This window comes from Girardinichthys multiradiatus, chromosome 8 (assembly GCF_021462225.1).
Source record: "Girardinichthys multiradiatus isolate DD_20200921_A chromosome 8, DD_fGirMul_XY1, whole genome shotgun sequence".
NCBI lineage: Eukaryota > Metazoa > Chordata > Actinopteri > Cyprinodontiformes > Goodeidae > Girardinichthys > Girardinichthys multiradiatus.
In genome coordinates, this window is record NC_061801.1 from 27,583,352 (window position 1) to 27,694,616 (window position 111,265).

Here is a 111,265-nt window from a genome sequence, read left to right on the forward strand (position 1 = left end):
TTCATGTAAACAGTGCCAGATCATGGTGCTGCTGCCACCATGTTTTACTGTGGGCATTAGTGTCTTATGTGATGCTCAGTGTATTATTTTTATGCCAAATACACATTTTGACATTTTGGAATTATGACCAAAAGAAAACCATCACCTAACAAATTTCAATATCAGACAAATATATCTACAGTAAACGAAAAATTCAGTTTTCAAATGATGATTAAAAATTATTAAAGGAAAGAAGCTGTTCCAACCTACCTGGTCTTGTGTAAAAAAAATAGTTGCCCCTTGACCTAAAAACTCATTGCACCACCCTTGGTGGGAACAGCTATCATCAAGTCTTTATGATAACTGGTAATTAGTCATTTACAGCACTGTAGAGGAAGTTTAGCCCCCTCTTCTTTGCAGAATTATTTTCATATTTTAATATTGGAGGGTCTTTGAACATAAATGACCCGATTAATGGGTCGGTTCTATTTAAATGATTTCTTGATTCAACAGGCCAGGCAGTATCCAGGAATGAATGTGACTAACATTGAACCAGAAATGTGATTAATTTGTTTAATAGTCTGAAACATTTAGGTATGACAGATAAGCAAAAATCAGAAGAAATCTGTAAGGGGGCAAATACGTTTTAATTGGACTGTATTTGGGTGGCAGCCATATTGAACATCAAACTCGGGGTTGACTGGGGACATCTGGCTTTCCAAATGATAATTCTGACTTCAGGGGGTCTTTCATTGGATTTTCTAACTTCCAAGTACACATCAAATGCGTCACGTGACACAAAAGAATAAAATTGAAAGAACAAAAATTACCATTACAGAGGACAGAGAGCGGTGTCAAAGGCTTCTTATCAACTGAGCAAGGTTTCTTAATTGTTAAAGCCCTTATTTGAATCCAGCTAATCCAACAAGATCACCTGTTATACTGTTTTACAATCTGGTTTTGATGTCCAACTGAGATATCCGCAGGTCCGCGCGAAGAAAGAGATAACCAGCCAGTCTGAGGGTAACCTTTAAGGTTGAACAACAGCTCTGTGTCGAGGTACAGTATTTTCTTGAGTCAGCTTTTCATACATTGACAAAAAAACAACATTTACAGATCATTAAAATTTTTTGTGTATTTGAAAGTTTTCAGGGAGTATCTTGTCTGTTTCTGCAGCTACTGGATAAAATAACTTAAATAATGAGAGTTGTTTTATTGAGAGTACCATTGCTAATACATTAGCAACTTACAACAAAATACATGAGAACTGGTCATATGACATAGAAGCAATGTAAAACATGCGTTTTAAAGACCTGAAATATTTGTATTGTTCTTTAAGTGGTGGACAGAGTTTACTCTCTTGGGAAACATTACATTATAATGGTATTAAAATATTGTCAGTTTTATTTATTTAAATAAAAAAAGATTTATCGGTCTCAAAATCTATTTAAAGGGTATCGTTTTTAACATGATCAGTAAGTCCTAACTTTTTGACAGAAAGGAAAGAGATAAATATATTTTAAATGTTTGTTCTCAGAATCACAATATTGAAACTAGTTATCTTACTAGCAATCACACGATACGTTTTATGATTAAATAGCTAAAAAAAGTAAAACAAATATAAAATATAACTAAAATGAGAACTCCTATTGGAACTGAGAATGAATTTTGAGAGTATTATTAGCTGAAATAACTGAAAGTCTAATTTTATTTAAATATCCCTGTCTTTCTAAAATATAAACACAAGGTTTCGGTTAATAAATTGGAGTTCTAAATATTTGTCTTCAATCTGAGGAAAAGTTAAGAAGGGAGAAAAAATAGCGACCTCCAAGCAAGCCACCTTTGGTCCATCATCTCTGGCCATCTTGAGGTGCCAAGACAAGAAGTGGTTTACCTTGGTAAACCCATCTCTGACAGTGTCAGTGGGTAATATAGTATACAGTGTGAGAGGATAACATTGGATCACACTGATGGAAGTCTGAATTATGCAAAAAAATCAAAAATCCTGTTCTAAGATCCACAATAAAACTGAAGTTCTCATATAAATGGACAACTCTGCACTGCACTTTCTCTCTGCTCAGGTGAACACACTCCTTTCACCCCTTTACTGCCTTGCTTCCGCCATTCTAAGCACACACTTACACGTCTAACACACACATGCACACAGACACACATACACACCCACACACACACACTGATACGCTTGCTGCTGCACCCCACCCCCGAGCACACCGCCGCCCAAACATCCTCTGAATTCTTTGACAGTGGCTGCGCTGTTTCTTGGCAACGAGGAGATGATCAGTGTCATACTGAGTGGGGTGGGTGTGGGGATGGGGGGGCAATAGCGAAGGAGAGAGGAGAAGTCCACATTTATCTCACCATTACCCCACACATTTAATGTTCAGGTTAATCTTCAAGATAAATTCAGCTTTTTTTTCAAATCATCAAAACACGCAAAAATATATTACTCTCTTGAACGTCAGGGCATTCCTTCTGCTCCTAAGTTTCATTGTGCTGACAAGTTTTTATTATGCATACACCAGACTTAATGTACAGTATGTTAATCATTCTTTACTGGAGCAATTCTTTTAAAGTGTTCGAGTCAAACAATAATGTTGGCCACCTGGGAATAAAGAAGAAGGGGGAAAAGAAACACCCAGCCCACTGACATGGCAAGTCAATTTATCTATACTGCTGCCAGCAGCACAGAACTTCCTCTTCAAACTGTCAATTAAAAACACAAACATGACAGCTGTGAAGGAATACAGGTCTGATTTAAACATGACTTGTAATGGTCTTTTTATTGCAAGCACACTTGTTACTAGCATTTTGAGCAAAACGTGTAGACCTGTTGAAGTAGTTAGACATAAAATGATCGCACACACCCCTGTTAAAATTCTAGATTTGTGAGGTAGAAATTAGACCATGATAATTTTTTTCAAAACTTTATCCACCTTTAATGTGTCATACATACAATTTTTGTGAAAACAACAAATGAAAAAGCTACAATCATCTGGTTGCATAGCAGAGCATTCCTTTAACTTACTTTGTTGAAGGACCTTCTTTTAAGAGTTTAACACCAATATTTGCACAGTGGCACGGTTGGTAGCACTGTTGCCTTGCAGCAAGAAGGTCCTGGGTTTGACTCCCAGCCCGGGGTCTTTCTGCATGGAGTTTGCATGTTCTCCCTGTGCATGCATGGGTTCTCTCTTTCTTTCTTTCTCTCTCTCTCTCTCTCTCTCTCTCTCTCTCTATATATATATATATATATCACCTGGCTTAGACCCCCTTGAATTGGTCCTATCTAAGAAAGAAGCTGTTCTTAGTCCTTAGGTGTTTTAGGTTTCATTGTGTCCCTGTTGTTTTTGTCCTCCTAGTGTCAGTTCAATCCTTTGAGTTTAGTTTCATTGTATATTCTTGAGTTCTCTGTACATTTGGTATTGTTGCTTTTTGATTTCTGTTAGATTTTTCCCCTGTGTTTCTTTGTACCTCGGTTCAGCTCCTCTGTGTTAATTAGTCTCCCTCCTTTAGTCTTCTTCCTTACCTTCTGCCTCAGCTGCTCCACATTATCTTGGGATTTACACACCAGCATCCCATGTCATTCTCCACACCTCTCTCTGCATTTAAAATCACTGTTGGTCATTGTTTGTCGCTGTATCCTCCTGTTTCACTCGTGGTCAAGCTACGCGTTGTTTCCCGTTCCTCTCTCCATTTCTCCATTGGTCTGTTTCTCCGTTGCTCTGTTTTCATGCCTGTTTCTCTGCCTGTGTTCCTCACAATGTTTTCCTCGTGCCTTCATGAAAGGTTTCTGTGGTTTTTATTAAATCCCCACAATGTTCTTTCCACATTCATGTCTGCAAATTGGTCTCTCACCTAGACCACACAACATGACAGAAGCGGATGGTCCAAAATACATTTGAAGCTACCCACATGGACAAGCCAAAGGCCTTCAATGATAAGTGGGGCTTTCAAACTTAACTGTCCAACACGATGGTTGCATCATGCTGTGGGGCTTTGTTGGTGCCAGTTATATTGGTGCAAGGACATTCAAGCCAATGTTAAACACTTTTAAACTTCTGACTGAAACTGTGTTCCTTAAAAAATATTTTTTAGCACTAAAATAACCTCCATAAACATGCAAGTTAGCCCTGTCATCTTTCCTTTAGCACCCAAATGTGATTATTGTCTGCACTGATTGAAAAAAAACATCTACTGACCCCTTCTTTCTGTGAACATCAGGCAAAATTTCAAAACACTAATGGTGATATGATGTAATAAGACTTGTCTGTTCAAAATTCTGCATTTCTACAACTTTCCTAAATGTTCTCTACTGATCTCTAATGTTGAATCTCTATTATTATGTGTTGCGTTGGGTACGTTTTTAGAAAAGAATTACAATCACATTGAAACGATGCGTGAAGAAAAATACTTGCAAGGAAACAACTCAGTTGGAAACATCCTTAAATAGTGAAAACAGAAAATTTGACCCTCTTCAGATACATGCACGACAACAGGGAAGGAGGGGAGCAGCAGGCTATGTAGCTGCAGAGTAAGAGGGTGTGAGCTTCTACTCACAACATGATTGGCAGGTATTGACCTGGCCAGCCAAAAGACGTCTGTGTGGGAGAAGTATTGATTATTGCCACGGCAATAAAGGTCCTGGAAGCCGGTGAGAATGTCACAACTCGTGTTTGGACATGAGACACAGGCCCAACACAGCAACACAAAGACAGATTTCCAAACCTACGCATCCTTTAATGCAAACAAACGGGTTCTGGATGAACAGAATTAAGATTGGTGGCGTATTAACTGACAACAATCACATCAGTTTTACTTGAATCAAAGATGTCTAAAAAGTTCAAACCCTACAGTACCGTGGAAACTTAACGGTGGCCTTTCTGTTATGCATGATAGAGTGTGATGGGGTTAGGAGAGCGCAATATGTCAGGATCCGAGGTGAAGGGGGAGTTTGTTGGCAGTTGGAGCCACCTGCTCCAGCATGGCTTTTTCATTGAGATGTTATGTACATAGCAGTAGCTTCATGCTAGTGCACTGTGGTTGTATGTGTAAACCAAGGAGAGAGTAACATGGTGTTCATCCAGTGTGAAAGAAGCCTAAAAAAAAAATTTATTCTGAATACAATCTATAGGCACCTTAATACTGGCAGCCTGAAACGTTTTTATTATTCAGTCTATAAAAAATGCTAGAGATAACAGTTTTATACATCCATCCTTTGTCTTCTGCTTAGAACCAGTAGGGAAACCCTGGCATGCATCTGCCCTGTGAGACTCTGATACCCCTTCTCCACCAGCGTGGTTTGTAGCCTGTTCCAGTTGCCGAACGTGATTTCAAACCACACAATTTCGAACCAGTTGGTGGAAACCTTTTTTGTTTCCACCAACAAAAAAGGTTCTAAAGTGCAAACTCTGGTTCAACTCGAGCAACGCAGAATACTTGGTTCTTCTGAGAGAACTGTAACGTCACCATGGGCGGGTCGAAGCCGCAGATATTAGAAGCAACATTCCGTATAAACATTTTTTATGTTTGCAAAAACACACTATAGACGCATTCTATAACTACTCATTTCTGTTACACTCGCGGTTGTTGAACAAATGAAAGCTTCATGTTTGATTTTTCTCAAATCTTTGGAAGTTAATTTGCATTTTTCTTGTGACAATACTGACCATTTACAAGAAAATGTTTGATGGCTCTGCGATCATGCACCATTATCTTAAACTTTGCCTGTGTTGCATCACTCTGAAAGACTTTTTATAGTTTTTCAAATTCAAATATATACAGATCGAAGTTTGAAAATTAATTAAAATGATCATATTGTCAAAGTACTCACTTGTATCATAACTGTACACACAGTGTAATCCCTCTAACAAGTAACATGTCTTCCCAGAGATCTTCTCCCAATAGAATGTACCTGGAAAACCCCTAAAGGGAGACAGTCAGGTGGCATCCTCATTTAATGCCTGAACCACCTCAAATGGCTCATTTCAGTGTTATGAAACTTTGACTTTGCTTTTTCACTCAGCTTTTTCTCTACCATGGCCAACTGCAGCAGTAGCACATGGCTTTCTGCAAACAAGGCCCCAATCTGTCAGTCTATCTCCTGCTTCATCCAACCATCGCATGGAAGTAAAGGAAATGTAAGGTTTTTTTTTTTTAAAAAGATGCAGGACTATTAAAGGTTAATTATACAATATGTTTCTTAAGTTGTTTCAAAAACAGATGTAAGTGAAACCACTTGTCTCATCTACATACCAGTGGAGTTTGTGCCCTTTCCCCCTCACAGATTCTCTTCTGCAATCTGTTCAAGACAATGCCGATTTTCTTTTTGTCCTTCCCTGCCTATGCTTGCTCCTCTGACCCTCGTTCACACACCCCCTCATGCAAATGTTGTCTCCACCCTTGACCTCGCAGTGAAAAGTTAGCGCACCAGAGGTTGAACTCTCCCAGATCGGCTGCAGCCATGAACGCTGGGAAAATCACCCTGGGCGCGTACACACTTGGGCTCCGTGTCAGTGCCTGCATGGTTGTGTTTGAGCATGGCAACACTTGGAGTGTCATGAATAGGGGGGATTTGACCCTCCACCCTTGTGACCTGTCCAAACAAATGAGCACCTTTAACCCAAGTCCTCCATTGTCACCACGGACTGCCTTCGTTTATTCACAAAACACTGAAAAAACCCCTCAAAATTCATTATGGATCACTTTGCTTGTTATTGTCCAACAACACTTTTTTCTCCTCAGGTCTTTCATCCTAATTATTCACTTTTGTACTGATTGAGGACCAGCACTAAAACATTTTACTTTACCACAACCTGAGTGTTCATCATGTCTCTGAATAAAGACTATGTTAAAGTTTTAGTAAGTGCCTTACAAGAGAGCCACTAAAGGGGTTTCTTCCAAGCTATTTAGGAATTGGAAGATTAATCTACCATGTTTTTCTTTTGAACACGTTTTGCAGTTTGGCTATATTTTTATGCAATAAACAGAAACATAATAAAAGCTAATGCACAACTTAATAAATAAGACTATTGTTTATGGTTTCTATTAGTGTCATAAGAGGAAATGTGTTAAAAAAAATGTCAGGTTTACCTGTTGTTCCTAGAGTTCCTAAAAGTAGGCTTAAAATGTTCTTTTGTGATAAAGTTAATAGTTACCATGACTTATGTTATCGTTACCAATCTCTGAGGATGTGATGCTGTAGGCTTAGGCTGGAGTAGTATTTCTCCTATTTCTCTAAATATATGCATTATGTGAAACTATTGCTGCCACTAACGCTGTGTATTACCCAGCTCTAACCCAGTGCTTCTGTGTTTGCCTATCCTTGACTGTATTGTGTTATAATTTGGACTCAGTTGGAATGTGTGGAAATGGATCTGTCTGACAGCACTGACTGGATTGTACTAATTTAAATAGAATTTGGGCTTGTTTGACATGAACCTGTTAATATTGTAAAGTGCCTTGAGATGATATTTGTTGTAAATTGTTGCTATATAAATAAACTGAATTGGATCGATCTGAATTACATTACTAAACAAGTGATCTAGACTGGATTATTCTTTTACTTGTTGGTCTTTTTTAATTTTAACTTGTAATTCAAACAATACATGTTAAGACAATATTTCTGTTTTAATGCTGTGCTTTGAATCAGTTCACCACATTGGTAAATGCTGAATTTAATAAATCTGTTTTATACTGAATCCACACCTGTTTTACTTAAATAACAATATTGACTGCCCCAGTAAGCAATATTCTTCTTTGACTTTCTTCATACACCTGTGGCTTTTTACTAAAAGAGATCCTGACTCACCTTTGTAGTCAACACCATAAACTTCCCATGTTTTAATAAATAAAATCTCTTACATCGTTTAACATCTCTTTTTGGAATAAACTTAAATCTAAACATAAATAAATATAGTTTATGCAACAGCTAAGTTGGCCATGTCAAACCTCGTTTACAACTTTAACCACATAATTACATCTTTAACATGCAGGGCACACACTCAACTTTTTTTCATGAAGTTCCAGGTTGTTGCTTTTGGTAGAGCTGGACATAAGCACTGCATTCATGACAGTTAAATAAATCATCTCAGCAAAACTAGATATCAGTTTACTGTATTATTGTTTAAAACATACTCCAGTCTTTATGCGTGATCGGGTTATACATAGTTATATTATTATAGCTGTGTGGCTTACTTTAACTGGTTTTACATACATAATTAACCCAGCAAATGTACAGAAGTAGAACAAAGTGACATTAAAGAGTAAAAACCTGAACATACAAGGCCTCACGATGACGTCTAACATGACATGTCCTTCTTTGAATCAAAGCCGCCCCCTGCTGGTGATTTTGTTAAACTGCAGCCAAAAGCGAAAACCGCAAATGACCACATTGACAAAATTGGTTGCAAAAGCAGGTCAGTCTGTATTACAAATTATTAAGAATTCGAATTATAAATTGTGCTTACTTTATACAGGCGAACTTAGCGCAACTCCAGTGGGGTTTGTTGTAAAAAAAACAAACTAATTATAAATAATATTATAACTGATGAAAGGGAAACTATTTTAATTTTAAACGAATATCCAAATCAAACCAAAATTGAATTCATTCTACTTTATTTATTAATTTTTAACTAAGGAGAGTTTTTTAATAACTTTTAAAACCTGCGACGTTACAGGAAATAAAGAGCTAATGTCTACCTATGTTTATTTTGAGGTGTGGGGAGTCTGGCCAGAGCATGACGCCTTTAAAGCTTTGTTAGATTGTTAGACTCTTCCTTACAGCGGAAGTTGTGAGCCCTCTCTCAGCCGCGTTTGCATGACTTCACCCAGAAATGGGAAGAAGTAGTTGGCTGATAATTTGGGAAAGCCCTCTTTTTCTTGAACTGCTGACGCGTACAACAGTCTACGTGCTGCCCGAAAAGTGAAGCAGCATTTTTCTCTTCACCACATCCTCCACCATGTTACTTCGGGTTTTAGTCTCAGCAGCTCTGATTTTCCGGGCTGAGTGTTACTTTGCTGAAGAAAAGTTCCCGGAGGAGTCGAAGATGCAGCCTCCCACCGTGGTGATCGCGATCATAGCCCGGAACGCCGCTCATTCCGTGCCGTACTACCTCGGAGCTCTGGAGAGGCTCAACTACCCCAAAGACCGCATCTCGGTGTGGTGGGTTTCCTGCATGCTCTGCCCCCGGTTGGGTCAGGAATCAGCGTTTTAAACCCCTTCGAAAGGTCAAAAGCATTTAAATGAGTTGCGGAAAGGAGCAGCCCTGTTTCCCCTCTGAGCCCTTCTCCCAGCCAACGACTGCATTCAGTTCCTGATGTCTGGGGATGGTTTAAAATGTTTTGCTCTGGTCTGTTCCGTAGGCTTAGAATAATCCACTATAAGTAGCTACATTTGGGTGTGGTATTTGGAGAAAAATTTAAATTGCTCTGTGTAAAAACTAATTGTGATGCAAGTAAAGCGGTTGAAAAAGTTCATCACGTTTTGTCACGTTACAACCACAAACTTTAATCAATTTATTGGGTCTTTCTGTAACCCACCAGCACAAAGTACTGCATGACTGTGAAATAGAAGACGTAGGATGCATTTTTTTTTTCTTCTAATCTTCTTACAGAAAAGAAAAAGAAAAACGTCTGAAAAGTGCGGCATGCATTTGTACTAATTTTCAGTGCAACCAATTGCATTTAGAAGTCAGGTAATTAGTAAATAAAGCCCACCTGTGTGTAATGTAATCTTAGCATGAATGTGGCTGTTCTGTGAATGCCTTAAACTTTAAAACTATCAAGAGACGGATGTCTATCTAAACTGACAGGCTGGGAAGGTGAGCAGGAATCATAGAAGCAGGCAAGAGGCCCATGGTAACTTTGGAGGAGATGCAGAGCTCAGTTTACAGAACCTGTCTGCAGGATCACTTTTAGTTATGGATTCCTCAAAACACTCTGCAAGCATTTAGGGAAGAATTGCAAGAAGAAAGTCACTGTGGAAATAAAGCCTTCCTGTTTGTGCTTTGCCACAAGCCATGTGGAAGAGAAATCAAACATGGAAGAAGTGGCTCTGTCAGATAAGACCAAACTTTTTTGGTCTCTATGCAAATTGCTTGGTGTAATTGAAAACTAACCCTGCATGTAACCCTGAGTATAGGGTTTCCATGTTGAAAAAAGTGTCAGCATCATGTTGTGAGGAGCATTTTCTTCAGCAAGGACAAGAAAACGTTTCAGAGCTGATGGGAAGCTGGGTTGAGCTTAACACAGGACAAACCTGGAAGAAAACCTCCTCCGAGGCTGAAAAGACTTGAAAATTTAATGTTCCAGCAGGACAACAACTCTAAACACACAGCAAAGCAACAATTGGATGGTTTAGCTCAGGGGTCTCCACCTCCAGTCATGAAGACCTACTGTCCAACAACTTTTGGATGCATCTCTGCTCCACTTTAATCAAAAATGGCCAAACTACCACCTTACCAGGTCATCAAGTTCTGAAGGGGCCTGGTTTTGAGCCATTTTTGATTCAGGGGCGTTGAAGCAGGAATGCAACCAAAATAGCTGAATAGTAGCCCCTTAGAACTGGAGCTAGACACCCCTGGTTTAGATAAAAGCATACTTGAATGTTAGAACGGCCCAGTCAAAGTCCAGACCTAAATTCAAATAAGGATCTGTGGCAAAACTCAAAAACTGATGTTCACAGACACTCCACATTCAATATGATATATATATATTTTTTAAAAGGAGTCTCGCATTTTTGGGGTTCACAGTTAGGAGTTGTTTATCTATCACATAAAATCCCAACAGAATGAGTGAATGTTTGGACATTGGGCTTTAACTAAAAACACCAATGTTTTTCTGTATTGCTGTATTAACTCAATCATATAAATGTCACAAAAATTGTCTAATTGTTTCTATTTAATCAAAGGCATCACGGTTATTCCAGTTGCTGCTAAAATGATATGAAAAATTGATTATTACAGTTATAATACTGTAATATCTAAAAATTGTATTGCATTTGAACTTTCATTGACTAAATCTATATGATACAATATATAGCTGTAGCTTTTAAGTTTCTATTGTGCATAGTATTAAACCCTTTTGCTGCTCTGCTTTTGACAGAGCAACACAAGTCTAACAAGCTGACATTAGCATGTTATTAGCAGGGTTATCTGCTCAGGTAGCTTACCATCAGTAGTTTTAAAACAGTTTTACTTTAATAATAGTTATAGGTGGCACTCATTTAGTTTCCACTCAATGTCTAACTGGAAATATCTCCAAACATCCACAATTGTCTTTCTTGTAAGTGATGAAATACTTTAATAGCCATCTTTCTGTCAGCTGACTAGCAGTGTGCAACTACAGGTGGGGGAGGGCCAGCAAGTTGCAAGGAGAAACCTCAAATCTCTCTGGAAAGTTACCTTTAAAGAACTTTAAGCAGTTGGACGTTTGACTGTTTTGTTCTCCTGTAACCTTTTCAAATCTAGATGTACTTTGATAAAAAACTGTAAGAAGCCCAATATTTTGAAATTGAAAAAATATTTTCAACTTTAAAAATTAAGGTAAAATTGGTTATTAGTAAAATAACCAAACAGGAGCATAATCTTTCAGGTATAAAACAAAGTTTGAAATATTCTAAATTGTGGGAGTCTCATAAAAATGTTTTAATGCAGCAGATAAGCTCTACCAAATTAAATTGATTGGGTGTATTATTTATAATGTAGAGTTTTTGCTATAATTCTTTCCCCTCACTAAGGGTCACTGCTGACAAAACAGCCCATTTATTAATGGTTTCTATTTGCTCCTCTGCCCAGAGGTGGTGGAGTGTCGTAGTATTTTATAGTTTATAACAGATGTGACCTCTGATCTGATCTTCATACATTCTTAAAATCCTCTTCAGATCCTGATTTCTCTTTGCTCCTCTCAGGGCGGCCACAGATCACAACTCAGACAACACCACAGCCATGCTGAGAGAGTGGCTGACTGTCATGCAGAGATTTTACCATTATGTTGAGTGGAGACCGATGGAGCAGCCTATGTAAGTCCAGATTTATCAGTATGCTAAACTTTCTGCAAGGCTGTGATCTACTGATCACAGCTGGTTGGGTGTGAATGAGTGAAGGAACAGAAAAGAAAATTTCTGACCAGATGTCATTTAAATTTTAATCTTAAGAGTGTTTTTTTCTTCACTAGTTTTGAGGTTGATTTGTTTGTCATGCTGTAATCTTAAATAAAAAACAATTTTCCCTTTGCATGTTTCTGCACGTCTGTACATGTTGCTCTGTGCAGATGACTCTATATTAATGAAAAGCAGCATTCAATGAAGTAATTTAGTTTCCAAGAAGCCAAACTTTTTTCTGTTTTATTTTGGGTCCTGGGAAGGTTTATTAAGGCCTGCTGAAGGTCTTTCAACGTTTTTCTCTGATCAGTTTCTAGTTTTTCTGATCATTTTTAGCCCAGTCCTTGAACTAAATATTGTCTGAAGAATTTATTTTTTTTTGCTCTGATTGTATAATCTGTTAAGAAAACAAGCCAGACATACTTGAGAAGATGGATCAACTAAATGATAATGCCTTTACAATCTTTGTTACATATTTGAATGATGACATCAGGTTAAAGTGGCCAAACAAACAAAATCAACAGACCTCTGAAAGTAGCACATACCTGGCTGGACCTAAAATGAATGGAATAAAGTTGCTGTTCAAGACACAAGAAGGTCTGGGTCTCGGGGGGACAAAATGCAGAGAAGTGAGGGATAACTCAAGACATACAGTCAGTTCTTCAGACTGACTAAACTCTACTGATCTGTTCCAGACATAAAACTGGTTTGTTTCTTCTGCAATTGATTTCATGCTCTAAACATAACACAAGGCAGGAATCCACATGGTTTTCACCTTCTTTAAATGCCATGCACACACCAGCTTACAGTTCAGAGGTTTACATACACCCATCCTGAGTATGGATGTCATGGTAATTTGGGATTTTTTAAAGATGCATTTGCTGTGTTCCTTTTAAAGGTTGAAATGATCATAATTCATTATCATACAACATTTCCGTGATTTTTAACGCTGCTGTCCTACAGTTTTCTGCATTGGCATGCATGCTTGCATAATGAAAAACAAATGTGCAAACATGAGTAAACAAATGGGATGCGTGGCACATCACATCTAAATAGCGAAACATCTGTTCTTAATGGTGCATTGGTATTAAGATCAGTGGTTTCGGATTCAGTGTTCATCTGCGTCAGGACTGGGCACGTTACTTCTGCTGTGACCTCACAGTTTCATGTTATTTTTCTGATAATTAAAAAAATATATTTACTATCTGGGAGTTAATTTTGCATTCTCTGACTGCCCCCATGTGGTTAGATAATTATTAGCCTAATTCATCCAGAAATTATGTCATATCCTCAGTTTTACTCTCGGATTGAAGCATCCTGAGGTGACTAAAACATCTGCAAAGCACATGAATAACTGATTTTATAATTGGATCATTGCTGTGATATTTGTATCACAGTTCTGTGGCAGCCTATATTATTCATCCACTTTGTGAAGTGCACCAGTACCACTTTCAGACAAACAGACCCTCAGCATGATGGTACTGCTGGCGTTCCTGACCTTTGGTACAATGTTCTTAGGTTTGAAAGCTTTACCTTGACTCCTACAAACATACTAGTTCTCACTGTGACCACATCTCAATCTTCTTCTCATCTTATCATAAAGTTTTTCTCCAGAAGATGTATGGCTTGTCCATGTGGACAGTTGCAAATAAAATTTGTGCTTGAAGGCTTATATCTTAGTCAGCACCCATGGTTATGGTTACATAATTTGTTTCACAGTGCAAAGTGACACTGGTGCTCCAGCATCTTCCAGTTTATAATTACCTTAAATGTTGGGTTGTTCCTGATCATTCAGACGAATTTTCTTTCATCTGAGGGTGAACATTTGGGTTGGATGGTTTAAACTTTGACACTGTTGGGAGTTCCAACAGGACAAAGATCCCTCAAACACTCCACCATGGTCTTGGGATGGATAAAGCAGTCAGTCAGTCATTTTCTACCGCTTATTCCATAGTGGGTTGCGGGGAAGCTGTTACCCATCTCCAGCAGTCTACGGGCAGGAGGCGGGGCACACCCTGGACAGGTCACCAGTCCATCGCAGGGCAACAGACACACAATCATTCACACACTCATTCATACACCTAAGGGCAATTTAGAGAGACCAATTAACCTAACTCCATGCAGAAAGACCCCCAGCCAGGAATCAAACCCAGGACCTTCTTGCTGCAAGGCAACAGTGCAGCATGGATAAAGCAACAACATTAAACCTCTGGAATGGCCCTGACCTAAATCGTTTTGAATGTTTGTTGAATATGCTTAAAAGCCAGGTCGATGTCAGGAAACAAGCCAATCTTGAAGAAATTATAGCATTTCTGCCATAAACAAATGAGAAATATGATGCTAGGAGCTTGTTAATGGTTTATAAAGAGCATTGACTCAAAGTGCACCTCTCTAAGATACATTTCACCTCATATTTGTGGGGTTGTGTGTATATGTATTTGAACATGTGTCAATGAATTGCACCCTGTGTAGAAAAGGATCCTCAATAGACCTAATTTATGCACCTCATTTTTTTTTTTTTACTTGAAGCCATTTGTTTTACAAAACACTTTTCATATGTGTTATTCTGTTATTAAAAGCCCCAAATTATTATGTGATTCAAGCTCTTGATCTGTTAAGAAAACAAAACAAGTCTTTGTGTCTAGAGGAAAAACTGACCGTAAGCTGCATTTTCTTTGTTCAATCTTATTAAAACGGGGGTTGTTAAAGGTCAGGTTTTGTATTACGTCCTGTAAGATTTGGTTTTTATTGGAAATGCATGTAGCTATCAGGATCACTCAATCTAACTCAGTTATAGACTCGAAGGCTTAGACTTAGTCGTTTCCAGCTTGTGCATCACCACTTACCTGAGAGTCTAAAATGGAAATATGTCCTGTGATGACATCTGTCTCTTTTCCAGGTCTTATGCAGGGGAACTGGGTCCAAAGCACTGGCCCAACAGCAGATATGAGTATGTGATGAAGCTGAAGCAGGCAGCTCTTAATTTTGCCAGAAAACGCTGGGCTGACTACATACTGGTACATTAATCATCAGTTTTTCTGCTTAAGATATTGGTTTCTCTTAATTTGTCATGCTGCATTTTAGTTCCCTTGCAACTAATTCTTAACCCAATACAACTTTGTTTAATTCACCACTTTCTTCTCTGTGTCTTATCTGTCAGTATGCTGACACAGACAACATCCTCACCAACCCAGAAGCCCTCAACCTGCTGATTGCAGAGAACAAGTCAGTCATTGCCCCCATGTTAGACTCCCAGGGAGCGTACTCCAACTTTTGGTGCGGCATCACTCCGCAGGTGAGGAAAAAGCATTTCTAGTGGTAGACATGATGTAAAAAGTCATGTTTGATGCTCATTTTCACTGTAGATATTTGTGTATTTTTAGGGCTATTATCGCCGAACAGCAGAGTACTTCCCAACACGTTACCGCCACAGACACGGCTGCTTCCCCGTGCCGATGGTCCACAGCACCCTGCTGCTGGATCTGAGGAAGGAAGGCATGAGGAAACTGGCTTTCTATCCTCCTCATGAAGACTACTCATGGCCCTATGACGACATCATTGTTTTTGCCTTCTCCTGCCGTGCTGCAGGTTTGTCACATGAATACAGACAAAATGTTTATTTTGGCTGCTTACCAAAACAGTAGTAAAATGCTGTTCTGGATTCTTAGAAGTTCGGTTTGAGAATTACAGTCTTTTACGACCAAGTTTCAAAAGACACACATTTAGTTGGAGAACGTTCCCACAAGGTAAACATCCTAGGGTGGATTTTGGAATCTAGAAGAAGCTGCTGTCTATAATACATTCACTGCAGCTGTTAGGCTGCAAGGGCATGATGCAGACAAACAAATTAAGGAGCTGGATAAACGTTTTATGATAATGTGGGAATTTCCATAGCAGAAGACCAAATGGTCACACACAACCAACAAACAGGTCCGGGGAAATTTAGGGTTTAGGGTAGAAATCTTTTCTTCGAAGATTGTTGTCCTTTCTTAAATTACAGATAAGCAGGAAAGAAAAAAAGGCTTTTCTTAGCAAATAGGTTCTAATTCCTAAACACTTTCTCCACTTATGATGTAAATACTCCTTTACCAAAGATAAAAGATTTTAAGCCCATAATAAATTTCTTTATGTGGACTTTTACTTGTGTAGCGGTACAGATGTATGTGTGCAACAAGGAGCGCTATGGCTACCTAAACGTTCCGGCCAAACCTCATTTCACGCTGGAGGATGATCGTCTCAACTTTGTCCACGTCCACCTGGAGTCACTGAGTAAGAAACGAAGCATCAGACTGTAAACCGTTTGATAAATGCTTTACATCACTGAAACCTTTCTTATCAATCACACCTGCATTGTTTTTGCTGTTTTTCTGCTTTTCCTCTTTAAACTCAAATGTGGTCTCTGTTTTCAAGTTGGTGGGCCCGGCATGTATCCCTCTCGATACATTCACATGTTCCCAAAGCAGAGAGATCTGATGGGATTTGATGAGGTGAGAGCTTTGTGATTACAAGGGCTTTTTTTCTGTTCAGAGAGAAACATCTGTAAACCTTATTTATTTCTTGCTTTTATTACGAAAATAAAAATAAAAAAGATGCAATGATGACAGCATGAAGGAAAGTAAACTCTAATTGTGTAGTTACTGGGAAGAAGTCTTTATATGCACAAAGTTTAAAAGCTTTCAGTCCTTCCACAGCATGTGTGTAAGCTGCAATCTGTCTGCAGATCTATCTGATTAACCTGCGACGCCGGCCTGACCGTAGGGACAGAATGTTGTACTCCCTGAACGAGCTGGAGGTTGACGTCAAAGTTGTAGACGCTGTGGATGGAAAGTAAGCACACTCTCAAAAGCTCCAGGCAGATATCCATTGATGTAGTTCCTTAAGTGTCTCGATCATCAAGTAGAAAACAAACCTAAGAAGGAAAAGACTATAGAATGTCAGCATTTGAATGGTTTGTAGTAACACCATTCAGTAAGGGATTTAGGTGCTGCATTAACAGCTCTTCATGTGACAAAGAATAAATCTGCTGTTTTTAGTTTTAAAACCAGTTTATTTTCATGCATTTTTTTTAAATCTGTTTCTTGCCGTGTGTGCCTGCAGTGCACTGAACAGCAGCGACATTAAACTCCTGGGTGTCGACCTGCTGCCAGGATACTACGACCCGTTCTCTGGGCGCACCCTCACCAAGGGAGAGGTGGGCTGCTTCCTCAGCCACTATTACATCTGGAAGGAGGTGAGAGAACTCGCCATTCCCAACCTGGGCCCACATCTTAAAATATTAAAACACTAAATAAAGTGTTATTTTCATCAAAATGTTTTTGCAGATTTGTCTGCCTTTCTCCAAATGTTTTTAGAGGAGTGATTAAAAATATACTTATTGCCATAAAAACTTATTGCCATAAAAACTTATTGCCATAAAAACATCATAAAACCATCATTCAGATTTATCCACTAAACATCAGCAACCCAAAGGTTTTTTACTGTATTGAGATCCTGTGACTCTGAAGGCCACTGGAGTACAAAAAATGTTCTTCATCAAATCAAGGCTCACTGTCATATTTAAGCAAACCTGTTCAAGATGGTTTTAACTTTATGACATGGTGCATTTTCTTTGCTGGATGTGGCCATTAGAGGATGGGCACAGCGTGGTCATAAAGGGATGGACGTGGTCAGCAACAATACTCAGACATGTTGTGTTTAAACAATGCTTGGTTGACCCTACAGTTTGAATGTTGCAGCTGAAATTGAGACTCATCAGGCTAGGCTAGGTTTTTTCAACATGTTATTGTCCAAATTTGGAAAACCTGTCTGAATCTTAGTCTCAGTTTCTTTTTTAGACCGTTCTCTGTTAAGCTGAGAGATGGTTATGTAAAAATCCCAGTACATCAGAAGTTTCTGGTGTACCCAGACAGGCCTGTATGACACCAACACTCAGGCCAAATTCAGTCACTGAAATCCCCTATGCTCTCCAATCGGATTCTCAGATTAAATGTCGGAAAATCTTCTTCATCAAATCTAGATGTCTAAGTGTATTGAGTTACTGAAATGTGAATGGTTGATTCAATATTTGTGCTTACATCAAATAAACAGGTGTACCTAATAAATGTTTTTTCTCCTAAAAAAAGATTTATCCCTGCTTGCTATTCTGGCCATTGTAACATGTTGTTTTTACACTGAGATGAATATTTTTCAGAAACAGTTTTTGCCTTTTTCTTTAGGTTGTGGACATCCAAATGGATAAAGCCCTGATCTTTGAGGATGACGTTCGCTTCGAGCCAAACTTCAAGCGAAGATTTCTCAGGCTCATGGAGGAGGTGGAGAAAGTGAAGCTGGACTGGGACATAATGTGAGAAATTTATTCCTGCCTTGGTTTTTGTGTTGGTAAGGGGCGGAAGGAGTGAAGGTGATGTAATAAATGCAATTGTGGAAATGTACACTGCCCCAAAAAATAAAGGGAACACTTAAACAACACAATATAACTCCAAGTAAATCAAACATCTGTGAAATCAAACTGTCCACTTAGGAAGCAACACTGATTGACAATTAATTTCACAGCTGTTGTACAAATGGAATAGACAACAGGGGAAATCTTTGGCGATTAGCAAGACACACTCAATAAAGGAGTGGTTCTGCAGGTGGGAACCACAGACCACTTCTCAGTACCTATGCTTTCTGGCTGATGTTTTGGTCACTTTTGAATGTTGGTGGTGCTTTAACACTCGTGGTAGCATGAGACGGACTTTACAACCCACACAAGTGGCTCAGGTAGTGCAGCTCATCCAGGATGGCACATCAATGCGAGCTGTAGCAAGAAGGTTTGCTGTGTCTGTCAGCGTAGTGTCCAGAGCCTGGAGGCGCTACCAGGAGACAGGCCAGTACAACAGGAGACGTGGAGGAGGCCGTAGGAGGGCAACAACCCAGCAGCAGGACCACTACCTCCGCCTTTGTGCAAGGAGGAACAGGAGGAGCACTGCCAGAGCCCTGCAAAATGACCTCCAGCAGGCCACAAATGTGCATGTGTCTGCACAAACGGTTAGAAACCGACTCCACGAGGATGGTATGAGGGCCCCACAAATGGGGGTTGTGGTCACAGCCCAACACCTTGCAGGACGCTTGACGTTTGCCAGAGAACACCAGGATTGGCAAATTCACCACTGGTGCCCTGTGCTCTTCACAGATGAAAGCAGGTTCACACTGAGCACATGTGACAGACGTAACAGAGTCTGGAGACACAGTGGAGAGCGATCTGCTGCCTGCAACATCCTTCAGCATGACCGGTTTGGCAGTGGGTCAGTAATGGTGTGGGGTGGCATTTCTTTGGAGGGCTGCACGGCCCTCCATGTGCTCGCCAGAGGTAGCCTGACTGCCATTAGGTACCGAGATGAGATCCTCAGACCCCTTGTGAGACCATATGCTAGTGTGGTCGGCTCTGGGTTCCTCCTAATGCAGGACAATGCTAGACCTCATGTGGCTGGAGTGTGTCAGCAGTTCCTGCAAGATGAAGACATTGAAGCTATGGACTGGACCGCCCGTTCCCCAGACCTGAATCTGATTGAGCACATCTGGGACATCATGTCTCGCTCCATCCACCAACGTCACGTTGCACCACAGACTGTCCAGGAGTTGGCAGATGCTTTACTCCAGGTCTGGGAGGAGATCCCTGAGGAGACCATCCACCGTCTCATCAGGAGCATGTCCAGGTGTTGTAGGGAGGTCATAGAGGCACGTGGAGGCCACACACAATACTGAGCCTCATTTTGACTTGTTTTAAGGACATTACATCAAAGTTGGATCAGCCTGTAGTGTGTTTTTCCACTTTCATTTTGTGTGTGACTCCAAATCCAGGCCTCCATTGGTTAATAAATTTGATTTCCATTGATGATTTTTGTGTGATTTTGTTGTCAGCACATTCAACTTTGTACAGAACAAAGTATTCAATGAGAATATTTCATTCATTCAGATCTAGGATGTGTTATGTGAGTGTTCCCTTTATTTTTTTGAGCAGTGTATTAAAAAGTGGACAAAGGTGTTAAAATACTACATAGAAAGTTATTCGACTATGTGAAGTAGGCTGAAAGTTTTTGGAGTGTAAATTCCTTCCTGTGTCTCTGACTGCGGCTTCAATTCAACACAAAACAGCTTTTTTTATATTCAAATCACACCAAGAGCATTGGACTTAAAATAAAACTTCAGACCTGGAATCAAAGTGGTTTGAAAGTGTCTGTTAGCAGGAGGCTGGTTCAGTACCAACTTTTTTTATTGTGCTGGTTAGACACAATTTAAACGTAAGCTAAAAAAAATTAAAAAAATAAATAGCAACTGGAAACAGATCATTTAAAACTTGTTTTCCCAGAGTTATTTTCCTTTCTAGGTTATTTATTTCTTAGTACTTCCACAGATACCTCGGCAGGAAGCAAGTAAATCCTGGAAAGGAGGAGGCAGTGGAGAACATTCGGAACCTGGTGGAGGCTGACTATTCGTACTGGACTCTGTCCTATGCCATCTCTCAGCAGGGAGCCCAAAAACTGCTCAATGCCGAGCCGCTTTCTAAGATGCTCCCCATCGATGAATTCCTCCCCATCATGTATGACAAACATCCCAAGTAAGTACATTGTACTGTTTTTTAGGTGATGTTTTATTTTAATACATCAGTCCTATACTCACCGGCCACTTTATTAGATACACCTGCCCAACTGCTCGTTAACACAAATTTCTAATCAGCCAATCACATGGCAGCAACTCAATGCATTTAGCCATGTAGACATGGTCAAGACGGTATGCTGCAGTTCAAACTGAGCATCAGAATGGGGAAGAAAGGTGATTCAAGGGAGTTTGAACGTGGCAAGGCTGTTGGTGCCAGACGGGCTGGTCTGAATACTAAGAAACTGCTGATCTACCTGTATTTTCATGCACTACCATCTCTAGGGTTTACAGAGAATGGTCCGAAAAAGAGAAAATATCCTGTGAGCGGCAGTTCTATTGGCGCAAATGCCTTGTTGATGCCAGAGGTCAGAGGAGAATGGCCAGACTGGTTCAAGCTGATAGAAGGGCAACAGTAACTCAAATAACCACTCATTACAACCGAGGCATGCTGAAGAGCATCTCTGAATGCACAACACGTCGAACCTTGAGGCAGATGGGCTACAGCAGCAGAAGACCACAACGGGTTCCACTTCTGTCAGCTAAGAACAGGAAACTGAGGCTACAATTTGGACAGGCTCACCAAAATTAGACAATGGAAGATTGGAAAAACGTTGCCTTGTCTGATGAGTCTCGATTCCTGCCTCGACATGAGAAGTGTGGTGTTGATTTGTATGCAGCACCCACCACCCTTAGAACCACCTTTCTCCACAGTTACAGCTGCAAGTCTTTTGAGGTACATCTCTGCCTTCTTTGCACATCTTTGCTCATTTCTTTTTGCAAAGTAGCTAAAGCACAGCCAGTTTAGATGCGTCTGTAAACTACAGGTCCTTCTCAAAATATTAGCATATTGTGATAAAGTTAATTATTTTCCATAATGTCATGATGAAAATTTAACATTCATATATTTTAGATTCATTGCACACTAACTGAAATATTTTAGGTCTTTTATTGTCTTAATACGGATTATTTTGGCACACGGGCTCATGAAAACCCTAAATTTATATCTCACAAAATTAGCATATCATTAAAAGGGTCTCTAAACGAGCTATGAACCTAATCATCTGAATCAACAAGTTAACTCTAAACACCTGCAAAAGATTCCTGAGGCCTTTAAAACTCCCAGCCTGGTTCATCACTCAAAACCCAATCATGGGTAAGACTGCCGACCTGACTGCTGTCCAGAAGGCCACTATTGACACCCTCAAGCAAGAGGGTAAGACACAGAAAGAAATTTCTGAACGAATAGGCTGTTCCCAGAGTGCTGTATCAAGGCACCTCAGTGGGAAGTCTGTGGGAAGGAAAAAGTGTGGCAGAAAACGCTGCACAACAAGAAGAGGTGACCGGACCCTGAGGAAGATTGTGGAGAAGGGCCGATTCCAGACCTTGGGGGACCTGCGGAAGCAGTGGACTGAGTCTGGAGTAGAAACATCCAGAGCCACCGTGCACAGGCGTGTGCAGGAAATGGGCTACAGGTGCCGCATTCCCCAGGTCAAGCCACCTTTGAACCAGAAACAGCGGCAGAAGCGCCTGACCTGGGCTACAGAGAAGCAGCACTGGACTGTTGCTCAGTGGTCCAAAGTACTTTTTTCGGATGAAAGCAAATTCTGCATGTCATTCGGAAATCAAGGTGCCAGAGTCTGGAGGAAGACTGGGGAGAAGGAAATGCCAAAATGCCAGAAGTCCAGTGTCAAGTACCCACAGTCAGTGATGGTCTGGGGTGCCATGTCAGCTGCTGGTGTTGGTCCACTGTGTTTTATCAAGGGCAGGGTCAATGCAGCTAGCTATCAGGAGATTTTGGAGCACTTCATGCTTCCATCTGCTGAAAAGCTTTATGGAGATGAAGATTTCATTTTTCAGCACGACCTGGCACCTGCTCACAGTGCCAAAACCACTGGTAAATGGTTTACTGACCATGGTATCACTGTGCTCAATTGGCCTGCCAACTCTCCTGACCTGAACCCCATAGAGAATCTGTGGGATATTGTGAAGAGAACATTGAGAGACTCAAGACCCAACACTCTGGATGAGCTAAAGGCCGCTATCGAAGCATCCTGGGCCTCCATAAGACCTCAGCAGTGCCACAGGCTGATTGCCTCCATGCCACGCCGCATTGAAGCAGTCATTTCTGCAAAAGGATTCCCGACCAAGTATGGAGTGCATAACTGTACATGATTATTTGAAGGTTGACGTTTTTTGTATTAAAAACACTTTTCTTTTATTGGTCGGATGAAATATGCTAATTTTGTGAGATAGGAATTTTGGGTTTTCATGAGCTGTATGCCAAAATCATCCGTATTAAGACAATAAAAGACCTGAAATATTTCAGTTAGTGTGCAATGAATCTAAAATATATGAATGTTAAATTTTCATCATGACATTATGGAAAATAATTAACTTTATCACAATATGCTAATATTTTGAGAAGGACCTGTATCTGGTGTGTTCCTGGGACTTCCTGATGCTGTTAGTTCTCTAATGTTCACCAATAAATATGTGAAGTCTTCACATAACATCTGTATTTGGACTAAGTTTAAATTATACACCAAAAAAACTCCATAAACTAATGTACTGAAGGCAATTAGTTGCACTAGGTTTTTATTCTGGGCTAGGGTCAGCAACCTGAGGCGCTTTTTGGTGTTCCAAAATGGCTCTTAATAACTTCAGCTAAAAATCGTAAAGAACCAGCTAATGTTTTTAGATATAAATATAACCCATGTAAGTTTTAGCTTAGTTTTTCAGTTTTTTCATGGAGTAACTGCATTGAAATTCCACAACTTAATGACACTAGAAGCACCAGTATTATTTTTTAGATTAAATTGTTTTGTGTGGTTGGAAACTTTATGCTTTTTTACATAATGTTCCGCAAATATCAACATCCCACAGATGAAAAAATTATCAATCCTGTTTTTGCAAAAGGTTTGTTTTTCTTTGTTTTAAAACTTAAAAAAGAAATAAAATGGTGCTTCCTTAAAAATAAATTCCATATAATGGATATTTGTCTTTTTTCAAAAAGTTATGTAACATTTGAGGGTCTAAACCAGTTGTATTTAGCTGGACTGAGAGCAAAAATGGCTCTTTGGACTGTAAAAGTTGCAGACCTCTAATTTAGGGGTACGAGAACAAAGAGGGTTGAATTAAAATTCAAGCTTTTTTAGAATTGGAAAACAAAGTATCATTTTTCCTTAGGTTCACAATTATATTCTACCATGTTTTGGTCTATTACATAAAATCCCATCAAATGTATTGATGTTTGTTGTTGGAATGTGACAAAATGTGAGAAAAGCTAAGGGAGGATGAAAGCTGTTGCAAGGCCCTCTATGTAAACTATGCAGACATTCAGTGCCTTCAATCAAAAAAAAAACAACAAACAGTGCTGTATAATCTATCTCTACCCTAGCCTTGTTAATCTAAAAACAAGTCTCGTAATTGCTGAAAACATTCTTCAATTTAGTCATGTGAGCTTTAGATTTAGCTTCATTTGTGTGCACCCTGCAGATTAAAGAGTCGGATTAAAGACTGTGGCTACCTGTCAGTGAGCTTCAGTTTAAAACCAATGAAAGTAATGTGTAACTTTAGACTTCCTAGACATTTTTCTCTTCATGATGCACGTTTATTGGCAGCAGCCCTCTCTTGATCGGATTTTTCCATTAGCATGTTAGCTTTTGTGTTTGATAGTATTGTATAGTGCAGAGCTCCTAAATAAACCAAAAGCCTCAATCACAAAGCATTTCTCATCATCGGACAGTGACTGCAGAAATCGAAATACATTCCATCCTGCAGAATCTGCAAACCAGACGAGCACTGGGCAGCATGCAAGCACCCCATGGTGTGTGGAGAACTGGCATACAGCCAGGCCACTTTCTCTGTTCTTCATCTCCAACCTCTGAGAGGCTCATTTGAAATGCTGGACTGCTCCACTAAGATTACACAGCGTCTGCACCCCACGCTTTGGTCCTTGTGTTCGCCCTTCATGCTCGGAGTAACTAAATGGCATTTAGAATCAGAGAGCTCTAATTAAATCACAACATGTTTTTTTACTGATGGCTAATATGAGAGTAAATATTTGTAGAAAAATGACTGGAAAAACACTAAAACTGTCCAAATGTCTGTCCTTCCTTTCATATTTACAGTGAGGACTACAAGTCCCACTTCCCCAACAGAAACCTGCAAGCCTTCAGCACGCGCCCCCTTCTGGTGCAGCCATGTCACTACGCCGGCGACCCTGCGTGGGTGAGCGACACGGAGACTTCGACTCTGTGGGACGATGACACGGTAAGGACCGATTGGAGGGGCTCCCACAAAACGCTGAAGGGAGCTGCGCCACCGCCTGAGATGCTGTCTGCCTCCTACAGGGATGAACTTTAGTGCCAGGAGGCTGTGAGGTCAGAGAGAAGGACGCTGAGAGGACAACATGATGTCAGACTTCATTTCAGTCCACTCAGTTTGATGCGCCAAACATGCTCAGTGTCCTACGAGTTGGACGTTTTGAGTTTTGATTATTCTAAATGGTGTGTGGTACTCGGTGGATGATATTTCGGATAATTTATTGACACTCTGTAGCAATATGCTTTAAAGGTTATGCGGAAACTTGCACAACAAATTTTCCTCAATCAGTTCAGTGTTTTAAACATTTTTGTTTGTTTATTAGCTTTTAATAACAGTTATTACTTCTGTGGCATGCGTGAAAGAAACTTATGTCTGATGTATGCCTGTGGCGACTGGATTTATGGGAAACTGAGCTCAGATATTTCCTTTTTTTTAATAAAATATCTGTGTAGTCATTTTTCTTCTTCCACTGGGACTATTGACAGACAGAACTGCACCCATTACAAAGCTCAAATTCTCACAGCAATAACAGTTTCAAAGCGTCGACACATATGATGGTTCAGAACTCTTCTGAGTGGCTCAAGATTGTATTAATCAAATATCGTGTTTTTACTCGAGCATACTGAATGTTATTTAAGAAAGTCTCACAAAGCATTTTAAAAGTAATAGATTCAGTGATAATTATCTTAAACCTACATTTTTTCAGGTAAATTAAACTGCAGATGGTTAGTTCGAATTCATGGATTGCTGAAGTTTTTATTTCATTTCGAATATTTGCAAAGATGAAAAAAGATTCATACATAAAATACATTCAAGAATAATGTGATCTGCTAGAAAGAAAAAAAAATTTCTTGGAATTAAAGCTGTTACAATTATGTAAAATAAAAAATCTGATTAAATATAAGGTCGTCAAGTTTATCTAAATATAATTTAAGATTGTTTTACATTCACATTGAAATGGAACAAAGCAGGCGTATGCTGAGGTTAGTAGTGTTAGGTTAGTATTTTAAATGGTAAAATTCTTTGATATGGGTTCAGGAAGTAGATAAAACATTTACATTAGAATTTATGAGCCATTTAAATTACATAAATGAGGTTTGACTAAACCTTTACTTTTATTTTAATAAACACATGTAATGAGCTGTTTTCAGTTTGGATAATTTCTGCTTATGCATGTTTTAATTTATTGAGTCTTTGCTGATGTGCCTTACTGGTTAATCAAAAACTTGTCCATGTGGCTGTTTTTCTTTATCTGTGTTTTAAAGTGGGGTAAATGGAACATTTCGTCATTTTTAAATAACAAACAGGTCAAATTTTGATTAAAGAAAACTTAACAGTTAATGTTGTGAGTAACGAGATTTTATCTTTGATATTTGGTGCCAAGCTACCCATGTTGTACAGACCACGATTTACCACAAGAAGGCGACAATTTTCGACCATCAAATAGGAGTAGCAGGTATTGTTCTGCTGAATGGAGTTCAGAAAAAATACCGGGTTTGTAAAGTTTAGTTATCTTGACTTACTGTGATTACTGATGCTGTATAATCACTTGCCTTTTGTTAATTAAATGCATAATTTTTACAAAAAATATTTTGTGAAATAGGTCATTAAGTACAAAGTATTGGATTTTATAGTGATAATTGTATTGGGTAAAATATCCTTTATTCATATTTTTCCCCAGCTTCTCTTTTTCAATTGAATATCAAACTACTGGACTTAAAGTCTCCAGTTTCTGGGATTCTGCTTGTTTTACTGCTTTGTGGAAGAATATAGTTGAAGCCAATGAGGTTGGAGGAGTTGCTCCTGCACTTAATCAGACCAAATTTGTCTGTGGCTGATTCTTGCGACTGTTGGCATCATAAAGATGGGTGAGACACTTGCAGAGGCAGACATGCATGCTCAGACCTCCATATAACATATCAAGCTTGTCTTTTTATTGGCCGATTTCAGTCAGGCCTTTCAGCTTTTGCTTCTGCTAACTGCATCTTTAAATGTTGCCTTCAGCTGTAATTTTTTGGGTACTTCTGCACAGTTTCAAGGGCTTTTGTTAATAGTTGTTTATTTGTCTTTCTTTTAACCCACTAGTAGTTTTTCATTTTCTTTGGTACATCCTATATAGCTAATTTCTTTCCTCTTCTGTGTGATAAGCTGCTCAGTTTAAATTTGACTGACCTAAAGATAGGCAAAAACAGAAGAGGTCACCCACTCACTTTGACCGTAGAGTAAGACTCTTCACTCCAATGTTATTCAAATGCCTGTGCTTTGTTTTGTTTGATACAGCGGCTTTCAAAATTCTACACAATCACTATAAGATGTTTTGGATTTTGTGATATAAAAAATAAGACCATGATAAATTATTTCTGAACGTTTTCTGTAATTAACGTGACATTTATTTTGTGCAAATTTGATTGGGGGAAAAAATTATAAAAAAAATGTTAAAAGCTGTAATAAACTGATTGCATACGTGTGCACACCCATAAACTAACTCTTACTTGAAGCATCTTTTGATTCAGTTTCACCTTTTGATTCATTCTTCTTTACCCACTTGGAATCAGTTATAAAGAATCTCATAATCCTCAGCTGTCCTAGTAAGATTTTCCTGACTTTTGCTCTCTTGCATCCTTTAAGTAAAGCCCCAGTTTGTAGAGAAGTAGCAAAGGATCTCATTATACATAGGTATCAGTCAGGAAAAGGGAAAAATATAATCCCTGCATTATAAATATACAAAGGCAGTCACAGATAAGTGGAGATGATATGGAACAGTGACAATAAAACTATATATTTTTTCATGATTAATAGAAAGACAAGACAAAAAGGGGTTATGGAGGCGGCCCAGTTCCTGAAAGTAAAGGGGAATCCTCATTAATGCTGCTGTGTTCCTTATCAATTAAAACACATCAATTTGGGCCTTTAACAAACATTTAACCAGTTGTACTGATGCTCGCCATGACAGGAATGATTACTGGACTCCAGTCTTGCATATTTTTAGCATTAAACAGGTTGGAAAAGGATCAATGGGCATTGCATCTTACAGTGTCAGCTGCTGACCTGTCACCACTGCTGTCAGTTGTTTGATTACGTATAACAGGGACATAGTTTTTGACGTGTGCCTGAGACCCATTAATGTGCATTGGGCTGAACACTGGTGGAGATGCAGAAATTTCTGGTTGGTGCTGGTAGTGTCCTACATTCATCAAAAATGTCCTGTATTCCCCATATGTCTGGAGAAAGGAATATATTTTAAAGACAGAAACCTTTCGTTTGAAGTTTTGGAATCATGTAGCCCGAGTCCAGAACTACATAAATGAATATATGTGCATATATACTGTAGTAAAATAAGTATTGAATACATCAACATTTTTCTCAATTTAAATATTTCTAATTGGGCGACTAAAATAGAATTCACACCAGATGTCGAAAACAACCCAAGTAATCCACACATACAAAGAAATCAAAGCAAATTAGTCCACAGATGAAGTTATTGGGTAAGAAAATGGAATAATACAGGGAATAAGTTTTGGACACACTTACATAAATCTATTAAATAGGTAGTGAAAAGGCTTTTTTAGTAGTGAAAGTTTCACGCTGTCTCCTGTACAGAGAAACTAGCCACAATTATAGCTCAGCTGGAACTGTCTTCACACGTTGAAGGCTGTGGGGGTCCTTTGAATTCACTCTCATCTTCAGTTCTTTCCATGGATTTTCATGTGGGTACAGGTTAGGTGACTGACAGGGCCATTCTAGCAGTTTTAATGAAACTGTTTTACTGAATTCTCTATCATTAGCTTTCTTTTGTCAAAAATGTTATATTTTTTTTTACCTCACTTTCTTACTAACTTTACATCATGTTGACAGCCCTACAGACTTGATGCACTCAGTCTTGGTAAACACATAATGTGATCAGACCAGAGCCCTCTACACTCACTAACCTCTCTGGTTCTTGTGAGCCTACTTATTTCGGATCAGATTGAAAAAGCAAACCTGAAGATTAATTGCCGTGTATGCACTTTATGCCTGCGCTTGTTTGCACACCCACAGTACAGACAGCTTCTGTGTCTGCATATCGTTCTGTAACTTATATTTGTATTGAAAAGAAAAAAGAAACATTATTCATGAGGAACTTAAGTCTAAAGGTTGCTCATGCTCACTTTCTTAGACTGAGATTCAAAGCAAATCTCAGACACATATACAGAAAATAAGGTTACAGGCAGCAGTAGCTTCTACATTCAGTTCCTATCCTGCTCAAGGCTGTACAAACTAGACAGAACCTCCCCTCACAGGAGGGAACCTAAACTCAGCAACTTATTGGTTGCTGGTTAGGAGGTGTGGACTCAGGAGGCTAAAACAGGCAGGCCCAAGTAACTGCATATGTCTCTAAGGGTCAGGGAATAAGGTTTCATAATTCGGATATACTAAAGCAATGCCGGGATTTCTTCTCTTGATTACTTACATTTAGTGTTCATATGTATTCCTAAGAAGCATGGAAACGTATAGAATTTGCCTTTAATGCTTGAATTAGCCTGGATTAGTATGGAAAAAGAAAAACACATCTTCTAGTAAATTTTATTATTAGTTGAACAAACCTATGAATCAAGTAATTTAATCTGTTTTACCCAGGTTAATTAGATATTTTTACTAAATGATCCTCAATTAAGAAGACTTCATTTCTGTGACTAAGACCATAAACTCAGAAGCGAAACCTTATTTTTTAATTCAAAGGAATTATTGCTTGCTAACCATATTTTGCATATACTTTACTGTACATTTACAGTTAATGTTTGTACTTTAATGACAAAAATGGACTGAAAATCAATGTAGAAATACAGAAATATGTGCCTAAAAAGGTGTGAAGTTTAAAGCAGGGACTGTAGAAGGACCCTGTATACTGACGGCTAACATAACTTTGTATCCTTATGTAATGTGGTTTAATGTAGTCTACTTCTGCTACATTAGGTCTTTGGGCCTTAAGGGGTTTTCATAAACAGCTGCTAGACTCACATCTAACTAAAACACATACTTATAAATCAAACAGAATGAAAAGTGAGTGAATATTTTGTGTTGCGAGCATTTGTACAGGCTATATAGCCTAAAAGATGCCATATGCTGTTCAAAAGTAAACAAACTTGCATTAGTAGATTTGCATTCTGCCATTCTCCTTCCATTCTTAAATGATTTAAGTCTAGGCTTAAAACTTTCCTTTTTGATAAAGCTTATAGTTAGAGTGGCTTAGTTTATCAGGGAGGGAGCGTTCCTCCCTCCCTGTTGGTTGGAGTAAGGGGGAGTCAGGTTTAGCCTAAACCAGCTCAGTTATGGTTGAGGTGCAAACACACCCTCCATTTCTGCTACCTGTATGACCCCTTCTCTTTTCCAATGGTTATAATCAGTCTGACAGAGGGAGGTATCCCAATCCTTGTGATTTTTAGTGTAACAGTGACCATCAGTGGGACCCTTTGTGGGGTTCCTTGAGATGATATTGTTGTAAATAAGCGCCGTTTAACTAAATAATCTGAACTGAAACTATCTATGTAGTTATGCTGCTATAGGCTTAGGCTGCTGGAGGACATAACGACCACTTTCACCTTCTTCGCTACATTCTCACACTACTCTCCAATTTTTGCATTATTTGCTGTTATTTCAGCTTTTAACCTTGTTCTCTCTATTCTCTTCCTAGAAGCTACACCTGGCCTGGCTCTGTGTCTACCTGTGACACCTTTCTGGAGAGGGGAATCGTCCGAGCTGCTGCTGGCAACAACTTAATGATCACCCTCTACCGATGATCCACATGGCCCTGTCTTTTAGTGTTTAACCCTTTCTCTCTCGTTGACATGGCGATTGACTGTGCTTAACTGTAACAAACTCTATGTGCTGTCTTTCAGACTCTAACCTTGAAAACTGGCTCAGAGTTGAACTGGTCTTTCTTTCTAGATGAAACGACTAAAGGAGCTACATCCATTAACATTTACTTTTCCTTCCCATAGAAAGTACTCCTGGATCAGTGCTTCTGTGTTCTTTTTGTGTCTCTGCTCTGTTCTCTCAAACCCCCAGTCGGTCGTGGCAGATGGCCGCTCACACTGAGCCTGGTTCTGCTGGAGGTTTCTTCCTGTTAAAAGGGAGTTTTTCCTCTCCACTGTCGCTACATGCATGCTCAGTATGAGGGATTGCTGCAAAGTCAATGCCAGTGACTGTCCACTGTCTCTACATGCTCATCTGGAAGGAGTGAATGCTGCAAGTCACTGACTGAATGCAATCTGCTGGGTTTCCTTAGATAGAAAAACTTTTTATCCAATTTGAATAAAAAGCTAACTCCGACTGCACTGTTCAATTGTTAGGATTAATTGGAATGTATGTACCTGACTGTTGTGAAGTGCCTTGAGACAACATGTGTTGTGAATTGGCGCTATATAAATAAAACTGAATTGAATTGAATGATGGATTTCACAGTGCTCTATAAGATGTTCATAGCTTCGAATGTTGTTCTATAATGTAATCCTGCTTTAAACTTCTCCACAGATCTATCCCCAACATGCCTGGGGTGTTCTTCTGAGTTTCTGAAGTTGTTTGTTCTCTGATGTTCTCTAACAAACTTTTGAGGGCTCAAAGAACAGCTATATTTATACTGAGATTAAATTACACACGCATGGACTATGTTTACTAATAAAGAGACTTTGGAGGGCAAATGGTTGCAATGGATTTTATGTAGGGGTATCAAAGTGAAAAGGGGCTGAATTCAAATGCACACCACATTTCTGAAATCATATATAAACTAAATTATTTCACTAGCCTACTTTGTGTTGGTCTGTTATATAAAATGTGGAAAGGTTCATTGTTCTTGTACAGGCTTTACCTAAAACCTATATTTAAAGCATTGCAGGTCTATAATAACTAATTCAGGTTTACCTAGAAATGTTTGGCTGGGAATGTATGTCCAAACGAGCAATAACAAAACCATGAGGGTTTTAAAAAGTAGTGAAACATAAAAAATCCTCCTGGGTACCTTCTAAGACCTTTATTAATGATTGCCTCTGTTATATTTCCAGATGCCATATTTTCATGTTTATGATCTGTTCTAGGTAATTAAAACTACAATTTCCAACATGAATTTTAATAAGTCAAATTAATCGTTTCATGAATTTTAAATTATTTGCTGCTGTGCATCTGATATAATGTCCCAAAGAATGCAGTTAACACGCAGCCTTCACAGTGCCAGCCCTCTCCCTCCATGTAAGATCAGCTGTAGTCAGTTCACCACAGTGGGCAGATCTGATGTGAGAGGGGAAAGGAAGGAGGCAGGGCTGAAGCCAGGAACTTACAGCTTCTGTTCCTTTGCAGGTCGTCCTTTCTGACAGCTGAGCTCTCCAACCCACGCTCCACCGCCTCTCGCTTTGCTTTTTGGGAACTATTCGGCCATTTTTACCCATCAGGATCCTTACTTTCTGTATTCAACCCCTTTTTTATTAGCCCCATTTTAGTTCTTGCATCAAGTGTTTTTGCTTTTCTTTCCGGGGCTGGCCTTCGGACTCGATCGTAAGTCTTCCACGTGGAAATTCAGACTGCAACAAAAAGTTGTAGCGTGGTGCGTCCTGCTCTTGTTTTGTTTGGACTCTATTTGCCACGTTTCTGCAGTTTCAGGCGTTTAGCAACATGCGTCTCCCGCTCAACAGCCTCCTTTACCTGCGCCAGTGCTTCTGTTTTGTTTTGCGCTGTATCGCCTGTTTGCATAGTACCTTTTTTTTTTTTTTTATATCAAGCTTTATTGGAAACAAGAATATTACAAGACAATTGAATATTTGCAAAAAGGAAACATCAACAAAAGAAAATGAGTAGGGAATCATGTCAAAAGTAGCAAAGCTGTCAATAAATAAATAAATAAAAATAAACTGTTGCTCGAGGGTTGCAGCTTTTCAAGGGCAAATATGGTTTTATTATCTTTGCGTTGGAGCTGAATGTTATGCTATTTATGTAGGTGTTGCTATAAGATGGAGCGTAAAATTGGGGTTGTGTTGCAAAACTTTAGAAGAGTGAATGTAATACTTGCTGTAATTGACAACCAACAACATGCCAGGTTCTTCGAGGTTACTTTTTTCCATACCAAACAGAATATGATTATTTTTAAAATGAATTCTTATACCGTTTTTCATTAAAAACATATCAGTCCAGAAAGTCTTAGTGTCTTAGTGTAGCAGCCATACACAATAAATGTAACGAAGTCTCTTCAAATAGTTTGCAAACGGTGCACAAGGGATTCAATTCCCAATAATACATTTCAATAAAAAATGTTTTTACTCTGTAACAATTATGCATGCTTTTAAAATGTGTTTCTTTTATCTTGTTGTTTAGTATTTTTTAGGAAACAACCATGTAAATATCCAATTAATATTTTTAAAAACATTGGACCAGAAAAAGACACAAGTTGGTAAGGGTACCGTGTCTCTCAAGAGATTATTTCTTATGTGTTTGCATGTTACCTTGCACAAAACAAAAGTGTAAAGTGACATATGTAGGTCAAACTTTGTTGCATTAGTTTTTTTAAACTCAGTTAGGTTGTGCCTGCAAATGAGCCTCAGTAAATCTGTTTTTCCTGATGCTGTCCTAACATTTTATGTTTTTCTGTATTCTGTGCAGTTATATTTTTCTTGTAGTCCCTAAATAGCTTGCTGTGACCTTAATGGCGGCCGGCTGGCTTTATACAAGATCAGTCCAGTTCAGGGGGCCACCTGATCCTGGATTGATTTAACATCTGCTAATGTCTGCCACCTCTCAATATTAGCTGAGTGATAATTACTGTCTCTGTGTGTTAGTGTGCCACCGTTTAATCATTGGCTGTGATAATAGCCCAGTGTCTGAGCTTCAATCTCTCCAAACAGGAATTCACCTCAGATAGTACCTTCCAGGCTGTCCGTCTCAACCAGGTATTTGCTGACTTGTACTGGAATGTAACGCTAATGACCCACTTGATAAACTGATTCAACATTTTTTACCACACAAAAGTACAACATGTGAGTTAAAAACACAATATTTCTCAATCGCAAACATTAATTTAGATTTATTTATATAAAAATATGGTTCTATTTCTAACTAAAATGTTAAATTGAGGATTAATAAATACTTAAAAAACAAGTTGTAGCTGCAGGAATACTCTTCAGTACCAATATTTGATGTTTTCCTGTTGGCATGGACCAGTATGAGATTCTCATAGTATAATACTGAGTAAAAATATCACAGTATCCTAGTACTGGTAAAAAATTTATTCATTTATATAATTTTATTAATGATAATTTGAAACAGATCTGGAATAAACACTAGCTAAATTCTTTAGTTTTCAGGTGAACCTTTTTATTTTGCTGAATATTTTTGCTGTTCTCTATAAAGTAACACAAATCTAACAAGCTAATATTAGCTGATAATAATTCAGACTATGTGGGTAGCTAGTCTGCAGTCTGCTGCTTAACAGACATGCTGCCCAACAGACATGCTGCCCTTAGTTTGTCACCTCTAAGTTAGGTTTGCCAGATAGGGGACACCCCTTTAGTTTTTAATTTTATGACTTTCGGGTCGTTTTTGAGACCAGAAATATTTCCAAGCAGCCAAATGGGAGGGAAAAGTGTTGTAGTCTTCTTTCAGCCAGCCTACTGGCAGTGTGCAGCAACAGGTATGGGATGAGCTGCAAAGTAGTACTCTATGCTCCATTCACCAAGAGAAAACTCGACACACTCATCACAGTGACACTATGCGGTTTTCAAACTGTTATCGCTTTTTTACCTTCATACAGGAAACCAGGCCATTCCAGGTTTATACAACTGAAATTAGTGGTGAAGTTACTGGTCTGTCACGTTCACAGAGGTGATGGCCTTCCTTGGGAGTGCAGCCCGTCGCCTGGTATCAGTGCGGTCTACTTTGATCCCGCTGTGCCGGACAAGCTCTCGGTCCTACAGCATGACTGAAAAGAGCGTCCCCTATGAGAAGACACTCAAACAGGAGGAAAGATCCTTCTCTGGACCCACTAAGCCTTTACCAAGGTTGGCCTGAATGAATAGACAGAGTTCAATACGTTAAACTGATACTAAAGGCAGTAAAAATTTGCAGTTAAAATGTTAGTTTCTTAATTGTCTGGAATCTGTTTATTTTTAGCAGGATTCAAGAAAGTTGCATCAGCCATTATGACAAAGAAATTACACGGATGATTCTTAATTACAGAGTCAGGTTGTAGATGTAGCATTGTTCCTTTAAAACATGCTTCCTGTTGCTTCAGGTCAGCTGATGTGGTGGTGATCGGAGGAGGCAGTATTGGCTGTCAGACCGTCTACCACCTGGCCAAAATGGGGATGACCGACGTAGTTCTGCTGGAGAGAGACAGACTGACTGCTGGCACTACCTGGCATACTGCCGGTAACTGCAACAGACTCCTAGAACTAATAAAAAAGTTGAACTAAAGTTCTAGAGTTTCGTAGAGTCAGCTGAAAGCAAGAGTTTCTGTCCGAGTTTACATTGCCTCATAGTACATTCCTTTGTTCGTAAAAGTCCTTATTCAGGTTTCTCTAGCAGATTAAATGGGTGTGCGTTCAGTCAAACACCTACCACTGAATATTGCTGTATGTCAGCTAATATAGCCATGTGTTTTGTCAGGCCTGCTGTGGCAGCTACGTCCTAGTGACGTGGAGGTGGAGCTCCTGGCCCACACCAGGAACGTAATCAGCAAAGATCTGGAAGAAGAGACGGGTCTCCACACTGGCTGGATCCAGAATGGAGGACTCTTCATTGCCTCAAACAAGCAAAGACTGGATGAATACAAGCGCCTCATGTCGGTATGGACAGAGATTGCTTTATTTTCAATTTCCATAAAGTACAGATTTATATACTTAGATTCTTTTAAATATTTTAAAATGATAAAGTTTGCATGGATTTTGAGTTTCTCTTATTATTCATGGGATCAAATACAAACATTTAAACAATCCAGACAGAAATTTCAGTCCACACTGTTACCCAACAGCAGTATAGATAGCTGTTCAAGAGAAACTGATCTTTGACACAGATTGACGTTACAGTGTCATGACCCAGTTTATTGGCTGTGACAAAAACACACCGATACATAAAGTAAAGTTAAAAAATAATCAAAATAAATATTAACTAAATTAAAATAACATAAGTTATGTTTAGTTGTTTCGGTATGCCAGCAGGAACCAGGATTGACAAGCCTCCCTCCATCTCTGGATGGAAGAGAGAAATCTGTGGCAGTTTTCAGTCAACTTTTACATCCTGGGAGGACTGGCCAGGCGCTCCCAATCAGGCTGATTCATTCCCACAGCTGTTCAGGACCTGCAAGGAAACTGCACGCACAAAGTCAAGAAAACAGGCCCTGCCAAAACGAGGTTTAAAACGTTTCAACAGAAACGGGCAGTTCACCACAAATTAGGTGTGAGCAAATGTCTTTCAGAAGAACAAAGGCAGACCTCAGAAAAATGGTGCACTAATAAACCAGCATTGTGAACGAAGTTAAGGGAGTTTATCTCATATGGTAGTTCATCTTTGTTCTCAAATCATTTACTTGTACAGGTCCTTCTCAAAATATTAGCATATTGTGATAAAGTTCATTATTTTCCATAATGTCATGATGAAAATTTAACATTCATATATTTTAGATTCATTGCACACTAACTGAAATATTTCAGGTCTTTTATTGTCTTAATATGGATGATTGTGGCATACAGCTCATGAAAACCCAAAATTCCTATCTCACAAAATTAGCATATTTTATCCGACCAATAAAAGAAGTGTTTTTAATACAAAAAACGTCAAACCTTCAAATAATCATGTACAGTTATGCACTCAATACTTGGTCGGGAATCCTTTTGCAGAAATGACTGCTTCAATGTGGCGTGGCATGGAGGCAATCAGCCTGTGGCACTGCTGAGGTCTTATGGAGGCCCAGGATGCTTTGATAGAGGCCTTTAGCTCATCCAGAGTGTTGGGTCTTGAGTCTCTCAACGTTCTCTTCACAATATCCCACAGATTCTCTATGGGGTTCAGGTCAGGAGAGTTGGCAGGCCAATTGAGCACAGTGATACCATGGTCAGTAAACCATTTACCAGTGGTTTTGGCACTGTGAGCAGGTGCCTGGTCGTGCTGAAAAATGAAATCTTCATCTCCATAAAGCTTTTCAGCAGATGGAAGCATGAAGTGCTCCAAAATCTCCTGATAGCTAGCTGCATTGACCCTGCCCTTGATAAAACACAGTGGACCAACACCAGCAGCTGACACTGCAGCCCAGACCATCACTGACTGTGGGTACTTGACACTGGACTTCTGGCATTTTGGCATTTCCTTCTCCCCAGTCTTCCTCCAGACTCTGGCATCTTGATTTCCGAATGACATGCAGAATTTGCTTTCATCCGAAAAAAGTGCTTTGGACCACTGAGCAACAGTCCAGTGCTGCTTCTCTGTAGCCCAGGTCAGGCGCTTCTGCCGCTGTTTCTGGTTCAAAAGTGCCTTGACCTGGGGAATGCGGCACCTGTAGCCCATTTTCTGCACACGCCTGTGCACGGTGGCTCTGGATGTTTCTACTCCAGACTCAGTCCACTGCTTCCACAGGTCCCCCAAGGTCTGGAATCGGCCCTTCTCCACAATCTTCCTCAGGGTCCGGTCACCTCTTCTCGTTGTGCAGCGTTTTCTGCCACACTTTTTCCTTCCCGCAGACTTCCCACTGAGGTGCCTTGATACAGCACTCTGGGAACAGCCTATTTGTTCAGATATTTCTTTCTGTGTCTTACCCTCTTACTTGAGGGTGTCAATAGTGGCCTTCTGGACAGCAGTCAGGTCGGCAGTCTTACCCATGATTGGGGTTTTGAGTGATGAACCAGGCTGGGAGTTTTAAAGGCCTCAGGAATCTTTTGCAGGTGTTTAGAGTTAACTCGTTGATTCAGATGATTAGGTTCATAGCTCGTTTAGAGACCCTTTTAATGATATGCTAATTTTGTGAGATAGGAATTTTGGGTTTTCATGAGCTGTATGCCAAAATCATCCGTATTAAGACAATAAAAGACCTGAAATATTTCAGTTAGTGTGCAATGAATCTAAAATATATGAATGTTAAATTTTTATCATGACATTATGGAAAATAATGAACTTTATCACAATATGCAAATATTTTGAGAAGGACCTGTACTTTGAGATCCAAATAATTGCAAATAGCTTTTTATCTTTTGCTTTTATTCATAAATTTGTTGTCAGAAATCCAAAACAAGAACCTTTTCATGCATAATAACTAGTTTCTCTAAGTGTTATGCACACAAACGCCCAAGGGTGCTCTTACATGCAAGTCCATGATTACATTTGATTCAGTTCAGTGCTGTTTTGTATAACAGCCAATTCTCAACACTTGTCTTCTTAGGGTACTTTACAAGCAGTCCATTTCATATCGAATCATGTGGAATCCAAATTTGAATCAGTTTATTCCAGTATAAGCCAATTATATAGTCAGATTAAAATCCTAATTCTCACATAATTCTACTGTGATTCAGTTCATTGCCAGTTGGTGAAAAGTTATCCAGTTGTTTACTTTGCAACAATCCCTCATCCTGAGCATCACATGGTGACAGTGGAAAGTAACCACTCCCTTTCAACATGAAGAAACCTTCAGCAGAACCAAATTTAGTATGAGCCGTCAGCTTTGACTGGTAGGGGACTAAGACAAGACGAAAGAGAATCACAAACACATAGAAGCGCAGGACCAGGAGTACTTTTTATATGAAAGATGAAGAGTACGGAGTCAAATGTAGCCTGTTACAGCTTGGTATTTGTTTTGCTTTTATCTAGTAGGAGACTTCACCAATGTGATACTGATACTTTTTTCTTTTATTACCTCGGATGTGGTTTGAGGAAGGCTTTCTGATACACATTGTTCCTGTAAAACACTGCTGACACTGTTCAGCAGCACACAAATGACTTACTGTTTTTGGCTTATAAAGGCATTTGTTTTGGTCATAATTGTTATGATTATGAATCTGAGAATATTATTTAATGTTTAATATTAATATTTTATCATATAATATTTCGGTCTGTTAAGGGTTGTCCTGTGAATACCGGCCCAGTGAGGCGATGGTATTAGGACAAAATAGGGATGAGACGAGCTCTGACATTATTGAACAGCACAACTCTGCACATATATGGAATGAATTCACACAATTTCTTAAAATACAAGAATTTATTAACAAAAATGAGTCAACTCAAAGTCAAACATATTTCAATCAACAAACTCTTTACTATGCTAAAACAATCCAACTAAACTACCAAGCAGAATTAAAGAATAACAAAGATTAATGGACTATGTACAATATAAACAAGTTCATTAAAGTTGATTGAAATCATGACCAAAAAGAGTGATGCAACATTACCATGCAATGTTTATGTTTGAGAACCAAGGATTATCTTGAAGAATCTGGAAATGAAGTTAAGTTAGTCTTGGAACCAACTTAGGCAATAATCAGCAAACATTTAGACAACACTTCACAATGCAAGATCAGATAAAATATTATTTTAATAAAATAATGTTTTAAAGAATGATCTGCAGAATAAAACCAACCTTCTGGATGACTAATTCTCAACGGGGTCTCATTAGCTGCCTGTATTTATTAAAATGATATTTAAAAAAATATTAAGGGAATATTTTGGAAAAGAGCCAAATCTTTCTGGAGTAATGGGTCTTAATGTTGTTTACTTAGTTATCAAATTTAGTAAAATGATGTTAGGGACACATTATTTATTATAAGGGTTAAAATGCATAAGCATGGACGGCGCGTTACGGCCGATCTTCTGTGTTTAAAATCACCCTTTTAATAAAGTTTGTCTTAACTTTAAAAACACACAAAGAACACAACCTGAGCACGTGTGCTGCAGATATTCTGCTAGCACCAAGATAGCGGAGTTCAACACGAACAAAACCAAACTTCATAAAATGAAAAACCTTTAGATCATTTCAATCTAAATCACTTCTATATTATTCTGCGCAAACACTTAACCTCATGAACTGTGGTGAGGAAAGTTGTCCAAGGCGGCGAAGTTTGAAGAAACGTCCACAGTCTTTAAACGGTTAGCTACAGCTAACATCTGTAGCTGTGGGGAGTGGCGGCTGTTCTGTCAGCCGGCCAAACTGCACGTTACCGTAACCATGGTGATGCGGCTCCTGTTGTCCTTCTCTCAGGCAGGGGAAACCGCTTTACTCGGCTTGTAGAGACTGCTTCTCTACTAGGACTCCTCTGGAACACCGTTTGCTTCTGCAGGCCTCAGAGAGAAAGTCAAGCCAGGCTTGTACCTTATTTCCCTTTCATGAATGAATCTACCGGATACACAGAGTGATTCATTTGTACTTATCTTAGAGCATATGATCGATGATCGTATGACACCCTTGGATCCAGTTTGAAGAGTTTGTCTTTTTGAAAGCAAAGAGACATTAGCGCGCTTTTTCACCTCCTATCCCGATGATTACCGGTGTGGAAAAGATCTGACCATTGGAAAGGGGGGTGCTTTTATACAGCCAGTGGCATCATGGGAAGTCCGCTGCTACCCCCAATTCCTAATTGTGCCGGAAGTAAGTTAATGCAATTTATTTTGAAAGTTCCAGAAAAGTCCATACCGCATTTCCTGTTGTAACTCATGGCTGTGGTCCCCACATAATTTACAACACAAGTCACAGATTTAGTATTGCCTAGAGTATCTCCTATTTGCCGCCACAGTCATTAACACCTGAGTGACGTCCCAAATTACACATTACTCGAAATTGCACTTTTAAATTGGCCTGTTAAAGAGCATTTTGTGAGAAATTGATACAATGCAACCCACACAGTTGCATGTTTTGGCTCTGGATTGACTGGCCAGTCGTCATCTTGGACCAAAAAATCATAAATACACTCTCTTTGCATTTGCAATATCCTCTAACATGCAATGCACATGGCGTTGGGCTGCATACATCTTCATGGCCAATTCATTATTGATACATCTAAAGATTTTTGTCGAACAGGCTATAAGTCGTGTTTTTGTGCCAAAATTTTTAAATGATTTAAATATAACCTTTTATTGTAGACAAGCACACACAACAGATTCATCATGTTACTATCTAATAATAAAGATGAAGACAAAATTTAAAAAATCTGTAGAAAATTTAAGTACATTTCAAAAACATTGGATATGCACCAAATATGTAAAACTCTTAAATTGAACGGGTGTAATGTATTTTTATTTTTTTTACTGTGACTGTTTATTGTTCAACATTAAACAACTTTCTTTTGAAAAGTGGCAATGTGTCGGTAAGTTGACATAAATGTACCTTAAGGCAATGTTCCTTTGCTTTCCATAGGTGTTTATCTATTATCTGTAAACTGTCTTTGGGGTTGAAAGCACACAAATGAATGTGATTTCAAAATCATAGAAAATAAGTCAGTTGCCCTTTGTGTTCCAGCTAGGTAAAGTTTATGGAATCGAATCCTATGTGCTGTCACCTGCGGAGACTAAGGACCTTTATCCACTGATGAATATTGATGATCTATATGGAACGTTGTATGTTCCCAAAGATGGCACCATGGACCCTGCAGGCACCTGTACCACCCTGAGCAGAGCTGCTTCAGCCAGAGGAGCCACGGTAATTTGTACTGATCTTCTAACTGCTTATCTTCCTGTTTTTAATTGGTTTGCCCTGTTTTATAAAGACAATACCAGTAGCATTTCAATAAATTGGAAAAACATGAAAAGGTAATGTAGTTCAATAATTCAATTTTAAAAATAAAACCTATTTATATAAATACAGGTCCTTCTCAAAATATTAGCATATTGTGATTAAGTTCATTATTTTCCATAATGTCATGATGAAAATTTAACATTCATATATTTTAGATTCGTTGCACACTAACTGAAATATTTCAGGTCTTTTATTGTTTTAATACGGATGATTTTGGCATACAGCTCATGAAAACCCAAAATTCCTATCTCACAAAATTAGCATATCATTAAAAGGGTCTCTAAACGAGCTATGAACCTAATCATCTGAATCAACAAGTTAACTCTAAACACCTGCAAAAGATTCCTGAGGCCTTTAAAACTCCCAGCCTGGTTCATCACTCAAAACCCCAATCATGGGTAAGACTGCCGACCTGACTGCTGTCCAGAAGGCCACTATTGACACCCTTAAGCAAGAGGGTAAGACACAGAAAGAAATTTCTGAACGAATAGGCTGTTCCCAGAGTGCTGTATCAAGGCACCTCAGTGGGAAGTCTGTGGGAAGGAAAAAGTGTGGCAGAAAACGCTGCACAACGAGAAGAGGTGACCGGACCCTGAGGAAGATTGTGGAGAAGGGCCGATTCCAGACCTTGGGGGACCTGCGGAAGCAGTGGACTGAGTCTGGAGTAGAAACATCCAGAGCCACCGTGCACAGGCGTGTGCAGGAAATGGGCTACAGGTGCCGCATTCCCCAGGTCAAGCCACTTTTGAACCAGAAACAGCGGCAGAAGCGCCTGACCTGGACTACAGAGAAGCAGCACTGGACTGTTGCTCAGTGGTCCAAAGTACGTTTTTCGGATGAAAGCAAATTCTGCATGTCATTCGGAAATCAAGGTGCCAGAATCTGGAGGAAGACTGGGGAGAAGGAAATGCCAAAATGCCAGAAGTCCAGTGTCAAGTACCCACAGTCAGTGATGGTCTGGGGTGCCGTGTCAGCTGCTGGTGTTGGTCCACTGTGTTTTATCAAGGGCAGGGTCAATGCAGCTAGCTATCAGGAGATTTTGGAGCACTTCATGCTTCCATCTGCTGAAAAGCTTTATGGAGATGAAGATTTCATTTTTCAGCACGACTTGGCACCTGCTCACAGTGCCAAAACCACTGGTAAATGGTTTACTGACCATGGTATCACTGTGCTCAATTGGCCTACCAACTCTCCTGACCTGAACCCCATAGAGAATCTGTGGGATATTGTGAAGAGAACGTTGAGAGACTCAAGACCCAACACTCTGGATGAGCTAAAGGCCGTTATCGAAGCATCCTGGGCCTCCATAAGACCTCAGCAGTGCCACAGGCTGATTGCCTCCATGCCACGCCGCATTGAAGCAGTCATTTCTGCAAAAGGATTCCCGACCAAGTATTGAGTGCATAACTGTACATGATTATTTGAAGGTTGACGTTTTTTGTATTAAAAACACTTTTCTTTTATTGGTCAAATGAAATATGCTAATTTTGTGAGATAGGAATTTTGGGTTTTCATGAGCTGTATGCCACAATCATCCGTATTAAGACAATAAAAGACCTGAAATATTTCAGTTAGTGTGCAATGAATCTACAATATATGAATGTTAAATTTTCATCATGACATTATGGAAAATAATGAACTGTATCACAATATGCTAATATTTTGAGAAGGACCTGTATATAGAGATTAACACCAGTTAGTTGTTTATATCTGTTAATTTTAATGATTGTGGCTTAAATTAAAATAAAATTCTGTTTTTAAGAAAAATAGAATCTTACATGAGAACAAAAAAAGAACAGGATTTATTATACAGGAATGACAATCAACGCAATCATGGTAAAGACTGATACCTTGACAGTAGTTCAATGGACAGGCACTGGTGCCCTCCATGAGGAGGCTAAGCCATAAAAGGTCATTGCTAAAGAACCTGTCTGGTCCATTTACATGAACCAGATCCTTTTTTATACTGTTAACAAATATGCTTAGTATGGGACAGATCCATGTTTGTTTTGAAACGCAATTTATTTTAGTATAGAATGATCCTTTATTTGTCTCTCAGTAGTAAAATTGATTTGTATTAACACCAAATTCACAGGGAAATGGAGGCACACAGTGGTACACTAAAGATAAGCAATTACAATAAAATAGAATAATTGCATGACTTAATCAAAGCTACATACTTCAATAAAGAATATTAACCCTCGTACTAAGTTTTATCTTGTCTTCTGTATTGACAAACAGGGAAGTTACACTTAAACTACAAACATTTTTCTAAACAAGGGCTGAATTGTTCCATACTTATTGGTTTTGCCCTATTAAAGGAAGTTAAGAAGTCATTTTGTAACTTATCAGATTATCAAACTAGAAAGAACCCTGTTCCTTCACAAATTGATGCAGTGGTATCGAATATAGAGTATTTTTTTTTTTGTATCTGTATCAAGTTTGAGTTTTAGTGTTGTGACAACCTTAGCAGGACATAGGCATGCCATTCCTTGTGTAAAGCCACTCTTGAACCAGACAGCATCAGAAGTACCTTAACTGGGCTATGGAGAAAAAGGACTGGACTGCTGTTTAGTGCAGTACATTTTGCATTTCATTTAGGTTTAGAAATCAAGATCTCGGAGTATGGAGGAAAAGTGAAAATGCACAGAATCCTAGATGCTTCATGTCTAGTGTAAAGTTGTCAGTCAGTCAGGATTTGTGGTGCAATGCCCCCTTCTGGTGTCGGTCCATTGTGTTTTATCAAGTCCAATGCCAGTGCAGCTGTCTACTAGGATATTTTAAACCACTTTTTGCTTCCATGTTCTGACTTTTTCCAGCAGAAATTTGCATCTGCTCACACTGCCAGGAATTACTACACCTGCCGTGATATCATTGTGTTTGATTGACCAACAAACTCGCCTGTTCTAAACCAAACAAAGAATCTATGGGGTATTGCTAAAATGCACATGAGCGGAAGGCTGCTTTTTAAGCAACCTGGTCTTTCTTAAGACTCCAGCAGAAACACAAGCTAATCGACACCATGCCACATTCCACTGAAGTAGTAATTCGTGCAAAGGGAGCCCAGACCAAGTATTGACTGCATATACTCCACAGTATATGGATATACTTTTTAATAAGCTGAAATTTCCCACATTAGATGTCCTTTTTTATAGGTCCTATGTACTATTCTAAATTTCAGAAAGACCAAATTTAGAATTTTCATAAGTTGAAATCTATAATCCAAAATCTATTTAATATTTGAGTTCTCTTGTGAATTAAGTTACTGAAAGAAATTAACTTTTGCTGATGCAGTTATATATTCAGATGTTTTAGAACCGTTGTCGGCCAGATAAAAAAAAAAAACAGTCCTTTCATGTTATTACAGATGGTTCAATTCGTCAAAAGTCGTGACATTATTATAGTATACAACTCGATGCATGCATTCATGTACAGGGGTTGGACAATGAAACTGAAACACACCAAGTCCTGCACAGTGGTCAGAGGGATTTTAAGCCATTCTTCTTGCAGGATAGTGGCCAGGTCACTACGTGATACTGGTGGAGGAAAACGTTTCCTGACTCGCTCCTCCAAAACACCCCAAAGTGGCTCAATAATATTTAGATCTGGTGACTGTGCAGGCCATGGGAGATGTTCAACTTCACTTTCATGTTCATCAAACCAATCTTTCACCAGTCTTGCTGTGTGTATTGGTGCATTGTCATCCTAATACACGGCACCGCCTTCAGGATACAATGTTTGAACCATTGGATGCACATGGTCCTCAAGAATGGTTCGGTAGTCCTTGGCAGTGACACGCCCATCTAGCACAAGTATTGGGCCAAGGGAATGCCATGATATGGCAGCCCAAACCATCACTGATCCACCCCCATGCTTCACTCTGGGCATGCAACAGTCTGGGTGGTACGCTTCTTTGGGGCTTCTCCACACCGTAACTCTCCCGGATGTGGGGAAAACAGTAAAGGTGTACTCATCAGAGAACAATACATGTTTCACATTGTCCACAGCCCAAGATTTGCGCTCCTTGCACCATTGACACCGACGTTTGGCATTGGCATGAGTGACCAAAGGTTTGGCTATAGCAGCCTGGCCGTGTATATTGACCCTGTGGAGCTCCTGACGGACAGCTTCCTCTTGCGTCCACAGTTAATCCTGTTGGATGTGGTTTGTCCTTCTTGGTGGTATGCTGACATTACCCTGGATACCGTGGCTCTTGATACATCACAAAGACTTGCTGTCTTGGTCACAGATGCGCCAGCAAGACGTGCACCAACAATTTGTCATCTTTTGAACTCTGGTATGTCACCCATAATTTTTTGTGCATTTCAATATTTTGAGCAAAACTGTGCTCTTACCCTGCTAATTGAACCTTCACACTCTGCTCTTACTGGTGCAATGTGCAATCAATGAAGACTGGCTACCAGGCTGGTCCAATTTAGCCATGAAACCTCCGACACTAAAATGACTGGTGTTTCAGTTTCATTGTCCAACCTCTGTATGTTTACTGCTGAAACTCTGTAAATCATTTATTTTAAGCTTAATCTTCCTGGTTTACCTGCGTTTCTTACCTACTGTCTGATTTGTGTCTGTAAAAAGAGTGAGATATTACACAGGCCAGTAAGAAACTTTGAAATAGCGTCTTAATAAAGATTTAGCTACTTGTTATAAAGTTCAACACATCTAACCAATGATTTTTGTTTCTTATAGGCACAAGTGTAAATTGTATAAATTAATACATGTTTTGTCTTAAATAACATTATTTTCATTTAGTTTTCATAATGGTAGGTATGTTTAAATTACCATACAAACCAAGACATTGCAGGTGCTGGCGACAAAGTTTCGTAAACTACTCAAATTCAAAAAAGTTCTAATTATAATTTCTTTGTCCTATGCAGACTGCGTCACAATAGTAAGATTAATAAATGAAAAAACAAACCTGCTATTTAATATTTTATTTGTTTTGCTGTGTTCTGAAATTGAAAAACAAAAGTTTAATTTTGGATTTTTGTTGCATTTTAAAGATTTTGATCGAGGTAAAATTGTTGCATTAAATTTCTGTGTAGTATTTTCTCTAGAATAGACTATGATCTGTCTCAGAACTGTTTCAGATCTAACTGCTAGCAACCTTGAAAAGCCTCTGGTATTATTTGAACGTCTTATAATGCATAGGAAATGCCTTGTGGGTTAATTTAAGTAGACTTAATAAAATAAATAAATTTACATTGAGAAGGCGGTAGTGACCTCTTACTAAACAGCCTGACATTTTAGTTAAAGATGAAAGAATATCTGTAAATGTCTGAATGTTGTTTAAAGGTGGTTTGCAATTTATAACAAAACCTCTTACTTTGCTACACTGTCCTGTTTGAATCAGGTGATCGAGAACTGTCCTGTGACCAGTATCCAAGTGCGAACAGACGACCTTGGGGTCAAGAAGGTTAAGGCGGTAGAGACCCCTCATGGGACCGTTGAGACACCTTGCGTGGTGAACTGTGCAGGTGAGACTTAGATGATTTCCTGTACTTATGATAATAACTTCTTATGCTGCGTAGAAAGATGTCAACACATTTAGATCACGAAGGCTTCATATTCCAAATGAATAGGAAAAAGCATTGTACCATTTTAGAAATATTAACTTTTTTAATAAGATTATTATATTTTGGTAAATCTTGTTACTCGCAGGTGTGTGGGCCACCAAGCTTGGTGAAATGGCTGGAGTTAATGTTCCTCTTATTGCAATGCATCACGCCTATGTGGTGACAGAGAGGATAGAGGGCATACAGGTAAGACTTCATTAATATTTATTATTTCCTTTAGTTCACCAGACAGAGTAAATGTTACAAACACCAGTGTGACAACAAAGGTTCTTGCATTGTTGGAGTTAACCCATTGATATGTGTGACATTCAGGCCAAACACCAAGCCCCTTTTTCTCTAAAATACTGTGGAAATACTTTTTATTCTATTAAAATACTTTTTGGGTTAAAGTTCTATTCAGGAGGTGTTCCAGACCGGTTTGTACCATAGCAGTGAAATTGCTTTTTTAATGGTTTTTAATGACTTACAGGTCCTTCTCAAAATATTAGCATATTGTGATGAAGTTCATTATTTTCCATAATGTCATGATGAAAATTTAATATTCATATATTTTAGATTCATTCCACACTAACTGAAATATTTCAGGTCTTTTATTGTCTTAATACAGATGATTTTGGCATACAGCTCATGAAAACCCAAAATTCCTATCTCACTAAATTAGCATATTTCATCCGACCAATAAAATAAAAGTGTTTTTAATACAAACAACGTCAACCTTCAAATTATCATGTACAGTTATGCACTCAATGCTTGGTCGGGAATCCTTTTGCAGAAATGACTGCTTCAATGCGGCGTGGCATGGAGGCAATCATTTCTGCCTAAGGATTCCAGTGATACCATGGTCAGTAAACCATTTACCAGTGGTTTTGGCACTGTGAGCAGGTGCCAGGTCGTGCTGATAAATGAAATCTTCATCTCCATAAAGCTTTTCAGCAGATGGAAGCATGAAGTGCTCCAAAATCTCCTGATAGCTAGCTGCATTGACCCTGCCCTTGATAAAACACAGTGGACCAACACCAGCAGCTGACACGGCACCCCAGACCATCACTGACTGTGGGTACTTGACACTGGACTTCTGGCATTTTGGCATTTCCTTCTCCCCAGTCTTCCTCCAGACTCTGGCACCTTGATTTCCGAATGACATGCAGAATTTGCTTTCATCCGAAAAAAGTACTTTGGACCACTGAGCAACAGTCCAGTGCTGCTTCTCTGTAGCCCAGGTCAGGCGCTTCTGCCGCTGTTTCTGGTTCAAAAGTGGCTTGACCTGGGGAATGCGGCACCTGTAGCCCATTTCCTGCACACGCCTGTGCACGGTGGCTCTGGATGTTTCTACTCCAGACTCAGTCCACTGCTTCCGCAAGTCCTCCAAGGTCTGGAATCGGCCCTTCTCCACAATCTTCCTCAGGGTCCGGTCACCTCTTCTCGTTGTGCAGCGTTTTCTGCCACACTTTTTCCTTCCCACAGACTTCCCACTGAGGTGCCTTGATACAGCACTCTGGGAACAGCCTATTCGTTCAGAAATTTCTTTCTGTGTCTTACCCTCTTGCTTGAGGGTGTCAATAGTGGCCTTCTGGACAGCAGTCAGGTCGGCAGTCTTACCCATGATTGGGGTTTTGAGTGATGAACCAGGCTGGGAGTTTTAAAGGCCTCAGGAATCTTTTGCAGGTGTTTAGAGTTAACTCGTTGATTCAGATGATTAGGTTCATAGCTCGTTTAGAGACCCTTTTAATGATATGCTAATTTTGTGAGATAGGAATTTTGAGTTTTCATGAGCTGTATGCCAAAATCATCCGTATTAAGACAATAAAAGACCTGAAATATTTCAGTTAGTGTGCAATGAATCTAAAATATATGAATGTTAAATTTTCATCATGACATTATGGAAAATAATGAACTTTATCACAATATGCTAATATTTTGAGAAGGACCTGTATATTTAACACTTCTAGATTGCAGGGCTGCATTGGATTGACTTCAACCATACTGCAGTGATAGACATTTTGTTTAAATACAAACAGTTTTCTGTCCGCTTCGGCTTCTACTGTATTTTTTGGTGGGATCCTCAAGATGTTCAGCCTTAGGACCTCTTTTTTTTCCTGTGCCTTCTTCCTTTGGATTCTATTCTGACAAAACATGGTTTAGCCTTCCATTGCTACGTTAATGTTGGTCAGATTTACATAACACAAACTCCTAACCATTTAACTTTCATCTAACCCTTCCTACACTGTCTTGATGACATCAAGGTGTAGATGGCTGGTTATTGTTTTCAGCCCTGACAGCATCTCTGACTCAGCCAGCACCAACCTAGATTTTCTGGAACAGTACCTTAAACAGCCTGTAGTCATTCTGGCCTCAGAATTTTAAGTTCCACAAACAAATTAGCTCTGTTCTGCAAACAAGCCTTTTCCAAATAAGGCACATTGCTAAACTGAAGCCAGTGTTGTCGACACAGACCGTAACAAAATTATTAGTGCATACATCACCATCAGCTTTGGCTAAAAAAGCGCTTTATATTGGACATGGTCAGGCCTTCCGATCACATTTACAGTACTGGCAAATATGAGCTTAACTCTTCTTTTCTGTCCTTTTTCTGCTAGCTTCAGGTATATCAGACAACAAAGCTGAAAATACTCATGCTGACTTTTAAATGTCTGAATGGCTTGTCTCCCCGATATTGGTCTGAAGTACTTCAGCCTGATGTTTCATCAGCGGGCTAAGATCAACTGATGAACAGCTCTTGGTTTCTTTAAAGAGGAGGCTGAAGCTTAGAGGAGATCCAGTGTTTTCAGCTGCTGTACCCAGACTTTGGAAGAAGGTGCCTTAAAGGCAAAGAACTTTCTTCCAGTTTTTAAATCACTTCTAAAACCTCATCTTTTATTGGAGGCTTTCAACACAGGAGAAGTAGTTTTATTTCATCTTGTTAATCAATTTGCATGTTTCAATGTTTAGCATTATTAAGCGGTAGAAAATGACTGACTGACTGGCATTATTAACTTATGCCTTTAGTTTTTCAGATTTATTTTAATCTTGTATTTAAATGTTGCTTTGTACAGCACTTTGGTTACCTGGATGCTATTTTTAATGCGCCTTTCAATAAATTAGACTTTAACTTGAATTTTAATAGGACAAACTATTTCTAAAAACATTCTGACTTGAAAAAAAATACATAAAATAAGCCTAATTGTTTCAGAGGTGATTCAGAGAGCGTTGTAGCAAACTTTAATCTTTTATAAGTACTGTTTTAGGGGGAAATGCATAATCTCCTCATTATTTTGTCTTTCTTGTTTTTACCCAGATAATATGATTGCATGTTTTACTTTTTTACAAAAAAACAACAGTGAAACTGCCCTTTACAACAATGAGGCTGAATTTGAAGCCAACTCCATGTTGTTATTTAGAGGTTTGTAGAACATACAGATAAATATGGCAATTGTTTTTTACCTAAATATCCAAAGTATTATGAAAGTGTAATTTCTTGTTTTTAGAAATATGACTCTGAAGAAGTAAGGAAGTTAGGCTTGGAACTATTTTTAACATTTAATATGTATGCTTTAACCTTTTTGTACCAGAAAGCCACTTAATGTTTTTATCAGTTAAGCTTATGATATAGTATCCCTTGAACTGCAGTAAATTTGTGAATTATGAGACAAATATTTGTTTCCAAACATTTACTGTCATCTATTTTAAAAGGATGCAATTCTTTTTTTATTGCTAATTAATAGCAATACACTGAATAAATATAAAATGTGGGTTATATTCACCAAGATGCCACCTGGTAACACAAAAAAACTTATTATATTCATACATTATATTTAAACTATAATGAACTTTTTGATTGTATCTCAGACATTTGATTTGAAATTGAAAGTTTTCACATGTATCAGGTTAAACTCACCAGCAGGGGCCACTGTGACCAAACAAATTACACCTTCTAATGTTCCAGGCTGCTGTTGAGGTGTGTGTGAGAGAGAGAGGGAAAATAAAATCTAGGTTAAATTGTATCTATTATTGTCAGTTCTTATGTATGCTATATAACACAATAAGACTGTAATATGCATCAGTGTATTACTGCTGTTTCTGTCCATCTTCTGCCTGTTCAATGCAGTTTGTGTACACACAACCTCATCCCCCCAGGGGCTGGTGGTTTTTGGGTGGGGTGTCAGAGCTGTCCTGTGTTATATGGTTTAAGAGAAGCTTAACCAGCATTTCCTCTCCATCATGCACACAGACGTCAGCCCACACACTAAACGGATGTTGTCAGGGAATCTGTTCCCAACCAAGTGTGCAACTTGTCAGGTCAAACGCTTCATGCTGCCCATGTGTCTGTATTTGTCACTGTGAGGCTGCTGTGGAGGTCTGTGTATATTTTTATCTGTGTAACTAAATGAGTGATATACAGTAGTGTTCAGTATTGATCACATGGAGCTGTCACACTGAGCTGAATGCAGAGGAGGGAGAAAACAAAGGAGTAGTTTGACTTTCGTAATTTGTCGTGAGCAGCTTTTAAAATGTCAACTTGCTCGCTGGTATTTTGGTTTTGTACCCGGAAAGCCGATGGAGTCTAGGAAGAAAAATGTTGTTAATGACTGAATGAATACAGACCAGCTTTGACACAAAAAAACGCTTTTGCGGAAAGGTTCTCTGGCAAACGAGACTTAAATGCATCTTGTTCAGTTTTAGAATGGGATGTCAATAGCTTTGAGTCAATGTGTAAAACCATAGAAAGTTTGATTTTATATTAATGCAGTGTTGTGCTATTTCAGCCCCCGCCAACACTAGTTCTAGGTTCAGCTCGCACAAATTTAAATTGAACTAGTTAATGTTGATAGTTTTCCAATCAAAACTTCTGAGTCAAATTCACACGAGTTGTTTTTGCTGAAGGGCTAGGCTAATGCTTTTGTGTGTGGATATGACTGGTTGATAATTCAATTTGTCACATTTCTGTGGGCGACAGTGGCGATGGTGGTAGTGGTTCGTCCTGTAACCAGTGGGTTGCCTGTTCAAATCCCTGCTCCATCTCAGTCGTTGTGTCCTTGGGCAAGAAGACACTTCACCCGCCTTTCCTGCTGATGGTGGTTAGAGGGCTCGTATGACAGTATGGCAGCCTTGCTTGTCAGTCTGCCCCAGGGCAGCTGTGGCTGCAATGTAGCTTACCACTGTCGGGTGGATAACTGATTGAAGTATAAAGTGCTATACCAATACAGGCCATTTACCATATTTCAGTGCTGCTCTAGTTAATGGTGTGTGTCATAAAAGTTGTTCTTTTGCTTCAAGCACTTTCAGCTTTGCTTTGAACATCATAGAACCTAGTGACAAATGTTTCAGCTGCTTTCTCGCCCACACAGATAACTTTTAAAGGGGACATATCATTCAAAATGTGTACTTGGAGTCTGCAGGAGTGCAGAAAAGTTTAATTTAGTCTCTCCAGGTGTTGCGTAGATATCTTATATTCTGTTTGCGCCATATTTTTCAGTCCGTTCAGTTTTCTCTATCCTCTATTACGTTGTTTGAACTGTTGCATCACAGTATTTGTTGCAGAACTGCTAAACAAGTTCACCTAACCCTAACCCCCCCGGCCGACCAATTTGTGTATCCACCATTTTTATTTCTTGTTGCGATTTTGTTGTCCTAAAACCTAAAGTATGCCGATGCTGCATGTAGATAAGTCTAAATAGTGGGTTGGGTGTATTAACCCACACAATTCATTACCCCGTCCCCCAGCATCAGAACCTCTTCAAAGAGCCTGGTGAAATTTTATTTTTCATGGAAATGTTCCCACATCAGTGAAGAAATTCCTATTCCCCCACTTCAAGGATAAGTGCCTTCAGCAACGTTTGCCAGTATCAATAAAGATTTCATCTGATTAAGGGGTCAGCAAAGCGGTAAGCTGCAAATGACAACAAACTTTATTTTAGACATGAATTTATTGTGTGTTGATATGACATCCTGGCCATTGTTTTGATAAGTGTAGCATTGTGCCTTCTGCTTATGTTAGCACTGTGTGCTGCTTTTAGCTCCTTGAGGACAGAACCGTACTGCGTATTTTGATTAGTATTATTACATGAACAGTTTTACATTGTTTTTGTCATTTCTGTCTTGTTACTGCGCCCCTAGATTATTGTATCTCTGTTATCAACACCCAGAGAGCAAAGTGTACCGGAGTCAAATTCCTTGTTTTCATGTACGAACTTGGCAATAAAGCTGATTCTGATTCTGATCAAAGTACAAAAAAAAAAAAAACATATATATATATATATATATATATATATATATATATATATATATATATATATATATATATATAAATTAGGAATGATTTAAAAGCATGATATGTCCTCTTTTAAAGCACAGTGTGGAAAGCAGAACGCATGACACAGAAAGAAAGGAAGCTGCATCAGCCAACACAGTCTCTCTCTTACTGTGAATGCTATTGTAAAGATTTGTTAGATCCACAAAATAATGTGTTCAACCTACAATACACTTTTGAAGACAGTCTTGGGTGGGCAAAATGATGTTGCAAAGCTTGCTGGGGTGCAACTAACATAACATCACAGACACTAAAACAGCACCAGGTATTGGTAGTTAAAGTTTGTCAGCAACTCCAAAACTATCATTTAAAAAAAACAATGCCCTGATTGGGACAAAGTTTCCTCAAGGGTTTTCTTAAACGTTTTTGAGTTTACAGAAACCATTCACTCTTATAAGACGCTGTTTAATGTTGCTTGAATTAACTTCTCTCACTTCGGGTCCCACATGTAATAAAATAAACATTTTAAACTGTGAGTTTTAAGGAAAATGTTAACCCCACTTACAAGTGCTCTTTTGACCAGGTTTGTTCTTAGTGGGTGAATCACTAAAATTTTAAAGAAGGTAAACAAACATGTCACTTGCTAAAAGATGAAAATTATAGAAAGATTGTTCTCCTTCCTTGTTTAATGTCTATTGTATATTGAGTAGTATGGCTTTAGTTCTTTCAGTCTACTTTTTTAAATTTAAAGACATTTTCAGCATTCACTACTGGAATGTGTTTTAAAGATAAGAAAAATTGCAATATTTTAAAGGCCAAACAGTTGTGTAGAAATAAAAAGTGAAAACAGTTTACATCAGATGACCTTAGCTGGCAGCTGAGTGTTTTTCTGACTGATTCCCGTTCTATTTAATGAATCCTTTGACTTTTCTCCTCACTTCTCGCAGAACATGCCAAATGTCAGGGACCATGATGCGTCGGTGTACCTGCGTCTCCAAGGTGACGCTCTGTCTGTGGGTGGTTATGAACAAAATCCCATCTTCTGGGAGGAGGTAATCCTGAACATTGTCTGTTGTTGTCACATTCTATGTAGATCTGATGTTCTGTATGCAAAGCCTTAAAATTTGTGAAGCTTGACCAAAGTGGAAATATCTTCCATAAAATAGAGCTGCATGATATTAGCAAAACATGCAATATGGTGAATGTTGTGATAAAGTTATCACTTGCGATAAATAAACATTTCAAAAGTGTTAATCTCTACTACTCTACTTTGGGGTCACAGCAGACACAGATATGAGTGGACTCTCCATTTATTAGAAAAAGAAAATCTTTATTTCCATTTCCACAAGGTTCTGTCAAAGAACATGCTTTTGGCTGATGTCTGCTGTTTTCACAGTGAAGCAATAAGTTGTAGTTTCTTAATGACTTTACCACCTTACTACCTCTTTACCTTCTAACTATTTATGTTGCATTAAACAACAACTGTCATCCAGGATATTGTAGCCATAGAATGTCTGAATACATGGTTCTTACATTGCTAACTAACATTTATTGCAGCCCTTGAGACTTGCATATTGCGTACAGAGATATATTTTTGCGGTACTGCTATAAGCTAATAGTGAATTATGGTATTTCTACTATATTATTTGAAATGGGCAGAAAAACTGGGAACTCTGGAAGTCTGGAAAAGGAATTTTAAAATTCTACATGAAATATGTGTAGAAACCCTGTTGTTAAATGTTTGCTTTTAAATGTTGTGCCTCAGGGAAAACTGAAGCAAGTTTTAATTTGATTTCAGCTGTATCTTTTTTTAACCAAATAAGTTAACTTTAGTAACACAAACTAATGGCTTTGGTGTCTATAGGGAGTCTTTTAACACTGAACCGATGCTAACTGGTTTCTATTTCTGATACCAAAATGACAAACATAGGCTTTTAAAGTTTCTCTTTCTTTCCCAGTAATAAAAGCCACCCCAATGACAGCAGCTATTAAAACCTACTTAGTTTTCCTCCACTAGAATATCTTTTACATGTCTTAAAATATTTCCCAGGCAGATTGATGAGCACAAAATATTTTCCAAAGATCATTAAACTCATTTGATTTTAGTAATTTGTCTCATCCAGCAAACCTTGCTCTCTTTGCCTTTTTGCTTCTAAAATCACTTTTATTGGATAATTTATTCCAAAGTATTTCTTCCAAAAATTCAAATTTCAAGAAACGTTTATTTAAATGGTAACTCTATAAACAAACATACATGAGGGGGTGTGGAGAGGATTGGGGGTTTAGCTATTTATATACCTCTGAACTAACAAGTGTTTTTGCTGTAATGAATATGTTCTTTAACACCAGAGGAAACAAAGCCGTGTTAGGAGGGGTGTTGTGTGTCTTTTGTATTTATGTCAGATTTAGCCACTCAGTCCCTACAAATCTCTGTTTTTTTCAAAGCAACTTAATCCTGTAGCTTTACCATTCACAATTACATGAAAGACATTAGAAAGCTGTCTCTTTTCCAGGGCCTCGATGATATCTTCTTGGTTTTTGCCTGACCTCATCAGTTTCTTCCATTTTTGCAGCCTGACAGTCTGCATACTCCTCTGTGGTATTATGTTTGAGAGGATTTCTTTGTGCGATGGCAGCTTCTTTTGTTCTTGTTCTGTATCTTAGTGTCCCTTTGATGTTGTCAGGTGGATGGAGCGAAAAAAGAATGTGATACAGAAAGGAGAATTAGGGGGAATACAGGGAGAATTGATGTAGAGTGTGATGATGAGGAGGACCGATAGGTCGGGAGGAAGTTTGAAAGCTGTGCTGCTCCCCAGAGGTTTCAGCAGAGTTCAAGTATATCTGATAAAACTGCTGCACAGAGAAAAGCAGCTGGCCTGGATCCCTTTTAGATTATCTAAGTTGACCTGATGTGTGTTGGATACAAGGCGATTACTGCTTCTCTGCATGAACAATAAGCACTAAAGGTTTAGCCCTTGTTCAGTTAACTGAGTGAGTTGGAAAGGTGCGAAAACATAACTTAGCTGCTCTTTATAGAGTAAGACAGGACTGTAGGACTATAACATTGTAATGATGGCTGCTTAATCAGTTGGGTTTCTTCTTTGACAGCCATGTGGTTTATTGTTGGCATCTCATTGAAAGATCTTTGAATTACAGGAATGGTACAACGTGAAACTTCAGACGTTTTAAAACCACAAGCTACAGGCCCATGCTTAGGTGGGGGCAAATTATTGTCTGGACTGATGCATTAAATTGTTATTCTTCTTGAGGGGAAAACATTTTCTTTGTGCAGTTTGGGTTGTGTCACAGGCAGTAGAAAAAATTAAAAGTATTGTTTTGGACATGTACCAATGGAGAGCTTTTATGTTTCTTTGATTGCTAAATCAAATGTTTGTTACAAAAAATAAAATGTGAACACAAATGCAGCATTGGCCACACAATTATTTGTTTCCATTTTTCTTTGACTTGCTTGCTGCTATTGAGTTTGGATTTATTCCTAACGCTTCTATTTTTCCCAGGTTTCTGATAAGTTCGCCTTCAGCCTGTTTGACCTGGACTGGGACGTATTTATGCAACATATCGAGGGAGCTATAAATAGAGTTCCTGTTCTGGAGCAGATTGGCATCAAGTCCACTGTCTGTGGACCAGGTACAAACTCACACACAGATGGATATTGTACTTGGACGTGTACTGGTTTGTTCTTTATTAGCTTCTAAGTGGAGAGGTCTGATAACTTGGCCAATAAAAGGAGAGTACGGCTTCTGTTGTAGAATAGCAACATGACAATAAAATTAAGACATCCAAAAGCAGAATTTATTTATTGCAGCTGTGTCCAGCTCTAGTCCTCAAGGGCCATTGCCCTGCAGTAGATGTCCTTGCACCAACATGCCTCATTCAAATGGCAGTATAATTATTTCAGCCTGCCACCATGCTCTGCAGAGGCCTGGTACTGAACCGTGTGTTTGATTCAGATGTGTTGAATCAGGGCTACATCTAAAAGACTATAAAACGTTATTTCCTGACCCATTGTGTAATTGTTGTAACATTCAATTCAAATTCAATTCAAAAATACTTTATTAATCCCAAAGGGAAATTAAATGTTGTTATAGCTCATATTATGAAGGTTTCTTCCAATAGCCGTTGTAGATGCTGATGGCTGTGGGCAGGAAGGATCTCCTGTAGCGCTCCGTCTTACAGCACATCTGAAGCCTCTGACTGAAGACACTGTTGTTGTAGGACAGTCTGATGAAGAGGATGCTCAGGGTTCTCCATAATGTTCTTCATTTTATGAAGAATCCTTCTTTGCACAGTGATCTCCAGAGGAGTCCCCAGAACAGAGCCAGGCTTCTTTATCAGTTTGTTGAGCTTTTGTAAGTCCCTGGCTCTGATGCTGCTTCCCCAGCAGATGATGGCAGAAGAGATCATACTTTCCACAACAGACTTAAAGAAGATATGCAGCATCTTGCTGGAAACACCAAAGGACCTAAGCTTCCTCAAGAAATACAGTCTGCTCTGTCCCTTCTTGTAGATGGCTTCACAGTTGTTGTCCGTCCGTCCATCCATCCATCCGTCCGTCCGTCCGTCCATCTATCCATCCATTCATAGTGAATACAATGGAAAACTCTGGAAACTACAATGTGGAAAAGTACAGAATTTTAAAATGCAAACCGTGTAAGAAGGCTGTACTTAATGTCAATGTTCTGTTTTTATTAGAATCTTTTACTGCTGACCATAAGCCGCTGATGGGGGAAGCACCAGAAGTTCGAGGTTTCTTCCTTGGCTGTGGGTTCAACAGTGCTGGTATGTCCTGGATCAGTTTAAAGAAAAAAAAACACATAGAACATTACCTTAAAGCTGTGTATGTATGCACCTAACTGTTAAAATACTTGATGATGTGGAGCTTTATCTTGAGAATTCTGAAATGATGCATGAACGGCTAAAGAAACTTTTAAGAGAGTAAATGGGTACATTAGGCAGGTAAAAACAAGGTAAAATGATTAAAGGGTACTTTTAGCTCTCTTGACCTAGCCTTCTGTCTCTGTGTACGTCGCTAAGGCACAAATACATTTCAGAGAGGGCTTCATAGACCACATAAACAATTAAGTTCATGTGTAAACAGCACAAGTCACTCCATTACTGCACTGAGTCTCTGACATTAGACCCAGATAAATAACGGTATCTAAGAAGTGCGTGACAGTGAAAGGAGGCGTAAAGGCTGAAGAATTCACCAAGAGCTTTAATATACAAATGGCGGAAAGCTTTTCTCTGCAGAGGGCTGCAGGGTGAACCACACAAGATGTTCAGACAAAATGCTGGGAGGTGAAGTGGAGTTCTGAGTGGGCACACAGTAAAGTGTTGTCACATATTACATAATGCCTTGACCTTTTGGCACATTAATATCTGGTTCTGTCCATTAGCCCTAACCTTGCACCTAGCTAATGCTTTGTCAGGTTAGTATTCTCATTTGGGGGAGAGAGAGAATCATTTTATAGCTTGGGTGTATTGTCTCTTATGGTCAGGTGTAATTGTCTGGGTTTTGTATTAAATCTAGAAATGGTTTGGAGTCGAGGTTTAGATGGAGATGTTTTCCCCTCTTTCAAATATGTACGTATTTCTGTAGCTGTAATCGGTTTCCTGTCTCGTGTAAAAATATAGTGCGGGCCACATTTTTTGGTACCCCTGGTAAAAATGTGTGAAAAGCATTAAAAAATCCTTTTTTGCAGTAGCATAAGAAGCTTATAATCACTCTGATGTGGAAGAAGAATATAGGATATATTAAAACACCTCATACAGGCTGTTGTGTATGGCTGAGGACCTGTGATGCTGTGGGCTTTCTCTTCCAAAGGCCCTGGAAACATTGTTGAAGTGTATGGCTTCATGAAGTCTTTAAAACATCAGGAAATATTGAATAAAAATGTGCTGGACTCTACCAGTAAACTGAAAATGGGTCCTCATTGGGTCATTCAACAGGATAATGATCCAAATCATATGGCTAACTCAACACAAAGATGGTAATTCAGCCTTCTTCCATGTGTATCACAGTGACCCATATTTAAATCCTGTCAAATACCTGTGAGGAAAGTGCAAGTGAAAATGTATGAAAATGGAGTCAGAACTCTGAGTGATGTATTATAGAAAGATTTCACAAACAGAAAAGGTAATTTCTATATATTTTATGACCATAGTGAACTCATCTACTGATGGCTACTTACAGTAGGATTATGCACTATATGTCACAAAGCTGTTGAATGTTAAGCTCCACTCTTTTGATTTAACACAACCCTCCTACAGCTATGGTTCTTATCTTTGTTACTTGCACACCTATTTCAACCACAATTTTTCCTTCCACTCAGTTTTATATTAATATTCTCTGTGAACAGCCAGCTTCTTTAGCAATAACTTTTTTGTGTCATACCTTCCTAATTGAGGCCATCAATATCAGCGGTCCTCCCCATGATTTTGTTGGTAAAAACATGACTAACAAATATTTTTGTAATATTTAAATTTTTTTGGTTATGTCATATTCTAATCGTCATTATCTGTAGCCCATATTAGTAAAATAAATCAATTTATTTAAAGGGAGCACCTTAAGTACTTTTTTTAAAGGAAACAAAAGAAAAGAACAAAAGCTGAGGTCATTTATAGAAAGAAGAAAACGCTATCCACTAGGTACATTTAGTGGTATATGTTTAAGCTTTGAAAATTTTAGTATTTCAAAATATTTTTTGAATTAGACTCTTCTTTAGTTGTCAGTTACTCTGTTCATTGTCGTTGTACTTGGGTCAGTTTATATTTGAAACACCTTTTCAAGTTGCATTAAAACTTTATCAACTAAAATTGCATCCAAAAGGGCGTAACGAGGACATATAATGGCTTTAAGTGGCAGATGTGTCAGCCTCTTAGGGAATTTAGCAAGTTTTTTTTACCGACACAACATAAAAATTACCAGATTGTAAAAAGAGTCCCTGAAAATCTGATATTACAAATTCTTGCAAAGAAAGAAAGAAATGTGCACAGCACAATAAGTAATAGAGCAAAACGAATACATAAGAAAGGAAGAGAAGAACAAAGCGAGTTTTGGTTTGACAAGATGAGTGGAAGCACAAGCATGAGTCCTTACAAGCAGTCACTCACACGTCAGTATTGTTATCTCAAGTGACGTTTATCCGTGACACCTCGCCTCACTGGTTGTCACCACTTTGTCTGGGTTGAACTCCATCACCCTCCTCTCACCATCATCCCTTGTATCTCTCAATCCATTCATCCACCCATCCCTCCATCCAGTTTGCCTGCCAGCTGTTCAGATTCCCTCCCAGCCTCAGAGTTGACAGCTCCTGGCTACAGATGAGTGAAGTGATGAGTAATAGTGGAAGAGGGCATGCAGGAAATAGATGGATAGATGCAAGGACTCTGTGGCTGTTGCGGCTGCATGTTAATGCGGTGCATGCAGCACATTGTGCATTACTCACAATGAATGCAAATTACAGGCAACACAGCACAAGTAGGGGGTTGCTAAAGGGACCCAGCTCATTAACCCAGCAGTTCTGGGACCTGATGGATTACAGCTTTGGTCTGCCATCGTCTGTTTGCTGAAATGTTGGAAGCAAACACAACACTGCATCTGTTGGATAGATGATGAGGTCAAATTGCTCAGGGGCTGCTTTGAGCAGGGGTCAAACATTGGTTTAAAGGTTAATGTAATCCTCTGTGGCTCATTCGTATGTCACACGGTAGCTGTGGCAAAGGAAATAAATTGCTTTCTTTCTTATCCAAATTAATGAGACTTTCTCTCTGTCTTTTTGATGAGTTGAACTGTAGGGCAGGTGGAAAAGGGAACAGAGCTCCTGCTGCTTGTTAAGGTTTTCTCTTGTTTGCCTTCAAGTCCATGAGCAACAGAAGCTGCATTTGGGAGAAATGTTTCTTAAATCTGAAAATGTTCCGTTTTAAAATATCAAGTATACCAAAGATTAAAAATAGAAAATAAACTATTTGCTACCTCCTAAAGTCTAAGGTGATAATGTAGCAGGTTTGTTGGAAGAATATTCTTTTGGGCCTTGTGTGCAAATTTTATGCATTGCAAAAGCATCCATTACCTTCATCCACACACACCTTTACATATAGTCCTGTTTTCATAGAATAGAATAGCATAAAGTAGCAAACGAACAAAAAGAAGCACACATGGTTTACAAAATGTCAAATCAAAAATGTGCCGTGCATTTAAATCAGCCTGTCTGAGTCAGTACTTTGTAGAACCACTTGTTGCTGTGGTTGCAACCTCAAGTCTTTTTGGGTATGCCTCCACCAGCTTTGAACATTTAAAGGCTAAACCTTTTGCCCAGTTATCATTGCAAATTAGCTCAAGTTCAGTCAAACTGACAGGAGAATGTTTGTGAAATTACAAATGTAAATGTTGACATTGGTTTTTAATCTGATTTAGGTCTAGACTTTGACTGGGCCATTTTACCACATGAATTTGCTATGACCTAAACCATTTCCATTGCAGTTCTGGCTGTATGTTTAGGGTCGTTGTCTTGTTGGAGGGCAAACCTTCATCCTAATCTCAGGTCTTTTGCAACTTCTATCAGGTTTTCTTCCAGGATTGCCCTGTATTTAGCTCCATCCATCTTCCTGTCTCCCTTGCATGATGCTGCCACCACCATGTTTCACATGGGGGATCATGTGCTCGAGGTGATGTGCAGCGTTGTTAGTTTTTCTACACACACAGCGTTCTGCATGTAGGCCAAAAAGATAAGTTTTGTTTCTCACATGACCAAAGCACTTCTAAATGTTTGCGGTCCTCACTACACTGCTTAAAGTTGAACCTCCACCTCAGCCTGCTCAACTAACACTTACCCTGTCAACTCAATCTCTCACTTGAATTGTTGATCTCTGCAGCTCCTGCAGCGTTACCATGGACCTTTAGACTGTTTCTATGAGTAATGCTCTCTTTGCCCAAACTATAAGTTCAGGTGGATGACCAAATCTTGGTAGGTGTGCATTTGTGCAAAACTCTTTCCCTCTTCAGATGGTGGATTGAATATTGGTCCACGAGATGTTCAAAACTTGGGATATTGTTTTATAACTCAAACCTTTTTATAAACTTCTCCACAACTTTCTCCTGACCTGTCTGCTGTGTTCCTTGTTAACATGTGTTTCTAATCTTTTTTCTGTCAGGTATGATGCTGGGAGGTGGTTGTGGCAGAGAGCTTGCAAAGTGGATCATACATGGGCGCCCAGAAAAGGACATGTATGGATACGACATCAGGTATATGTGCATATATTAAAAAGGGTCCCCACTGGCATTTTAGCAAAAAGCACAAGGAGGCACAGTTACAAACATCTTATGTTGAAGTTTGTGTGATTGTGACTTTTTAAGTCCCTCCTCTCTCAGGCGTTTTCACAGTTCGTTGACAGACAACGCTCGCTGGATCCGAGAGAGGAGCCATGAGTCATATGCAAAAAACTACTCTGTTGTGTTTCCCTTCGATGAGCCACTGGCCAGCCGTAACATGAGGAAGGACCCTTTCCACGAGGTAGAACAGTTATTCATTGTGTTTCATCAGGACTAACTGGCTGACAAGTAACTTTTATGAGTAATCCTTCTGCTCTGAGGCTTCTTTGCTTGTCTTGAACTTATGCTGGGATCTGCGGACATAAAGATACATTTTGTCTGTTGATTTTATTAGAAAGATCTTGGGATAGGTTGAAATGTACCAATTTAAGAATGCATGAAGGACCTTAAATACAATCAACAGAATTTAAAGTAATTTCTGGATTGGACAGGGAACCAATGCAAAAAGGCTATTACTGTAATGCTCTAATTTTTTAGTACCAGCAAGCAGTTTTGGAGAAGCAATTAGAAGTGGCAAGCATGATAATTGAGACTAAGAAAGAGCTGGGCATAAAGAGATGCTGTGATCTAAAATGACTATTGCACATTTTGAAGCCATAAATGACTATTTTGAGGTCATGAGATTTTAAGGGAGGTATATATCATACGCATAAGAATAAATTAAAAGAATACTGTGATTTCTGATGATGTTTCAGAAGGGCAGCATATATAGTGAAAAAAGGACTGACCCCGAAATGGACCCTGTGATACCCCATTGGACAGAAATGCATTGGATGAGAAAGAAGGCTTCATACATATATAATATTTTCTGTTCAGGAAATATATGGTGAACTACTGAAGAGTTGAGCCACTAACATCAACACACTGGTCTACAGAGACTACAGGGTGATTGGAAATGTAAAGACAAACTAAGAAGTAGACATCTGGCTAAACTGCAAACTAAGCGTTGGTGGTGGAGACAAATAGTTTTACAGGCAGTTTTCTTCACTGCCAGTTTGCTTGTGACTTACAGTGATGAAAGGTTAGCTCAGCCTATCACCCCACTGGTTTAGTGAAACTTTTTATCTGAAATGTCATGTTACAGTTTGCAACCAATTCACCCGATTCAAGACATCTGGGCGTTGTCAGTCATCTTTGATCTCTTCCACTATTTTCATAGATCTGATAACTCTCTTTCTCTTTTTTGTCTGTAGATTTTGCCCAAGCACTAACACTGTCTTTTTCAGTGTGATTGTCTCTCATATTTGTTCAGTCTTCTCTTTGCCTCCTCTCAATCTCATGGCTGATTGAAAGGGATGGCAGTAAGTGGTGCAACTTAGCTCTGCAGCGGCTGCATTTGATAATGCATGACTATAAGCGATCCACTCAGCTTTGGTCGCTTAGCCGTGGATGTCTTTCAGCTTCGTTTCTCTACTTGGCTCAGCACAAACTACTAATGGACTTCACAACCATGTTTCACACATTAATGATGCACTTAGAGACACATTTTCTGTACAAGACCATATATAACTTCCATTGTTGCAATAATACCTTTGTACTTGCATGCATGAATTTTCTAGAACAACTTACGGTTACATGAATTCCATTAGAAAAGTTGTTGCTTGTGTACCGAGCTTAATCAAAGCTTGTTTTATTTAGCTTCTGTAACACTTTACATGCATACACAAAGTTGTGCAGAATGAACAGAGAAAATGAGATGTATAAAGGGGTCATAGAGAATTGATTTAATGTAGTCTTTTGGTTACATAAACAATTAAAACTGTAATTACGCGAAAAATGTTTGAAATTTTAACCTTCATACTATATGCATGACAACTTAGACTTTTAAAGACGGCTTAACTTGACTTAAGAGGAGCACTTGTATCCATTTTTCTAATCTAAAACTGCACAGCGTTGTAATGCACTACAGCTAGAAGGTATGCTTTAAGGTTTGACCAGGTGGGCAAGCTGTCTCTGTGCAAATAATGAGACTTTCTACTTTTAGGAGACTATATGTGGTTATTTCAGACCAGAAGCAAATCATCTCTGACACTGCTGCTCTCACGCTTTCTCCACTTCGGTAGCACAGATGGTAAATATAGCTGAGTGTGGGATGTTCTGGCAAAAGACAGACAGCTTGATGCGTGCTCGGGGGTGAGCATAGCACAACATACCTACCAACTGTGGGCGACTGTCAGTTTTAACAAGGAGGATGGAGAGCCTCAAAATATCTCATCTGAACAGTGTTCAAATATTAGGAAGTGTTTTTCCTGTGTTTTTGCAGCTATTTGATCTAAACAAACCTGATGCAACATGTTTTTCATCAGTTTCTCCGTTAATCAAGAAACTTTATTAACTTACTAAATTATTTCTTTTGAATGCACCAAATGTCAACAATCACCTGCAATCTGCAATAATAAGTGTGGATGAATTGTTCAGCTTTAATAATTGTCCCTCTGTTTGATAAAGTTTAATTTGCTTGTTAATGCAGTTAGTTCAATAGACTCCAGAAATGACATATTATTACAGCAGCTCAGAGTTAGTAAAATTAGTCCTGATCAGTAATCATACTTTTATGCAGGAGAGAGATTTAAGGTGTCTGTGGATATACATCAGGGATCAATGCTGATGGACAGATTGACAAGGGAGTCCCCATGGATGAAGGTCTTTGCAGATGATATTGTGATCTATCACCATAGATCACAATATCATCTGCAAAGACCTTCATCCATTGGGATTCCTTTGCAGATGATATTGTGATATACAGGTCCTTCTCAAAATATTAGCATATTGTGATAAAGTTCATTATTTTCCATAATGTCATGATGAAAATTTAACATTCATATATTTTAGATTCATTGCACACTAACTGAAATATTTCAGGTCTTTTATTGTCTTAATACGGATGATTTTGGCATACAGCTCATGAAAACCCAAAATTCCTATCTCACAAAATTAGCATATCATTAAAAGGGTCTCTAAACGAGCTATGAACCTAATCATCTGAATCAACGAGTTAACTCTAAACACCAGCAAAAGATTTCTGAGGCCTTTAAAACTCCCAGCCTGGTTCATCACTCAAAACCCCAATCATGGGTAAGACTGCCGACCTGACTGCTGTCCAGAAGGCCACTATTGACACCCTCAAGCAAGAGGGTAAGACACAGAAAGAAATTTCTGAACGAATAGGCTGTTCCCAGAGTGCTACGTTTTTCGGATGAAAGCAAATTCTGCATGTCATTTGGAAATCAAGGTGCCAGAGTCTGGAGGAAGACTGGGGAGAAGGAAATGCCAAAATGCCAGAAGTCCAGTGTCAAGTACCCACAGTCAGTGATGGTCTGGGGTGCCGTGTCAGCTGCTGGTGTTGGTCCACTGTGTTTTATCAAGGGCAGGGTCAATGCAGCTAGTTATCAGGAGATTTTGGAGCACTTCATGCTTCCATCTGCTGAAAAGCTTTATGGAGATGAAGATTTCATTTTTCAGCACGACCTGGCACCTGCTCACAGTGCCAAAACCACTGGTAAATGGTTTACTGACCATGGTATCACTGTGCTCAATTGGCCTGCCAACTCTCCTGACCTGAACCCCATAGAGAATCTGTGGGATATTGTGAAGAGAACGTTGAGAGACTCAAGACACAACACTCTGGATGAGCTAAAGGCCGCTATCGAAGCATCCTGGGTCTCCATAAGACCTCAGCAGTGCCACAGGCTGATTGCCTCCGTGCCACGCCGCATTGAAGCAGTCATTTCTGCCAAAGGATTCCTGACCAAGTATTGAGTGCATAACTGTACATGATTATTTGAAGGTTGACGGTTTTTGTATTAAAAACACTTTTCTTTTATTGGTCGGATGAAATATGCTAATTTTGTGAGATAGGAATTTTGGGTTTTCATGAGCTGTATGCCAAAATCATCCGTATTAAGACAATAAAAGATCTGAAATATTTCAGTTAGTGTGCAATGAATCTAAAATATATAAATGTTAAATTTTCATCATGACATTATGGAAAATAATGAACTTTATCACAATATGCTAATATTTTGAGAAGGACCTGTATGGTGATAGATAGATGGAGAGGTGTGCTCTGGAGTGCAGACAAGTGGACGTCAATAGAATCAAGACATGTGTTAATAGGAGGGAGACGGATGAAAGAATGAAGTTGTGAGGAGTAGAGGTACTGAAGGTGGATGAGTTTAAATGCCTGGGTTAAACTGTCCGAAGCAATGACCAGCAGAGATAGGGAAGACATTGCAGGCAGGGTGGAGTGAAGTGACAAGGGTATTTTATGACAGAAGGACAGCTGCAGGAGGGAAAGTTGCAGTGTCTAATGATGCTAAAGACTGTAAAATGGAAACAAAGAGGCACATGGTGTTCGATTTATTTTTAAGAATAAAAGTCTGAGAAGTGTGGAATTCAAATGCATTCCGCCCCCTTTTTTCTGAAGCCCCTTAATAAAATTCTTTGCAACCAGTTGCCCGCAGGAGTCATCAAAAAGTAAATATGTAACCCACCTATGTAATTTCATTTCAGTATAAATACAATTCTTTCGTGAAGGCCTCAGAGGTTTGTTAGAGAACATTAGTGAACAACCAGCATAAAGACCAAGCAGACATGCTAGGGAGAAAGTTGTGGAGACGTTTTAAACAGGGTTAGTTTAAAAAGCAATATTCTTAGCTTTGAACATCCCACAAAGCTTTGTTCAATCTATTATCAGAAAATGAGAAGAGTATGACACCTACTAAAACGTGTCTGTCCACCTTAGCTGACTGGCCGGGCAAGGAGAACAATAATCAGATAAGCATTAAAGAGGGCCATAGTAACTCTTTAAAAGCTGCAAAAATCCTCAGCTCTGTTGGAAAAACAATTGTCAACAGGATAAGAATTAGTCATAAAGGCCACAAATCTGTAGTTTTTGTGGGAGTAATGAGAAGAAACCCATTGTTAAAAGAAAATGATAAGAAATCCTATTTCAAGTTTGCCAGAAGCTGTGTGGTCAGAGCAGGAAAAATGTAGAAGTGCTTTGGTCAAATTAGAAACAAAACATAACTTTTTAGCCTAAATGCAGAATGCTATGTGCACAGGAAAACTAATAACACCCTGTCATCCCCTTTGTGAAACATGGTAGTGGCAGCATCATGTGGGGAAGACGAAAAGATGGATGGAGCTTAATACAGGGCAATCCTGGCAAAGGCGTAATAGTTGTGTAGCCATCTGAAACTTATGGGTTCGAATCCAGCTTCTTCCTGCCACATGTCGAAAGTGCCTTGGGCATGGCCTTTAACTTGCCTACCAATCAGCGTATCAGTGTATGAATATGTGCGACAGGGTTAATGTGGCTGTAGTGTTGCTGTGCCGAGGACTGAACCCTCTGAGTATGGGTCGCGTGTTTTACCCCTACGTCACCGACGTGGCCGGATTTTACTTGGGGACATCCGATTACTTTCTCCCTGGGTATGCGCAGCAACCTGATTTCATTAGTTTCTGTGTTTGTTTGATCATTCCAGGTGCTGACAGAGCAAGGTTGTGTGTTTCAAGAGCGACATGGTTGGGAGAGGCCTGGCTGGTTCAACAAAGACAGGCCTGCTCCTGTGAGGTTCATGCAACAGACACACATTACCACAAACTGACTGGCAGTAGTTAACATCCTTTAACACTGTTTTCATGTCTTGTTAAAAGGTTAAAGGCTATGATTACTATGGAGCATACAACATGAGAAATAATGAGAACTACAAATACAGAGAACTTCTGAGCAAAGAGTACACCTTTGACTTCCCTCCGCATCACGATGTGGTAAGATATGGTAAATGGTAAATGGCCGGTCCCCAGAGACCCCAAAGAGATTTACGCTACAATCAGTCATCCATCCATTCATTCACACATTCACAGATTGACAGTGGTAAGCTACAATGTAACCACAGCTGCCCTGGGGCTGACTGACAGGAGTGAGGGTTATACATCAGCGCCACCGGGCCTCTGACCACCATCAGCAGGCAAGGTGTGTGAAGTGTCTTTCCCACACACAACGAACAGAGCAGGGGATAGAGCAGGGGTTTGAACCGGCAACCCACCAGTTACAGGACGAACTCCTGAGCCCCAGCCCCCCCTCAGGGCAGATGTGTGTGTGTGTGTGCAGAACAAAGTTAAACTTCCCGTTTTCCCTCGAAAAAACAAGTTAGTCTGATAAGTGTCAATGTTTACATTTCAGACTACAGAGAAGAAAAATGAAAGAATGGATGAATTTCTGTCATAAACATGTAATAGTTATAGGTATAGTTGCTGGGTTTAATGGTGCATAAAGAGATCTAAAGCTCCAAACGAATTTAGCAGCTTGAATGACAGACAGCCTGGATTTAAAATCTGTAAGTTTGCTTTTAACATCCCACGTGTGATACATTCTGCCCTCATGATAACACTTTCATCCAACCTTCTTGGAAAAAAGGAGATGGCAATGTGTTTTAATTTTTTTGGAGAGCGCATTGAACATGTGTGGTTGCTTTTTTTAAATTCAGATTAAGAGTGAGTGTCTCTCATGTCGACATGACGTGGCTGTGTTTAACATGTCCTACTTTGGAAAGTTCTATCTCACCGGACCAGATGCAAAGAAAGCAGCTGATTGGCTCTTCTCGGCTGATGTCAACAAGAAGCCAGGTTAGTCGGTTAGCTGTTTGAAGAAGCACGCACACCCACCCATGCACACACGCACTGACACACACCCACACACACACACACACATATACAAAACATCCCTCAGTCAAATGAGTGATTTATTAAGAGGCCTCTGCAGAGTTGGAAGACATGCTAAGGAATTGATTCGGCTATTTTATTCACGTGTGTTGGTGCTGGGACACAGTTAAAACATGTAAGACATCCCTCCTTTAGGATTGGAGTCGGGCACGCCTGGGTTATTCATTAACTATGCTGCAAAGCTGTTCTTTCCCTAAATTTCTGTACAAAACACCTTGGTTTTTGTAACTAAAATCCAGCTTTGGGCATGGATTAAAGATGCAAATGCTGCAGGAAATGATTGTTCATTAAATTCTCTGTGTAAGTTTTTATATGGCATTAAACAGTACAGATAAACCGTTGTTCACCATTGACAGCACTGTAGAAATGCAGCTGTTAATGCAAGACTAGCCTGGATGCTTCCTGTAAATGCAGTACTTCTTACATCTGAGTAAATTATGTCGCTCAAAGCCTTCTTAAATAATCCTTAAACACATTTGTTTTTGTTAACAACACTGACACACAGATAATCACTCAAACTGTAACCGATGAAGGCATCACACATTTAAGCGTGACTGCAAACATTAACTCTTTAGGCAAATGGATGATGCATGGCATGAATTTGTGTCACTTGTAATTAGGTACCGAGTTATTTCATTAGGAGGTTTTCTTGATCATATCTTCCTGACAAATGTCTTTGCAGTAAATTATACCACTTGTCACTGACTTGCTGAAGTCATTTTCTGCAAACTGCTGTTCTGTAATAAAAAAAATAAAAAAATAAAAATGTTTGGTCATACATATATTCATTTGAGCACATGCGATCGTATAATGTAACCTAGCAGAGTTATTAACTTAAGAAAGCAAATAAACCACAGATTTGGGGTCATTTTTGAGGGAAAACAACTATTTAAATGATGAGCTGCACAAATTCAAGGCTGCATATTTTTCGCACATTGCAAAAGTGTTCATACCCCTTGAAGGTTTTTCACATTTTGTCACATTACACATTTTGATGTATAATTTCTGGGAGTAGACTTTGAGCTATTATGCAACTAGCTTTGGATGGAGGAGAGTTTTTTTCCATCCCCCAACAGGTTTTCTTCTAGGATTCTCCTGGGTTTTTCTCCATCCATCTTCTCTCAACTCTGACCAGCTTCTTCCGTGCTCCTGCAGACTGCATCTGACCAAAGCACCCTTCTACATATTTGCTGGCATCAGCATGGCTTGGGGCAAACTGCAAATATGACCTCTTCTGGCTTACTGTCATTAAGGACATTCTTCTTGCCTCTTTTACATACAGTCCAGATTTGTGGAATGCATGACAAATGGATATTGTTTAACCTACATAAAAAGCACTAAATTTAAATGGCTACAATTTCTTTCAGATTAATATTTCTTTTACTAAATAGTTATGCACTGCCTTGTGTCGGTCTATCAAAATAAATCCCATTGAAATACATTAAAGTTTGTGGTTGCAATGTGATTACAATTTGAAAAGATCAAGAGGGGTAAATACTATTGCAAGGCACTTTAGGTGTTTTCTTTAGCAGCTTCTAGAGTTAATAATAATGTAATAATAATAATGTAATAATGCTTGTACTTGTATAGTGCTTTATCAAGTCCCCAGAGACCCCAAAGCGTTTCAAACTGCATTCTGTCATCCACCCATTCATGCACACATTCACATACTGACAGTGTTGAGCCACATTGTAGCCACAGCTGCCCTGGAGCGCACTGACAGAAGTGAAGCTGCCATACAGAGGCGCCACCGAGCCCTCTGACCACCATCAGCAGGCAATGTGGATGTAGTGTCTTGCCCAAGGACACAGTGACTGAGACAAACATAGTGGGGGCTCGAACCGGGAACCCACTGGTTACAAGACAAACCCCTGCCACCATTGTCACGGTCCCCCATGGGGATTAATTTTAATATTTCACTGAAAGATATGTGTGTGTTGAGATATGTGTGTGTTTGCATGTTTTAGGTTCCACTGTGTATTCTTGTATGTTGAATAAAAGAGGAGGGGCGGAGGCTGACCTGACAGTGAGCAGACTGGATCAGGGTCCTGCCAAGCTGCCACTGGCACCAGAGTCCGATGGTGAGAAACAGGCTGATTCTTGTTTTAATGCCGCTTTAACTGAAAGCACAAAACAAAATGCTGAGTCTGGAATTAAACTTGGTCAAAATGTTATTCTTTTTTATAAACTGGAAGAGAGAAAATGGGTTGGATTGTTATTTATTACAAACATAGGTAAACATTTTTACTTAAATGTCAGCATTAATAAAAGGTACTTGTGTAGAATAATTAGGTGTACATTTCCTAAGCCAGCTCTGTTTCATGTATTTGCATGAATATACAGAAATAAGCCAAGTCATACATTTTGATCTCATTACATCTGCCTTATTATATTTTACATATTAACTGTTATCCATACCCAATATATAATGAGATGCTCTTTAGTGATGTATTAAGTTTTATTTTTCTGCTCGGTAACTGTTCCTTATTTCTTTAAACCACTGTCTGCCTTTACTCCAGGTGATGCATACTACCTCGCCATTGGAGGTGGTGTCGCAGAACACAATTGGAACCACATTAAAACAATTATTCAGGACCAAGGCTTCCGATGCCAGTTGACGGACCACTCTGAAGACATGGGGATGATCAGCATCCAGGGACCTAAGAGGTAGGAGGGGGAATGAAAGGAAGATGGTGGATTGGGCTTTTATTGAGGTTTGGTGACCCTAAGATGCCATGTTTTGCTACAGTTCTGCACCAGGCAGCTTTGGAGATTTTCAATTACCTCCCCTAAACCCCCCCTTATTGTCCCTGGACAAGGAAAATAATCTTGGGTCCTGTCTTTAGTTGAAATGTATGTTCTCCTGTCTTTCCTGTTTTAAAGAGTTGCTATGAGAAATGAGCCTCTGTGTCAGCATATTTATGCCAATAACTTGCACCAGTTACTTTTTCAAAATAATCATTGTTTATTAATTTGCAGAGTTCGATTTTGGTAAATATTTCAGTGTAAGAATATGTAACTAAAGTAAAGATATAATAAAATATTAATTAAGACTTTTTATACATATTTACCATGGTGCACATCATGTTGGAGGGCACTTTGTCTGCAACAGCAGTTATTTTTTTATTTTATTTAGACATCAAGTCCAAGAGAGTGAATGTGGTCAATCTGGATAATTTGATCAGATTGGATATGAGGTTTCACATGTAGAACTTGTCCTGTCTCAGTGGTTATCAGAAGCCATCATCTGCAGTTGGTAACTTGCTGAGCTAAAAAAAATAGTGCTGCAGATAAAAGGTGCTCCAACTTTGTGGCTTTGTTCTGCCTTCCTCTAGCATTTCTTAGTTTTTTTGCTTACACAGTAACACAGATCAACTTTACTTCTTGATCTCCTTCTCTGCTCACCTCAATCTATCTTTCCTTCTCTCTTACCTCTGCTTCTCCCCACAGCGCTGCCCTTTGCCTTTCTTCTTCCCGCTCACTGAGCTGCAGGGTGCCTCCACCCCTGTTCTCTGTATGGGATTTGTCGATTTCTTTTGCTGGAGGCCTTTCTCACCCTCTGTTCTACTGAGTTCCTTTTTTCTCCCTCACCAGTGATCGGAGATTTCCTTATTTGTCTTCTCTCCCTGTTCCTCGCTTGCTGCTTGGGCGACCTATTCTGAGTCAACTTGCCCCTGCTTTAATGGTTTTTCTCACTCATATGCTTTCGTCAAGCCAGAAATATTTATTTCAATCGTTACTGTAGTCTAGTACAGTAAAAGTGTTGCTCCATTTGTGTTTGTGGATTATATACTTCATGTCTACAAGATTGCCATCTGTGTTGTCTCTTTCTCTCACCACAGTACCATATTTATGTCTAGCATGTGAGGAATTGCAGAAAATTGCTCTTCCTCTGTTTTGCTTTTGTTTCCTTATGAAGGAAATTGATCCCAGTAAGGCGAGAAGATTACAGTGTTTACTGAGATGCGTTGGTGTTTTCTCCCCTGACGACGTCTCACTCAAGTTCCCCAGTGAGGGAAGTCTTTTGACTTGAAGCTTTTCTTTCACGTAGCTTGGCACCATGTTTCAAAGTGCGAAACTAATGCTCAGTCACTTGTTTTAGTAATTATGAACAGTATTCGTAATTGATAAAATTATGAGATAGGTGTTTATGCACAGCAGAGAAGTCACACTTAAATGGCAAATCAAAACATAAATAACAACGAGCCTCCTTTGCAATTAGCCCTTTGCTCCTGGGCTCTTAATTTATTTGAAGAAATGTTGAATAAACTGGAGTAGGGTTTGAAGTAAACATCAGCCCATATTGTCGGCGTAAGAATAGAGCTTTATATTTAACCATGCCCACACATTTCAATCTCTATTACATCAATTGTTTTTTTAGAAGAAGGGACTTGCACAAAGCAGCAGAAGCATAACTTGAGCCATTCAACAAATATCCATACGCCTGGCTTCCTTCCACACCATGGCAAAAAATATCTTTAAAAAGCCGTTTTCTCTGTCTTCCCACTCATAAGCATGCCAGGCTACAAGTGCAAATATAAATAAAATTCAAATTTTTTTTTGTTGACTCATCATTATGTAATATTGATTGCAGTGTAGTTTGCAGGAGGAGGAGAGTTTGAGCATTTTCTCCTAATTCCAAAGTTGCCTTTTCAAGAGAAATGGGTGTAAAGTAGAACAAGAACAACTCTTTCTCTTCAGTTATACGCATACATCAGGAAATTCACAAGGCAGTTCAATCTCCTTTTTTTGCAGCTGTTTTAGACATACTGTTTGCTTTAGTTTTACACCTGATTTACAACACAAATAACCCATCTAGTCCAGCAGATGGTATCAGTTTGCACCTATCATTGTATCCGATTGCAGTTGTTCTCTCTTCAGCCACAAACACAAGAGGCGCAGAAGTGATAGAGAGCATAAAGAAGAAATGATGATGTAGAGAAATATTTCCCAACTTTTCTCCATCTAGACTTTACAATGTGCTCCTCAAACATTTGAGAGCCTTTCAGGAATAAAGTTCTCAATGTTGTTTTGTAAGTTAAAAAGAAATCTATATTATTTTAACAGTGCACTCAATAGAAATGCACCAGGTGGTTGTTTAGTTGATTCCAAATGTCTTTTTAAGAAGTATATGTTGATAAAATATCCTTAATCAAAATATAATTTCTAGCCTTCCAGCGGTGAGTTGTCATTAATTATTTATGCTGGAAGGAGAAGTTATGTCAAAATTATAACAGATTTAACATTTTAGGCTGTGATGGGCCTTCCATACTAGCGGTGAGCGTGATTAGCTCACGTACAGTGACACCTTTTGTGTATATTCCCTTGAGATTGTAGATCCTAACCTTAATCTTCTAAAACTGAGGTTGAAAAGCTAAAGGATTAGATTGAGTAACACTGCTGTACCCTTATGGCCTTTCTGTTATCTGCTGAAAATATTGCTCTCCTCTTTTTTCACAGGCTTAATGAACCACATATACTCCACGTCATAAAAAATACAGGTTCCTTACTTCAGTTGTCTTCATTTAGTTTCCATTTTAAACACCTCACTGATAGTGAAAATAGCCACCTGTTTTCCATCAGTAATGACTACGACCTGATAGTGGTTGGGATGTTAAATGACCAGAAAAAGATTGGATTTTTGAGCTTCCGAATGACCAGTTACTGGTCAGGGCTGATCAAGTGGTCACTAATTCCTATTTCCAGCTGATTTCATCATGCATCTCTAACATATTGGCTGACTATTTTTTTCTACGTTTACAGCCGAGCAGTATTACAAGAAGTTTTGGACACAGACCTGAGCAATGAAGCCTTTCCATTCTCTACCCATAAACTTGTGAACGCAGCAGGACATCAGGTGAAAACACCAAGAAACACACTCAATGACACAGATGCAACTAATACATGATTGAGGACAATTTTATTAATTTAAAGGCTTGTTAAATAGAGAATATTTTCTAACTGTGTTTAGGGAGAATAAATTATATTTTGTTATGATGCTTTTACTAACATGTCAAGTAAGTCTATATATTAATGTTTTTCTTTTCTTTGCTCAGTTTGTAGGGTGTGAGAACTGACCCTGGTTAATTAGATCTGATATTTGCAGTGCTACACAAATGAATTGATAAGGTATACTTGCAGATACAGTAGCTGTATACTACACATGGGCAAGTTACTGTTATCAAGGCATAACAATGTTTAAAAAAATGTCAGCTTTCATAACTGGCTAAGTGTTGTACTATACCAGGGGGCAACAAAGTTTATTACCAAAAGAGAATTAGCTCCCTTCTCCACCAAAGAAAAATAGTTTGGAGCCGCAAAAGATAACACAGCTAAAAAACCTTTTAATTTATTTATTTGTATTATTATTTTACCTGTTAACACACAGAAGTGCAGTGTTCCTTTGCAGGCCTGCTTAAATATAAATTAAACATTGAACTATGCAGGCCTTTTAATTTCCTTCTCGTATTTGTATAAAATGAAAATGAAACGTAATTCACCTGAATTTAAAGACGTATTTGCAGCTCACTTGTTTTAATAAAGTAAACGTAAAATAAGTCCATTTCAGTGCTCTCATCCTCTTTGGTTTTCTTTCTCTTTCTCAGCAAGCAATTCATATTAATATCAAGCTCGCTTCTAAACCATCTGTTTTTTTTAAGTAATAGCCAAAGTGTTCATACCTGTTTAATGTGACTTCTGTTTCTGAAGCTCCGTGATGATCTTCCCTATGATAGGGCGATTTCAATTCCTTACTGTATTCTCCTTCTGTGAACGGCTTCGCATGCCTTACGGTCTCATGGGCTGCCAGAAAACTAGCAGCTGTAGTCGAGTTTGGAGAGTTCTCCTTTAAAACACACTTCTTGAAAGTATGTTCGGTCGGCTCAATTTTCAGTAGTAGTTCCGAAATAGTTATCTTTCGCATATCTTCAGTTGGGTACTTTTCATAAAATCCTGAGTGCTTGTTTTCTCTCTTTCAACATTCCATTTTTTATTGTTTGCTAATTTTCCGCCACATATCAAGCAAACAAGGAAGCCATTGTCGTTGGCAGTGAAGGCAAAGGAATCTGTCCATGCAGAATTGAACTCTCTGTTTTCTTCTGAGATTTTTCTTTTTTGGGATGTATTCATGGTTAGCTTACTGCGGGGTAAAGGCAAGGGCTATAGACGTGGATGTGATATATATTTTGAGTGACATTAGTTACTCCAGCACAGTCCCCCAATGCTCCCCCTTACCCACCAGTTGCTGCGCACTGTTAGTCCACTGACTAAAAGAAGGTGAATACATTTTCCTTTTAATTACAAGAAAGACAAATCCTACTATTTGTACCTATGATTTTTGTCCTATGATTTAAAAAAAACAAACTTAGGAGCGAGTGCTGCACTCATTAGAGACTCATGCAGCGACATATATGTTTACTCAACCTCAGTCTGTCTTAGTTTCTCTTGCATAAACTATATCATATCCATGTGATTGCAATCTGCATCTTCACACGTCTCTGCAGGAGTGTTTGTGTATGTGTGCTGAGCGAGGCGTGTGTGTTGTTTTCCAGCTGGTAGTTGACCTTGTCTCTGTGACAGTTTAATGGCTGCATTGCTGTTTGTGTGAGCAGAGCTCTTCCTGCCCCACTGCAACCCCTCACAGCTCATTAGACTCTCTCTGTCTGTTTCTGTTTTCCTAACTTGTCATCTGCAGCAGGTGCACAAGCATACACATTTATTCTTATAATTTCATGTTGTAATTTTATTTGTCTGCTTGTAGCAGGTTGGCAAATTAGTGTGATTCTGCATGAGGCATGCATGCATCTGGTGTGTGTTGGGGTCACATGCCTCAGTGTACTAACCTACGCTGAGCTTGGAGATGTGCATATGGAGCCTGCAGTGATCTCTGACTGAACAGATGGACTTTCTGTCATTGCACCAACTGTGAAAATTGTTGGAGAAGTTTCCCTTTTCTAATTTTTTCTTCCACATTTCCTTTTCTTTTTATGTGGAGTGTTTTATCTCCTTTTGTCAACAATTGTATTTTGGCAAAACCAAAAGTATCATTTTCTGTTTCCCTGTTTCTTAACCTTATCCTTACCATTTTACTCTATTCTCATTCATTTCCATTTCCTTTTTACTTTTTTTCCAACTACATTTGCAAATGAGCACAAATGAAGCAGCTTAATTCTCCACACAAATTCCTCCTCCTCTTTCTAATTCTCCTTTCTGCCCGGTCTGTCATCCAGGTGCGAGCGATGCGTCTGTCATTTGTTGGAGAGCTCGGCTGGGAGCTCCACATTCCCAAAGTCTCCTGTGTTCCTGTCTACCGAGCTGTCATGGCTGCTGGTACAAAGCATGGCATCATCAATTCAGGCTACAGAGCAATTGACTCTCTTAGCATAGAGAAGGGTAACGTAAACGTTTAACATATTTAAATCCAACTGAAATACAGATTTAGCTCAACATTTGTTCTGTTACAAGGTTGCTCATAAGTCCAATTTTACTTTATTTTGCTGCTAAATTTCATCAGGTTACAGACACTGGCACGCTGACCTTAGGCCTGATGACACGCCTTTGGAGGCAGGGCTTGCCTTCACCTGCAAGATGAAGAGACCCATCCCGTTTCAGGGCCGGGAAAGGCTGGAGAAACAGAAGGAAGAGGGGCTAAGGAGGCGCATCGTCTGCTTTACCATCGATGAGTCAGTAGATCCTCTGTCTGAAAGCTGCAATTAAGTTTTTTTTCTTCATCTTTACTTAAAATTACAGTGTTACTATGCTGACTGGAAAATTATGGAAAATAACAAAATTTGATTTTAGTATTTTCTGTATCAGGTATGGAAAAAATATTTATATTTGTTTATCATCCATCCATCCATCCATCCATCCATCCATGCATTCCTTCTCCCTAGTTTGTGGTATTTGCAGCTTATAATTAGGTTCCTTATAGTTATTCCTCTGCCCACAGATAATCAGCCTTGTAGTAGTTCGCATTACACTTCAAAAGCATTTTATAAATTTAGTTTCCAAAAATCTAAAGCAAACATGTTGCAACCCCATCATTTTTCCTTCTTCTTTATACCAGGAAAGTACCAATGTTCGGTCTGGAGGCCATATTCCGCAACGGCGTCCCCGTGGGTCACCTACGGCGAGCCGACTATGGCTTTTTCATTGACAAAACTCTTGGTTATGGATACATCCGCAACCCTGATGGAGGAGTGGTGAGATACTTAAGAAGATACAAACACAACCCACTGTCTTCCCTCTTTATTTTTGTCTGTGAGATTTGTTCCATCTTGGTGTCTGGACTCTCTCTTGTTTCCTTGGTCTCATATTACTTTTATCTTTCTTAGAACGAAAGCAGATTTAGAAGAAGAAATTATTCTTAAACCTAAAATGTTTAATGTCTATGCATGACAACTTTCAGGGCAACTTGGTAGTGAATAAAGCTCAAATTGCCTCACCAAAGTTGTGATTATTGAAAACTATTAATGTGGAAAGCTTTGTAGGAAACCATTTATTATCACTGTTTCATAGAAGGATCTTTTTTGAAAAAATTTGGATGTTTTGTTTCTTAAAGAAGGTATTTCTAATAGGTTTTGTTGAGTTAAGCATTTAACCACAACTCTGGCTCAGCTGATGAGTAAAAAAACCTTCACTTGTTTTGGAGTGGAGGGCAAAAATGCATGTGCTACACTTTAAATCCTCAGGTTTCAATGAAGCGTTGGTATTTCCTTTCCTGCACGCAAGTGATATTTAAGGTTTCTGAATAAGAAACTGGTGTTACTCAGTTTTTCTAGTATGTAGCAACCATCTGTGTTAGTTTCTTCGTGCAAATGCCTGAGAGACAGAGTGGAAGATCAATGGGGAGGACTAGAGACGGGGGAAACTGAGCTGGTCAGTGAAAATTAGAGTCACGTGACTCACAAAAGGCTTAATTGCTTTCTGTTGGACAACCATGTTGTTCATTGCTGTTTGTTGTGAATGCTTTGAAATCCCTTTTTCATTCATGCTTTACTCAAGCCCTTCACATTTTTTCCATTATTCTGTTTCTTCACTAACAAAATCTTTTATGTCCTTCACCAGGTGAGTGCCGATTTCATTAAATCTGGCAAGTTCCTGCTCGAAAGGATGGGAGTGACATACAAGGCCAAGGCCCACCTCAAATCTCCATTCGACCCTGAAAATAAACGTGTCAAAGGAATCTACGAGTGACCGCAAATGTGAAAGTTAAAACACTTGGTGTGTACATTTGCATGCATCATTTTAAAGAACCCCTTTTAATTTTGAAAGTCTTACGTTTTCTGGCGGCTCACTTTGCATTGAACTGTTTAGCAGAACTCATGATCAGAATCATGGATGTTTGTCTGTGTCTTAAAGTTTTATGTGAAGCACCGACAGTGGTTGTCCTTAACCAATGAAGTCTTAAAAGGGCTCAGAAAAGAAATTGTGTGTGATTTTACTCCAAGTAAATCCAATGCTACTTTTTCCCAAGTAATGGGAGTTTGTTATAATCTGGTTTTTGAATTAACAGCAAAGCTGTTTCTGCACATTTTATGATTCATCTTCATCGTCTGTATTATCACCTGCAACTGGAATCAAAGCTTCATTCTGGAGACTAAAATATTCTTAAAATCAAGCAAGCGGACTGTGGGCGACCCCCTGCTTCTTGCTTCAAAGTTTCTGTGCCTCATGCGCTTCATCACCATCTAATGGTGTAACAAATGAGCAAGGTAGAGATTTACCCAAGAAAATGACCATGTTATAGAGGCATTAGATTTTTGATATCACCCTGCACCTTTGGGGTAGAACTTTGTAAATGGAGAATAATATTTTTTAGGTTTTCTTCTGATAATGTTAGAAATAATTTTATTTTCAAAACAAAAACAATCACAACCACCTAAGGAATGTGAATAATTAGCAGATTTTAATGATACACAGAAGAATCAAGCCAGCTGTGGTTGCCTTATGTGTGCTGTATTATTTTGGGATGTATGGTGTCAGCAAGGTTTATGAAACTAAATGTTATAATCTGGATTTAATTCAGTTTCAAAGTGTAAGAGAGTCTAAAACGAATGTTTGACGCTGCATAGCATCAGGTTTGAGCTCAGGGAAATAAGATTCCGGGGATAAATGTTCAGGGTAGCAGGATAAAAACAAACCTTCAGCGACAACTTGGCAGGAAAAGTTTTACAATATTCCAGTGGATTTTAAAAAATGCTAAAAAATACAAAAAGGGAGCGTTCATCAAAATACTGATGTTAAAGGTAGATCCCTGTGATTTTCTTACCCATCTGTTGCCGTTCACTACAGTGACTCTAATCATTTCTTTGCATTTTAGCACATTTAAGGCTTGATTGTTAGATTTGTAAAATTAGATCTATCATTTTGATTACCTCATAATTAAGACAATTTCTGCCAGAGAAGAATCTGCGGAAGGACGCAAAGCTACCTCAGCCACACCAATAATATCAAGTAACCGAGTATTGTGTAATAGAAGTAGTCATGCTATTCATGGAATAGATTCTTACGTTTTTTTTTTCTGTGTTAAAATTGACTTAAATGATAATAAATTTAGTAACTGGGCGTTTCAAAAACTTGGTTCTTGGGTTAGGCTATTTGTTGTTGGGTTTTTAGTTGGACAGATTTCCAACATTGTTTACACTGCAGCCCCCTCAACGATTATTGGGACGCCTGGTAAAAATGTCTTCTAAAACCTAAAAGAAATAGCTGTCATACGGACAAAGACACCACTTGCTTCAGTTCTCTAAAAAGAAATGTTGAAGATGGAGGCGTCTCCCTGTGCCTAAAAAAAGTCTCTGCCTCTATTGTGCCAAGACAAACTTGCTTTGTCACAGATCCAGATGTTTTAAGGTTTGATTACTGCTTGGACTGTAAATATGGGCAAAAAAAGGCTAGCTTCTATTTTTGTAGCCATTTTCTGACAAATGGAGGTAGACACACATCTGTCTTACTTGAAAGGCTTGTTCTTTTGTCTTTCCTATTTTGAAGTTTAACTAATAGACCATTATAAACATTTTTTTTTGTTTTTTTGTCACATCATACCATACTTGTCAGGTAGCCAGAAGTCATTATTCAAAGTTCCTTGGACCTCTGATCAGTTTACGACAGAAAACATACATTTAGATAAATGCGTCAGTTACATGTATCTTTAGGAATAGCTCAGGTTGCCAATAAATGTAGAATGAGCTGATACTTGGGAACATAAGGTGACCTGTCGTCATAGAACAGGGTTATAAGTGGGTTTGCATCACCCTAGCTTGTTTCACTGATGTTTGCTGCTGTGCGTTGAGTGTTTACTAAAGTGAAATAATTCATTGACTCTGTCCAGAGCGCCGTTAATCTTTAAAAGGATAGTTCTCAATAGCAATCTGTGATAATAACATTATATTTACAGTTAAAAAAACACTACTTTAAACATAGTTTGTAAAATGTCTGTGATTTGTGTTATTTTTTATTGTGTGAATATTAAAACAGAACTGGTTAGACTAACTGACATTTTAGGAACATTGGTTTTCATAGTGGGGAACGAAGAATAAGTTGTTTCTGATTTGAATTAAGTGTTACATGCAAAGAAAAATAATTGGATGAACTTATTCATATTGATCTAGACTTATTACTTATGTCAAAGACAATTCATTTATTAATAAAATGTTATTTTAACTACAACTAACTAGAAATTGGTGTCTTTTATTTTTCAAAATAAAATAATTTCAAAGGAACAAGCAAATATAGTCAAGAAGTGGACCCCAAGGCAATCAAATATTTTACTATAATATAGAATGCTTATTTAACAACACTATGAAATTTATGACAAATAACAATACTTCAGTCTAATTTATTATAACAGAATATTGAGAAATAAAGCAAACGTTTTCTATTTTTTTGGTAGCTTTTATATTTTTGGTCTTTTTATTTGTCTTTATGTTTTTAGCTTTTATGTTTGCAGACCACAGTGGTGTAAATATGACCTCTTTGTCAATTTCTATTAGCTTAATTAGTATGCAGTAATAAACACAATTGGTGGGTGTTTGTAAAGGCATATAATTACAGTAAGCAGTTGATGCTATTAGGCAGCTAATATAGAGATGATAAACTAAATCGAAACACATCACGGAGGCCTCTTTAGTCTCCCACTGGTCCAATGACCTCTTCTTGTCCTAAACTACTTATGATGTCTCTGCTCAGACTGGAGATGTGCCGGCTCAGCTGTAAGACTCTGCACCTCCTTCGCAGGGATAACGATGTTTTGGTAGGATAGAGGTCACTTCCGGTAACGGCTGTTTCTCCCATTCACCCTGGAAAGAAACATGAACATGCTAAAAGTAATATTTTTATTTAAAAGGGACTGAAATAGGTAAAATATTTTTAAACAAGTGTTGTCCATATTCAACTTCATACTTCTTGATTAGTCTTTGAAATGTTATGCTTCTTTATAAAATACACTTTTATCACAATTTAGTGATCTTAGAATTTAGATTAAAACAAATTCATTCTCACTTTTAGGCATAAATGTAACCTTTCTTTGCTGTGAGTGTAATGTCTGTTCATATGAAAACTGACAACAGATGTGAAAAGTTTCACTAAAGCAAGACAATACAAATACTTTGTTAAAGTTAATCAGATTTTTCTTAATTTGGAAACGATGAGAGTTTGAAAAATAATGCCAAACTAAATGTTAATACTGATTGTTAATTTATCGAACTTCATGAGATTCTCTAGCTAATATGGTTAAAGTGATAGATTGTTGACATTTTTGGAACTTTGAGGAGGCTGTATAATATGACATAGCTTTCATCTTATGCCTAGTGCGCTTCTGATTGGTTGATAAGTCTCTTGTGATGACTCCTCCCCAACAGGCGCATTTTTCCGAGATGCTGAGTTCGGAAACTCACTCAGAACTCTAGAATATATATATAGAACAAGGCTGGCCTGACTGAGCCAGTGAGAGGACTCACTATTTTCCACATTTTGCTTTCAGAATTTGGTTGTACTAAATATATTTTTTCATTCATTATATGTAATAATATCAAAAACCTTTACAAAGATTAAGCTAGTAAGCAAAACTGGTTAAAATACATTTATTTTTTTATTTATAGCACTATTTGTAAAATCTGGTAATTCTTCATAAAGTAGGCTATAGAAAAGACAAAACACTTTTTTATTAAAAAGTTCAGGAGACATTTTACTCTGGCTTTGATACGATGATGTTTATCTTTTGTCTAGTAAAATTTTTTTCAGTTTCTGAAACATATTAAGTGTGACATAAAAGCAAAAACAGAAGAAATCTGGAAATCTGTAAGGGGGCCAATACTTTTTCACAGTATTAACATGCTGATATAGCCATTTTGTTGTGTGCAATGCTTTGAGGCTGCTCTAAGGCTGAGCCATTCAGCCTCCAGATGTTTGTTAAAATAATTCTGGGCTGAACTTGCTGCACTGCAGACTCTTACAAAGTTTTGTAAGCCTGAACATACAAACATTCAATACAAGAGGAACTGTGATACTGCAGGAGACTGACTGCAGGCCTGAAAGATAGATAACTTCATTTTTTTCCCCTCATGTTTTGTCTAAAATATTTTTAGCTCCATTGCCTTCCATTACTTTGGTTTATAGAAACCATGTGATTGTAAGAAAATACCTCTTGTTAGGCTTGATATCAAAAACCGTGAAATCATATATATTTTCGAACAGGTCCTTTAAAGTGATAAGGTCGTGCATTATCTTGTTTTCTCTAGGCATGCTAGATTTTTGTTATATTTTACCGGACAGATTCTCTTTTAATGTTGCTCATCTAACTGCTTATTTTAATGAAGTTGTTGGGTTTTATAGAGGTGATATTGTAACAAATAATATTTTAGATACATTTATTTATTTGTTTTTAATTGGGCTTTATTTATCTGACTTTTCAGTTTGACACCCAGACCTTTTAACTCTTTATTGTTATGAAGAGAGAGCATTTCTGTCAGGTAACCTCGATCAAGGCTTCCACACTCTTTTTTGTCTTTTATTTATGCATTCTCATCCCAACATTTTGAGTATTTATTTTACAAAAGCAGTCAGTTAGCAGTCCATTGTAGCATGTAAATGAGTGCGTTCTTGATGAATGGGGGACTCACAGGAAAGAGGCGTGCAGTTGACTGATTGCAGTGCATTGAGATAGGAGCTGTATTATAAAGAGAATCCAGCACTTCTCCAGCAAAATCATCCCAGTGCACCCGAGAGTACTGCTCTGTCACACCAACATCGGCACACACACACTGGTCATTTCCATGGAACCTGGAGGGGAAGAGTTGGAGAGATGGAAGCAAAATCCACAAAAGAAGGAGACAAGGTATTTCTAAACACTTTGCTTTTAGAGGACAAAAGCATATTGGGTTTTAAAGCAGAAATTCCCACTTTTTTCCTTAACCCTTCCAGATCCTATGGACATTTTGTGCCTTTAGGGTTTAGATTTCCTCTCTCAAGTGTTAATTTTAATATTTTTCCATCAGATAGTGCTACTTTTCTCCCATTCAACGCATGCAGCAAACTTTCTGACTTTTTACTATTTCCTGCAAGAGTGCCTTTCTACTGATTGTGTGTCATTACTAACGTCACATAGCTATGTGTGTGTATGTGAGTAATGTACTTTAGAAATCTTTTGGTTTTTCTTTCAGGCTTTTTTTCAGGTGGGGCAGGTAATCCTCATAATTAAGTACTTGAAATGTATTTTGTAAAAATAATTTTAGTATGTTCATGTTTATTAATAAAAACAGTGGAGCTATGCAAACAATGTGATCCTGATAATTAAAATGAAAAAGTGTTGATTGAATGGTATTTTATAAAAAGATTATTTTAGTATTTTTGTTATTTCACTGAAAAAAAAAAAACGAGTTTAGTAAAGATACTGACCTTTAACAGGTTAAAAAATACCCAAAGATATAATTCATATTAATATTTCAGGCTATAGTCGTTGTAAAAGTCCTACATGTTCAAAGTTCAAAAAAGTCGAAATATATTTTCTGCCTTAGGATGCAAAACTTATTTGTTCTTAGTGACAAATGCTTTACAATTTTAAAGGACATCTCCAGAATCAATGGGGATGAAGGAAAATTCCAGTATATTGTGAAAATACCATTTGAATTCTAAGGAAAGAAGGCACAGAAAAATGTATTAATTTAAAGAGCGTGGTCTTAATGCAGTACCTGTTAATGAAGTTAAAATATTTCTGCAGGTACCCTGGGTCAACGTGACTCTTGCAGAGCTCCAGTTGAGTCCGAGGGTAGTAATGAATATAGTTAACGCACATCTCTTCCATGATGCCAAAACCTCCCTTAGGGATGATGGAAGCAGAATCGACAAAATACAGTGAATGTCAGGGAGATCAGAGAGGATACTTAGGGTTATACTGTTAAAACAAGCTTTCCTTTAAAAACCATAACTTCTCACCACTGTAGGCTTGCTCCTGTCCTCTGTGTTGTAAGTACACTTTGTTATAAGGACGTCACCCTGCAAGATTCAACAATAATTACACATGAAACATCAGCAGCCACTTTGCTGTCAAAAAGAAATGTGTTTTGTGGACCACAGGTGCTGCTGTTTGTTCTGTCTCTGGAGAATTTCCCAGCACATCTCTGATTTTACAGCCTCCTGATATTTACTTTCAATTTAAATGCCTCTCACAGTTATCTAATACACAGCTTTTCAAGGAAGGGAAAAGAAAAATTACATCTGGACCAACTTAGTTTGCATTAATTTAAAATTGCCATTCTTATTTAAGAATGAAATCAACAGACAACTCGTGTGTTTGTGTGTGTGTGTGTACGTGTGTATATATATATATATATATATATATATATATATATATATATATATATATATACACACTCACACTTTGCTACATAGTTGCATATGTGTTCATTCACTGTTTTGAGGCTGTCAGTGAGAATCTATGTACAATGTAAATAGTAATAAACATAAACAATACCATTAACTGAGAAGGGTGTTCTAAAACACTGGTTGTGTACATATTTAGTTATAATGTCCTCAAATTGTTACTTACTGGTAAAATATTTATCATTTTCCTCAGAACTCGGATTGTCTACAAAAAGGAAGAGAGCGAATTCAGCCAAACAAAGGGAAAATTCACCAACTCAAATATGAATTACACAACGTAGCTGCACAATAAAAAAAGATTTAGATATGATTAACATTTAAAAGAGAATGCTTTTGTTAATTTTTAAAGTTCAGGATATAATTCCATATAGTTATATAAGCATCACCCTGCACAAGCTGTTAGTCTCCCCAGGACTCTTTTATTTGACATGTTTTAAAAGATGTTTGCTTGGCTGAGAATAACAAAAGCCCTCATATGTCTGAGGCCTCAGGTTTTGAATTCACACCACTCAACGTACATTTAAACTAGTCTCACATCATATGCAGATGGAGATTTTTTTACATTTCAGGTATCCTCTGCTACACACATACATGTTTGGCTCAAGAAAATTACAACAGATGTTTGCTATTTTTCAGGTTAGAGCTATTTAGATAAGGTTATGCAATTGATTAAATTACATTGTGCTGTGTCTTTATGTGGCCTAAAACCATGACATGACCTATACTGCCATTAACACTGGAAATGGGGTCCTCTTGGGAAAAAGAAAAACAGCAGTTTAAAACTCCAGTAACTGCTTAAAATGTGCAATTGTTTTAGCTTTTTTCAATGCTGGTATTGTAAAATATTTAAATTTAATATTTGCCAATAATTTAGCTGCCATGACAAGACTTTATTAGAAAAACAATAATATCCTGTCACGTTACTACCAGATTACAAGCGGCACTCCAGTTTCGGTTTAATTTGCTGGAAAATAAAGTGGCTTAATGACACAAGAAATCTCTAAGCTTTTCTGTCTTATTTGTTAGAAATGAATATAGAAAAGAACCTGTTATGTGGCAACTCATTTGCCCACATAACACTTTTGTTTCTAACTTGCACACTTCTTGCTGTTAGAAGTTTGCTCAGTTAATTATCTTAACGTTTGATAAACTTTTTACTGTTTAGTATTTGTAAATTATGGATTGACATTTTTATTAAATAAGGTAAAATGTTTTAATATATGGAAAACAGCTTGAATATAATCTTGGAAATATTAAATCTTTTCGAAATTATTTGAGGTAGGATTTAAAAAAAAAATCCTTTCCCACTCTAATTAAAATAATTACCAAGGTACATCATTATAGCATCGACATCCACTAGATAAACGGAACTGGCCTTTCTTTCACCTGGTACTCTGTGCTGAAGTGCTGATCATCCTGTAACACTTCCAGCTCTTTCCCTCCCCTCACCAAAACAGTTTTGACGCCACGGCCTGCCAGGTGGGTGTGCAGCTGGGATGCAAATACATAGATACCGCCTTGAGGCAAAGCCTGGAGAGACAAATGTAGAGAGTTTTTAGGTTCCAAGAAAATCTCACTGCTGGGTTTCTCAGAACTTGAACTACAGAATGATGGAGCTTTTGTCTTTTGTGTGCTTACAGTCTGGGTGCACCTGGATGTGCAATACCCAGTGAGATAGAAGGTATGCTGCTTCGGAGGGATTGCCATGACAGGAGTGTAAACCAGGCCCAGCTCCATGATCCCTGCATCATACCGCCTCAGGCTGGGAGTGTAATGCAGTCGTATCCCAGATGAATCATGTCTGCCTGCATTTAAAAAAGAACAACTGATTTGTTAATATTTGATGTATGGTAACTGTACTACTTGCTATGCTTAAAATATTCTATGAGTAGAATTTTTGTGGACCCGTCCAGTCTTTGAAATATTTTAAAATGAAGGGTTTATTGCCTTTTGCAGAGTTCTGCTGTTTGAGTTTTCAGTGATTATTGACTGATAGCGTCAAACGGGCATTGCACCTGGTCTGAAATGTGTTTGGAAGCTCTTGTGGTCTGGAAAAGGCAAGGAAACAGAAAGTAAAAAGAAATGTTATCTAACAGTATGTTAAAATTTTTAGATGGAGACCACTGTGAATTTTGCAAATCATGAATTTTAAATGAGATGCACCAAAAAATTTGCTGGTGACTGGAATTGCCTGATTTTCTGCTTGATTGGTCCTGGCAAGGTGGTCAGAAAGTCAATAATGGGTGGTGTTAGTGATGGAAGAAGACTGGAAGTTAGCTATTTTAAGTATCAGTGAGGTGTTTTTAATTAAATTCAGAGAAAGCACAGAGACACTGCGTAAAGGGAAACTGCATTATGTTTTATACAACATGACTAGATATGCAAGTTTCATTCCGGCCGCAAGAGAGAGAGAGCTAGACTTTCAGCAGATAACAGAAAGACTAAAGCTTATAAGGCAAAAATTGCTGTTTTATCCCTTTGAGCTTCCATGATTGGCCTGTTATTGATCATGCTGGATTAGGACAGTTTGGCTGCATTTTAAGATTAGATCTACATTCCCTAGGGAATACATACAAAGACTGGTGCTTTAGAGAAGCTAGCCATACTAAACTAAGTTGCTAAAGAACTTTTTAAATATCTGCTTTGTCTATGCTTTAAAATAATTGTAAAAACCTGCTTTGTTCTCTTATACAGTGCTGTAATGTCATCTCTGCTCCTTATAGAAATGATGACCCCTTGTAGTAAAAAGGGGAACAAATATTTTCTGTACATTTCATGTTATTTTCTTATAGTATGGTTATTAAAGAGAAACCAGAATAATTTCAAATCGCTATCGGTTGCTTAAAGCTTTACAGAAAACGTCCACAGTGGCATACCTCCAGTAATATTATGTTTAGCCATACTTCTGCTTCCTACCTGTGGATTTTCTCATAAAAACTATTTTTTGTTGTTATTCAAATCTAGGAAAAATACATTCAGAATATTAATGTGCATTTGGCATTTTGGACAGAAAAATGAATCCAGAGACATATTTGGGAAAATCAAATATAATCAGCTGATCTGATTAGAAGAGGCTAAGGCTCAGGGTAACAGATTAAGAAATTTCAGCTTGGTTTTTCTAAAAAGAACATGTCTGCCATTGGTAGCACAGTATATCCCAGAGTTAAGTCTTCATGTGTGTACTGTATGTACCAGTTATAATGAGAGGGTTGTGGTAATGGACTTCCAGACGAAGGAACCTTGAGGAGCCAGGTCCACCTATGGCCAGGCCTGCATCAGGGGGATAGTAAAAAGCCTGCAAGCACACACAGCCATGCACACATTAAATATATAAAAAAATTCATAAGAGAAACCGCCACAAGAGTTAGTTTAGTGTAATGGCTAAATGGATGACTTCCGATTTATTATTCATTTAATGAATGTATCAGGCCTAGAAATATGACATTTTATAGTAATCAAGATTTTCCTCTGCATAAATAAGAACTTTTAAATGCTTAAAAATATTTTAGTGTCCATTAGCTTGACAGATGTTTGAAAACAAATGTCTTTCTAAAAAGTAATAGAATAAGAAGTACCTTTTAATTTGATTGTCTAAAAAGGAAAGTTGCTCGTGAGATAATTTTGCTTTCATTTTGTAGTCTTTCAAATAATTAGAAGTATTATGCTTCCTTATAAAATATATTCTTTCTAAAAACATATTTAACTTGTCCCTCCACTCTTTTAAATGGACAGTTCTCTATATTTCATTTATTTCTCTTTTTTTATTGCTGTTTTCCAAGACTTCAATACTCTTTTTCTTTCAGTGCACTGCCAAGGAGAATAAAACAACACTATAGGAAGGTGATGAAAGAGGCCTGAATATTTCCAACCTAATCTTGTCTTCACAGCTCACAGAAGGCATCCTGCTTGTTTTGTTTAGCTGGCAGATAATCCAATCGGAGAGGGGCCAGGCTCGCTTGTGATACAGTGGGAAGCGGTGCAGAGAAATATGGTGACAGCTTCGCTGTTGCCTGTCCTCCAGGCTTTATGTGGATAGCTGGCTGCTTTACTTGCTCAGCCACTGCTTTGTCACCTTATTGCCTTGTACTCCACACAGTGAAGTCTGAAGTTTTTAATTTGATTGTTTAAATGGAACATTTGGGGTTAGAAAACAAAAGCTTGGAGACATTTGGAAGAAAACAACACCCACTGAGTATTGGCCCCTGCATTCACTATTCACTCAAGGCTTTGGGTGGGCTAATCAAGAAGCATGTTTATATACAATGTTGGCCATATTTATTGGCATCCTTGGTAAAAATATGTAAAAGTCTAGAATATCACAACATCGCACTGAAAGTTTAGAATAATCCAACCTTAATTTTTAGTACATTTATTTAGTAGGGTGAAAACATCTCCATACCTTACTGTTAGAGAGTTGAAGCAAAGAGAAGCTGGGAGTCACCAAGTTTCCATAATAACCATCAGACACCATCTACAGTTAAACCTAAATGTTCTCATACCACAGATACATTTTTTTAAGGCTACTTTTTAATCTGACCGACACGTTTCTTCTGACAAGAAGTCATATTAGCATTTTGATGTGGCACAGCTGGAGTGACAACCTGAATCTGATGGAGAATCTGTGGTGGAAGCTAAAGATTAGTTAGATGGCAAGGAGGCCATCAAATCTCAAAGAGTTGGAGCTCATCACCAAAGATAAATAATCAAAATACCAGTGGAAGCCTGCAAAAGGCTGGTCAGCAATCACACTATTATTCTAATACTAATAAAGATTTTTACACAAATTTTTGAGAACCAAGAACTTTAGGTTGCAAAAGCAAAGCTCAGTCTGGCCAGGGCATTTCATACTTCACAAGAATCTCAAGTGCAGAATTTCTGAGGAATCCTCTTCAGTGGAAATGCAGAGAGGATATATTTCAGTTTTTCAGTATTAACCACTTCAGATTTCTAACCAATCCCGCCATAACTGTCGAACACCTCGCAAGAAGAAAACTTCTGGACAAATAATCTGTCAAAAACAAGCTAAAGTGAAAGACCACGGCACAGAGAAAAGAATGACATCATTCTTTTCATGTAATTATTCAAATGAATTTTCTGCATGTTATATTTTGCTATTATTGCTACAAAGAGAACAGCTTTTAACCTTGTATTATTATGCAGTTTTGTGAAAACCACTGAGTTGCCAGTGGAATAAGAATTTTATCAAAAAACTAGTAAAAAAAAACCCTAGAAACTTAATTTTATGAAGCCATTATGAAAACTTTTGTATGACCTCTAAATCATCTTATTAGATGCATTCGTTTAAGGTTTTCATTCGCAGTTTTTTTGTGGGTTACTTTTTCTGTTTTCATGTAAACAAGTTTATAAATATTTGTGTGCATCCCACATACAGACTGTCATTTAAAAGACGAGCTGTGTGTGGGAACATCTTTACAGAATTTTAAGGCCTGCATCTCCAGGCTGTAATATTACTTGCGTGGGAGCTTTTGTTTGTCTCTTAAAATAGGTGCAAGGTCTGGACATAAACCAAGTTTGTCCCAATGCTGTTTCAATTAGTTTCTGGGTATTTACATCAAACCAGGTGAGTATTTTTAGTTATTCTGCTTTATCATTTAGTGTTTGTGGTATAGTATAAGTATAGTCAGGAATTTTATCGGTGAAAGGTCTTCATATTAATAGAATTCCCATCATACCTCAGCCCCCATAGCCCACGCAGCCAGCACATGGCGGCAGAAGTTGAGCTTTTTGGGCTTCATCTTATCATCACAGGAGCCACTGTACTGCGGTACGTCTCGGAGATCCGTTGCACACTCAAACACTTCAATGTGATGCACGATGGCCTCGTTACCTGGAGTAATCCTGGACTCATACTTGCAGAAACAGAGAAAAAGCAAACAGGTTTCGTTTTTTTTTTTTCATGTAGTCAATAACAGACCAAATTTGAAGCCTATAGTATTGTTTTTAATATCCTTATACCATGACAATGTGGTTCTTGGGCATATCATCAGGCAGCTTCTGTATAAAGCACCAGTAGGTAGTTTCTTGGTTTGGTATTATGATATTTGGAGCAAGAACATCCAACGTCTGTACGTCTGGAGGCAGAGTGGGTGATGGCATGTCTGGGCGTAGCATTAACACTCTCTGCACCCCTGTATGGATCCTGAATAGGTTCAGATCTTCAAGAGAGGCAATCGGCTGATCCAACAAGCCGTAGATGATGTGCACAGTTCCTTCCTGATGAGTCAGAACAGGAAGGTTTTGAATGAGCAGAATAAGGATGGTGAGGAGACTCATTTTAAAAAAAATACCACCTTTCTAACTTGATTTGTGTTCTACGTTTTGTCAGGCAAACAGACATACTTTCATGATGTTGTCATAGTAATGAGTATTGGTTTTTGTGTCAGCAATCTCCAAAAAAAACAATGAGAAATGTAACTTTTTGTAAAAAGTAAGATTCTAAGTTTATTTTTAGACAAAATGATTATCTCCCTGTGATCATCAGTTAATGTTTAGTATGAGTATTTAGTATACGTTTGACTCATCACCCTGTATTTTCTGCTTTTTTGTGAAGTATTTCTAATGTAACACAGCCCCTCTTTTTAGTGTCCAACTGTTAAAAATTTAACAATATAGAAACAATGGGTTGATGTACCACTTTGAGCCTGCAGTAGGTAAATCTTTTTGGTTTTTTTCTTTTTTGATAACATTTGGGTCTATTTTCCAGGACTTTCAGTAATGACCCCCTTCTTCTATTGTTGAAATTGATTTAAGTAATAGTCAAACGTAACATTAGCAGAGTTTTACATTATGGCAGCACTGCAAGCTGAGTAACCTTCCTCAATTTGTTTTTTTCATTTATTTATTTATTTATGTATTTATTTACATTTATTTATTTACCTTTATTGGTTTATTTGTCACATGCAGGTTAACACACAGTCAATGATGCAATGAAATGCTTGAGATAAGGACCATATCGACTCACTATAAAAACTGGTATAAAAGTAAATGCTTTTAACAGAAAAACACACATTTTGCGAGGTTCTCCTGAATATTACGAATAGTGTTTGCATAACCAGAAGACATTTTTATTTATATTCACACTGACACACACACATAGAATAACAACAACTCCAAAATAGTTCCTTTTCCCACCTCTATGACGTAGTCTCTAGGATCACAGGTACTAAATGGTCTTTTGAAGAGCAGGTAAAATCCATCCTCTTTCTTTTTAGCTTCAATCAGCTCATAGTCTTGCTGGCTGTCCAGTGACACATGGCCTTCGCTGTTGCTCCATGCATCCTGCAGGAGATGACATAAACAGGAACACCGAAAGAAAACTTGATCTATAATTACAGCACTTTGAAAGAGTAATCCTACCCCTTGAAGTTTAAAATGTTTTGTGACCTTACAACCACAAACTGAAATGTGTTTTTGGGGGCCTTATGTGAATAATTCAGCACAAAATAGTGCATAATTGTGGAATGTAAGCAGTCATGTTTTCAGTTTGCCAGAAACCTTGGAGGGGTCAGAACAAATATGTGGAAGGCAGTGCTCTGGTTAGATGAGACCAAAATCTAACATTTTGGGTTACAGGCAAATAACCATGTATAGAAATGCGAAATGCTTTTCTTCAGCAGGGACAGACAGGCTGTCCAAGATTGATGGAAAGAGATATGGAGCTAAATGCGGGGCATTACTGGAACAAAACCTGATCATTTTTGCAAAAAGATATTTAAAACAATGCATGGTTTTCCTTTTGTTTTTCAGGTAAGCACAGCGCTTTCAGTGCCTTGTTGCTGAAAAGTGCTATATAAATAAACTTCACTTGACCTGACTTACTTTCTCTTGGTCGATCAAATGAAATCCCAAAAAAATACACGTTTGTGGTTTTAACTTGACAAAATGTGAAAGAAATTAAAGGGTTGGGATACTTTTCCGTTGTACCGCAAATCCTCTGCCTTCACATAAGAACTGAAGAATGGATAAGGTGGTTTGTTTGTAAGTTGGAGAGCCATGTGTTTGCAGTACTGTGACAAAGAAACTATTCTGAAGTCAAAAACCATTTCAATTACAAATGTAAAATAAATATTACAATTACTGTGACAATTTAAGACACCCACATGTTCCTGTTTGAGAGAGTATGTTAAGACAGGACAAAACTGAGTAATTAGGACACAGAGGAAAGTTATCTAATCCTAACGATAGAATAAAAAGAAAGTAAAAAATCAGTTACTGTATAATAAATGTGACAAACAGCTGTAGTCAGTTCTTTGGATAGAGAATGATGATATACTTCATAAAAGGAACTAGTTAAAAAGGGTGGCAGCTGGTGTTGTGAAACCATCCCCAACCTGGCATACAAGATGTTCTTCTCTGCCAGAAAGCTTTGTAGCCTTGGCTGTGTTTCTCACATTCCTACCTGTCCAAAATAACACCTAAGATCCCGTATTTTCATCTCCTCACTGTTACTCTTATATAACTGTCCCACACAAACTCCATGGATTATAAAGACATCGGTTTAGAAAGTGTACATTTTGTATAAATCAAAGAATGTGGGCTATAATACACCTTGTTCAGTGTGAGTTAGATGACTACGGAGAAAAACAACTGAGCTATGATCGAGCAGCTGAGCCAAAGGGACCTATTATAACAAATTTTCAACATCTCTGCTTCGAAGCTTCTGTAATACAATTACTTTAGGACAGGTGTTTGCAACCTTTACAATCCAAAGAACCATTTCAACCTTCACTTCAGCCAAATAAAACTCGTTTATAGATGCATGTAACATGACCTTTTGAAAAAAGACTGGTAAACACTGTTTTTTGATGGTTTCACAGAAATTGTGAAAACCCTGCAATAGCTGTTAATAGTAGTTTTTTTTTATAAACCTATTTTTTTGAAACCCAGTATATCTGTTTGTGTGTGTGTGTGTGTGTTTGTGTGTGTGTGTGTGTGACTGCAACATAGCAGTGACCTTTTATCTGTGAGAAAATTTTCCCTCCTGAAGGAGGGAAAAATGACTAAAAATAGCTAAATCGGGGACAACGGATTTAACAGTAAAATACTTTAACACTGCTCCGTCTCACATGACTTGTCTTTTAATCTAAAGTCCGGTTGCCCTCAACTTAAGCTTGTTGTAGTTCCCATGTCCTGGATCACAGATAATTTGCACAGGTTTTTGATCTAAAGTGATTTTATAGTGTAAATTCCAGGGAAATAATTAATACTTAATTAATTTGAAATATATTTGAAGAGCAATTTAGAGCGAATGAGCTTACATCATTCTAAGTAATAGTTAAATTGACTACCTCATGCTTTACATGTATTTAGTACTTTACAGCTTCACTATTTATCTGTGTATATTTCTTTTTTTTTTTTTTTGCTCTTCGCTGTTGATTGGTATTTATTGTTAGATCTAACTTTGTATGTTACACTTAGTTTTCTTTTTACTGAAGTACTAGGCTTCTTAACCGTGACCTGAGTCCAAATTTCGTACCTTAACATGTACAGTAAATGTGAGCTTGCGATGACAATAAAAATCCTTGAATCCTTGAAATAGTTAAAATATGACATTCTTTAATCTAATTACTTGTACAAACTTCTCAGCATAAATGACATTTCTCCCTGTTTTTGCCATCACTCTATGGCTGTCGTTACTAATTGTGCTCTTTTATACCTATGCGATAAGAAAGAGAAAATATAAACACCTCCTTCAGGCTTTGAACAGTAGTTTCATGCACGCACCAACTTTTGACTGCTTTTCGTATTGCAAGTGGCACTGTCTGAACAGGCAGCGAGGTCAGAGGTAGGAGGAGCAAACATCAACAATGCACAATGCACAATTTAAAGTTATTGCTGCAATTAACTTTGTGTTCTTTCTCTGGTTTTCTCTTCTAGAAAGTACACCTGGCTCAGCGTTTCTGTGTTTAACCATGTATCTCTCCTGGACGCAGTCACTGATGGAGCAATTGCTTCCATTTAGTTTGTGAATTCTCTTTTTCTGTGACATAGAAAATACTTTTGGACCTGAGCTTTTGAGTTTTTTCTGTCTCCTTCCTGTCATTTCAGTTTCAATCTCATCGCAGCATGCTGAGCCTGGTTCTGCGTGATGTTTATTCCTGTTAAATGGGAGTGGTTCCTTTCCACTGTTGCCGCATCTCTGCTCAGGATGAGAGATTGCTGCAAAGATAGTGACTGAATGCAGACGACTTAGCTTCCTTGGATAGATTTTTACAAACTGGAAATAAATAATTGATTGCAGTTGAATGTGTCTGTTTGTCTCATAAAGAGTATTGTAATATATTTTTGCACTGCATCAGATCGGATATAATTCAGCCTGAGTAGGACTGTAAGGTTAAATTGGTTTGAAATGAATGGTTTAAATTGAATTAGAACAAAATTGGCTTCCACACTCATAATCAATAAATTATGCGAACCGATAATGCTCCTTTCTCAGAATAAAAGTACATTTGATTTAATTTCCCTTAGTGAATTGAAATAAATAATGCTATATAAATAAATGAAATGTTCAGTAATATTCAAATTAATTGAATATGACTAAATAACTGGATATGAAGTAGGCATGTTTTGCTCATAAACAGATGTTAATCGAAATTAACAGTTCAGTTGCTCTTTGTATACCCCAACTTTAGATGTAACCCTAATATATTACTCACTCTAGGCCTCAAGAAATAGCATCTTGTAAAACAAATTAATAAAATTATTGTTGCTAATGTCTTTGTTCTTATTCTTGAGCAGTGCAACGTAAAGTTAAAAAAAGGTTTTCCATTAGCCAGAAGTCTAAACTGAAATGCAGCTTTTTGCTACCTTTCCTTTTGCTATGCTGATGTTTGCTGGCAGGCTCTGGTGGAATACTCAAACACTGAACAGTACCGTAATTAAAAAAATAGAAATAAATGCAAATGAGGTAGCGAGGTATCTACCTTTCAGAAAATGATAACCGCAAATTTCCAGTTGAAATTTCAATTGGATTTCATTAAAAAAACTTGTGTGTGGCAAAATGGAAAAGACACACATCTTAATTAACACATGATTTTGCTTTGATATGCAAATATTGGGTAATGATTCCCAGAAGCGCTGCAGCTATTAGTGCAATTTGACTAATTTCCAATTAGGAAGGCTTGATAACATCTTTAGCGACTCTGTGATCATGCAGCAAAAACGTTCCCCCAGGCTGCTTGTGCAAAAATGCCAATCCCACATCCTTACAACTATGGACAGACAAGGAATTGTGGCAAATCCCCTCTCCCTGAGATCCTTCATCAAATCCCTGCATTCATAGGCTGTCTTTAAAGAGCACATGTTTTCCAAATGGTTTAAGTTTATTGACAAAACATAGACTAAAATCAAATGTTTGCTTACCCCAAAGTAGCTCTTTGTTCCAGTGTCCCACAGCACAACCAGGTCTGCATTGGTGAGCTCACCACGGTCAGACATCCCAAGAATCACCCCGTGTCTGAGGTCTGCAACCCTAAGCTGTATGTAAACCTCCTGGCTGGAATAACTGATGTTCCAGGCCAGCTGGAGGTCCCCACGGGGATCTAGGGGCATACGGAAAGGCATGGAGAGAGGCGGCAGAGGACTGGATGGGCTCGGCTTCAGGCTAGACACGTCGACGGCGTTGGAGGGCGCCTGATACGAAGCCACAAGTATGACCATTAGGGCAGCCAGGCCAGTGAAATACATGATGGTGATGTCCTGAAGGCGGAGGTCTTTGTTAAAGATCCTCATTGTGGTGGAAAGATGCTTTCAAGTTTTCGTTTCAAAATGTTTGTTCTGTTCTTTTCCTTACTTAGTCTCTCTTGCCACAGATGAACTGAAGTTTAAGCCAAAAAACAAACTGCGAGGGACGTTTTTCTCCAGTCCTGCCTTAAAAACTCTGTAACTTTAGCTGAAGATGTAATTCCCCACACTAATACGCTCACATTTGTCTTGTTTAAGTCCAGGCCTAAGTAGACCCCATTTCTGTCCTCGTGTTCTGTCGTCTCAGTCTCTAATGTTAGAAAAAGTTTGACCTTCTTTAAAATATCTGTAATTTTGTAAGTTTTTTTTTTTTTTTTCAATTTATCAGGTGTTAAGCCTTGTTGGTGTCCCCTTTTTCCTCTGAACAGCTGCTATGTGTCCAACCTCGACCACCTCTTTGCTTTTTAAAAGACTCCTCCCTTGTGAGTTGCCTGTTTTTATCCAGCCTAATGGTATTACATTTGTTGAGGAAAATTGAATTGTGTTCTATAAGCCCTGGGGATCGGCCATGGTTCTGCACATCTGCCAGACCCTAATTGATCCAAATTCAGCCATGGACGTTATCAATGACAATCGAATTGGACTAACTTAACTTTATTGTTCTTTATTTTCTTCTTTGGTAAGCAAATCTATCACAGTTTTTTTCTACATGTATATATTATCATATCCTATTTATACTGGATTTTTTTTCCAGTTCAAACAACATTTTGAGGGAAGTTGGAGCTTGGGCGATGTGTAAACAAGGCATTAAGGCATTAAGTCCTCCTTAAGCTAGTACCTGAGGCTAAAGAAGACCTAATCAAACTGTCAATAGAGGGTTTCAAAAGGAAATGTGATGTGGTTTAAAAGGTTATTGAAGTCCCAGTGGAAAGTGTGTTTAATGAAAAAGTTATCTACAGTAGATGGATACATCACAGTCAGAAGTCGTTCAAAGTTAGAAACCATTCTTTAGATTTTCCTTACCTCATTTCTTAGCTTTATGTGAGTTAAAATAAACATGTATTTATTTATTTACCTGTTTTTTTTATGTTTTTTGTATATGTGGTGTAGAATAAAGAAATATTAAATTTGTTTTTATTTACTCGTTTATTTTTTATTATTCGTTTTTATATGGTGAACAGAGAAATATTCATTAATGTATTCATATTTGTTTTAAATTAAAATAGCTTTTTTTTCTCAGCAACAAGAACATAATATGGGTGATTCTTATCCTCAAAAATACTGCAAGTTTAGATAAAAGGTTTGCGCCATTTGTTATACCCCCCCCCAGAAATTTCAGTTCTGCCTTCTGATGAAAGCTCCAGTCCAAATTTGCTGTAGAGTGACTGCAATCTCTGAATGTAATGTATATATAAAAAAATCTCAGTAGAATGTGAGAATATTGAGGTTTTTTATCCAGAAGAGGATCATACAGGAAAAGCTTTGGATCAGAGGAACAACAGACAGGATAACAGAAATCCTGCTATAGCGGTGGTTAATGTGATAAAGGCATCAAGTCCTTGGGGCATAAACAGAGATCTGTATGTTCTGAGAGCAGCTCTCACGTGAGGCTCACTGACCATTTTTCTCTCCTCACGTTTATAGTGATTCTGTTCTTTTCCTTCACACAGTCACAGTTCTGATGCTTTGCTTGCTCTGATTCTGCTCCATCACACGTTTCTCTGCTGGGGCGTCTTTGTCTCACTCTCTGCCTTCACATCTTGTCTTACAGGCACACTTGTCTTTCTGCTGCCACTACTGATGCGTCAGCAAACAGAGCTGAAATGCTGTAAAGTCATCTGTGAATCCAGAGGAGGATGAAGAGGAGAGAAGGGGTATAGAAATGGGGGATAAGTAGGGACAGTGGACGGAACAGGTTTGGGGAGGGTGAAAGCTCCGCCTCCAATTCTAGTCAGAAGTATATATACCCTCATCATGAGCATTACTGTCATATTGTTCTTGGGATTTTAATGACTTTTCTGAGCCATTCTTTGTTAGAGTGGGTGTGATAATACAACTTCAAGGATTTTTTAAAACAAGAATTGAGTGCACAAAATTGAAGAAAAATTTAGCATTTTCTCTAATCCGCACAGGGTCTAGGTTAGACATACAAATGAAGTTATTATGTTGATTTAGGTTCGGGAGCAGAGCGACACCTCAACCACGCTTCTAATTTCACAGCATTCTACTCATACCCCGCTCACCCATCAACCTCAGTTTGCCATGTTCTTTTGACCCCACCCTCTCTTTTCCCCCTGCAGGGCATCATATAATCCATTGTCTGTTCCTCTGTCTCACTACCGTCAACTATTTTCCCATAGTTCCCTGCCTCATTTTTCACGTCTCTTTAAATCTTCTTCTTGTTTTAAGTCCTGTCTGGGGGGGTCCCACGTTGGCTAGGTAAAAGTCAGATCCAGTCTCCTCCTCCCAAGCTTCCAACAGAAAGTCTCCCCAGATGACGCATCATCAACATCCGACGTGACTCATCCCCAAATCTCTTGCTTATTTAATCCTTTATACTCACTTTGTCATGGTGTGGTCCTTGCTAATGAAATGTACATATGTGCATGAGTCCCATCTCATATTTAGTTAAATGTCTACTTTGGAAGTTGCACCTTGACCACATGCTTGTAGCCATCAGCAAGCTTCAGGCATAATTTTGGCCAGTCTTGAACACTCTTATCAGAGACAGTAGAGCTCTTTTGTATCCAGGTTTTAACAGACTAGCTGTTGACTTGAGGAGAAGCTGAATAATTTAGACATGATTCTACTACAGCATGATTTTATGATCACCATGCATAACAACTGGTACAGTGATGTTAGGTTTAGTAGCCTCACATTGACTTGCACATTTACTGTATGCTTGTGGCCATCAATCTTCTGATCAGAATTAGAGTTTATCTAAAGTATTTGATTTCCTGACATAGATGCTTCTTTTATTCAGGATTATGTCCTGCTTCAACACCCAACTGTGTCAAAATGTCAACCATCTAGCTGCAAACTTAATAGAAGTTTAAATAATTTGGAGGTAAGTCTGTTTTACTATTTGATTCCTTTTTGCACAGTGCACCAAAACCACCGATAGTGAAACAGGCCCACATCAAAACACTTTTTTTTTTGTCAATTCAATTCAATTCAGTTTATTTAAATAGTGCCATTTCACAACATATGTTGTCTCAAGGCACTTCACAACAGTCAGGTACATACATTCCAATTAATCCTAACCATTGAACAGTGCAGTCAGATTCAGTTATTTATTCAAACTGGATAAAAGGTTTTTCTATCTAAGGAAACCCAGCAGATTGCATCCAGTCAGTGACAGCAGTTACTCCTCCTGGATGAGCGTGTAGAGACAGTGGACAGTCACTGGCGTTGAATTTGCAGCAATCCCTCATACTGAGCATGCATGTAGCAACAGTGGAGAGGAAAAACTCCCTTTTAACAGGAAGAAACCTCCAGCAGAAGCAGGCTCAGTGTGAGCAGCCATCTGCCACGACCGACTGGGGGTTTGAGAGAACAGAGCAGAGACACAAAAAGAACACAGAAGCACTGATCCAGGAGTACTTTCTCGTACTCGTACTCATTGTCTTCCGCTTTATCCGGGACCGGGTCGCGGGGGCAGCAGACTCAGCAGAGATGCCCACACGTCCCCTTCCCCAGACACCTCTTCCAGCTCCTCCGGGGGGAGCCCAAGGCGTTCCCAGGCCAGCCGAGAGACATAGTCCCTCCAGCGTGTCCTGGGCCGTCCCCTGGGCCTCCTCCCGGTGGGACGTGCCTGGAACACCTCCCGAGGAAGGCATCCAGGAGGCATCCGGTATAGATGCCCAAGCCACGTCAACTGGAGTACTTTCTATGGGAAGGAAAAGTAAATGTTAATGGATGTAGCTTCTTTAGTCGTTTCATCTAGAAAGAAAGAAGATCTAACAGAACCAGTGCAGACACAAGTCCATTATTTGAGGCCATAAGAATATCATCAGTGACTTTCAGCAGAGCTGTTTCAGTGCTATGATGAGCTCTGAAGCCTGAGTGAAACTCTTCAAACAGGTCATTGCTGTGTAAATGCTCACAGATTTGATTAGCAACTATTTTCTCAAGAATTTTAGATAAGAATGGAAGATTGGATATAGGTCTGTAATTTTTTAAGTCATCTCGATCAAGCAAGGTTTCTTTAGTAAAGGTTTAATTACAGCTACCTTAAAAGCTTGTGGTACATATCCATTTACTAAGGATAAATTAATCATATCTAAAATGGGCTGGTAATCAGAGGGAACACTTCTTTAAATAATTTGGTTGGGATTGTGTCTAACATACAAGTTGAAGGTTTAGATGAAGCTAATATTTCTGATAACTCAGGAAGCTCCACAGGATCCAAACACAGATCAGGTTCTACAGTTACTTTCAATGTTGTCTCACTTGCAGAGGATGAAGTAATCATCTTCGGGAGTATGTCAAAGATTTTCTTTTTAATAGAATCAATTTTATTTAAGAAGAATCCCATAAAGTCATGGCTGCTGAGAGCTAAGGGAATGGATGGCTCAACAGAGCTATGACTCTGTGTAAGTTTAGCAACTGTACTAAAGAGAAACCTAGGCATGATGAAGTAACACTATCAACAAAAGAATCAATTTGTGAAGGGGGAGAAACAAAATTATTGCCCTCCATTGTGTTTTTCTCTGATAATGAGGAAATTAAAAGTGGAACAGATTCTTTAAAGGTTGCTACAGCATTTTCTGATAATGATCTACTATAATGAAATTTTCTTTCAGGTGTGGAGTACTCGGTTAAATTAAACTCAAAGGTTATTAAAAAATGGTCAGACAGGACAGGATTATGAGAAAATATTATTATGTCTTTATAGTCAATACTATATGTCAGCACAAGGTCCAGAGAATGAAGACAAAGGTGGGTACCTTTGTTAACGTTTTGAGCAAAGCCAATTGAGACTAGGATAACATTAAAGGCTATATTTAAGCTATCACTTTCAGTGTCAACATGAATGTTAAAATCACCCACTATAATAACCTTATCTGTATTTAACACTAAATCAGATAAAAGGTCTGAAAACTGATATAAAAATTGAGAGTAAAGGTCTGGTAAAGGTCAGTTTATAAAATGTCCGACCAGAGAGGACAACATTCTGGATCACTGTTACACCACCATCAGAGACGCTTATCACGCCGTCCCACGTGCTGCACTGGGCCAATCCGACCACATCATGGTCCACCTGATTCCTGCATACAGGCAGAAACTAAAGCTCTGCAAACCTGTTGTGAGGACGACAAGGAAGTGGAGCAGTGAGGCTTTGGAGAATCTCCAGGCGTGTTTAGGCTGTACAGACTGGGATGTGTTCAGGACTACTACCAACAGTCTGGACGAGTACACAGAGGCTGTGACTTCCTACATCAGCTTCTGTGAGGACAGCTGTGTACCATAATGCACCAGGGTGAGTTACAACAACGACAAACCCTGGTTCACAGCTAAACTCAGAAGGTTAAGACTGGATAAGGAAGAGGCCTTCAGGAGTGGGGACAAAGACATATACAGAGAGGCCAAGTACAAGTTTGGCAAGGCAGTGAAAGAGGCCAAACGACTGTACTCTGAGAAGCTCCAAAACCAGTTCTCAGCCAACGACTCTGCGTCTGTCTGGAAAGGGCTCAAGCAAATCACCAACTACAACCCGAAAGCCCCCCACTCCATCAACGACCGACGCCTCGCCAACAACCTGAACGAGTTCTACTGCCGCTTTGAAAGACAAAGGGACAGTCCTGCAACCATCCCCCACGACGCCCCCCAACAGCTGCAGCCACAATCCACCACCCCCATCTCCCCAACCTCAAGAGGGGCCTTGGCACCTCCAACCCCCACCCTGAAGTTCCCCCCCACCAGCCCCCTACCCACGCCGAGGACGGCTCTTTCCATCCAGGAGAGGGACGTAAACAAACTCTTCAGGAGACAGAACCCCAGGAAAGCTGCTGGTCCAGATTCTGTCTCACCAGCCAGCCTGAAGCACTGCGCTGATCAGCTGTCTCCAGTCTTCACAGACATTTTTAACACCTCACTGGAGACATGTCATGTGCCAGCCTGCTTCAAGTCCTCCACCATCGTCCCTGTCCCCAAGAAGCCAAGGACCACAGGGCTTAATGACTTCAGACCCGTCGTCCTGACCTCTGTGGTGATGAAGTCCTTTGAGCGCCTTGTGCTCTCACACCTAAAAGACATCACCGACCCCCTCCTGGACCCCCTGCAGTTTGCCTACAGAGCCAACAGGTCTGTAGATGATGCAGTCAACCTAGCCCTTCACTTCATCCTCTGGCACCTGGACTCCACAGGAACCTATGCCAGGATCCTGTTTGTGGATTTCAGCTCTGCCTTCAACACCATCGTCCCAGTTCTGCTACAGGAGAAGCTCTCCCAGCTGAGTGTGCCCGACTCCACCTGCAGGTGGATCACTGACTTCCTGTCTGACAGGAAGCAGCGCGTGAGGCTGGGGAAGCACGTCTCTGACTCCCTGACCATCAGCACCGGTTCCCCCCAAGGCTGTGTTCTCTCTCCTCTGCTCTTCTCCCTGTACACCAACAGCTGCACCTCCAGTCACCAGTCTGTCAAGCTTCTGAAGTTTGCAGACGACACCACCCTGATCGGACTCATCTCTGATGGTGACGAGTCCGCGTACAGATGGGAGGTGGACCATCTGTTGGACTGGTGCAGCCAGAACAACCTTGAGCTCAACGCTCTAAAGACAGTGGAGATGGTTGTGGACTTCAGGCAGAACCCAGCCCCACCTGCCCCCATCACCCTCTGTGACTCCACAATTGACACTGTGGAATCTTTCCGCTTCCTGGGAACCATCATCTCCCAGGATCTCAAGTGGGAGCCAAACATCAGCTCCCTCATCAAGAAAGCCCAGCAGAGGATGTTCTTCCTGCGGCAGCTGAAGAAATTCAACCTGCCAAAGACTATGATGGTGCACTTCTACACAGCCATCATTGAGTCCATCCTCACCCCCTCCATCACCATCTGGTACGCCGCTGCTACAGCCAAGGATAAGGGCAGGCTGCAGCGTGTCATTCGGTCTGCTGAGAAGGTGATTGGCTGCAGTCTACTGTCGCTCCAGGAACTGTACACCTCCAGGACCCTGAAGCGGGCAGGGAAGATTCTGGCTGATCCCTCCCACACAGACTCTTTGAGACTCTCCCCTCTGGCAGGAGGCTGCGGTCCAATGATCCACAATGATCACCTGCATTGTTGTATTGCTCTTGCATCTTATACTGCTCTATATTTACTCTCACTCACTTAAAACTGTGCACATATATTTATATTATATTGTAGATATGTTTATACTGTTTAATTTGTATTGTATTGCACCGACTACGCCAAAACAAATTCCTTGTATGTCCAAAAACGTACTTGGCAATAAAGCTTTTCTGATTCTGATTCTGATTCTGATTCTGATTCTGGTGGACGGTACAAAACAACTAACAGAAGTGGTTTTAGTGCTTTGTAATTTGGATGAGGACAACTAAGGATTAAATATTCAAAAGAGTTGTAGCTATTGATTGGTCTGGGACTAATCAATAAATCGGACTGGAAGATGGTTGCTACTCCTCCTCGCCCAGTATTTCGAGGAATGTGAAAATTTAAATAATTAGTAGGAGTTGACTCATTTATAGTGTCTTGTCTAAAAGGGAAATTCCTTTCTACAGAAGGCATTTGGGTTGTTTTTGAGGGGAGCAACATGTTTCAATTGAATTTGAAGGTTTCAGTTTTGGAGCAGGATGTTCTTTCTCTGTTGATACTCTCTTAGTCCATGCTGAATAACCACTTCTGGAATGGTCTTTGCAATACACCAAGCTCAATCCACTTTGTTCATGTGCTTAAAGGCCAGGTATTTAAACCAGAAAACCTACCATTTATATGGGCTTTACCAGTTTTGTCAGTTACAGTGCCTTGTGAAAGTATGCGGCCCGCTTGGACTTTTCAAACGTTTGCCACATTTCAGGCTTCAAACATAAAGATATGAAATTCTAATCTTTTGTGAAGAATCAACAACAAGTGGAACACAATTGTGAAGTGGAATGAGATTTATTGGATGTGTCAAACTTTTTTAACAAATAAACTGAAAAGTGGGTTGTGCAACATTATTCGGCCCCTTTACTTTCAGTGCAGCAAACTCACTCCAGAAGTTCAGTGAGGATCTCTGAATGATCCAATGTTGTCCCAAATGACTGATGATGATAAATAGAATCCACCTGTGTGTAATCAAGTCTCCGTATAAATCCACCTGCTCTGTGATAGTCTCAGGGTTCTGTTCAAGGTGCAGAGAGCATCATGAAGACCAAGGAACACACCAGGCAGGTCCAAGATACCGTTGTGGAGAAGTTTAAAGCCGGATTTGGATACAAAAAGATTTCCCAAGCTTTAAACATCCCAAGGAGCACTGTGCAAGCAATCATATTGAAATGGAAGGAGTATCAGACCACTGCAAATCTACCAAGACCCGGCCGTCCCTCTAAACTTTCATCTCGAACAAGGAGAAGACGGATCAGAGATGCAGCCAAGAGGCCAATGATCACTCTGGATGAACTGCGGAGATCTACAGCTGAGGTGGGAGAGTCAACAATCAGTCGTACACTGCACAAATCTGGCCTTTATGGAAGAGTGGCAAGAAGAAAGCCATTTCTCAAAGATATCCATAAAAGGTCTCGTTTAAAGTTTGGCACAAGCCACCTGGGAGACACACCAAACATGTGGAAGAGGGTGCTCTGGTCAGATGAAACCAAAATCGAACTGTTTGGCCAAAATGCAAAACGATATGTTTGGCGTAAAAGCAACTCAGATCATCACCCTGAACACACCATCCCCACTGTCAAACATAGTGGTGGCAGCATCATGGTTTGGGCCTGCTTTTCATCAGCAGGGACAGGGAAGATGGTCAAAATTGATGGGAAGACGGATGGGGCCAAATACAGGACCATTCTGGAGGAAAACCTGTTGGAGTCTGCAAGAGACCTGAGACTGGGACGGAGATTTATCTTCCAACAAGACATTGATCCAAAACATAAAGCCAAATCTACAATGGAATGGTTCACAAATAAACATATCCAGGTGTTGGAATGGCCAAGTCAAAGTCCAGACCTGAATCCAATCGAGAATCTGTGGAAAGAGCGAAAGACTGCTGTTCACGAACGCTCTCCATCCAACTTCACTGAGCTCGAGCTGTTTTGCAAGGAAGGATATGCAAGAATGTCAGGCTCTCGATGTGCAAAACTGATAGAGACAAACCCCAAGCGACTTGCAACCGTAATTGCAGCAAAGGGTGGCGCTACAAAGTATTAACGCAAGGGGGCCGAATAATATTGCACACCCCACTTTTCAGTTTTTTATTTGTTAAAAAAGTTTGACACATCCAATAAATTTCATTCCACTTCACGATTGTGTCCCACTTGTTGTTGATTCTTCACAAAAATTTTTTATTTTATATATTTATATTTGAAGCCTGAAATGTGGCAAAAGGTTGAAAATTTCAAGGGGGGTGAATACTTTCGCAAGGCACTGTATACAGCCAGAATTATACAAAAGTCTTACTGATGCTTTACAAAGTGTGTGGTTGGACATTTATCCAATTATCAGTGGCGTTGTGTGTATTTCTATAATAATGTGAAGCTCATGTTGATGATGATTGTGTGTAAACCTTTGTCCTGATCTGTATTTTTATAGTGAGCATAGAAACATAACATATGTGCATAGATAACGGTTTGTCATCCAGGGTAACATCAAATAACATCCCTGACTCCCTCTATTAATGCCTCTCCAATAGCAGTGACCCACTTTTGGACTGTCATGATCCAGTTTTTAGTATATTGTGTGAACATTTTCCCAAAATTTGCAATTCCTTTTGCTGATAGGACAATAAATAACATTGTGATAAAGTGTGATTTTTACAGTGATCAGATCACCACTCTAACTCCTATATATGTTCTTTTTAACCTTATATATGGCCTTTTTACCCACGCATTTCTCAAGGTCCATAAAAAGCATAAAACACAAAATCAGAATGCATTTCCCACAACCAATCCAACCATCTCATTCTCTGGTTATATAAATATTTCAACAACGCACACTCTCAAAGTGCTCTAATCTCCACTTCTTTCAGTATGAATAATGAATGCAATAAAAACTCACACCACTGCCCTTAGTATTGCCTCAAACTGCCCCTCGTCTGATCTGAATATCAGACCCCAGCAGTTGTGAACTGAATTGGATAATTAGAGAAAAGGATGAGTAGAGAGTTTTCAGAGAAGTGGGGTTGGAAAAAAGGGGTGAAACAGACTGCATCAGAAATATGACAGGACACAAAGAATAGAAACTGGACCACTTAGTCTGGAGGCAAAGTAAATGAAAGGACAAGTGACAGAAGGGGAGAAAAATTATCCTTCAAGGGACAAATGTGTTCATTGTCCCAATGGAACTAGATTAAGTTTTGTTCCAGACAAAAATACCAGATTGTCATTGAACCTTCTGAGGAAAGGTGTATTTTTTATTTAATTATTAATATGGATTTGACTGAGGACTGCATGGTGACGTAGTTGGTAGTACTGTTGATTTGCAGCAAGAAGAGCCTGGGTCCGACTCCCGCTTGGAGTCTTCCTGCATGGCGTTTGCATGTTCTCCCTTGCATGCGTGGGTTCTCTCCCGGTACTCCAGCTTACTCCCACAGTCCAAAAACATGTCTGTTATTTTAATTGATGTGTGCATGGTTGTTTGTCTTGTGTGTCTCTGTGTTGCCCTGCGATGGACTGGCGACTTGTCGAGGGTGTACCCCGCCTCTCAACGTGGACCACTGGAGATAGGCAGCAGCTCCCCTGGGCCCCTGTACAGAAGAAGCAGGTATAGAAAATGGATGGATGGATTTGAGTGTTCTAAACTCACTTGTAAGATTGATTGTGGTCACAAAGAGAAAGCTAATGGGTCTGATAGTGTTCTGTTGGGAGGAAAAATACTTTCAGTTTAATGGTTATATTCAGTAGCTGCAGTTGATGCAGTGCTGGACAAAAGTCTGCACACACTTATAATATTCATGGAATATTATATTGCAATTCCTGGCTTTTAATAATTCATTTGAACAGTTGTCTTTTTTTGTGCTGATAATGTAAGATACAACTTCAGCGTATGTTAAAAATAATAATTTCACAAGTTTGAATTTCTTAAAATAATTATTTTGGATAAATGCCCAAGTTACAGTGAATTCCCACAGTTTTGTATATGTCAAGAAGCTTTGGGCATAATTCTGAATGGATATCTCACCATTCTTCTGGGCATGGCTGATATAAACTGGTCTGTTCTCTGGCCCTGTGATGGACTGGCGACCTGTCAAGGATGTAGGCACCTAGCCAGCAACCCCCACTCTGCCAACTCAACAGATCTGCCACTACCATGTGCAATATTAGCTTTCTGCTAACCATAGCATTTCGTATGCCAACATCTGACCAGGGTACCTTCTTGAAGGCTTTTGCTATTTTCCCTACTTGGCTTGTGGAAAAATGCAAACTTGAATTATTATGGCTTTCTTCAACATTGACTTTGTTTTTACCACTTTTGCATAAAGACTAGATATGTCAAGCTAATGTGTTACACTAATAGCTGTCCTGCTGACAGATATGTCCCACCTGTGCTATAGATCTGCGAAGCTCCTCCAGAATACCCATGGACTTCTTTTCTACTTCTCCCATTACTGCTTCCATATTTAAAGTTTAGGGTATTGTTTTATATGCTAACTCTGATTCATATTTCTCCAGAAAATGGATTTCCCCAAATGTGTCATTTACCTGTCTGGTGTGTTCCTTGGACTTTGCGATGTTTATTGTTCACTTAGACCATCACAGAACAGCTGGATTTATTCTGACTCTGTTTCTAATTGGGAGATTTTATGGGTATAGGTAAGGGTATGGTATGGGTAAGTATGTAATTCTTATAAATCTTGCAGTGGTCTTAACATTAATATAAATATGCTCCTATACAGTACTTGACTGAAATGTTTAATAATAACTACAGCAGCAATAACAATAATATTTCATTGTAATATAATCAACTTATTTATTTAATAAACAATGACAATATGTCTACTACCTATAATAAAATAACAATTGTTACTATGGGTGCACTGATTGTGGAGTTCCAACCGATCACCGATTACATTTCTTTAAAAAGCTTGACCTGCCGATTCCAACTTTGGCCAATACCAATTTTTTTTATAACCGACACTGTCAGGTGTTTTAAGGTCACAATACACCTTCAAAGTTCCAATTTTATTTTATTGAAAACATTGAACAATACCCATGAAATAATACAAACTTGTTTTAACTGCACAGGTGGCAGTGTTCTCAAATATAAATGAAAAGTTTAGAGCATTGCATTTCCTTTAGTTTTCAATTTCACCTTTTAAAAAGAATCAAAACTTGCACAATAGGTTAGACAAGTAGATAAGGTTGATGGATAAGATTAGTTTCACATGTAAGTATCGGCTGATCACCGATCTCCTGAAATTAAGGATCAATCAGCCGGCCGATCGATCGGTACATCCCTAATTATTACATATTCCATAATTAGCATGTTTTTATATAATGATTTGATCTGTTTGATGTTTGGACATTGCTTTAGTTCATATTCAAGCTGTTCCGGAGTTTAACTCCAAGTACTGAAACACAAAAACTCTTTCTACCAGTTCTGATACAAGTTTGAAACTGATATTCACCCCTAAACTCATAAACCCTCTCCCTTCCCCAGAAGAGTTCTTGAATGTTTTCTGGTAGTTGCTTATTTTTGGGCTTTAAACAAAATCAGAACTGTCTGTATTTTCACTGTGTCAACAAATTTTAATGATTTTGATCTCATAAATTTTTTTTAGTATGTTCCAGATAACTAACCTTTTATGTATTGTTATTAG

At 38.8% G+C, this 111,265-nt stretch overlaps 3 protein-coding genes across 5 annotated transcripts; 2 read left to right on the top strand and 1 right to left on the bottom strand.

The window, feature by feature from the left end:
• Positions 1–8,778: 8,778 nt before the first annotated feature.
• Positions 8,779–27,545, top strand: cercam (cerebral endothelial cell adhesion molecule). The gene is made up of 12 exons (XM_047372340.1): positions 8,779–9,157; positions 11,903–12,013; positions 14,994–15,111; positions 15,255–15,389; positions 15,478–15,682; positions 16,244–16,363; positions 16,505–16,581; positions 16,815–16,921; positions 17,192–17,324; positions 18,310–18,437; positions 20,490–20,693; positions 24,865–27,545. Exons 1-12 carry the CDS (start codon positions 8,955–8,957, stop codon positions 25,097–25,099), a joined length of 1,776 nt encoding a protein of 591 aa, XP_047228296.1. The 5' UTR covers positions 8,779–8,954; the 3' UTR covers positions 25,100–27,545.
• A 4,701-nt stretch (positions 27,546–32,246) lies between these two features.
• Positions 32,247–82,371, top strand: sardh (sarcosine dehydrogenase). Of its 3 annotated transcripts, XM_047372338.1 has the most exons (23): positions 32,247–32,584; positions 33,925–33,969; positions 34,899–35,076; positions 35,310–35,446; positions 35,684–35,862; positions 41,508–41,687; positions 47,155–47,278; positions 47,463–47,563; positions 54,572–54,676; positions 57,143–57,272; positions 58,338–58,424; positions 62,799–62,889; positions 63,016–63,157; positions 68,463–68,546; positions 68,635–68,748; positions 69,468–69,606; positions 71,670–71,783; positions 72,222–72,369; positions 75,466–75,559; positions 77,931–78,093; positions 78,215–78,383; positions 78,767–78,902; positions 79,768–82,371. In XM_047372338.1, exons 3-23 carry the CDS (start codon positions 34,904–34,906, stop codon positions 79,894–79,896), a joined length of 2,739 nt encoding a protein of 912 aa, XP_047228294.1. In that variant the 5' UTR covers positions 32,247–32,584; positions 33,925–33,969; positions 34,899–34,903; the 3' UTR covers positions 79,897–82,371. The 3 variants fall into 3 exon arrangements, with proteins under 3 accessions (XP_047228294.1, XP_047228292.1, XP_047228293.1); XM_047372336.1 differs by lacking the exon at positions 33,925–33,969 and having other exon boundaries at positions 34,830–35,076; XM_047372337.1 differs by lacking the exon at positions 33,925–33,969.
• A 359-nt stretch (positions 82,372–82,730) lies between these two features.
• Positions 82,731–98,721, bottom strand: dbh (dopamine beta-hydroxylase (dopamine beta-monooxygenase)). Its single transcript, XM_047372339.1, has 12 exons — positions 97,963–98,721; positions 93,733–93,879; positions 92,557–92,814; positions 92,274–92,450; positions 89,773–89,875; positions 88,219–88,385; positions 87,967–88,110; positions 86,747–86,785; positions 86,134–86,193; positions 85,890–86,017; positions 84,822–84,981; positions 82,731–83,000 (listed from the first exon to the last, which is right to left on the bottom strand). Exons 1-12 carry the CDS (start codon positions 98,329–98,331, stop codon positions 82,908–82,910), a joined length of 1,845 nt encoding a protein of 614 aa, XP_047228295.1. The 5' UTR covers positions 98,332–98,721; the 3' UTR covers positions 82,731–82,907.
• Positions 98,722–111,265: the final 12,544 nt, after the last annotated feature.

Excerpts from the sequence above, each read along its gene's own strand:
- cercam (XM_047372340.1), top strand. The coding sequence starts at position 8,955 with ATGTTACTTCGGGTTTTAGTCTCAGCAGCTCTGATTTTCCGGGCTGAG. Across the intron at positions 15,390-15,477 it reads GGTGCGGCATCACTCCGCAG|GGCTATTATCGCCGAACAGC; the intron begins GTGAGGAAAAAG and ends GTGTATTTTTAG. Across the intron at positions 20,694-24,864 it reads ATGTATGACAAACATCCCAA|TGAGGACTACAAGTCCCACT; the intron begins GTAAGTACATTG and ends TCATATTTACAG.
- sardh (XM_047372338.1), top strand. The coding sequence starts at position 34,904 with ATGGCCTTCCTTGGGAGTGCAGCCCGTCGCCTGGTATCAGTGCGGTCT. Across the intron at positions 68,547-68,634 it reads ACAAAGACAGGCCTGCTCCT|GTTAAAGGCTATGATTACTA; the intron begins GTGAGGTTCATG and ends TCTTGTTAAAAG. Across the intron at positions 78,094-78,214 it reads CTCTCTTAGCATAGAGAAGG|GTTACAGACACTGGCACGCT; the intron begins GTAACGTAAACG and ends AAATTTCATCAG.
- dbh (XM_047372339.1), bottom strand. The coding sequence starts at position 98,331 with ATGAGGATCTTTAACAAAGACCTCCGCCTTCAGGACATCACCATCATG. Across the intron at positions 88,386-89,772 it reads CAACCCTCTCATTATAACTG|GCAGACATGATTCATCTGGG; the intron begins GTACATACAGTA and ends TTTTAAATGCAG. Across the intron at positions 86,194-86,746 it reads AAATGATAAATATTTTACCA|GGTGACGTCCTTATAACAAA; the intron begins GTAAGTAACAAT and ends TGAATCTTGCAG.